Consider the following 144,179-nt stretch of genomic DNA (forward strand, 5'->3'; position numbering starts at 1 on the left):
TCATGCGCTTTTTGTTTGGATGTGCAATCACTTAATTGAAAGGAATGTAACTTTATAGGGGGACATACCCATAGTATTTTTATAAGCAGTTCTAAATTCCAAGAATGCATCATCAAGTTTCTTAGACCAATTGTTCCTAGATTTACCAATGATCTTCTGCAATATTAATTTCATTTCCCTATTGCTCAATTCAAGTTGACCACTAGATTGAGGATGATATGGAGAAACAATTATATGTTTAACATCATGTTTAGTTAAGAGTTTACTAAATGCACCATGAATAAAATGTGAACCACCTTCACTCATTAAATATCTTGATTCCAAACCTCGGTAAGATAAGTTATTTAGGCCTTTTTATAGAAGTTTTATGATTAGCACAACTAGTTGGGTTAGCTTATAACCACTTAGTAACATAATCAACATGGGCTAAATATATGAGGGTACCCATTAGAGAAAGGAAAAGGCCCCTCATAATAAAATCCCCAAACATAAATGGTTCAATAGTGAGAAAATAATTCATAGCCATTTCCCGACGTCTACTAATGTTACCAATTCTTTGTCATTCATCACTAGAAAGGACTAACCTACGTGCATCCTTGAAGAGAGTAGACCAATAAAAGTCAGCATGTAACACCTTGTGTGGAGTTCTGTCTCGAGCATGCTATACCCTGTATGATTCAGAATGGCACTTCCATAGAATTGTTTCCTGCCATGCTCAAGCACACATATCCAAATAATACAATCTATTCCTTCTTTATATAAATGTGGGTCATCCCAAAAGTAGTGTCTTGATACGTCTCCAATGTATATATAATTTTTGATTGTTCCATGCTTATATATTATCATTCTAGAATACTTTTGGGGTATTTATTTACCAATTTATATTATTTTTTAGCACTAACCTATTGACCCAGTGGTGAGTGACACTTGCTGTTTTATGTGTTTTTCATTTTTCAGGTTTTCCATACCAAACGAAGCCCAATTGCCCTTAAACATTTTGGTGATTTTTTCTCGACCAAAAGAAGACCGAGGAGTATCAGAAGAAGGTTGGAGGCCGCACGAGGGGCCCATAAGCCAATAGGGCGCGACCTCGGGGTTGTTGGCTTGTGCCTCCCTCGTGGCCCTCCCCACTCCATTATCTGGCTTATAAATTCTCATATACACTAAAAACATCAGAGGGAGTCCTGAAAGAATTTTTAAACCGCTGCAAGTGTCTCTTCTGATGGAAGGCCATCTAGAGCTCCATTCCGACAGCTTATCGGAGGGGGGATCAAGCACGGAGGGCCTTTTCATCAACCTTGCCACACTCACGATGATGTGTGAGTAGTTCACAACAGATCTGCGGGTCCATAGCCAGTACCTAGATGGCAATCTCTCTCTTTGATATTCAGTACAATGATCACCACATTTTCGCGTTGATCTGTATGATGTAATTCCTATTGTGTGGTGCGTTTGTTGGGATCCAATGCATTGTGGGTTTATTTTCAGATTATTCATGATAAATATTTGAGTCTCCTATGAATACTTATATAATTATTATTTGCATGATTATAATAGCTTCGTATTTATCTCCGGTCTATCAAAATAGTTTGGCCAACTAAATCGATAGTTCTTTGGGGAGAGAGGAGCGTTGTGGCAAGTTTGACCTTGGCGAATTTCTATATGCGAGTTGAAAGGATCGATATGGCTGACTACACAGGGAGTGCATAGGCAACTACCAAGTTTTAAGATTTTCTTTTACAAATTAGGATTAGCAACAAATAGGTTGTCTAGATATGTAACTAGGTGAGCAACCTATATGATGCTAGAAACAATAATGACAAGCAAGTACTCCCTCCATTCCTAAATATAAGTCTTTCTAGAGGTTTCATTAGTGGACTAAATACATATGTATATATACATATTTTAGAGTATATATTCACTCACTTTGCTTCGTATTTAGACCACTATGAAATCTTTTAAAAGACTTATATTTAGGAATGGAGAGAGTAATAAATACAAGTAAAGGTAAGAAGTAACCACAAGGGGAAGCGATGGAGACGAGGATGTGTTCCCAAAGTTCCTTCCCTTTGAGGGAAACTACGTCTATGTTAGTGGAGTGTGGAGGGACAAAGCTCCCCAAGATGCCACTAAGGACACCATATTCTCCTCACGCCCCCACACAATGTGTCATGTCGCGATTCCACTAAGTGGTGCCCTTGAAGGCGGTGGTCGAACCTTTACAAACAAGGTTGGGGCAATCTCCACAACTAAATTGGAGGCTCCCAACGAAACCACGAAGCATCACCAGAATGGAATATGGCTTCGAGGTGACCTCTTTCGTCTAGGGTGCTCAAACACCCAAGAGTAACAAGATCCATGAGGGATTAATGGGGGGAACAATTTTTCGCTCAGTGGAAGTGTAGATCAATGCCTCCTCCTCCAAAGCCTAGAGCATAAAAAGTCGATAGATAGGGAGAGAGATCCGTCAAGTGTAAGCTTTTGGAGCAGCAATGGATCTTAGAAGGAAGAAAGGTAATGGATCTTGGGGGAAGAAGATATCTATATATAGTGGGAAGAAACTAACTGTTTTCTACCCAACATACGCACTTAACCGGTAGTACCGCGCATGTGACACCCTGTTTTTTCCTCACTTCAACTGTAGTTTCAAAATCTGAGTTTACAAAAAAAATCAAAAACCAACGATGTGAGTGCCATGATTGTCATTGTATGTTTGTATTCTTGAGTGAGTGGATTCAAAAACCAAATTTTCATAACATGATTATTCCCAAATATTGTTTTTCTTATTTTTGACTATTTCAAAACCTTGCTTTGGTTGCACTACAAGTCCGTGATGAAAAGGGAGCGCCTTTACCCAAGGATGGTAATCTGGTTTTAAAACTAATTTAACTCTCTAGTATCATAAAATAATTATTTTTCAAATTATTTTCCTATTTTATATGCATGCCCATTTCTGGGGCCAGAATTGATATTTCTATATGAAAAAAAACTTTTCTACCCTACAAAATTCTGAGAAAATCTGGAGATACTAAGAGGACATATACTTTCCATACATAAGATTTTCAACCCCTATTTATATTAAAATTATTTGATCAAACCCTTGAAAACCTATCCTGTGTGTTTCCAATAAATTCATAGAAAATTCCAGAAACCTTCCCAAGCTATGTTTGGTGGCCACACCAAGTTTCACCTCATTCCAAGGTGGTTTGGTTCACGAAATAATCCTAAAACCCTTTGTGTCCAAAATGAAGTTGAAACATCTCTACATTGCAAAGTTTATCCAAATTGGTTGAAACTTTGCAGGAGTGTTCAACACCCCAAATGAGGAGTCCCTGCCAAAAATGGGATTTGCAGGTGGTAATCTACCCACCTTCCCTTTTGGAAGGGACATATCTGCCATTTGAGGGTGATTTCAAGTTTGCACTGCCAAACTTGTCCAATGAAGCACAAATTTGGTGGGGCATCCTATTTTTGCATCAAACTCAATCCTGTTAACTTTCATCACCAGTGGTAAAGTGTAGCTACCTCAAGCACCTGTCAAAAACCTTCTCCCAGATTAGTAAATCAGCTCCTACCTCACTCCACACCCATACACTTTCCTCCAAACTTATAAACCAAACAGCTAGCACCACTCCCCAACTAGAGGATAGTGGCCCCTCCTTGAATCCAAGCAGAAAAGCCAAAAAATCCAATCTAATTTTTGGCTCCAGTCTGGCATCACCCCTTTAATCACTTCCCTTGACCAGTAGAGAGTCTCTCGGCTCTCAAACGGCTAAGTATCTTAAGACCTAGCCCCAGGACACACCAGACATGGCCAATGAACCACAGAGCACGCCAGCATGCCGTGGCATGCCAAAACTGCGCTCTAGGCACACTATTGGGCGCACTCAAAGCAAAGGTGACCAGCGCAGGTCGGTTCAAGCCTCCCGTCGTTGCCCATTCGCGTCCCCGACAACCCAACTGTATGAGGGCAGCCTCAGGGCCCCTCCTCTCTCGCTCTGTTGACCGGAGCGACGCGTGCCCGTGCGTGCCAGACTCGGCCAGAAGACCGCAGCCACGCATGCACGCCCCTCCTTGCTCTCTCTCCCTCTCAGTGAGTCACACGGGTCCTAAACCACGTCCGCAATACCAAGGTTTTGACCCCGAGCTCTCACTGCCCCTCCCGCGAGCCACGGTGAAACGACCGGCGCTTCCAGCTCGATGCACTATCGGGGGCCTATAAATAGGCCTTCCCCCTCGCTCCAACACCCACATCCCACTTCTCCAGAGACGAAATCGCACCCATAGCCACCCCATTCGAGCACATCAATCTCCTGTGCTCAAGATAGACCGAGGCCCTGCAGCTTCCGAGCTGCATCGATCTCGGGCTACAGGCCAGCTCCGACGCTCCTCTCTCCTTCTCCGTGACCCTAGCAGCTTCCACATCGCCTCCCCGAGCTAACCCCTGACCGTAGCACCTAGTTCATCAACCTCTCGAATCGGCTCCGCTGTAGCCACCTCATCGCCAGTGAACCAGGGCCTCCCTGTCGAACCCTCGACAACCAGCAGGTAGGCGATGGTGAGCTGGTTCCATTCCTGCCATTAGTTGGGCTCAAGGGCATCAGTATGGCGGCCGGCGTGCCTCCCCCCTCTGTCGAGAGGTGGAATACGACCCCGACAAGTGGTGCACACCTGTCGATGGCTCTCCTCTCTCCTACTCTCTCCTCTCTGCCGCTGACCACTGGGGGCCGCATGTCAGGTTTGAACCAGGTCGCGCGCGCGCCTGGGCTAGCTGGCTGGCTGGCCAGCTAGGCCGGCCCAAGACTTAGGCCGAGCCAGGCCTGAGCCATAGCCATTTTTCTTTTTCGGTTTAATCCAGTTTTAAAGGATTTTTGTAAAGTTTGTTACCCAATATAATTTAATTATTTTTCCACCACAATTCTTCTAAAAATGAGACAAATTTTCTGTATAACAATAATTAAAAAAGATATTTTGAATATTTTGGCTTCTGTTAAAATGATTTTTAAAATAATCCCTTAACCAAAACCAGAGACAAATATTGTCAAAATGATAATATAGATTTATCAGAATAGAGCAACATTTTTAATGTGAGTTCTCTGTTCTTGAGTGAGCTACTTATTATTTTATTATTTACTACGATGATAGATACCATGTTTGACGAAGGAGTTGGACTTGAAGACCCCGAAGACCCGAGATACTTAGCTGATCAAGGCAAGCAGCCTTTTGACCATGTTTGAGAAAAAATACTATTTGCATGCAAGTAGAGCAATTTTTTCCGTTGCATATGATCATGGATATTCGGTAAATCATCAATACGATGTTTCCGATGGCTCCTTCGGAGCCCTTGCATTTGGGCATGATCTTACCACCTATGAGGATCATGCTAATATCATGTTGACAAGTAGAGCTAAGTATAGAAGAAGCATGATCATGATGATGGTTAATATCAAAGGTTTATGAAAACCCCATTGGGTGCCACTAATGCCCGAGGGTGATGATGAGTTAGGTGGTCACTTGTGAAGAAGTGGTGCACCGGGTGTATTTTGGTGTGAGTTGTTTCGGAAATGGGATTAGATTTATGATGTGTCGACCGTCCCAACCTTACATGTACGACCACGATAACCCTTTATGGTACGGGGCTTTGTTGATTACTTTGGTCGGTGCTAGCAAAGAGCCACATTACTAGTGGCGGGAGTGATATGTGGTCACTCTTGTGACGGGGTCGTACCAAGTAGGTCGACAATGTCGTTTTTACGTGTTACGGGCACACCGTTGGTCCCCGCATGGATGATGTCGTCCAGAGTCGATGCTCGTAAGACGTACCTCATGTGGGCTGGGTACCAATTGAGTGGATCTCTTTGTCTAGTATAGTCAGGGGAAAGGCATTGATCGGGTACTTACCTCGGGTATGTTATATACTGTGAGTCGTGGATGACACAAAAGTTTCCCGGATCTCGTGGGTCCAGCGTACTACCTTTGAAGAGTGTAAAACTATTCGAATAGCCGTGTGCATGGTCAAGGACAGTTGGGTAATCTTGCTTAAACTACGTCTAGTCGTTTCCGCATAAACCAAGTGTGAGTATGTGTGGTGTTATCTGATAAAGTTGATATGACCAAGTTTGGTGACTTGGCATATTGGGTGAACCCAGAGTGTTCAGCCCACAACAAATATATTGATATCTGTAACTTGTTCTTCTAAATACCATCTAGCTTATGTTGCATATCCATCTATGATCTTATTTATTATAGTTGAGCTGCTACCCACCAATACTGCATATTACTTGTTATCGTACATACTGCATTATCCATATCATGGTCTGTTTGCGAGTACATTCAAAGTACTCACTGGCTTGCCACTTGTCATGTTATTGACTAGACATGGAAGAACCGGAGTTTGGAGAAGAGTACGCCATCGAAGACGGACTTGCGAACTAGGATGCTTCCCAGTCAGAATGCCTGTTGGTGTAGGCTGATGACATGGGCACCCGCGTAGCCCCAAGATTTCCGCTAGTAGATGTAACAGTGTGATTTGGCCTTATAGGCCCTACCTATGTAAACTTGACCTTGATGGTCATTTGATGTATCATTTTAGTATGTTGGATGTAAGACTCTTAATATTCAGTATCTATGTGTTCGGTGAGAATTGATCACTGGGATCACTGAGAACGTTCATTCGGCGATCTCGACTTGTAAGTCCGGGTCCCCACAGCGCAGGGGCGGGGTACTTCTGCTTGCACAGAAGTACTGAGCATCACATGCAAATGATCATGGCCGGGAAGGCAGTAGTTCCGCGAGAGCGGTACTACCGCCCAACTCGAAGGAGTATTACCGCTCAACATGGTCGATAGGGACCAACGATGTCATAAGGAAAAAATAAGCGGGAGAATGAACAGAAGGGGAGGGCGACAATATCGCTGGAGCAACACTACCGCTCCTCTCCAAGCGGTACTTCCACTCAAGAAGGGAAATGCATCAGAGATGATAGAGAGGAAAACTAAGCGGAAGATGGTCCGGACCTGGAGGGCGGCAGTACCGCTGGGGTGGTACTACCGCTCCCGAGAGCGGTAGTTCCGCTTAAGTCAGTTTGAAGGCCTAAGGGGCATAACACGAGCTGCATTGTCCCAGGAAAGGATGGGGTGCATGTTGGAAATATACCCTAGAGGCAATAATAAATTGGTTATTATTATATTTCCTTGTTCATGATAATTGTTTATTATCCATTCTAGAATTGTATTGATTGGAAACTCAAATACATGTGTGGATACATAGACAAGACACTGTCCCTAGTGAACCTCTAGTTGACTAGCTTGTTGATCAAAGATGGTTAAGGTTTCCTGGCCATAGGCAAGTGTTGTCACTTGATAATAGGATAACATCATTAGGAGAATGATGTGATGGACAAGACCCAAACTATAAAGGTAGCATATGATCTTGTCAGTTTATTGCTACCGTTTTTCTACATGTCAATGTATCTGTTCCTATGACCATGAGATCATGCAACTCCCGGACACCGGAGGAATACCTTGTGTGTATCAAACGTCACAATGTTACTAGGTGACTATAAAGGTGCTCTACAGGTATCTCCAAAGGTGCCTGTTGGGTTTGGCATTGATCAAGTCTAGGATTTGTCACTCTGTGAGATGGAGAGGTATCCCAGGGCCCACTCGGTAATACAATATCACAACAAGCCTTGCAAGAAACGTGACTAAGGAGTTAGTTACGGGATCTTCTATTACAGAATGAGTAAAGAGACTTGCTGGTAACAAGATTGAACTAGGTATGGAGATACAGATGATCGAATCTCGGGCAAGTAACATATCGAAAGACAAAGGGAACAACATACGGGTTAACTAAATCCTTGACATAGAGGTTCTACCGATAGAGATCTTCGCAGAATATGTAGGAGCCAATAAGGACATCTAGATCCCGCTATTGGTTATTGACCGGAGAATGTCTTAGGTCATCTCTACATAGTTCTCGAACCCGCAGGGTCTACACACTAAGGCCCATGAGGTTTGAGAGGCAAAAACACAAAGGTGGAAAGGGTTTCCATGTGGAAAGGAGGAATCCTACTCCTAGTAGGATTGGAGTAGCACTCCTCCACCTCCAATTTCGGCCAAACCTTGAGGGTTTGAGGCTGCCTCCTCCCCTCCCTCCCTCCTATATATACTATAAATATTGATGGTTTTTTGAGACACACAATTTCAGCCACGTGCTACCCTCTCCTCTAGTTTGTAGTTCTTCCTCTAGATCGGATTTACACGGTGCTTAGGCGAAGTCCTGCAGGAATACATCACCACCATCACCGGCATGCCGTCACGCTGCCGAAGAACTCATCTACTTTCCTGTCTCTCTTTTTGGATCAAGAAGGCGGGGGTCATCATCGAGCTGTACGTGTGCTGAACACGGAGGTGCCGTCCGTTCGGCACTAGATCGGGATGGGTCGTGAGGGGATGACGGGATGGATCATGATGATATCGCGGGACGGGCTGCAATTTGAATCGCAAAGATGTTCCACTACATTAACCGCGCTACATACGCTTCTTCTTAGCGATCTACAAGGATATGTAGATTCACTCTCCACTCTCGTAGATGATCATCACCATAGATAGGTATTGCATGTGTGTAGGAAATTTTTTGTTTCCCATGCTACGTTCCCCAACAGTGGCATCATGAGCTAGGTTCATGCGTAGATGATATCTCGAGTAGAACACAAAAGAGTTTGTGGGCGTTGATGTTCGATTTGCTTCCTCCTTAGTCTTTTGTCTATTCGACGGTATTGTTGGATTGAAGCGGCCTAGACCAACCTTACTCATACGCTTACGAGAGACTGTTTTCATCGACTAACATGCAACTTGTTGCATAAAGATGACTGGCGGGTGTGTGTTTCTTCAACTCTAGTTGAATCGGATTTGGCCGAGGCGGTCCTTGGAGAAGGTTAAATAGCAAATTGCATATCACCGTTGTGGCTTTGCATAAGTAAGATGCGATCATACTAGATACCCATAGCATCCACGTAAAACATGCAACAACAAATTAGAGGACGTCTAACTTGTTATTGCAGGGTATGCATGTGATGTAATATGGCCAAAGACATGATATAATATTTTGGATGTATGATATGATCATGTTGTAATAGTTAAATATCGACTTACACGTCAATGCTACGGCAACCGGCAGGAGCCATAGGATTGTCTTTGAACTAACATTTGTGCTTGCAGATGCCTTTACTATATTGCTAGGTAGTAGCTTTAGTAGGAATAGCATAGATAGCATGACAACCTCGATGGAGGCACAATTATGGAGATCATGGTGTGGCGCCGGTGACGATGAAGATCATGCCGGTGCTTTGGTGATGGAGATCAAGAAGCACAAGATCATGGCCATATCAGGTCACTTATGATTTGCATGTGATGTTAATCCTTTTATGCACCTTATTTTTCTTAGAACGACGGTAGCATTATAATGTGACCCCTCACTAAAATTTCAAGATAAAATTGTGTTCTCCCCGACTGTGCACTGTTGCAACATTTCGTTGTTTCGAGACACCATGTGATGTTCGGGTATGATAGACTCAACGTTCGCATACAACGGGTGCAAAACAGTTGCACACGCGGAACACTCGGGTTAAACATGATGAGCCTAGCATGTACAGACATGGCCTCGGAACACAAGAGACTGAAAGGTCGAGCATGAATCATATAGTGGATATGATCAACATGGAGATGTTCACCACTGAAACTATACTCAACTCACGTGATGATCGGACTTGAGTTAGTAGATTTGGATCATGCGCCACTCGAATGACTAGAGGGATGTCTATTTTGAGTGGGAGTTATTAGTAATATGATTAGCTAAGCTCAATTATCATGAACATAGTCAAAAGGTCTTTGCAAATTATGTTGTTGCTTGCGTTGTAGCTCTACTATTTTTGATATGTTCCTAGAGAAAATTTAGTTGAAAGATGATAATAGCAGTTATGCGGACTAGGTCTGTAAACTGGGGATTGTCCTCATTGCTTCATAGAAGGCTTATGTCCTTAATGCACCGCTAGTGTGCTGAACCTAGAGCGTCGTCTGTGGATGTTGCGAACATCTGACATGCACGTTTTTTGACGACTACATGATAGTTCAGTGCGTAATGCTTAAACGACTTAGAATTGAGGCACCGAAGACATTTTGAACGTCAAGGAACATGCGAGATGTTCCAAGAGATGAAACTGGATTTCATGATCGTGCCCTTGTTAAGAGGTATGAGACCTCCGACAAGATTCTTTGTCTACAAAGTAAGGGAGAAAAGCTCAATTGTTGAACATGTGCTCAGATTTTCTGAGTGCGACAATTGCTTGAATCGAGTGGGAGTTAATCTTCCATATGAGATAGTGATGGTTCTCCAAAGTCACTGCCACCAAGCTACTAGAGCTTCGTGATGAACTATAACATATCAAGGATAGATATGATGATCCTTAAGCTATTCACGATGTTTGACATCGCGAAAGTAGAAATCAAATAGGAGTATCAATTGTTGATGGTTAGTAAAACCACTAGTTTAAAGAAGGGGAAGGGAAAGAAGGGATACTTCATGAAACGCCAAACCAGTTGCTGCTCTAGTGAAGAAACCCAAGGTTGAACCCAAACCAGAGACTAAGTTCGTTTGTTATGAGGGGAATGGTCACTGAGGTGGAACTACCCTAGATACTTGGTAGATGAGGAGGCTGGCAATGTCGATAAAAGTATATTGTATATACCTGATATTGATGTGTACCTTACTAGTACTTCTAGTAGCATGAGGGTATTAGATACCGGTTCAGTTGCTAAGTGTTAGTAACTTGAAATTATAGCTACGGATTAAATGGATACAAGCAAGGGTGAGGTGAGGTGACGATGTGTGTTGGAAGTAATTCTAAGGTTGATGTCATCAAACATCGCACGCTCCCTCTACCATCGGGATTAGAGTTAAACCTAAATAATTGTTGTTCGGTGTTTGCGTTCAGCATGAACATGATTAGATCGTGTTTATTGCAAGACGATTATTCATTTAGATAGAATAATGGTTATTCTATTTGCTTGAATAAATACCTTCAATGGTTTATTGAATCTCGATCGTAGTGCTACACATGTTCATAATATTGATGCCAAAAGATACAAAGTAGTAATGATAGTATCACTTACTTGTGGCACTAATGCTTGAGTCATGTTGGTATAAAATGAATGAAGAAGCTCCATGCTGATGGATCCTTGTACTCACTCATTTTTGAAATGTTAGAGACATGCAAACCATACCTGTTGGTATAAACGGATGAAGAAACTCCATGCAGATGGATCGTTTGGACCCACTTGATTTTGAATCACTTGAGACATGCAAATCATACCACATGGGCAAGATGACTGAAGGCCTCGTTTTCCAATGAGATGGAACTAGAAAGTAACTTATTGGAAGTAACACATTTGGATGTATGATGTCCAATGAGTGCTGAGGCACGCAGTGGATATCGTTATGTTCTTACTTCACACATGATTTGAGTAGATACTAGTGTATTTCCTTGATGAAACACATGTCTGAATTATTGAAAGGTTCAAGTAGTTTCAGAGTGAAGTTGAAGATCGTCGTGACAAGAGGGTAACATGTCTACGATATGATCATAGAGATGAATATCTAAGTTGCGAGTTTGGTATACAATTAAGACAAATGTGAAAATTGTTTCACATCTCATGACACCTAGAACACCATAGTGTGATGGTGTGTCCGAACGTCATAGCCGCGTCCTATTTGATATGGTGCATACTATGATGTCTCTTATCGAATTACCACTATCATTTATGGGTTATGCATTAGAGACAACCGCATCACTTTAAATAGGGCACCACATATTTCCGTTGAGATGACATCGTATGAACTAGGGTTTGGAGAAACCTAAGCTATCATTTCTTAAAAGTTTGGGGCTGCGATGCTTATGTGGAAAAGTTTCAGCATGATAAGCTCGAACCCAAAGCGGATAAATGCATCTTCATAGGACACCCAAAATAGTTGGGTATACCTCCTATCTCAGATCCGGAAGCAAAGTGTTTGTTTCTAGAAACGGGTCCTTTCTCGAGGAAAAGTTTCTCTTGAAAGAATTGAGTGGGAGGGTGGTGGAACTTGATGAGGTTATTAAACCGTCACTTCAACCAGTGTGTAGCAGGGCGCAGGAAGTTGTTCGTGTGGCGCCTACACACATTGAAGTGGAAACTGATGATGGTGATCATTAAGCTTCGGATCAAGTTACTACAAACATCGTAGGTTGACAAGGTCGCATACTGCTACAGAGTGGTACGGTAACCCTGTCTTGGAGCTCATGTTGTTGAACAACAATGAACCTAGGAGCTATGGAGAAGCGATGGTGGGCCCGAATTATGGCAAATGGCTGGAGGCCATGAAATCCGAGAGAGGATCCGTGTATAAAAACAAAGTGTAGACTTTTGAAGAACTACTTGATGGTCGTAAGACTATTAAGTATATATGGTTCTTTAAAAGGAAGACAAATGATGATGGTCAAAAGTCACCATTGGGAAAAGCTCGATGTGTCGCAAAGATGTTTCCGACAAGTTCAAAGAGTTGAACATGATGAGACTTTCTCACTCGTAGCGATGCTAAAAGTCTGTTGGAATTATGTTAGCAGTTTCTACATTATTTATGAAATATTGCACACAGGATTTCAAAATATTGTTTCCTCGACGGTTTCCTTGAGGAAATGTTGTATGCGATACAACCAGAAGGTTTTGTCGATCCTAAGAATGCTAACAAGTATCCAAGCTCCAGCTATCCTTCTATGGACTGGTGCAAGCATCTCAGAGTTGGAATATATGCTTTGATGAGATGATCAAAGCTTTTGGGTTTATACAAGTTTTATGAGAAACTTGTATTTCCAAAGAAGTGAGTGGGAGCACTATAGAATTTTTGATAAGTATATGTGGTTGACATATTGTTGATCGGAAGTAATGTAGAATTTCTGGAAAGCATAAAGGGTTGTTTGAAAAGAGTTTTTCAAAGGAAAACCTGGATAGAGCTACTTGAACATTTAGCATCAAGATCTATAGACATAGATCAAAATGCTAAATAGAACTTTCAATGAAATGAATGTCTTGACAAGTTTTTGAAGGAGTTCAAAATAGATCAGCAAAGAAGGAGTTCTTGGGTCTGTTGTAAGGTGTGAATTTGAGTAAGACTCAAAGCTCGACCACGACAGAAGAAAGAGAAAGGACGAAGGTCGTCCCGTATACCTTAGCTGTAGGCTCTAAAGTATGCCATGTTGTGTACCGCACCTGATGTGTGCCTTGCCATGAGTCTGTCAAGGGGTACAAAGAGTGATCCATGATTGATTCACTCAACAGCGGTCAAAGTTATCCTAGTGGACTAAGGAATTTTTCTTGATTATGGAGGTGATTAAAGAGTTCGTCGATGCAAGCTTTGACACTAATCCGAATAACTCTGAGTAGTAAACCGGATTCGTATAGTGGAGAAGTCATTTGGAATAGCTCAAAATGGCACGTAGTAGCAGCATCTATAGGATGACATAGAGATTTGTAAAGCACACACGGATCTGAAAGGTTCAGTTCCATTGACTAAAAACCTCTCTCACAATCAAGACACGATCGAACCCCAGAACTGTATGGGTGTTGGATTCATTACAATCACAAAGTGATGTGAACTAGATTATTGACTCTAGTGCAAGTGGGATACTGTTGGAAATATGCCCTAGAGGCAATTATAAATTGGTTATTATTATATTTCCTTGTTCACGATAATCGTTTATTATCCATGCTAGAATTGTATTGATTGGAAACTCAAATACGTGTGTGGATACATTGACAACACACTGTCCCTATTGAGCCTCTAGTTGACTAGCTCGTTGATCAAAGATGGTCAAGGTTTCCTGGCCATAGGCAAGTGTTGTCACCTGATAATGGGATCACATCATTAGGAGAATGATGTGATGGACAAGACACAAACTATAAACGTAGCATATGATTGTGTTAGTTTATTGATACTGTTTTTCTGTATGTCAATGTATTTGTTCCTATGACCATGAGATCATGCAACTCCCGGACACCGGAGGAATACCTTGTTTGTATCAAACGTCGCAACGTTACTGGGTGACTATAAAGGTGCTCTACAGGTAACTCCAAAGGTGTTTGTTGGGTTGGCATGGATCAAGATTGGGATTTGTCACTCCGTGTGATGGAGAGGTATCTCAGGGCCCACTCGGTAATACAACATCACAACAAGCCTTGCAAGAAATGTGACTAAGGAGTTAGTGATGGGATCTTGTATTACGGAATGAGTAAAGAGACTTGCCGCTAACGCGATTGAACTAGATACCGACGATCGAATCTCGGGCAAGTAACATACCGAAGGACAAAGGGAACAACATATGGGTTAACTGAATCCTTGACAAAGAGGTTCAACCGATAGAGATCTTCATAGAATATGTAGGAGACAATATGGACATCCAGATCCCGCTATTGGTTATTGACCGAAGAATGTCTTAGGTCATGTCTACATAGTTCTCGAACCCGCAGGGTCTACACACTAAGGCCCATGAGGTTTGAGAGGCAAAAACCCAAAGGTGGAAAACGTGGAAAGGGTTTCCAAGTGGAAAGGAGGAATCCTAGTCCTAGTAGGATTGGAGTAGGACTCCTCCACCTACAATTTCGTCCAAACCTTGAGGGTTTGAGGCTGCCTCCTCCCCTCCATCCCTCCTATATATACTAGAGGTATTTAGGGTTTTTTGAGACACACAATTTCAGCCACGTGCTACCCTCTCCTCTAGTTTGTAGTTCTTCCTCTAGATCGGATTTCTGCGGTGCTTAGGCGAAGCCCTGCAAGAATAGATTACGATCGTCACCAACGCGCTGTAACTCTGCCGTTGAACTCATCTACTTCCCCGTCTCTCTTGCTAGATCGAGAAGGCGGGTGTCGTCATCAAGCTGTATGTGTGCTGAACGTGGAGGTGTCGTCCGTTCGACACTAGATCGGGATGGATTGTGATGGGATTGCGGGACGAATCATGATGAGATTGCGGGATGGGCTGCGATTTGAATCGCAAAGATGTTCCACTACATCAACCACGTTATATACGCTTCCGCTTAGCGATCTACAAGGGTATGTAGATGTTGGGGAACGTCGCATGGGAAACAAAAATTTTCCTACGCCAAAGAAGACCTATCATGGTGATGTCCATCTACGAGAGGGGATGTGTGATCTATGTACCCTTGTAGACCGTACAGCAGAAGCGTTAGTGAACGCGGTTGATGTAGTGGAACGTCCTCACGTCCCTCGATCCGCCCCGCGAACCGTCCCACTATCAGTCCCACGATCTAGTGCCGAACGGACGGCACCTCCGCGTTCAGCACACGTACAGCTCGACGATGATCTCGGCCTTCTTGATCCAGCAAGAGAGACGGAGAGGTAGAAGAGTTCTCCGGCAGCGTGACAGCGCTCCGGAGGTTGGTGATGATCTTGTCTCAGTAGGGCTCCGCCCGAGATCCGCAGAAACGCGATCTAGAGGAAAAACCGTGGAGGTATGTGGTCGGGCTGCCGTGGAAAAGTCGTCTCAAATCACCCCTAAAACCTCCGTATATATAGGTGGGAGAGGGGGGGCTTGCCTTGGGGCTCAAGGAGCACCAAGGGGGTCGGCCGAGCCAAGGGGGGAAGGTCTCCCCCCAAAACCGAGTCCTACTTGGTTTGGTGGGTGGAGTCCTTCTTTCCTTTCCCACCTCCTCCTTTTTTCTTTCTTTCTTTTCTCTTTGATTTTTCTTCCAATGTGCATAGGGTCCTTTTGGGCTATCCCACCAGCCCACTAAGGGATGGTGCGCCACCCTCAAGGCCTATGGGCTTCCCCGGGGTGGGTTGCCCCCCCCCCCCCGGTGAACTCCCGAAACCCATTCGTCATTCCCGGTGCATTCCCGGTAACTCCGAAAACCTTCCGGTAATCAAATGAGGTCATCCTATATATCAATCTTCGTTTCCGGACCATTCCGGAAACCCTCGTGACGTCCGTGATCTCATCCGGGACTCCGAACAACATTCGGTAACCAACCATATAACTCAAATACGCATAAAACAACGTCGAACCTTAAGTGTGCAGACCCTGCGGGTTCGAGAACTATGTAGACATGACCTGGGAGACTCCTCGGTCAATATCCAATAGCGGGACCTGGATGCCCATATTGGATCCTACATATTCTACGAAGATCTTATCGTTTGAACCTCAGTGCCAATGATTCATATAATCCCGTATGTCATTCCCTTTGTCCTTCGGTATGTTACTTGCCCGAGATTCGATCGTCAGTATCCGCATACCTATTTCAATCTCGTTTACCGGCAAGTCTCTTTACTCGTACCGTAATACAAGATCCCGCAACTTACACTAAGTCACATTGCTTGCAAGGCTTGTGTGTGATGTTGTATTACCGAGTGGGCCCCGAGATACCACTCCGTCACACGGAGTGACAAATCCCAGTCTTGATCCATACTAACTCAACGAACACCTTGGGAGATACCGGTAGAGCATCTTTATAGTCACCCAGTTACGTTGCGACGTTTGATACACACAAAGTATTCCTTCGGTGTTAGTGAGTTATATGATCTCATGGTCATAGGAACAAATACTTGACACGCAGAAAACAGTAGCAACAAAATGACACGATCAACATGCTACGTCTATTAGTTTGGGTCTAGTCCATCACGTGATTCTCCTAATGACGAGATCCAGTTATCAAGCAACAACACCTTGTTCATAATCAGAAGACACTGACTATCTTTGATCAACTGGCTAGCCAACTAGAGGCTTGCTAGGGACTGTGTTTTGTCTATGTATCCACACATGTAAATGAGTCTTCATTCAGTACAATTATAGCATGGATAATAAACGATTATCTTGATACAGGAATTATAATAATAACTATATTTATTATTGCCTCTAGGGCATAATTCCAAAAGTCTCCCACTTGCACTAGAGTCAATAATCTAGCCCTCACATCATCATGCGAATTTACATTGTAATAAATCTAACACCCATACAGTTCTGGTGTTGATCATGCTTTGCCCGTGGAATAGGTTCAGTCAACGGGTCTGCTACATTCAGATCCGTGTGCACTTTGCATATATTTACGTCCTCCCCTTCGACGTAGTCGCGGATGAGGTTGAAGCGTCGTTTGATGTGTCTGGACTTCTTGTGAAACTGTGGTTCCTTTGCTAAGGCAATGGCACCCGTGTTGTCACAGAACAAGGTTATTGGATTCAGTGCGCTTGGCACCACTCCAAGATCCGTCATGAATTGCTTCATCCAGACACCCTCCTTAGCCTCCTCCGAGGCAGCCATGTACTCCGCTTCACATGTAGAATCTGCTATGACGCTTTGCTTGGAACTGCACCAGCTTACCGAACCCCCATTAAGAATAAATACGTATCCGGTTTGCGACTTAGAGTCGTCCGGATCTGTGTCAAAGCTTGCAGCGACGTAACCTTTTACGGCGAGCTCTTCGTCACCTCCATACACGAGAAACATCTCCTTAGTCCTTTTCAGGTACTTCAGGATATTCTTGACCTCCGTACAGTGATCCACTCCTGGATTACTCTAGAACCTACCTGCCATACTTATGGCCAGGCTTCCGGTCTAGTGCACAACATTGCATACATGGTAGAACCTATGGCTGAAGCATAGGGGACGGAGCGCATATGCTCTCTATCCTCATCATTTACTGGGCACTGAGTCTTACTCAATCTCGTACCTTGTAAAACTGGCAAGAACCCCTTGTTGGACTGTTCCATTTTGAACCTCTTCAAAACTTTATGAAGGTATGTGCTTTGTGAAAGTCCTATCAGGCGTTTTGATCTATCCCTATAGATCTTAATGCCTAGAATGTAAGCAGCTTCTCCTAGGTCCTTCATAGAGAAACTTTTATTCAAGTAATCCTTTATGCTCTCCAAAAACTCTACGTTGTTTCCAATCAGCAATATGTCATCCACATATAATATTAGAAACGCCACAGAGCTCCCACTCACTTTCCTGTAAATACAAGATTCTCCAACCACTTGTATAAACCCAAAAGCTTTGATCACCTCATCAAAGCGTTTGTTCCAACTCCGAGATGCTTGCACCAGTCCATAAATGGATCGCTGGAGCTTGCACACCTTGTTACCTCCAAAGTCCACACTTTGTTCTCATACATGGATCCTATCTCGGACTTCATGGCTTCTAGCCATTTGTTGGAATCTGGGCCCACCATTGCTTCTTCATAATTTGCAGGTTCATTGTTGTCCAACAACATGATTGATAAGACGGGATTACCGTACCACTCTGGAGCAGCACGTGGTCTCCTCGACCTGCGTGGTTCGACAGAAACTTGAACCGGAGTTTCATGATCATTATCATTAACTTCCTCCTCAACCGGCGTCGCAATGACAGAGGTTTCCCCTTGCCCTGCGCCACCATCCAGAGGGATGAGAGGTTCGACAACCTCGTCAAGTTCTATCTTCCTCCCACTCAATTCTCTCGAGAGAAACTCTTTCTCGAGAAAAGCTCTGTTTTTAGCAACAAACACTTTGCCCTCAGATTTGAGATAGAAGGTGTACCCAACTGTCTCTGTTGGGTAACCTATGAAGATGCACCTTTCTGCTTTGGGTTCCAGCTTTTCAGGCTGAAGCTTTTTGACATAAGCATCACATCCCCAAACTTTAAGAAACGACAACTTTGGCCTTTTGCCATACCATAGTTCGTATGGTGTCGTCTCAACGGATTTTGATGGTGCCCTATTTAAAGTGAATGCAGCTATTTCTAATGCATAACCCCAAAACGATAACGGCAAATCAGTAAGAGACATCATAGATCGCACCATCTCTAATAAAGTACGATTACGACGCTCGGACACACCATTACGCTGTGGTGTTCCAGGCGGTGTCAACTGTGAAACAATTCCACACTGTCTTAAGTGAGCACCAAACTCGAAACTCAGATATTCACCCCCACGATCAGACCGTAGGAACTTGATCTTCTTGTTACGATGATTTTCAGCTTCACTCTGAAATTGTTTGAACTTTTCAAATGTTTCAGACTTGTGCTTCATTAAGTAGACATAACCATATCTACTCAAATCGTCAGTGAAGGTGAGAAAATAACGATATCCGCCGCATGCCTCTATGCTCATCGGACCACACACATCGGTATGTATGATTTCCAACAAGTCACTTGCACACTCCATTGTTCCGGAGAACGGAGTTTTAGTCATCTTGCCCATGAGGCATGGTTCGCACGTGTCAAGTGAATCAAAGTCAAGTGACTCCAAAAGTCCATCGGCATGGAGTTTCTTCATGCGCTTTACACCAATATGACCTAAGCGGCAGTGCCACAAAAATATGGCGCTATCATTGTTAACTCTAACTCTTTTGGTCTCAATGTTATGTATGTGTGTATTGCTATCAAGATTCAACATGAACAATCCTCTCACATTGGGTGCATGACCATAAAAGATGTTACTCATAGAAATAGAACAACCATTATTCTCTCACTTAAAAGAGTAACCGTCTCGCAATAAACAAGATCCAGATATAATGTTCATGCTTAACGCAGGCACTAAATAATAATGATTCAAGCTCATAACCAATCCTGATGGTAACTGAAGTGAAACTGTGCCGACGGCGATTGCATCAACCTTGCAACCATTTCCTACGCGCATCGTCACTTCATCTTTCGCCAGCCTTCGTCTATTCCGCAGTTCCTGTTTCGAGTTGCAAATATGAGCAACAGAACCGGTATCGAATACCCAGGCACTACTACGAGAGCCGGTTAAGTACACATCAATAACATGTATATCAAATATACCTGATTTTTCTTAGGCCGCCTTCTTATCTGCCAGATACTTGGGGCAATTGCGCTTCCAGTGACCCATACCCTTGCAATAGTAACACTCTGTTTCAGGATTAGGTCCTGCTTTGGGTTTCTCCGTCGGATTGGCAACAGGCTTGCCGCTCTTCTTTGAATTACCCTTCTTGCCTTTGCCGTTTCTCTTGAAACTAGTGATCTTATTCACCATCAACACTTGATGCTCTTTACAGAGTTCAGACTCTGCGACTTTCAGCATCGCAAACAACTCGCCGGGAGACTTGTTCATCCCTTGCATGTCGTAGTTCAACACAAAGCCTGTATAGCTTGGCGGCAGTGATTGAAGGATTCTGTCAGTGATAGCCTCTTGCGGGAGTTCAATCCCCAGCTCAGCTAGATGGTTTGAGTACCCAGACATTTTGAGCACATGTTCATTGACAGACGAGTTCTCCTCCATCTTGCAAGCATAGAATTTATCGGAGGTCTCATACCTCTCGATATGGGTGTTCTTATGAAAGATAAACTTCAACTCCTGGAACATCTCAAATGCTCCATGACGCTCAAAGCGACGTTGAAGTCCCGGTTCTAAGCCATACAAGACTGCACATTGAACTACTGAGTAGTCCTCCTTACGTGCTAACCAAGCGTTCTTAACATCCTGATCAGCCGTAGCGGGTGGTTCATCTCCTAGCGCAGCATTAAGGACATAATCCTTCTTCCCAGCTTGTAAGATTAGCTTAAGATTACGAGCCCAGTCTACAAAGTTGCTTCCATCTTTCAACTTAGCTTTCTCTAGGAACGTATTAAAATTCAGGGTGACTGTCGTGTGAGCCATGATCTACAACACAAATATATTCAAAGTGGACTTAGACTATGTTCAAGATAATTCGAGTTTAACTTAATCAAATTATTCGCTAAACTCCCACTCAAAAAGTACATCTCTCTAGTCATTTGAGTGGTTCATGATCCACTTACACTAGCTCAAGTCCGATCATCACGTGAGTTGAGTATTGTTTCAGTGCTAAGCATCCCTATGCTAATCATATCATCTATATGATTCATGATCGACCTTTCGGTCTCATGTGTTCCGAGGCCATGTCTGCACATGCTAGGCTCGTCAAGCTTAACCCGAGTGTTCCGCGTGCGCAACTGTTTTGCACCCGTTGTATGTGAACGTTGAGCCTATCACACCCGATCATCACGTGGTGTCTCGAAACGACGAACTGTAGCAACGGTGCACAGTCGGCGAGAACACAATTTCGTCTTGAAATTTTAGTGAGAGATCACCTCATAATGCTACCGTCGTTCTAAGCCAAATAAGGTGCAGAAAAGGATTAACATCACATGCAAGTCATAAGTGACATGATATGGCCATCATCACGTGCTCCTTGATCTCCGTCATCAAAGCACCGGCACGATCTTATTTGTCACCGGGGCCACACCATGATCTCCATCAACGTGTCGCCGTCGGGGTTGTCATGCTACTCATGCTATTACTACTAAAGCTACATCCTAGCAAAATAGTAAACGCATCTGCAAGCACAAACGTTAGTATAAAGACAACCCTATGGCTCCTGCCGGTTGCCGTACCATCGACGTGCAAGTCGATATTATCTATTACAACATGATCATCTCATACATCCAATATATCACATCACATCGTTGCCCATATCACATCACAAGCATACCCTGCAAAAACAAGTTAGACGTCCTCTAATTTTGTTGTTGCATGTTTTACGTGGTGACCATGGGTATCTAGTAGGATCGCATCTTACTTATGCAAACACCACAACGGAGATATATGAGTTTCTATTTAACCTCATCCAAGGACCTCCTCGGTCAAATTCGATTCAACTAAAGTTGGAGAAACTGACACTTGCCAGTCATCTTTGAGCAACGGGGTTACTCGTAGCGATGAAACCAGTCTCTCGTAAGCATACGAGTAATGTCGGTCCAAGCCGCTTCAATCCAACAATACCGCGGAATCGAGAAAAGACTAAGGAGGGAAGCAAAACGCACATCATCGCCCACAAAAACTTTTGTGTTCTACTCGAGAAGACATCTACGCATGAACCTAGCTCATGATGCCACTGTTTGGGAACGTCGCATGGGAAACAAAAAATTTCCTACGCGCACGAAGACCTATCATGGTGATGTCCATCTACGAGAGGGGATGTGTGATATATGTACCCTTGTAGACCGTACAACAGAAGCATTAGCGAACGCGGTTGATGTAGTGGAACTTCCTCGCGTCCCTCGATCCGCCCCGCGAACCGTCCCGCGATCAGTCCCACGATCTAGTGCCGAAAGGACGGCACCTCCGCGTTCAGCACACGTACAGCAAGATGATGATCTCGGCCTTCTTGATCCAGCAAGAGAGACGGAGAGGTAGAAGAGTTCTCCGGCAGCGTGACGGCGCTCCGGAGGTTGGTGATGATCTTGTCTCAGCAGGGCTCCGCCCGAGCTCCGCAGAAACGCGATCTAGAGGAAAAAACCATGGATGTATGTGGTCGGGATGCCGTGGAAAAGTCATCTCAAATCAGCCCTAAAACCTCCGTATATATAGGTGGGAGAGGGGGGCCTAGCCTTGAGGCTCAAGGAGCCCCAAGGGGGTCGGCCGAGCCAAGGGGGGAAGGTCTCCCCCCCAAACCGAGTCCTAGTTGGTTTGGTGGGTGGAGTCCTTCTTTCCTTTCCCAACTCCTCCTTTTTTCCTTTTCTCTTTGATTTTTCTTCCAATGCGCATAGGGTCCTTTTGGGCAGTCCCACCAGCCCACTAAGGGCTGGTGCGCCACCCTCAAGGCCTTTGGGCTCCCCGGGGTGGGTTCCCCCCGGTGAACTTCCGGACCCCATTCGTCATTCCCGGTACATTCCCGGTAACACCGAAAACCTTCCGGTAATCAAATGAGGTCATCCTATATATCAATCTTCGTTTCCGGACCATTACGGAAACCCTCGTGACGTCCGTGATCTCATCCGGGACTCCGAACAATATTCGGTAACCAACCATATAACTCAAATATGCATAAAACAACGTCGAACCTTAAGTGTGCAGACCTTGCGGGTTCGAGAACTATGTAGACATGACCCGAGAGACTCCTCGGTCAATTTCCAATAGCAGGACCGGGATGCCCATATTGGATCCTACATATTCTACGAAGATCTTATCATTTGAACCTCAGTGCCAAGGATTCATATAATCCCGTATGTCATTCCCTTTGTCCTTCGGTATGTTACTTGCCCGAGATTTGATCGTCAGTATCCGCATACCTATTTCAATCTCGTTTACCGGCAAGTCTCTTTACTCGTTCCGTAATACAAGATCCCGCAACTTACACTAAGTCACATTGCTTGCAAGGCTTGTGTGTGATGTTGTATTACCGAGTGGACCCCGAGATACCTCTCCGTCACACGGAGTGACAAATCCCAGTCTTGATCCATACTAACTCAACGAACACCTTCGGAGATACCTGTAGAGCATCTTTATAGTCACCCGGTTACGTTGCGACATTTGATACACACAAAGTATTCCTTCGGTGTTAGTGAGTTATATGATCTCATGGTCATAGGAACAAATACTTGACACGCAGAAAACAGTAGCAACAAAATGACACGATCAACATGCTACGTCTATTAGTTCGGGTCTAGTCCATCACGTGATTCTCCTAATGACGTGATCCAGTTATCAAGCAACAACACCTTGTTCATAATCAGAAGACACTGACTATCTTTGATCAACTGGCTAGGCAACTAGAGGCTTGCTAGGGACAGTGTTTTGTCTATGTATCCACACATGTAAATGAGTCTCCATTCAATACAATTATAGCATGGATAATAAACGATTATCTTGATACAGGAATTATAATAATAACTATATTTATTATTGCCTCTAGGGCATAATTCCAACAGTAGATTCACTCTCCCCTCTCGTAGATGATAATCACCACGGATAGGTATTGCGTGTGCGTATGAAATTTTTTGTTTCCCATGCTACGTTCCCCAATAGTGCAAGTGTGTACATGTTTGTTCCTCCCAACCTTTCCAAACGTGGATCCCCTGTTGATAGTAAGGGTTTACCTATGACTCAAGTCCACCGACACTAAATCAATAGAAAAACACCGTCTTCTCTTTCAACCACTCAGAGGAAAATAACCGTCTCGTGCCACCTCATAATCTCTGAAAGTTTAATGCACACGATTAGTTTGCAAGGGGCATCGTCATCAACCACCCAAACTACTTGGGATAAATTGTGCTCCTACAGTCTCCCCCTTTTTGGTGGGTTGATGAGAATACGAGATTTGCCACTATTAGAATGAATAGAAAGACTTAGGCAAACCCAATATCTACAAAATATAGACACGCTCCCCCTACATGTGTGCTCTATTTGAATATGCTTTTGTATTGCAAAAAGCACACACTAGTATCAATGCTCCACCCATATTTTATCGACATACCCATATACTTGCATAAACAGGAAATGAGTTAAGCCTGGATGCCAGCATAGGAAATATGATCTCACAACATAACTAAAGTAGACATAATATAGTAGAAGAGATAGCATATGTCTTACACCATACTTTAGTTCACATAAGTCTTGGTAACACAAACCAAAGCAAAGAAAAACATGAGTTCACGAGAGGAAATAGCAGATAGAAGATAAAAATGCTCTCATGACTCGACAAATCCAGACTAAACACTCTCTCCCCCTTTGGCATCGAGACACCAAAAGGGCCATAGAGGAAGAAAAAAATGGCAAAGGAATGGTGAGCTCAGTCATTGTGAGCATCAGCTCCCTCGGACTCGTCAGAAGCAACAGATACCTCCTCCCCAGACTCAGACTACGGACAGTGCGCCTTGATCCAGTCCTCCTCATCAATGATCTTGTCCTTTGACCCGCTCTGGACATCAAGGCCAATCTTCCTCATGATTAGCTTGTCGCGACTGCGTGCCTTCTTGGCTTCTACATGAACCTTATACTATCCCATTTGTTGGAAATATGCCCTAGAGGCAATAATAATTAGTTATTATTATATTTCTTTGTTCATGATAATCGTTTATTATCCATGCTATAATTGTATTGATTGGAAACACAGTGCTTGTGTGGATACATAGACAAAACACTGTCCCTAGTAAGCCTCTAGTTGACTAGCTCGTTGATCAAAGATGGTCAAGGTTTCCTGACCATAGGCAAGTGTTGTCACTTGATAACGGGATCACATCATTAGGAGAATCATGTGATGGACTAGACCCAAACTAATAGACGTAGCATGTTGATCGTGTCATTTTGTTGCTACTGTTTTCTGCGTGTCAAGTATTTGTTCCTATGACCATGAGATCATATAACTCACTGACACCGGAGGAATACTTTGTGTGTATCATACGTCGCAACGTAACTGGGTGACTATAAATATGCTCTACAGGCATCTCCGAAGGTGTTCGTTGAGTTAGTATGGATCGAGACTGGGATTTGTCACTCCGTGTGACGGAGAGGTATCTCGGGGCCCACTCGGTAATACAACATCACACACAAGCCTTGCAAGCAATGTGACTTAGTGTAAGTTGCGGGATCTTGTATTACGGAACGAGTAAAGAGGCTTGTCGGTAAACGAGATTGAAATAGGTATGCGGATACTGACGATCGAATCTCGGGCAAGTAACATACCGAAGGACAAAGGGAATGACATACGGGATTATGTGAATCCTTGACACTGAGGTTCAACCGATAAGATCTTCGGAGAATATGTAGGATCCAATATGGGCATCCAAGTCCCGCTATTGGATATTGACCGAGGAATCACTCTGGTCATGTCTACATAGTTCTCGAACCCGCAGGGTCTGCACACTTAAGGTTCGACGTTGTTTTATGCGAATTTGAGTTATATGGTTGGTTAACGAATGTTGTTCGAAGTCCCAGATGAGATCCAGGACGTCACGAGGAGCTCCGGAATGGTCCGGAGGTAAAGATTGATATATAGGAAGTCCTGTTTTGGTCACCAGAAAAGTTTCGGGCTCATCGGTAGTGTACCGGGAGTGCGGGGAGGTGTGCCGGGGACCATCGGGAGGGGTGTCACGCCCCAAGGGGTCTCATGGGCTATGGGAAGAGATAAACCAGCCCCTAGTGGGCTGGAATAAGTTCCCACTAAGGCCCATAAGGTTTGAGAAGGAAAAAACACAAGGTGGAAAGAGTTTCCATGTGGGAAGGTGGAATCCTACTCCAAGTAGGATTGGAGTAGGACTCCTCCACCTCCAATTTCGGCCAAACCTTGAGGGTTTGAGGCTTCCTCTTCCCTCCCCCTCCCTCCTATATATACTGAGGTATTAGGGCTGATTTGAGACAACTTTTGCCATGGCAGCCCGACCACATACCTCCACGGTTTTTCCTCTAGATCGCGTTTCTGCGGAGCTCGGGCGGAGCCCTGCTGAGATTAGATCACCACCAACCTCTGGAGCACCGTCACGCTGCCAGAGAACTCACCTACCTCTCCGCCTCTCTTGCTGGATCAAGAAGGCCGAGATCATCGTTGAGTTGTACGTGTGCTGAACGCGGAGGTGCCGTCCGTTCGGCACTAGATCGGAGCGGATCGTGGGACGGATCGCGGGACGGTTCGTGGGACGGTTCGCGGGGCGGATCGAGGGACGTGAGAACGTTCCACTACATCAACCGCGTTTCTTAAACGCTTCTTCTGTGCGATCTACAAGGGTACGTAGATCGGAAATCCCCTCTCGTAGATGGACATCACCATGATAGGTCTTCGTGCGCATAGGAAAATTTTTGTTTCCCATGCGACGTTCCCCAATAGTGGCATCATGAGCTAGGTTCATGCGTAGATGTCTTCTCGAGTAGAACACAAAAGTTTTTGTGGGCGGTGATGTGCGTTTTTCTGCCCTCCTTAGTCTTTTCTTGATTCCGCGGTATTGTTGGATCGAAGCGGCTCGGACCGACATTACTCGTACGCTTACGAGAGACTGGTTTCATCGCTACGAGTAACTCCGTTGCTCAAAGATGATCGGCGAGTGTCGGTTTCTCCAACTTTAGTGGAATCGGATTTGACCGAGGAGGTCCTTGGATGAGGTTAAAAAGCAATTCATATATCTCCGTTGTGGTGTTTGCGTAAGTAAGATGCGATCCTAGTTGATACCCATGGTCACCACATAAAACATGCAACAACAATTAGAGGACGTCTAACTTGTTTTTGCAGGGTATGCTTGTGATGTGATATGACCAACGATGTGATGTGATATATTGGATGTATGAGATGATCATGTTGTAATAGTTAATATCGACTTGCACGTCGATGGTACGACAACCAGCAGGAGCCACAGGGTTGTCCTTAAACTAACGTTTGTGCTTGCAGATGCGTTTACTATATTGCTAGGACGTAGCTTTAGTAGTAATAGCATGAGTAGCACGACAACCCCGATGGCGACACGTTGATGGAGATCATGGTGTGACGCTGGTGACAAGAAGATCGTGCCGGTGCTTTGGTGATGGAGATCAAGAAGCACATGATGATGGCCATATCATGTCACTTATGAATTGCATGTGATGTTAATCCTTTATGCACCTTGTCTTGTTTAGAACGACGGTAGCATTATGAGGTGATCTCTCACTAAAATTACAAGACGAAATTGTGTTCTCCCGGACTGTGCACTGTTGCGACAGTTCTTCGTTTCGAGACACCACGTGATGATCGGGTGTGATAGACTCAACGTTCACATACAACGGGTGCAAAACAGTTGCACACGCGGAACACTCGGGTTACGCTTGACGAGCCTAGCATGTGCAGACATTGCCTCGGAACACATGATACCGAAAGGTCGAGCATGAATCGTATAGTTGATATGATTAGCATAGAGATGCTTACGACTGAAACTATTCTCGACTCACGTGATGATCGGACTTGAGATAGTGCATTTGGATCATGTACCACTCAAATGACTAGAGAGATGTACTTTTTGAGTGGGAGTTCTTAAGTAATACGATTAATTGAACTAATTGTCATGAACATAGTCTAATGGTCTTTGCGAATTACGATGTAGCTTGCGCTATAGCTCTACTATTTTTATATGTTCCTAGAGAAAATTTAGTTGAAAGTTGAAAGTAGCAAACTTTGCAGACTGAATCTATAAAGCCAAGGATTGTCCTCGTTGCTGCGCAGAAGGCTTATGTCCTTAATGCACCACTCGGTGTGCTCCACCTCGAGCGTCGTCTGTAGATGTTGTGAACATCCGACATACACGTTTCTGATGACTACACGATAGTTCAGTACAAAATACTTAATGGCTTAGAAGCAAGGCGCCGAAGACGTTTTGAAACGTCACGGAACATAAGAGATGTTCTAAAGAGATGAAATTGTGATTTCATGCTTGTGCCCTTGTTAGGAGGCATGAGACCTCCGACAAGATTCTTTGTCCATGAAGTAGAGGAGAAAAGCTCAATCATTGATTGTGTGCCCATATTATCTGAGTATGACAATCGCTTGAATCAAGTGGGAGTTGATCTTCCTGATAAGATAGTGATGGTTCTCCAAAGTCACTGCCACCAAGCTGCGAGAGCTTCGTGATGAACTATAACATATCAAGGATAGATACAATGATCCTTGAGCGATTCGCTATGTTTGACACTGTGAAAGTAGAAATCAAGAAGGAGCATCAATAGTTGATGGTTAGTAAAACCACTAAGTTTCGAGAAAGCAAGGGCTAGAAGGGATACTTCGTGAAACGGCAAAGCAGTTGTTGCACTAATGAAGAGACCCCAGATTAAACCCAAGCCCGGGACTAAGTGCTTCTGCTATGAGGGGAACGGTCACTAAGGCGGAGCAACTCTAGATACTTGGTAGATAAGAAGGCTGGCAAAAGTCGAAAGAAGCATATTTGATATACATGATGTTGATGTGTACTTTACTATTACTCCTAGTAGCACGAGGGTATTGGATACCGGTTCGGTTGCTCAGTGATTAGTAACACGAAATGAAAGCTACGGCATAAACGGAGACTAGCTAAAGGCGAGGTGACGATAAGTGTTGGACGTGTTTCCAAGGTTGATATGATTAAACGTCGCACGCTCCCTCTACCATCGGGATTGGTGTTAAACCTAAATAATTATTATTTGGTGCTTGCGTTAAGCATGAACATGATTGGATCGTGTTTATTGCAATACGATTATTCATTTAAGGAGAATAATGGTTACTCTATTTGCTTGAATAATCACCTTCAATGGTTTATTGAATCTCGATCGTAGTGTTACACATGTTCATGATATTGGTGCCAAAATATACGAGGTAATGATGATAGTACCACTTACTTGTGGCACTGCCGCTTGAGTCATGTTGGTATAAATTGCATGAAGAGGCTCCATGCTGATGGATCTTGATACTCCCTTGATTTTGAATCACTAGTGACATGCATATCATACCACATGAGCAAGGCCTTGTTTTCATTGAGATGAAACAAGATAGTAACTTGTTGGAAGTGATAGATTTTGATGTATGCAGTCCAATAGGTGCCGAGGCACGCAGTGGATATCATTATGTTCTTACTTCAATGACGATTTGAGCAGATACAAGAGTATTTACTTAATGAATCACAAGTATGAAATATTGAAAGGTTCAATTCTGTTTCAGGAGTGAAGTTCGTCGTAACAAGAGGATAAACTGTCTACGATATGATCATAGAAATGAATATCTGAGTTACGAGTTTTGGTACGCACTTAAGACAATGTGGAAATTGTTTCGCAGTTCATGCCACCTGGAATATCATAGTGTGATGATGTGTGTGAATGTCATAGCCATGCACTATTTGGTATGGTGCATGCTATGATGTCTCTTATCGAATTACCACTATCGTTTATGGGTTATGCATTAGAGACAACCGCATTCACTTTAAATAGGGCACCGCGTATTTCCCTTGAGATGACACAGTATAGACTGAGGTTTAGAGAAATCTAAACTATCGTTTCTTGAAAGTTTGGGGCTTCGACACTTATGCGAAAAAGTTTCAGTCTGATAAGCTCGAACCCAAAGCGGATAATTGCATCTTCATAGGATATCCAAAATAGTTGGGTACATCTCCTACCTCAGATCCGAAAGCAAAGTGTTTGTTTCTAGAAATGGATCCTTTCTCGAGGAAAGGTTTCTCTCGAAAGAATTGAGTGGGAGGGTGGTAGAACTTGATGAGGTTATTGAACCATCACTTCAACCAGTGTGTAGAAGGCCGCAGGAAGTTGTTCCTGTGGTGCCTACACCAATTAAAGTGAAAGCTGATGATGGTGATCATCGAGCATCGGATCAAGTTACTACAAACCTCGTAGGTTGACAAGGTCGCGTACTACTGCAGAGTGGTACGGTAACCCTGTCTTGGAGGTCATGTTGTTGAGCAACAGTGAACCTACGAGTTATGAAGAAAGCAATGGTGGGCCCGGATTCCGACAAATGGCTGGAGGCCATGAAATCCGAGAGAGGATCCATGTATGAAAACAAAGGGTAGACTTTGGAAGAACTACTTGATGGTCATAAGACTATTGAGTAAAGATGGATCTTTAAAAGGAAGACAGACGATGATGGTGATAAGTCACTATTAAGAAAGGCTCGACTTGTCGCAAAGATGTTTCCGACAAGATCAAACAGTTGACTATGATGATACTTTCTCACTCGTAGCGATGCTAAAAGTCAGTTAGAATTATGTTAGTAGGTGCTGCATTATTTATGAAATATTGCACACAGGATGTCAAAACATTGTTTCCTCGACGGTTTCCTCGAGCAAACATTGTATGTGATACAACCAGGAGGTTTTGTCGATCCTAAAGATACTAGCAAGTATGCAAGCTCAAGTGATCCTTCAATGGACTGGTGCAAGCATCTCGGAGTTGGAATATACACTTTGATGAGATGATCAAATATTTTTGGTTTGTACAAGGTTTATGAGAAACTTATATTTCCAAAGAAGTGAGTGGGAGCACTATAGAATTTCTGATAAGTATATGTGGTTGACATATTGTGGATCAGAAGTAATGTAGAATTTCTGTAAAGCATACAAGGTTGTTTGAAAGGAGTTTTCAAAGGAATACCTGGATTGCGCTACTTGAACGTTGAGCATTAAAGATCTATGGAGATAGATCAAAAGCGCTTAATGGAAGTTTCAACAAGATGCATGCCTTGACAAGTTTTTGAAGGAGTTCAAAATAGATCAGCAAAGAAGGAGTTCTTGGTTGCGTTGTAAGGTGTGAATTTGAGTAAGACTCAAAACCCGACCACGGCAGAATAAAGAGAATAGACGAAGGTCCTCTTCTGTGCCTTAGCCGTAGACTCTAAAGTATGCCATGCTGAGTACCGCACCTGATGTGTGCCTTGCAGCAAGTCTGTTGAGAGGTACAGAGAGTGATCCATTGTTGAGTCACTAGCAGCGGTCAAAATTTATCCTTAGTAACTGATGGACTAAGGAATTTTTCTTGATTATGGAGGTGGTTAAAGAGTTCGTCGTAAAGGGTTACGTCGATGCAAGCTTTGACACTAATCCGAATAACTATCAGTAGTGAAACGGATTCGTATAGTAGAGTAGATATTTGGAGCATTTCCGAATAGCAAGTAGTAGCAGCATCTATAAGATGACATAAAGATTTGTAAAGAATGCATGGATCTGAAAGTTCCAGAACCGTTGACTAAAACCTCTCTCATGAGCAAGACGTGATCAGACCCCAGAACTATATGGGTGTTGGATTCGTTGACATCACATGGTGATGTGAACTAGATTATTGACTCTAGTGCAAGTGGGAGACTCTTGGAAATATGCCCTAGAGGTAATAATAATTAGTTATTATTATATTTCTTTGTTCATGATAGTCGTTTATTATCCATGCTATAATTGTATTGATTGGAAACACAGTGCTTGTGTGGATACATAGACAAAACACTGTCCCTAGTAAGCCACTAGTTGACTAGCTCGTTGATCAAAGATGGTCAAGGTTTCCTGACCATAGGCAAGTGTTGTCACTTGATAACGGGATCACATCATTAGGAGAATCATGTGATGGACTAGACCCAAACTAATAGACGTAGCATGTTGATCGTGTCATTTTGTTGCTACTGTTTTCTGCGTGTCAAGTATTTGTTCCTATGACCATGAGATCATATAACTCACTGACACCGGAGGAATACTTTGTGTGTATCATACGTTGCAACGTAATTGGGAGACTATAAAGATGCTCTACAGGTATCTCCGAAGGTGTTCATTGAGTTAGTATGTATCGAGACTGGGATTTGTCACTCCGTGTGACGGAGAGGTATCTCGGGGCCCACTCGGTAATACAACATCACACACAAGCCTTGCAAGCAATGTGACTTAGTGTAAGTTGCGGGATCTTGTATTACGGAACGAGTAAAGAGACTTGCCTGTAAACGAGATTGAAATAGGTATGCGGATACTGACGATCGAATCTCGGGCAAGTAACATACCGAAGGACAAAGGGAATGACATACGGGATTATATGAGTCCTTGACACTGAGGTTCAACCGATAAGATATTCGGAGAATATGTAGGATCCAATATGGGCATCCAGGTCCCGCTATTGGATATTGACCGAGTAATCACTCGGGTCATGTCTACATAGTTCTCGAACCCGCAGGGTCTGCACACTTAAGGTTCGACGTTGTTTTATGCGTATTTGAGTTATATGGTTGGTTACCGAATATTGTTCGGAGTCCCGGATGAGATCGAGGACGTCACGAGGAGCTCCGGAATGGTCCGGAGGTAAAGATTGATATATAGGAAGTCCTGTTTTGGTCACCAGAAAAGTTTCGGGCTCATCGGTAGTGTACCGGGAGTGCCGGGAGGTGTGCCGGGGACCATCGTGAGGGGTGTCACGCCCCAAGGGGTCTCATGGGCTATGGGAAGAGATAAACCAGCCCCTAGTGGGCTGGAATAAGTTCCCACTAAGGCCCATAAGGTTTGAGAAGGAAAAAACACAAGGTGGAAAGAGTTTCCAAGTGGGAAGGTGGAATCCTACTCCAAGTAGGATCGGAGTAGGACTCCTCCACCTCCAATTTCGGCCAAACCTTGAGGGTTTGAGGCTGCCTCTTCCCTCCCCCTCCCTCCTATATATACTGAGGTATTAGGGCTGATTTGAGACAACTTTTGCCACGGCAGCCCGACCACAGACCTCCACGGTTTTTCCTCTAGATCGCGTTTCTGCGGAGCTCGGGCGGAGCCCTGCTGAGATTAGATCACCACCAACCTCCGGAGCACCGTCACGCTGCCGGAAAACTCATCTACCTCTCCGTCTCTCTTGCTGGATCAAGAAGGCCGAGATCATCGTTGAGTTGTACGTGTGCTGAACGCGGCGGTGCCGTCCGTTCGACACTAGATCGGAACGGATCGTGGGACGGATCGCGGGACGGTTCGTGGGACGGTTCGCGGGGCGGATCGAGGGATGTGAGGACGTTCCACTACATCAACCGCGTTTCTTAAACGCTTCTGCTGTGCGATCTACAAGGGTACGTAGATCGGAAATCCCCTCTCGTAGATGGACATCACCATGATAGGTCTTCGTGCGCGTAGGAAATTTTTTGTTTCCCATGCGACGTTCCCCAACACCATGAACCTGAAAGGAGAGAATATTCTTCGTCTTCTTCTTTGGCTGGATTACCCATGAAGGTTCAGTCTCAGACCTGGGAACAAACTCATAGTCTGGCTCTAGCTCACTATCAGAGTCCATGGGAGAAATCTCAGGAACTACAGGTAGAATGCCCGGTTCTCATTCACAAGGAGCTTGAGAATACCATGGTGCAACAAGTGCTCACTCGACAGAGACTCTGTAAGTAAAGAAGCATTCCAGGTATCCTTAGTCATCTTGAAAAGATAAGGGCCATAGATGGGCACCTTCTTATAAGAACAGCTAAAAGCATCTCCATCCACATAATGTGGGGAACATCCAAAGTAGACTGGCGATTCCGCACCTTGATGCAGAGAAGTAACAGGTTCACAAGATAAGAATGCACCTCGTCCTTGTTTCCAACATGAGGAAACAAAGTGTTGTGGAAAATCTTGTGCATGATGTCCAGAAAGGGAATGAGCTTAGTGCGATCACCTTCAGCAGTCTTCACAACTCTGGGGTAATGAATAAGATTGGACTTGTGAATAGAATCAACACCCTCCATGTGAGGCCTCAGTCCAATAGGCTCATCCAATCCGCAGTCAGCTGTCGGGACCCCGATCCTAAGCCATAGGAATCCAGCCTGTAACACATCGCATCTCTTTGCGGTCTCACGCACGGTTATCCCCACGGCTGCAGCCTTACCTTAGCCGAGACCTTTTGCGCCTTTTGACTCGCGTGTGCAATTGTGTCGCTAGCAATCCAATGACAAAGAACCCGGATCGACATGTCTAGTCATAAACCAAAGCGGCAGTTCCGCACAGGGACAGACATACATGACCCAGCAAAGCAGGTGTCGGTCACCAGCGAATGTAGACGAGTCGTAGCAAGCTACAAGGACTCCATTACATCGCGTGACATTTCCCCAACGGGAACAGACACAACAGCTAAGAAGGACACATGCCGGTCAATCAATGTGTCCGGAGCAGTAGCGAACTACCATGGCTCGTTGGATCACAAAGGGGCATTTCCCTGTAAGGAATGCTACTAAAGCCTACGGCTAGGTAATCGAACCCCATACATATCAAGTACAACACACGTATGGATGGCATACCGATATGTATAGATACATCGATGGCATCACAACATAACCATAAACATACAAACTTTATTTAGAAGGCTCGGAAGAGCCACACACATAATATTACAAGGTAGGGGTCTCACGACCCATCATCACAGGTGATATATACAATTCTTACAAACCAGCGAAAGAGTAAAGCTGTCTGAGTACAGACAGAAGGAAAGACAAAGGCACATGGGCTGACTATCTACAGACCCATCCTAGGGCCAGATCGTAGCTGGGATACCAGCTACTCGTCATCGTCGTTGTCTAGGTAGAACCCTCCATTAGGGTCATTAACAACCTCTGCAACAATTATTAAGCAAACATGAGTACAAAAGTACTCAAAAAGACTTTAGAATAAGCTATCTACTCATGCAATGTATCAATAAGAAGTTGTGGGGTTTCATGCAGAAAGCCAGCATTTGACTCGTGGCTAGACAACTTGCATTTTAAATTAGTTTTGACAACTTTGATTTCTCGCACACGAGTCCACTAACACCACAACAATACTCCATCGTGGAATCATTCTGTCTCAATACGGAAATGCCGTACACGACACTCACGCTTATCTTGACAATTTTATGAGTAGCCATTGAAGTTATCTATGAACAACATATGTCTCCAAGTAGTCCATATCCGCGGACGGGGCTATTCGAATAGATCATAACCCTGCAGGGGTGTACTTCTTTACACACGCTCTCGCCACTTTTCGCCATGTGCACGTCATGCACCTCGACAACCTTCCAGCGGAAGCCCAGCGAGGGAGTCGGCCACGACCGTTAACCATGCTAATACTTAGTCCAGGTCTATCACCTATCTGAGGGTAACCCGCACGGAAGTCCGGCCGAGGTTTCCGCCACGGCCCCAAACGATGTGCGTAGGGTTCCCAAGCCCACCATCTGAGTGCCACTTGTACACCATGCCACTGCCTACCGCATCATAGCCCACCTCTAAGGTTAGCGCTACGCACGGCCTCCTTGGATTCCTTGGATTTTTCTGATACTTTTTCATATATAAATTATTTTCATTGGAGTTACAGATTATTTTCTATGATTTTTAGAAGTTTTGGGCATTTTTTGGAATTCTTTTAAATCAGAAAAGCTTATTGCATCAGCATGACATCAGCAGGTCCAACTGGCCGTTGAAAGTCAAACCTGACCAGTGGGACCCACTAGTCAGTGACTCTGGCCAGTTTTTAGTTTAAATTTCTCTTAATAGATTAATTATCAGGGCTGGACCCACATGTCAGTGATTGTTTATGTTTTTATTTAATTAATTATTTTTACTAATCCTAATCTTAACATACCAGAGGCTGGCCCCACCTGTCATAGACTCAAGGGGTCGGATCCACCGGCGGCGAGGTCGTCCTCGCCGGCGGTGAGCCTCCGGCGACCACCAGGACGTCAGAGGGCAGCAGACTGACCAGCGTTCACCCGCCGTTCCATTTCTGTACAGAACTGGGGCTGATCTGGCCGGAGATGACGCCGGTGACGAGCTTGGCGGCGACCGAACCTCGGGTCTCATCGGGGTCATCGAAATAGGGGGCTTCACGCGCGGGGCTAGGCTCCTACGTCATCTACACGACATGCTGAAGCGTTTGCAAGCCTCGGATCAACGAGCTGATCACCGGAGAGCCACCGGCGACGAGCTACCGCGGCGGTCATCGTCGGGCTCTGGTGGAATTAGGTGCTAGGGCTCGGGATCGAGAGGGGAAATAGGGGGAAAAGGATCCTGAGCTCACGAGCAGTGCAGTGGCGTTGAAAGTAGGCTTGGGGAAGGCCTGAGGAGGAAGAACGGCGGCGATGAACGTCGGCGATCCGAGGAGGAAGAAGACAGCTTCTCGGAGATTCACTACGTCTCGGCATCGAGCTAGTGGCTTGGAAGCTTCACGGGACCCTGGCGGTTCTTCTACGCGGCTCGGGAGGGAAGGAGGCGGGTCAGAGCGACGGCGAGCTCGAGCTCTGCTCGGGCTCCAATGGCGGCCGAGAGGAGAGGTAGCAGGGGGGAGAATGGGGAGGGGATGAGCTCGGGCACGCCTGGGGCAGCTTATCCCCTACCTCGCCAGCGCGACGCGGCGGCCAGGCAGGCACGCAGCTGCGTGGGCGCGCCGGATCGAGCGGCACCCACCTCCTGCTCCGACTAGCAGGGAGGAAGACGACACGTAAGGTGGGCTGGGCTTCAAGTAAGCGTAGGATAGCATTTTTTCCATTTTTCTGTTTCTGTTTATTTGCTGACATTGATTTCTATTTATTTTGGCTTCAAAAAGCAGATTCAAAATAGTTTGAAAAATGCTAGGGTGTTAGTTGGAATATTTCCAATCACCCATAAAGTTTTCAACATTTTTGAAAACTATATATTTTTGAATTCAAATATAAGTTTGAATTCAGAGACTTGCTAGTTTAAAATAAAATGCCAAAAGTGATTAGAAAATAGTTTTCTCCCGTGATAATTTGTTTTCAATAATTATCACACATATTGAACTTTTAAGAAGGCCATTTTGGGTTCATTGATTTTGACAATATTTGAATTTCCTTTGAATAAGAAGTGGCTAGGGTTTTTGGTTTGAGTTTCACCACTTCTTTGGAGTTTGTTTCAATTTCTTGAATGCAATGGAAGAAAACATGAGCACAAATACTAAACCCTAGTTTGGGATCCAGGGATGTGACAACTCACCCCCACTCACAAAAATCTCGTCCCGAGATTTGGAAGTCGTAGGGAATAGCGCGGGATACTCAAGTCAGAGACGATCCTCTCTTTCAACGGGAGTGGTACGCTCAGCTTGATCAAGAATACGCACAGGGTATTCTCAGTATGAAAGGTTATCTTGGAGATCAAGCGTTTCGTGGTCCACTTCACGGATAGGATCCGAAAAAGCAACGCCTGAGTTGTGAGACGTGGAAGACATCATGAACCATGGAAAGATGCGGAGGAAGTTCCAATTGGTAGGCAACTTCTCCTCTTTTGGCAAGAATGCGAAAAGGACCAATATAATGAGGAGCCAACTTGCCATTGATACTGAATCGATGGGTACCCTTCAAAGGTTTAACCCGAAGGTAAGCCTTCTCGTCAACTTCAAAGGTCACAGCCTTATGATGACGATCATATTGGCTCTTTTGACGAGACTGGGCTATTTTCAACTTTTCACGAATAATGCGAACCTGCTCTTCTGCATGCTAGATCATATCCGGGCCAAAGAGTTGCCTCTCTCCGGTTTCTGACCAATTAAGAGGTGTTCGACATCTTCGTCCATAGAGAACTTCAAAAGGGGCTTTGCCCAAGCTTGATTGATAACTATTGTCATAAGCAAATTCAGCGAATGGAAGGCACTTCTCCCAATTCATACCGAACGATATAACACAAGCTCGGAGCATATCTTCTAGGATTTGATTCACTCTTTCTACTTGACCACTTGATTGAGGATGGAAAGCAGTGCTAAAAGATAAGTGAGTCCCCATAGCATTATGAAAACTTTCCCAGAAGCGAAAAGTAAAGATAGTTCCACGGTCTGAGTTAATCTCCAGGGGAACACCATGAAGAGACACTATTCGAGAGATATATAACTCTGCTAGCTGGCTAGCTTTTATACTCTCACGAACTGGAAGAAAATGAGCTACTTTGGAGAGACGGTCAATGACCACAAAGATAGCATTATTTCCTTTCTTGGTCTTGGGAAATCCGGTAATGAAATCCATACTGACTTTATCCGTTTCAATTCAGGAATAGCTAAAGGTTGAAGGGTGCCAGTAGGCCTTTGATGTTCTGCCTTAACTCCACGACAAACGTCACAGTCAGCAACAAACTCATCAATTTCTCTCTTCATCCTAGTCCACCAAAACCTCTGGCGTAGGTCTTGATACATCTTAGTACTACCAGGATGAATGGTGAGAGGAGAATCATGAGCCTCCTGAAGGATCAATTGCCACAGACGTTTGCTCTTAGGAACCACTAAACGGTTTTGAAAGAACACAACACCTTTCTCATTGATGGAGAAATCCCTAGCGTTTCTACTAGCAATATTCTCCTTGATCCGGGATATACCCTTATCATAAGCCTGCATGGCTATGATTTGATCCCTAAGAGTAGGCTTCGCCACCAGGGTAGAAAGAAATCCTTGAGGAACAATATGAAGATTTAACTTTCGAAATTCCTCATAGAGATGTGGTCGACCTTGTTGTAGCATCAAATTGTTACAATAAGACTTACGACTTAGTGCATCAGCCGTAACATTGGCGTTCCTAGGGGTGTAAGTTAACCCTAAGTCGTAATCCGTGATCAACTCAACCCACCGTCTTTGCCTGAGATTCAAATCCGGCTGGGTGAAGATATATTTCAGACTTTGGTGATCAGTGAATATTTTGCAACGATTACCAAGAAGGTAATGTCGCCAGGTTTTAAGTGCATGGACTACTGCTGCAAGCTCAAGATCATGTGTGGGATAATTATCCTCATGTGGACGCAACTGTCGAGATGCGTATGTAATCACATGATGATCTTGCATGAGAATGCAACCTAATCCTTGTCGCGAGGCGTCGCAGTAGACAAGAAAGTCCTTAGAGAAATCTGGTGGTAGCAACATAGGTGTGGAAGTCAGGCGTCTTTTCAGTTCCCAAAAACTATGCTCACACTGTGGTGTCCACTCAAAATTTTTATCTTTCTTGAGGAGTTTAGTTAGAGGCTTTGCAACCTTGGAGAAATTCTCGACAAAGCGGCGACAATAGCTCGCTAGACCAAGAAAACTCCTAACTTGCTTAACCGATTCAGGTTGAGTCCAATCAAGGACAGCTTGAACTCTCTCGGGATTGACAGCAATACCCTTACCAGAGATTACGTGACCTAGATAGGTCACTTCCGGTAACCAAAATTCACATTTTGAAAACTTGGCATAAAGGCGATGCTCTCGAAGTTTCATCAATACCAGCCTTAGATGCTCGGCATGTTCTTGTTCGTTCTTCGAGTAGATGAGAATATCATCGAGGATACTACGACGAATTTATCCAAATACTCCATGAAGATTGAATTCATCAAGCGAGAGAAGGTGGATGGGGCATTGGTTAAACTGAAGGACATGACGGTGTACTCATATTGGCCATAACGAGTGACAAAAGCCGTTTTTGGAATGTCCCCGTTCTTGATCTTGATTTGATGGTATCCCAACCTCAAATCCATTTTTGAGAAGACTCAGGATCCAACGAGCTGATCATACAGGTTGTTGATCCTGGGGAGCGGATACCTGTTCTTTATGGTGACCAGATTACCTCATCGGTAATCTACAACCATCCAATCCGTTCCATCTTTCTTCTTGACGAAGAGGACGGGACAAGCCCAAGGAGAAGAGCTAGGACGAATGAAATCTTTATTCAAGGCCTCATCTAGTTGCTTCTTAAGTTCGGCTAGCTCCAGGGGTGCCATCTTATATGGTCTTCTGGCTATTGGAACAGTTCCCGAAACAAGATCTATCACAAACTCTACATCTCTGTTAGGTGGAATTCCTGGCAGTTCCTCTGGAAAAACATCCGGGAAGTCACGGACTACCAGAATGTCTTCAAGTTCCGGAAGAGGGTTGGCATTGAGGGAATAGAGTTGGCATTTGGCAACTCGAGTAGAGACATTGACTATCTCACCCGAGGGATGGCTAAGCTGAACATTTCTGGAATGAGTATCAATGTTGGCATAGTGAGCTGACATCCAGTCCACACCCAAGATGATATTGATATCCGAAGATTTCAGGGCTATCAAGGATGCTAGGAAAACTAGCCTGTCTACTAGAATTTCATTTTCATAGTTTATCCTGAAGGTTTGCCACTTACTACCAGGGGTTTGGACAACCAATGGGATTGGCATATCATAGAAAGACATGTTATGCAACTGTGCATAACCTTCTGAAATGAAGGAATGAGAAGACCCAGTGTCAAAAAGAATAGACGTTGGGTGATGATTAACAAGGAGCGTACCCAGTATGACGTCGGGATCCTCTGCGGCTTCTTCTGCTGAAACATAGTTCACACGGCCACGTGTAGGAGTTGGCTTCACATAATGAGCCTTGCCCGACTTGCCTTGCCCAACGGACTTTCCAGGTTGCTTGGCACCCACATTCTGGGGACACTCACGTGAATAGTGCCCTGGTTCTCCACACTTGTAACAGATGACCTGATTGGCACGTGGTGCAGCATTGCTAGCTGGACCACCATAGGTTTTTGCTGGAGGGTTGGTCTGATTCGTCTGAGGCGCCACATAGGATGGCCTCGGAGTGTATCTTGGCGGCAGAGAACTATTTGGAACCCACAGCCTGCGTTTTGAAAACGCGGAACCAGATGATGAGCCAAAGTAACGGGAGTGCTTCTTTGTGGCTTCATAGTCGGTATGACCAGTCTCGGCACTGATCGCCTTGTTGACCAGGGCTTGGAAGCTTGTACATTCGTGGAGGCGCAAATCATGACGAAGCTCAGGGCTCAGACCCTTACGAAATCTTGCTTGCTTCTTGGCATCAGTAGACACCTCCTCTTTTGCATAGGGGGTGAGGTTACCGAACTCGCGGCTATAGGCATCCAGGGTCAACTTTCCCTGGGTGAATGCACATAACTCCTCTATCTTTCTGTCCATCAGGCCCTCTGGAATATGGTGTAGATGGAAGGCTGCACTAAAGTCTGCCCATGTGGCTGCTGGTTCAGCAGGACACATAGCTTCAAAGTTCTCCCACCCCAGATTGGCGGGTCCTTCCAGAAAGTACGCCGCAAAGGTCACCTTGTCGGCCTCAGAAACATTCGCAGAGCGAATCTTGCGTGATATACTGCACAACCAATCATCAGCATCGAGGGGATCGACGAAGTGATGGAACTTTGGAGCATTCAGCTTCACAAAGTCATTGAGGGACACTGCCACATTCCTAGGCTGACGAGCCGTATTTTGCTCAGTACGCTCTAACAGTCAGTTGGTCTCCCTTTTGTTTCTCTCTGCCTCAAGCATAACTTCCGCCAGAGAGGGCGGGTGAGGCAGTTCTTCCTGCGACGCTTGACTACCCTCGCCTTGCTCTTGAGCAGGGGTACGGTTCAACCTGGTGAACACAATCCTGACAAACAAACTCACATCTTAGACCAATATCATCATCAATACTAGCTATGGATTAAGAATGCACTGAACACATGGCATGCGGAAATGAATATCCGAACAGCATGGTAACAAGCAACTGCTATATATACACCATGGTTCATACACACCATTACATGGTTCAGTACAACCTTAACCGAAGAGCAAACTACGGAAAATATGAAACTACTCATCAGAGGCTTACAAGCTTCCTATACATGATTTATCTATGCCTCCGGAATTCATTTCACGACACAAGCATACTTCACAAGTCACACAGGACTGTGAAAGTACAGCTACTACCATACTAACCTTCCACTCACGGTTCAGGCATCCGCGTAGAACATCTCATAAAGATTGCCTCCATGGCCTGGAAGCTCAACCTGCAGATAAGGAAATACCCCAGCCTGAGACCCCTGGGATCCATAAGGAAACGAGTGTGGCCTTGGTCCCCTGAGTGGTGGTAGTAGAGGTCCCCGAAAAGGGGTGACTTGTCCTATAGCAGGCCGATTCAACATGAGCCGGAAGATGGTTCCTAATAGGGTTCAGCATCTCCATATCTCCATACCCTGTCTGAACTACAGGTGCTAGCTGCGTCAAAGTTGTCCACAGACGGGCACGTGTAGCATAAACCTCCATACGAAGGGCACGAGCATCCCTGTCTGTATTCTCTAGCATCTCGGCAGTGGACTGCAGCAGCGGATCCTCCATAGAGGAATCAAAGTAGACCCCACTGAGGTATCCTTCTTCACCTGGCTAAGAGGCAGGAACATAGCAGAACTCTGAGTTTTGCATCAGTGCATGTCTAGCCCTCATGATGGTCAGCATTGATTAGGCAGTATCTTGTACTGCCATGTCAGCAGTGACTCCCAATCCATAAGACCAATGGATTGGCTCCTCAGCTCCACGGTAATCTGGGAATACCCTAACAGTGCAAAGGGAATGGATCTGATTAAAATCCCGGTACTGCTCCTCCACTGTGTACTCGGGTTCCAGCATGAACCGGACACGGTAATATGGGAATACCCTAATAGAGAGTAATGCAAAGCATTAGAGCTCTGAAGACAAAATTGGGCAGCATAATGACCGTAAATGCTCAAAAACAATTTTGAGACAACCTATAAAAATAGGATAGTGTAACCACTCAACTATCAAGTTCAATTCTCTGTTCATCAAAACTTACTTCCTTTCCCTAGGGATAAAAGAAACCCGAAATAACTCTCGACCCGTTGTCCTATATTCTACCGATCAGAAACACGAGCCTAGGAGAAGATGAGTAACCTAATCCTTAATCCCCGCAGAAAAGACGAGGATTACCAGAGTAGAATAACTTGAGAAGCGAACAAGAGTCTTACGTTCCCTTCCACAAACAATTCCCTTATATATAACTAAAGGAATTCTAGACTCAAATTCGACCAGTTTGGCTTAGTAATCCTACAGTCAGTCAAGCTCTGATACCAACGCCGTCGGGACCCCGATCCTAAGCCATAGGAATCCAGCCTATAACACATCACATCTCTTTGCGGTCTCATGCACGATTATCCCCACGGCTGCAGCCTTAGCTTAGTCGGGACCGTTTGCGCCTTTTGACTCGCGTATGCAATTGTGTCGCTACCAATCCGCATAAGGACATGCATACATGTCTAGTCCTTAGGAACCGTCCTTAGGAACTGAGTTCCATGTATGTAGTCAAAGAACCCGGATCGACATGTCTAGTCATAAACCAAAGTGGCAGCTCCGCACAAGGACATGCATACATGACCCAACAAAGCAGGTGTTGGTCACCAGCGAATGTAGATGAGTCGTAGCAAGCTACAAGGACTCCATTACATCACGTGACATTTCCCCAACGGGGACAGACACAACAGCTAAGAAGGACACATGTCGGTCAACCAATGTGTCCGGAGCAGTAGCGAACTACCATGGCTCGTTGGATCACAAAGGGGCATTTCCCTGTAAGGAATGCTACTAAAGCATACGACTAGGTAATCGAACCCCATACATATCAAGTACAACACACGTACACATGGCATACCGATATGTATAGATACACCGATGGCATCACAACATAACCATAAACATACAAACTTTATTTAGAAGGCTCGGAAGAGCCACAAGCATAATATTACAAGGTAGGGGTCTCACGACCCATCAACACAAGTCATACACACAATTCTTACAAACCAGCGGAAGAGTAAAGCTGTCTGAGTACAGACAGAAGGAAGGACAAAGGCACATGGCCTGACTATCTACAGACCCATCCTAGGGCCAGATCGTAGCTGGGATACCAGCTACTCGTCGTCGTCTATGTCTAGGTAGAACACTCCATTAGGGTCATTAACAACCTCTGCAACAATTATTAAGCAAACATGAGTACAAAAGTACTCAACAAGACTTTAGGATAAGCTATCTAGTCATGCAATGTATCAATAAGTAGTTGTGGGGTTTCATGCGGAAAGCCAACATTTGACTCGTGGCTAGACAACTTGCATTTTAAATTAGTTTTGACAACTTTGATTTCTCGCACACGAGTCCACTAACACCACAACAATACTCCATCGTGGAATCATTCCGTCTCCATATGGAAATGCTATCCACGACACTCACGCTTATCTTGACAATTTTATGAGTAGCCATTGAAGTTATCTATGAACAACATATGTCTCCATGTAGTCCATATCCGCGGACGCGGCTATTCGAATAGATCATAACCCTGCAGGGGTGTACTTATTCACACACGCTCTCGCCACTTATTACCATGTGCACGTCATGCACCTCAGCAACCTTCAAGCGGAAGCCCAGTGAGGGAGTCGGCCACGACCGTTAACCATGCTAATACTTAGTCCAGGTCTATCGCCTATCTGAGGGTAACCCGCACGGAAGTCCGGCCGAGGTTTCCACCACGGCCCCAAACGATGTGCACAGTGTTCCCAAGCCCACCATCCGGGTGCCACTTGGTACACCGTGCCACTGCCTACCGCATCATAGCCCACCTCTAAGGTCAGCGCTACGCATGGCCTCCAGCATGACTAGAAACCCCAGAAACGACTTGCAACTCCTGGACCGAGTACTAAGCGATTAATAGGTCGAGAGGGTCAATTAAGTATCCCAACGTGTGGTAGTATATAGTCTTGGATTACATACATGGAACTCAGTTCCTAAGGACGGTTCCAATGAAACAACCCACCATGTACTAGTACATAGCCTTTCACCGGTACCTTTACCAAATCAGGTTCAACACACAATCTTTACTTACTGAACACATTCTCACAATTCTGTTCATCACCCAGATGATAGACCATACACAACTCTAAGCATGGCATGCATAGCAGGATAAGGCACATCATGGCTCAAGCATCTACCAGGTATGCTAGGTTGCAAGGTTCATCTATTTACTGTGACAAAGACATGTCATGCAAAGGAAGTGGGTTCGACTAACGTAGTACAAGTAGTGAAAGCATTTTCCATAATGCAAGAAATAAGAGCAGGAGCGAGAACATGGGATTTATCGGGATGATCAGAATGGTTGCTTGCCTTGTTGCTCAGCAGGGGGACAATATCCGTCACTCGGATATTCGGTGGAATCCGGAGGAGCGGGGCCTACCGGTAAGAACAATAACAATCAATAACAATCATATGCAACAAGATGATGCATGAGCATGGCATGAAAATGAAAGGTGGTAGGCTAATGTGACTACCATTTCTTAAGTTGAAGTTGATTTGAATCAAGATTCAAATATCACTTCAAACAAGGTATTTTCAAATACCCTTTTAATTGATTCGAGCTGATGCTCAGGTAAGCTTGTTTTAGTATGCAATGATGATGGTATGTTGGGTTGCTGGTTGTTCTTGATCATGGTTTGTTCATAATATTTGAAGTGGAATTCAAATGGATTTCAAATTCCAACTCCAAATTATTTAATGAGGTTATCCTAATCATCATTTAATCTGTTTGGTGAAGTTAACATTTTCAAACATGTTTCAAAATATCAAAATCAGATTCCTTGGATTTTTATGATACTTTTTCATATATAAATTATTTTCATTGGAGTTACAGATTATTTTCTATGATTTTTAGAAGTTTTGGGAATTTTCTGGAATTCTTTTAAATCAGAAAAAGCTTCTTGCATCAGCATGACATCAGCAGGTCCAACTGGCCGTTGAAAGTCAAACCTGACCAGTGGGACCCACTGGTCAGTGACTCTAGCTAGTTTTTATTTTAAATTTATCTTAATAGATTAATTATCAGGGCTGGACCCACATGTCAGTGGCTGATTATGTTCTTATTTAATTAATTATTTTTACTAATCCTAATCTTAATTAACCAGAGGCTGGCCCCACCTGTCATAGACTCAGGGGGTCAGATCCACCGGTCGCGAGGTTGTCCTCGCCGACGGTGAGCCTCCGGCGACCACCAGAACGGCGGAGGGGCTCAGAAATCTCATTCCGACGACCATTTGCACGGCAGAGGGCACCATACTGACCAGCGTTCACCCACCGTTCCATTTCTGCACAGAACCGGGGCTGATCTGGCCGGAGATGACGCCGGCGACGAGCTTGGAGGCGGCCGAAGCTCGGGCGTCATCGGGGTCATCGAAAGAGGGGGCTTCACGCGTGGGGCTAGGCTCCTAAGGCATCTACACGACGTGCTAAAGTGTTTGCAAGCCTCAGATCAACGAGCTGATCATTGGAGAGCCACTGGCAATGATGTACCGCGGCGGTCATCGTCGTGCTCCGGTGGAATCAGGTGCTAGGGCTCGGGATCGAGAGGGGAAATAGGGGGAAAAGGATCCTGAGCTCACGAGGAGTGCAGTGACGTTGAAAGTAGGCTCGGGGAAGGCCTAAGGAGGAAGGACGGCGGCGATGAACATCGGCGATCCGAGGAGGAAGAAGACGGCTTCTTGGAGATTCACTACGTCTTGGCGTCGAGCTCGTGCCTTGGAGGCTTCACGGGACCCTCGCGATTCTTCTACACGGCTCAGGAGGGAAGGAGGTAGGTCAGAGCGACGGCGAGCTCGAGCTCTGCTCGGCCTCCAATGGCGGCTGAGAGGAGAGGTAGCAGGGGGAGAATGGGGAGGGGATGAGCTCGGGCACGCCTCGGGGAGCTTATCCCCTACCTCGCGAGCGCGGCGCGGCGGCCAGGCGGGCATGCAGCTGCGTGGGCGCGCTGGATCAAGCGACAGCCACCTCCTCCTCCGACTGGCAGGGAGGAAGACGACAGGTAAGGTGGGCTGGGCTTCAGGTAAGCGTAGGATAGCATTTCTCCACTTTTCTGTTTCTGTTTATTTGCTGACATTGATTTCTATTTATTTTGGCTTCAAAAAGCAGAAAAAAATAGTTTGAAAAATGCTAGGGTGTTAGTTGGAATATTTCCAATCACCCATAAAGTTTTCAGCATTTTTGAAAACTATATATTTTTGAATTCAAATATAAGTTTGAATTCATAGACTTGCTAGCTTAAAATAAAATGCCAAAAGTGATTTGAAAATAGTTTTCTCCCCTGATAATTTGTTTTCAATAGTTATCAGAAACATTGAACTTTTAAGAAGGCCATTTTGGGTTCATTGATTTTGACAAGATTTGAATTTCCTTTGAATAAGAAGTGGCTAGGGTTTTTGGTTTGAGTTTCACCACTTCTTTGGAGTTTGTTTCAATTTCTTGAATGCAATGGAAGAAAACATGAGCACAAATACTAAACCCTAGTTAGGGATCCACGGATGTGACATCAGCGTAGCCTAGAGAGTTCATGAAGGTTTTCCAGTTAGGGTGCAGCACATGGCCACCAGACATCCATGTCAGGCCCCTCTCTTCATTATCACAAAAGTGAAGAGTTGCATAAAACTGAGCCATAATCTCGTAGTCAAAGTCCTTATTGAAGCTGATGATAGGAATAGATCCCACTGCTGACGGGGAGCATGAGCTTCAGCAAACCATTTAGTGTGAGGACGAGATCCATATGCCCCGTATCAATAGACTTGACATCCACATAGGTTTATCTTGAACTTGATAACCCCCACATAGATGAGTGACTGAGCCTTGTTCCAGAAAGGACACCCGCTAAAAGCCTCATCCTAAGGACGGCAATAGGGATCAAGTTGACGAAAAACCAGAAACTCTTCTTGATTCATATCTTGAGGATCTTTGGCGGCCTTCTTTTTACAGACATTCTTCTTAACAAACTATCGTTGAGGGTTATAATTAGAACTAGCCTCTGCATCGACACATGTGTGGGGACTCTTGGGGCCACGGCAAGGGTTCATGCGAGAAGAAGCGGGAGGAGAGCTACCATCACCTAGAACTCACAGTAATAAGCACGAGGAAAACAGGTGTAAAAGAACTCCATAAACCTAGATAACAGAAGAAAAGACTAGATAGAATCATGAATTTTTTGGTTCTGTAGCCTGAGCGGTAGTACGCGGGTCCAGGAGCGGTACTTCCACCATAGCGGTAGTACCGGTCATGCACGGGCGACAGTACCGCCTAGACTGGAGCAAAGTGCAACAGTAAGAGGGCGGTAGTGCCAGCACAGTAGAACCTAATATTCCGCTCACTATTTTTTGTGTTTCCAGTAGCAACCATGTCACGCTTATACCATGCCAAGAAAATGCGAATAAATCATGGAAATCTGATGCATGCCCTAGATCAGAGATTCAAAGATAAAAACAAGAGAGACAAACGATCGAGGGCAGTACCGATGTCCATTGCATGAGGGAGATGAGGGGAATAATCCCACCGGACGGAAATGCAAAGGACGACATGTAATCGGAGAATCGGAGCCGCAATTTGGAGGTGTTCATGGTCGCTACAGGGAGAAAAACTCGAGGGAGGAGGAGTGAATAGGTATGGGAGGACATATAACTCCCCTTCCCATCACTTGAATTGTCCACGAATCCCCAAAGTGGTAGTACCACTGTCATGCGCGGCAGTACCGCTTGTGACCAGCAAAAACATCTCAATTGCAATATTAAAATAAGACCTACAGACTACGCAGTTGAGAGGAAGAAGATTTGTAGAAATAGAATTAGTACAAAGAGAGACACTACAATTTTATCAGAGCACAAACACAAATAAAGCAAACCTTGGAGTGACTCGACACAAGAGGAAGTACTTCAAAAGAAGATGCCTCTCTCAGAGGGAGCACTTGCCGAGGCCACCTATGTTTGAGTCAATTGGTATGGCACCGCAAATATTTTAACCTTGGGCCCATCACCAAAACTTGTCTTTGACGCACAAGTGTGACCAAAGATGACTAATGTGAAAGACTTGATCGGTTTATGTATAATAGGGGAGGGAGAGTTCATTGAAAGAAAAACACTCCCCCTAAATCCATGCCTACATCTAAACAAGATAGTATAATGAGAGTGGTGGGGTGTGCCTAATTTCAGTCGGCATTGCTCGAATCACTGATATTTATCTCATGCAGTAACTCGCGAAATCTTACATCATCCATTGTCCTTGTGAAAATATCTGCAAGTTTATCATTAGTGTTAAGGTGAATAAGATCAATCGGCCCATGCTTGATATGATCTCTAATGAAATGGTGATGAATATCAATGTGCTTCATCTTGCAATGTTGAACCGGGTTGCTGGAGATCGAGATTTCACTTTCATTACCACAATAAAGAGGCTGTAACATCCCAAATTTTGGAATGTTATATTAATAATTGAATGATTGATTGTTTGAATGAATTTGAGTGAAATTTTGAACTTTTTGAAACTTTTGAATGAGAGGGAATAAAATGACTTTCCCCTTTTGATTTTGAATTCAATTTATCCAATCCAAATAATTGAGTGGAGATGACATGACTTCTTCAAAATAAAGGATTTGAAACGTGGAATTTTGAAAACTATTGAAAGTTTTCTATTTCATACTTGGCCTATTTTAAAGTTTAAATAAATTCTTATTCCCTTGCTCAAATTCAAAAAATGAGAGGAGGAACATGACCTTCCAGGGCAAGGTATTTTGTGAAATTATTTGAGCCATAAAACCTAGGGGGTTATTTGAAAAATATTTGCAAAAAGAAAGTAAACCAATTTAGGGATTTTTGGAAAAACATTTTTCTAAAGTATTTATTTTGGCCGTGAAAAAATGTTCATATTATTGGAATTCGTTTTCTGATAATTTTGATATATAATACTCCTATATTCATAGTATATTTTATTTCCTTCCTTTGTTTTTCTTTCTGGTTCTTAAATAGAAGGAAAAAAATGTTTTAAAAGGAATTTTTGCCATGCGGCCCACTTACCGAATCCGGTCCGAATCAGATCCAGCCGGATCCGATCTCCTTCAGGATCGGACGCCCGATCCACCGCACCACTCCCTCTCTCTCTGACATCCCTACCCCACCAGGCACCGCAGCAAGGGCCTTATCATCTCCTTCCTTCTTGCCCCTCCTTTCCTTTCCTCGTCGGAGCCAACACCCTTGACCCGATCTCCTTCCATGCGCGCCCGCCCCTTTCCCACGGCACCAGCCGATATAAGCCTCGACCCTCGACCCGTTCCACCCCTAAGTCCCCATCGTCGTGCCCTCCTGCCACCACCATTCCTTGCTAGAGTTAGTCTCTGCCGCCGTGCCATTGCCACCACCTAGCTCCACTCCGACCCCCTCACCATCGCCCGAGGCCATCCACGAGCTCACCACCCACGCAAGAACCTCCTATTCACTCGCCCGAGCCCCACACTCACAGGAGCACCCTCCCCGACGTCAACCCGAACACCACCGCTGCTTTCGAGCTTGCCGCCTTCGACTCCGTTGCCATCGAGCCCCTCTGACGCCACCATCCCGATCGCCGTTGTCGCCTACATTGCATGGTTCCATCTCCATCGCCAGAGGACCATCGGAGAGCTCGCCTGCACCAGCTCCGGCGCCTCTGCCTCGCCGGAGAGCTCCAACGCTGGCGAACTCCCTGTGAGAATCTCCTCCTCCTCCCATAGCCATTGGATCTGGATCCAGTGATCCAGATTAGATCACATAAAACATCGAAGCATTTTCTTTTATAAACCGAGCGTTCGCTCTATAGCCCCGCGCGTGCACGCCTCTATCCACTCACGGCTCGCCACGTAGCTCTGTCCATTAGTTAGTATTTTTATTTTCTGTTTTCTGTTTGAAAAAGAGAATAGTTTTTGTTTTTGTTTTTGTTTTGAATTTCATGTTTTAACTACAAATTAGATGATTATTTTTGCATCATGTCAAAAAATTTATTTAGTTTCTGTAGATATAAAGTTTGGCCATGTTTGAATAATTTAAATTTGAATTCAAACATATTTGATTCAAATCTTGTTTTGTGAATATCTTGAGTTTAAAAATAGGTTTTGAGTTGATTGTTTTTGCTACTAGTCACTAGTGATCTTATTTATCAGTAGGTATAAATTAAGAATTTTTACAATATTTTCAAATTAGCTTTTTAAGCAAAACAGATTCTGTTTTAGTTATTTTTAGGTTTATTGCTATTTCTTTTGTTAGAATTGTTTTTAATTTGTTTTCTTTTGTACTTGTGAGAAGTTATTTCTTGTTTTCTTTTAGTTAACAATAGCTTTTCAACAAAAACAAAATTTTAGTTTCTTTATTTTTATTTGATAGCATGAAATCAATTCTAGTTCCATAATAACTTGCAAATTGATTTCATTGCTAGTTTGATTTCCTATTTTAAAATACTTTCAAATAATATTATTTTGTATGTTTTACTTCTGTTAACTTTAGTTTAGATCAGAAACAATTTGTATTAAAGTTGAATTTTTTTGATTTAAACTGAAGTTAACATTGTTTTGATCATAAACAGAGTTTGATGAAAGATTTTCCATTAGTTCTTTTGCTAGAAGTTTTAGGAAAAATATACTTTTTGTTATCTTAGTTGTTATATATTTTTACTTTCTGTTATTTTACAATTTTAGTGTTTTATTGGCTATTAAGTTCAATTGGGACAAAAACTATTTTGTGTTGTTCTAGTAAAAGACCCCATTGTTTCTCTTTGAAGGTTCTTTTGGATTCTTATTTGATTTTTTCTTATTTATTTATTGCATGAATTTGGATTTTTGTTTTGGTACGGATTGTTAGGATGATTGCTAGTATGATTTCTTATGTGATTACTATGTTTGATTACATAGATTTCATCGGAGGGCGACAAATAGTTCTATCAAGTTATTTCCTGTGAGCGATATCTACCTTCATCAACCTTACCAGGAAAGTTCACATTGATCATAATTTACCTATGGTTTTATTGCATTAGATCAACCTTCCCCACCCATTTCATGCAAAGTAGGTACTTGGAAATTGTGGGTCTTGAGTAGTATATTGTGATAGGCACCCTAAACCCTTGTTACTTAGGTCCGGACGTTATTTTGCTATGCTTATAGTTAACGGGGTTTGGTTGAGTGTTTATCATGAGTGTTGTGAGAACATAATAATCAAGACCTGGCGACTTCAAGACTTTCAAGACCTCAGGATTCAATATATCTTTAGGTGAAGGACGGTTCAGATGGGCACCCTAGTGAAGCCAGCGGATGACCAGAGATGCATGGGAAGCGCCATGACATCTTGCGGAAAGCGTCACGCAGGCACAAAGAGATGGATGGATACTTCAAGACCTCAGGCTTACCTGCAAAACCACAAGTCATTATGGGCTCTGGCTTGGTTGGACATTGTGGTGATTCTAGACGGGTGGTGCTACGAGATGTAGAAGAACGATAGGATTGGATGGGCATCGACAGTGTCTCAGACGAACCCTTTGGATGACCATGTTTTGATCATCCGGTTCTCAAACACCCTAAAGTGCGAGGATTTCAAGGAGGCGATCAAATGTTTTGTGGAACGTGTGCAAAACACTACAGAGTACTCTAACCTAATTGATTAGCCGTGTCCACGATCATGGACAACTTGAGCCAAAGGAACTGAAACTATGAGGAATTCTCAACACCAATAACTTAATGATGTGGGTGTTATTGATAACTTGGGTATGAGAAATGGTTGGTGGAACCTTCTCATTAAACAACCAACAATGTAGTAAATTTTTCTTTTACCCTCTCTCTTGTTGTAGGAAAAATTTGCTTTACGCAAAACTTAAACCATAGCCCATCTTCCATATATGCATATAGTATAGATGATATTTTCACCCCTCTCTTTTGTGACTTGCCGAGATATTCAATATGCTGGCCTGCACGGCTGCAATGTCTTATGTTGTGGATACTTTTTACAATGAATAAGGGTACGATATAGGGTTACAAAATGCAGTCAACCTGTCGTTGGTGTTTATTGGGACTCCACTCCCATTGACTGTTTCCGCTGTGATTTTGAGGTATATATCAATTTTACATTTTTTACATGTGATTGCACTTTGATATATACATTGATGTACTATGTGTGCCATCATACTGATCCAGGGATGGCATTGAACATACAAAGTCTTGACTCATTTTGAGTCGGGTCGCTACAGATATGGTATCGGAGCACATGTTGACTATAGGACGTGACCCTAGGAAATGGCTTAGAAATAGGAAGACCTTGATAGGAACAAAGTTGGTTTTCACTATTGTCGTACCCCTTAATTCTTTTACCGAACATTCCCTAGTTCCAAACTATAGATCGAGAGCTACACTCTGAACGAAAGAGAGCACTACGAAGATGTTCTCAGAGGCCCGTTTCTCATGGAGCTGGTAGACATGATGAAGTTGTCGATACCTGAGATCAAGGTGACTAAGAGGAAGTCTGGATTTGCGGTGTCAGAACTAAAGTTTTTGGACGTAAAGAAGACCCCAAGACTGAAGGCGTCAACTATGGCACATTGACCCATGACTCTGATATGGGCATGAACACTGCTGTCCATGATGCTATCGCACGTTTGAGCTATCGTCATCGTGTTGAGTTGGGTACTCACTACTTTAGAAGGCTTGGATGACACAAACCTGAGGGAGCACACATCATCCCAATAGACGAGCAGAAGGTGAAGTTTTCACATGTACTGGTGTATAATCAAGAACTGGAACATTATATAAAAAACTTTCAAATGGACCTTCTCTCGGAATTATTTGAGAATGACACACTCCGTGAGAGTCTCAATACCGAGAAACTGAAGGTAGCCAATGTGAAGAAACACGATCCCGAGATTCACAAGCTTCAGCAAGACTTGAAGAATACTCAAGCCATGGGACATGCTGGTGACGTTGAAATCCAGAAGGTCAAGAGCCAACTCCTGGAACTACAAGGACGACATCGGAAACTCCACGTCAACAGGGAATATCTGGCGGAAGAACTTGAGAATATCAAGCATGACCAGAAGAAGCCCACTGATGATGAAGACATTATATGAGCTAGCTTAGTAGTAGTAGCCCCACCATGAGAGAAATAAAGATGAACGTTATTGCGAATTGTGTGATCGACCATACCAACCTTATGTGGGTGGCGATACTATAGTATTGATTGAATTTTATGAATGTGTGGACTTGAGTTTTGATAAATTTGTGTGTTTAGTTTTTCATACTTTCCCTCTCTCTCTTAGCCATCTCTTCCCCAAAACCTTGGACCCAATAGATGGCGTATGAAGTTAGACTAGTAATCTCCGGACCAATGACCCAGCTCGAAACTGAAATGTGGATTCAGAACATGGAGAACCACTTCGGGAGCAATTTGATTTCAAGAAAGTATGAAGTGGCACACTCTCTTCAGTACTTTACACAAAGTGCTGCTATCTGGTGGAAAATGCATCACGCTATACAAGGATTTAGTGGAGCATAAACCTGGGATGAATTCAAGAAGACTCTGTTAAGATCTCGTCTTATCCAAAAGCACTATGATAACCCGATGAAGAAGACTTATGCATGCAAGATCTATGGAGAAATAGGACACACCCAGGAAGAACACAAGGATGGATACCCTCATTGTGAAGAAAATCACCCAGCCGAGGAATGCCCAACTAGTTAGCTGACTTGTTTCTTGTGTGAAGGAACCACCCACTACCCATGTCAGTGTCACATTTACCCCAAGGTGCAACAAGTTGTCAAGAAGCAATGAAGGAAACCCTCAAGAAGAAGATTCTAGAGGAACTAGTGATGAAGGAAAATATAGAAGACCCTGATGGACAAAGCCTAACCATATTTTTCTCCAATGCCTGCTACTCATGTGTAGAAGAAGGAAATTTTTCACAGGAGTGCATGAAGAAAAGCCAAGACTGTGTGGGAAACTTGGCGACAGAAATAGTGGAGTTTGATCCACTTGAAATAGAAGAACTAGCCAAAATGAAGAAGTACAGAAAGAATAGAAAGCACACCAGGAAGAGCCAAAACCCCGCAGATAAGGACCTGAGTCCTATCCCATGTTTTAAATGCAAGACCATAGGTCACTATAACAATATATGCCTAGCAAGGAAGCAGGAAACCCAAGGAGCAAAAACAAACACCAGGAAGCCTCGAGATAGGTCGGAAGTCATTTGTTTTCGTTGCAAGGAGACATGACATTATGCTACTAAATGTCCACAGGGGAAGAAAGCTAAAATGGAGTAGTTAAGTTTTGACAATGGCAATGAGTGTAACATGAAGCAGTCTTGTCTTCATGAGATTATGGAGTTGAATTTGTAATGTAAGACTCAGAGATTGTAATAACTTCATGAATGAATGGAATTTATTGTGTCATGATTCCCTATGTTGAAATTGTATCAGTTGTTTCTCTATGAACAAAGATCTCTGACCATTTTCGAGGATATGAGAAAATATGGTCTACACTGACATGAGTATATCTCATTTTAAGTGTGGTAGTAATCGGTAAACCCACAGGATCCACGGAGTAGGAATATACCATTCATACCAAGGAGCCAAATCCACTGAATACAATTGAAGGAAATGCTGGATCATATCAAACTATGGGGGTGACACAAGTTGAATGATGTACCATGGAATTGGAAATTTGAGGAGATATTTAATATGAGGAACAAACACTTTTGGTAAATAGACCAATGGCAAGGAAAAATGAGTTCAAGGAATAAAATTGGTAGCAAGGATGCATCCCAATATTTTCATGAAGGACGCCCGAAGAGCATGAAGGAATAAGCTATGATGGATTAGCAAATGTTTTCTTAGGAGGATGCGAAAACCCGAGACTTGTGAAGAACACAATAGATGTTTGTTCAGCTTGCGGAATCATTGGATTTATCCTAACTTCGTTCGTGTACAAGAGAAATTCTGCAACGCTTGTAAGATTGCCCGAATGTTAGAATGCGAGATTCGCTAAACCCTATAGAGAGTAATGATTTGGGTGCGAAATGGATTGATCACCATGACGACTTACTCTTATCATTCTCTTGCTATTCGGAATGGCAAATCTGAGATACTTACCAATAGAGGGAGACGACGTTCATTGAAGATTTTGTTTATGTCTTAGAATGGTATGATGAAAGCCCATGTACATGGAAATTGTTGTCACGCGTAGAAAACTTTAAGGTGAGGATGAAGCCAAGACCCTTCTCACTTCAGGATAACCACAAATGGCAGACGACCATGAGAATCGTCAATAGGTTATCTAGAATGGTCGCGAGACTTGTCACTTAAGAAGATCCAGTGACGGAAGAAGCTTATATCAACGAAAGAACATCGGATTTTGAGGGAAACATTATGAATATAATGGAAGAGCATCACCAAAGGAGTTAGTATAAAGAATGTGAGGAGTTAGATGCGAAGATCCCAGAGGTTTTTTAAATTTTTTGAGGGATCGGTATCCCTCATTTTAAGTGTGGTAGCACCCCCACTCTGCAAGACAATCGATTTGTTAGAAGACCCCCAAACTCTAACTTTTTTTGATTCTAGCATCTTCGAATCTCGAGGACGAGATTCATTTTAAGTGTGGTAGGTTTGTAACAACCCAAATTTTGGAATGTTATATTAATAATTTAATGATTGATTGTTTGAATGAATTTGAGTGAAATTTGAAACTTTTCGAAACTTTTGAATGAGAGGGAATAAAATGACTTTCCCCTTTTGATTCTGAATTCAATTTCATCCAATCCAAATCATTGAGTGGTGATGACATGACTTCTTCAAAATAAAGGATTTGAAAAGTGGAATTGAAAACTATTGAAAGTTTTCTATTTAATACTTGCCATATTTTAAAGTTTAAATAAATTCTTATTCACTTGCCCAAATTAAAAAAAATGAGAGGAGGAACATGACCTTCGAGGGTAGGGTATTTTTGTGAAATTATTTGAGCCATAAAACCCACGGGGTTATTTGAAAAGAATTTTCAAAAAGAAAATAAACCAATTTAGGGAATTTCTGAAAAACATTGTTCTCAAGTATTTATTTTGGCCGTGGAAAAATGTTCATCTGACTGGAATTTGTTTTGTGATAATTTTGATATATAATACTCCTATATTTGGAGTATATTTTATTTCCTTTCTTTGTTTTTATTTTTGGTTTTTAAATAAAAGGAAAAAATGTTTTAAGAGGAATTTTTGCCATGTGGCTCATTGACCGAATCCAGCCCGAATTAGATCCAGCCGGATCAGATCTCCTTCAAGATCGGCCACCCGATCCACCGCACCACTCCCTCTCTCTATGACCTCCCGACCGCACCACCGACCGCAGCAAGGGCCCGGTCATCTCCTTCTTTCTTCCCCCTCCTTTCCTTTCCTCGCCGGAGCCAGCACCCTCGACCCGATGTCCTTCCATCCCCTTCCCCACGGCTCCAGGCCTATATAAACCTCGCCCCTTGACTCGTTCCACCCCTAAGCCCCCATCGCCGTGCCCTCCTACCGCCACAATTCCTCGCTAGAGTTAGTTTGTGCCGCCGCGCCATTGCCACCACATAGCTCGACTCCGACCCCCTCACCATCGCCAGAGGCCATCCAGGAGCTCACCACCCTCGCACGAACCTCCCCATCCACTCTCCCGAGACCCACCCTCATGAGAGCACCCTCCCCGACGTCAACCCGAACACCATCGCCGCTTCCGAGCTTGCCGCCTTAAACTCCATTGCCCCCGAGCCCCCTTGACACCACCATCCCGATCACCGTCGTCATCTACATCGCCTGGTTCCGCCTCCATCACCGGAGGACCATCGAAGAGCTCGCCTGCACCAACTCCGGCGCCTCTACCTCATTGGAGAGCTCCAATGCCGGTGAACTCCGTGCGAGCACCTCCTCCTCCTCCCGTAGCCGTTGGATTGGGATCTATTGATCCAGATTAGATCACTTATAAAATTGAAGCATTTTCTTTTATAAACCGAGCGTTCGCTCCGTAGCCCCGCGCGTGCACGCCTCTATCCACTCACGGCTCGCCACGTGGCCCTGTCCGTTAGTTAGATTTTTTTATTTTCTGTTTTTTGTTTTAAAAACAGAATAGTTTCTATTTTAGTTTTTGCTTTGGATTGTATATTTTAACTCCAAATTAGATGATTCTGTTTTCATCATGTCACAAATTTTATGTAGTTTCTGTAGATATAAAGTTTGACCATGTTTGAATATTTGAAATGTGAATTCAAACATATTTGATTCAAATCTTATTTTGTGAATATCTTGAGTTTAAAAATAGGTTTTGAGTTGATTATTTTTGCTACACATAACTAGTGATCTTATTTTAAAGTAGGTATAATTTCAGAATTTGTAGAATATTTTTAAATTTGGTTTTTAAGAAAAACAGATTCTGTTTTAGTTCTTTTTAGGTTTATTGCTATGTATTTTGTTATAATTGTTCTTAATTTGTTTTCTTTTGTACTTGTGACAAGTTATATCTTGTTTTCTGTTAGTTAACATTAGCTTTTCAACAAAAACAAAATTTTAGTTTTTTTATTTGATAGCATGAAATCAATTCTAGTTCCATAATAACTTGCAAATTCTAGTTCCATAAATACTTCCAAATAATATCTTTTTACTTCTGTTAAATTTAGTTTAGATCAGAACTTTTTTGTATAAAAGTTGAAACTGTATTTATTTATAAACACGTTAACATTGTTTTGATCAGAAATAGAGTTTGATGAAAGCTTTACCATTAGTTCTTTTGCTAACAAAACTTTTAGGAAAAAATATACTTTTTATTATCTTAGTTGTTTTATATTTTTATTTTCTGTTATTTTACAATATTAGTGTTTTATTTGCTTTTAAGTTCAATGAGGACAAAAAACTATTTTGTGTTGTTTTAGTAAAATACTCCATAGCTTTTCTTTGAAGTTTCTTTTGGATTCTTATTTGATTTTTTCTTATTTATTTATTGCATCATTTTTAGTTGTTGTTTTTGTATGGATTTTTAGGATGACTGCTAGTATGATTGCTTATGTGAATACCATGTTTGATTATATAGATTTCATTAGAGAGCGACGAATAGTTCTATCAAGTAATTTCCTGTGAGCGATATCTACCTTCATCAACCTTACCAGGCAAGTTCACATTGATCATAATTTACCTATGGTTTTGTTGCATTAGATCAACCGTATCCAGCCATTGCATGCAAAGTAGGTACTTGGAAATTGTTGGTCTTGACTAGTATATTGTGATAGGCACCCTAAACCCTTGTTACTTTGGCCGGGACGTTATTTTGCTATGCTTCTAGTTGACGGGGTTTGGTTGAGTGTTTATCATGAGTGTTGTGAGAACTTAATAAACAAGACTGGAAGACCTCAAGTCTTTCAAGACCTCATGATGCAATATGCCTCTAGGTGAAGGACGGTTCAAATGGGCACCATCGCGAAGCCAGTGGATGACCGAAGATGCATGGGGAAGCGGCATGACATCTTCTGGAAAGCTTCACCCAAGCACAAAGAGATGGATGGATACTACAAGACCCGAGGCTTACCTGCATAGCCACAAGTAATTATGGGCTCTGGCTTGGTTGGACATTGTGGTGACTCTGGATGGGCGGTGCTACGAGATGTAGAAGAACGGTGGAATTGGATGGACATCGACAGTGTCATAGTGGAACCCTTTGGAAGACCATGTTTTGTTCATCCGGTTCTCAAACACCCTGAAGTGTGAGTATTTCAATGGAGGCGATCAAATATTATGGAGAATGTGTGCAAAACTCTACAGAGTACTCAAACCTAATGAATTAGCCGTGTCCATGGTCATGGACAACTTGAGCCAACGAAACTGAAACTATCAGGAATTCTCAACACCAATAACTTAATGATGTCGGTGTTATAGATAGCTTGGGTATGAGAAATGGTTGGTGGAACCTTCTCATTAAATAACCAACAATGTAGTAAATTTTGCTTTTACCCTCTCTCTGGTTGTATGAAATTTTTTCTTTACGTTAAACTTAAACTACAGCCCACCTACCATATATGCATATAGTATAGATGATATTTGCACCCCTCTCTTTTGTGACTTGCTGGCATATTCAATATGTTGATCTACACGGCTGCAACGTCTTATGTTGCAGATAGTTTGTACGACGAGTAAGAGTATGATTTAGGGTTATGGACTGCACTCAACATGTCGTTGCTGTTTATTGGGACTCCACTCCCATTGACTGTTTCCGCTGTGATTTTGAGGTATATATCAGTTTTATGTTATATACATGTGATTGCACTCTGATATACATTGACGTATTGTGTGTGCTAGCATACAGATCCAGGGATGGCATAGAACACACAGAGGCTTGACTCATTTTGAGTCGTGTCGTTACAGAGGCACTTTGTTACAAGTGACACCATAATAGTTTAAAGTTTGCCTCATCCAAAGTAACTAAGCACATCAACTTGGAGCAGCTACATACTCGGCCTCGGTGGACGAGAGAGAAACACAATTTTGTTTCTTTGAAGACTAACTTACTAGAGAGTGACCAAGGAATTGGCAACCTACAGAAGTTTAATTCCTCTCCACACGTTCTCCCGCCCAATCCGATTCTAAATATCCTATGATATCAAATGAAACACCTTTGGGATACCATAAGCTAAAGTCTTCAGAATGAGCCAAATATCGAAAGATTCGCTTGACAGCCACCATGTGACTATCCTTAGGTGCGAATTGAAATTGTGCACAAATTCCCACACTCAACATAATATCCTGTCTAGATGCACAAAGGTATAGCAAAGAGCTAATCATAGAGTGATATACCTTTTGATCCACACTATACTTGGCCATCTCCGGCCCGGTCCGGCCGGCCCGCTTAGGCCCAGCACGAAAATCCATAGCCTAGGCCCGATAGGCTTACCCATGGGTCGGGCTTGGGCCTGAGTTTTGAGCTCGCCAACATGGCCGGGCTAAGCTTGGGCTTCGCATCTTGAGATTTAGGAAAAGGCCCGGCCAGTGGCCCTAGGCCCAATGTGCTTTTCAATAGATGGGTCGGGCTTGGGCTTGAAAAGTAGGCCCGATGGAAGGGCGAGGGCTGGGATTGGGCCTCAGTTTTTTGCTATGGGCTTTTTAGGCCCGGCCCGACCCATGGCCAGATATAATCCACACCTTTACCACTGGGATCCAAGTTAAGTTGGCATTTGAGAGGTATGGGAGTGTTTGCCTTGGCCGGTTTGAGATCATCCATCTTGAACCTCTTGAGAATGTCATAAGTATATTTTTGTTGATTGATGAAGGTTCCTTGACTTTGTTGCTTGACTTTGAATCCAAGGAAGAACTTTAACTTCATACACATCTCAAACTCTTTGGTCATTAGTGTGGCAAACTCTTCATTAAAATCTTTGTTAGGAGAACCAAAAATAATATAAAAAACATATAGTTGGCATATGAACAAGCTCCCTTTGACCTTCTTTGTGAATAGAGTGGGATAAATTTCCCCAATTTCAAACCCACGAACTTGTAACATCTCGGTAAGGTGCTCATACCACACACGTGGGGCTTGTTTAAGGCCATGCAGTATCTTATCGAGAATGTATACATGATTGGGGAACTTGGGATCCTCGAACCATGGGGCTCGCTTGACATATACCAACTCCTTAAGGGGACAATTAAGAAATGGACTCTTCACATCCATTTGATATAATTTGAAATTATGATGTGAAGCAAATGCAAGAAACATGTGAATAGATTCAAGGTGAGAAACAAGGACAAAGGTTTCACCATAGTCGATACCCTCGACTTGGGAGTAGCCTTGTGCTACCAATCTTGTCTTGTTGCGAATGATGACGCCGTTTGCATCTTGATTTATATCAAAGATCCATTTTGTTCCACTGACATTGTGGTTCTCCTGGTGTCTTGGGACCAACCGCCACATTTTGTTGCACTCGAAGTTGTTGAGTTCATCATGCATGGCTTCAAGCCTCTCCATGTCCTCGAGCTCTTCCTGTACCTTTAGGGGTTCAGTGCAATAAACAAACGCATGATGTGCACTAAAGTTTATTAATTGTCTATGAGTGGTTACCCCTCGCATCAAGGCGTCGTAGACATTTTCCAGCATGTTTTATTTCTTTTGAACCTTGGCAGCATTCTTGGCTGCACGTTTTTCTTGAATCTCCTCCATGGAAAGTTGAGGAGGAACCTTTTTTTGACCTTGACTACCATCGTGAGCTTGGTCTTGATCTTGAGCTTGTTCTTGGTCTTGAGCTTTGTCTTGATCTTGAGCTTGCTCGAAGGTGTGAGCTTGATCAAGGACATCACTTGGTGAACCACCATCGTGAGGTTGACCTTGTCCTTGATCTTGATCACAAGGTTGAGGGCCTTCACTTTGTTCTTCGAAAGTGTGTGGGTCTTGTCTTGGTGATGGTTACACTCTAGTGGAACATTGTCCTTCTCCTTCAGCCACAAGGGGTTCCTCAACGGGCAAGAAGTGTCCCACACACATTTTCTTATGGCTTGGGGTGGAATTTCATCGCCTACATGACAAATACCACCTTGCTCCACTTGGGAGACATTATTTTCATCAAAGTCCATGTTACACCTCTCCTCAATGAGTGCATTGGACTTGTTGAGGACACGGTAAGAACGAGAGTTTGTAGCATAACCAACAAATATACCCTCTTGAGCTCTAGGTTCAAACTTAGACAAATGAACACCTTTCTTGAGAATAAAACACTTATGACCGAACACCCAGAAGTACATGAGGTTGGGCTTATTACCGATTAGAATCTCATAAGGAGTCTTGTTCAAGCATTTGCGGAGGTAGAGCTGATTAGATTCAGGACATGCTGTGTTGATGGATTCCGCCCAAAAGTTGTACGGATATTTGAATTCTGCCATCATGGTCCTTGCCCCATCCATCAATGTCCGGTTCTTCCATTCTGCCACACCATTTTGTTGAGGGGTATATGGTGAGGAGTATTGGTTCTTGATCCTCTCTTCACTGGGAAACTCATACAAGGTGTAATTCTTGAATTCGATGACACTGTCACTTCTAATCATCATTATCTTTGCCCCATGTTAACATTCGGCTTTATTGGCAAGGTCGATGTCGGTTTGTTGAGTCTCACTGTTCCTCGTGAAGAAGTATACCCAGGTATACCTTGAGTAATCATCCACTATCACCAAGAAATACTTTCTTCCCCCGAGACTATCGAAAGATGGAGGACCAAAGGAATCCATTGGAGGAGCTCCAAGGTCCTCTTTGAGTATATGATAGTCGTGGGGCGGTGAGATGTCTCATGTAGCTTTCCTTCAATACAAGCACCGCAAGAGCGATCTTTGGCAAAACTCACATTTGTTAGTTCAAGAACATGATGCCCTTTGAAGAGACTTTGCAAAGATCTCATACTGACATCGGCTAGCCGGCTATGCCAAAGCCATCCCACATCAAATTTATCCATTAGGCAAGTCGCGATCTCAGTGGGTCGCTTCGAGAAGTTAACCACATAGAGACCATTCTCTACATGTCCAAAAAAGGCTACTTTAAGAATCTTGCTCCACAAAAGAGCCAGAGAATCAACACCAAAGAATGTACTAAAACCCATGAGTGCAAGTTGATGAACTGAAAGTAAATCGTATGCAAGGGTCTCAACAAGCATGACATTCTCAATAGAAAGTTCCGGAGAGATTACCACCTTGCCGAGACCTAATACCTATGAAATCGCATTATCATCAAAGGAGACCTGGGTGGCTACGGATGGGTCGGGATGAACGTCCACCATCAGGTCCTTACTTTTGGTCATATGATTTGTTGCTCCACTATCAAGCAACCATGATACTCCACCTAAAGAAAACTCATGCATAAGATCAATGCTTGGATTTTGGTACCCATTCTTTAATGGGTCCTTTCAGGTTAGTAACATAGGGACCCAAATACACCATTCAATGTACTCACAAGAGGAACCAACAAATTTATCAAATACATTTCCATCACTAGCACGTAATAAAACATGGGAGGGGTTAAAGCCGTTGGCATTGTTGGGAGGGAGGGTTTTGCCCTTCTTGGCATTACCACCCTTAGCTTTGTCCTTCTTCTAATTCTCATGAGTACCCTCCCCGGCTTTAACCAAGGTTTCCTTAAGCGGCTGAGTTTTCTGGGTCTTGTTCATCTTGGACTTGGGTGCAAACCCAACTCCTTCCTTTACAACCAATTCCTTTTGATTGCTCAAAAGGTCATTAAGATTATTTTCGCCTTGGATGCATGTCACCGGGCCTTTCTCAAGTTGCTCTTTTAATTTGGCATTCTCCTGCACAAGATGCATATGCTCACAACATGGGTTAGTAGCATTGGTATTATCAATTAATACAAAAGGAGAACATGTGGTTATTTCCTTACTGAGTTTTACTAGGAGACGAACATGAGACTCTCTTAAAGAAGCATGGACACTCTTCAAAGCCTTGTGAGCCTTGTCAAGTGTGGAAAACTCTTCCTTGAGTCTATTAAGGTCAATCCCACGTGCAAACTTTTCGGATTGGAGCACACGAGTAAGAAGAAGAGCATGATCGTGATCTTTTTGTAATTTAGCAAGGTCACTATTGTGTGACTCCCCAAGATCCAAATGAAGACCTTCCTCTTCCTCAAGAGCAATGGAAAGCTCTGCTATCTCATCAACATAGTCATGACTACGCCCTTGTGACGTAGAGATAGTTTCTTCATGAGTTTCAGTGAGGTCACTAGCCTCTCCTAGTTGTTTCAAGAGAGCAACAAAATGCATCTTGGTTTTAAGATTGACCTTTCACATGAATCTATCAAAGCAATTTTCCTCAACATTTACCTCTTCTTTTTCATCTCCACATCCATAGGAGAAGGGGTAGTGGAAATTTTAGTTTTGATGTTTGAGGTTACATTGTTGGTTGCCTTGTCCATGAGGCACTTGGCAATGCATTTCTCATTGGGGGCATCGAAGAGGAACACCTTGCTTGGAGAAGAGGAGGTGATGGGCACTGTGGCCATTCCCATTACTTCACCACTTTCGTCATCGTCATCATCCTCACCGGAGAGGTACTCTTCTTGAGCCACCAATACCTTTTGGGGCATATTCTTAGAGAAGTTGTTATTTTTGGGAAGGACTTAGCCTTGTCTTTGTGAATGAGTTTGCCACCATCGTCTTACCTCTTCTCATAGGGACAGTCTGCCACAAAGTGACTTAGATTGCCACAATTGTAGCAAGTCCGCACCTGTTGCTTTTCCATGGGGCCACTTGAATTGTTCTTGCAGAAGTTGGGCCTTGAGTTTCTCTTGTTGCCCCAAAATTGTCTTAACGCAAGAGCCATGTGCTCGTGGTTAGCATATTTGGTGTCTTCGGGACAACTTTCCTCTTATTCTTCTTCTTCTCCCTCCAAAATAGACTTGGACTTCAAAGCATGGTTGGAGGAGTCTTTTCTTGACCATTGAACACGAGAAAGAAAATTGTCGGCGGTCTTGTTCAATATGTTCATTGCTATGAACTCATCCAACACATCACTTGAGGACAAAGAGTGAAAGTCCGGCCTTTGCAGGATGATGGAGGATAAGCCTTGGTGGAAAGAAAGATAATCTTGAGAAACTTACACTTGATCCATTTTTCATCCAAATCCTTGCTTACATTATATTGGAGAGCAATGTCAAGGGTTTTCACTTTCCCGTAGAGCTCACGAGGGTCCTCATCATCAAGCATCACAAATTCATCGGCTGCATCAAGAATCACTTCATAGTTGGACCATTGAATACTTGAGCTTCCCTTATACATAGAAATAATGTGCTCCCAACTATCTTTGGCACGAGTGAAGGGGCACAAGTGAGCGAGATCTTCAATAGGAACAACTACTTGAAGGATGAACAACACGGAGTGATTGAGCTGATTGTCGACCTATTCTCTTGGAGTGAGGTTGCTTGGATCATGTGGATAGTACCCTTGCTCAATGATTCTCCAAATTTATGTTGAGTTGTGATTCAAACAAACCTTGATACGAAATACCCAATTAACAAAATCATTCTTAACAAGTTTAGGAGGAGGATCAAGGTGAATAATATGCGGTGGGTGAACCGGTTCTCCATAGAATTTGGGAGGAGGAACCGAAGAAGAGGTAGTCCCCCCGCTCTTTCCTTGAGGTATCTTATTCTTATCACAACTAGCATTCTCCTTCTCGGAGTTGTCCTCCAACTCTTAAGTTCTGGGATTAACCAGGCACAATCAATTGGTAGAAAGTATGAGGCCTTCAAGGAAATCTTTAAGCATGGATTTGACCTCGATCGCCACTTAGGATCTAAGAAGATGAAATGGCCTCATTTAGATCCTCACGGGTGACCGAGTTCACAACCCTGGCCTCAGGCAACACCACAACCCGATCCACATCGTCATCCATACTCTTTGGGTGGTGAAGACCTCAACAAAGATATGTTGCTCTTATACACATTGAAAGGATCGATATGGTTGACTAGATTGGGGGTTCAACAGGTAGCTACCAACTTTTAAGCTTCTCTTTAACAAATTAGGTTTAGCAACAAATAGGTTGTATAGATATAAAACTAGGTGACCAACCTATATGATGCTAGCAACAATAATGATAAGAAAGTAATAAATACAAGTAAAGGTAAGAAGTAACCACAAGTGGAACCGGTGGATACGAGGATGTGTTTCCGAAGTTCCTTACCTTTGAGGGGAACTACATCTCCGTTAGAGCGGTGTGGAGGCACAATGCTCCCCAAGATGCCACTAAGGCCATCGTATTCTCCTCACGCCACAACACAATGCGAAATGCCATGATTCCACTAAGTGGTGCCCTTGAAGGTGGCGACTGAACCTTTACAAACAAGGTTGGGGCACTCTCCACAACTGAATTGCAGGCTCCCAACAAAACCACAAAGCTTCACCACAATGGAATATGGCTTCGAGATGACCTCTTCTGTATAGGGTGCTCAAACCCCAAGAGTAACAAGCGATGGATTAATGGAGGGAACAACTTTTCTCTCGGTGGAAGTGTAGATCAAGGCCTCCTCCTCCAAACTCTAGAGCACCAACAAGAATCGATGGCTAGGGAGAGAGATGAGGGAAGTGTAAGATTTTGGAGAAACAATGGGCTTAGAAGGAATAAAGGTAAAGTCTCTTGGGGAACAAGACTTCTATATATAGTGGCAAGAAACTAAACATTTTCTGTCCAACATACGCACTTAAGAGGGAGTACCGCGCACGGGAGCGGTACTTCCGCTTGCACGGAAGTATTGGGTATCACATGCAAATGATCATGGCACGGGAGGCGGTAGTTCTGCCGAATCGGTAGTATCGTCCAGCTCCAAGCGGTACTACAATTCACATGGTCGAAAGGGACCAACAATGCAACAAAGCAATAAAGTTAGTGGAAGAAAGTACAGAAGGGGAGGGCGGTAGTACCGCTGGAGCGGTATGATCTCTACTACCCAACTTATTCTTGTAGACTCGTGTTGGGCCTCCAAGCGCAGAGTTTTGTAGGACAATAGCAAATTTCTCACAAGTGGATGAACTAAGGTTTATCAATCCATGGTAGGCGTAGGATGAAGATGGTCTCTCTAAAACAACCCTGCAACCAAATAATAAAAAGTCTCTTGTTTCCCCAACACACCAAATACAATGGTAATTTGTATAGGTGCACTTGTTTGGCGACGAGATGGTGATCCAAGTGTAGTAAAGATAGTAGATATTAATTTTTATAATTTGAAAATATAAAACAGCGAAATAGCAAGTGTAAAGCAGCGAGCAAAATATTGTTGCAATGCTTGAAAATGAGGCCAAGGGTCCGTACTTTCGGTGGTGCAATCTCTCAACAATGCTAATATCATTGGATCTCATAACAATCCCCCAACGTGTGATAAAGAATCACTCCAAAGTTCCTATCTAGCAAAGAACATAAGAAGAAATTGTTTGTCGGGCACTAAACCACCTCAAAGTTATTATTTTTGATAAATCTTGCCAAGAGTGCGTACTAAGATAACAAGTTATCGTATCCGATCGATCTATCAAGAGTTCATACTAAAATAGCACCATAGCAAATTCAGATTCATAATACTCAATCCAACACAAAGAACCTCAAGGATCGCACCAAGATTTCTATCGGAAAACGTGCAATCCACTCCTAAGCCAAGATTACCCCAATGTCACATCAGGAATCCACGAGTTGATGCCACAACATATATCAAGTGAATCACTTCAATATCCCAATGTCACTATGGGTATCCGCATGCAAGACATATATCATGTGCTCTCAAACTTAAATATTCAATCCAACATAACGATATCTTAAAGTGAAAGATTCAATTGATCATAATAACAGAATGGGACAAACACCATATGATCCAACTATATTAACAAGCCATGTGATATATCAAGATCATGACATCTCAAGTACACGAGAGAGAGAGAGAGAGAGATTAAACACATAGCTATTGGTATAAACCCTCAACCCCAAGGGTGGACTACTCCCTGCTCGTCACGACCTCCGTCGGGATGATGAAGATGGCCACTGTAGATGATCTCCCCTTCCGACGGGGTGCCAGAAAGGGCTCCCGATTGGTTTCTCGTGGCTATAGAGGCTTTCGATTACACAACTTCTCGTCTAGGTTTATTTCTGGAAGTTTTTATATTTGTAGGATTTTTGGGCGTCAGAATCACGCCAAGATGGGCCACGAGGTGCCCACTAGATACGAGGTCGGGCCAGGGGGCTAGCGTGCCCTGGTGTCTAGTGGGCACCAGGTGCTCTAGTATTTCCCTTTTCTTACAAAAAATCGTCAAAAAGTTTCGTCAACTCCGAGAACTTTTATTTATGCACAAAAAACACAACGGTAGTTCTGCTCAAAATAGTGTGAGTGTGGGTTAGTTCTAAATAAATCATATAAAGTGCATCAAAACCATATAAAAGTATTGTAATGATAAGCAAACATGGCATGAATACTTCATAAATTATTTATGTGTTGGATACGTATCAGCATCCCCAAGCTTAATTCCTACTCGTACTCGAGTAGGTAATTGAAAAAAGAAATAATTTATGAAGTGTGAATGCTAGCATAGTGCATAGGTTTGATCAATGATAATTTCAATCACTTTTCCTAGCATCATAACATCTACTCTTTCTCATAAAACTCATCATGACAAAGTAGCAATTGAAAATGGAACTTTTGATGTGGAATGCTACCTATCATATTCATCATATATTCTTTTATTTATAGCATGGACATATGAACTTGTAGATGATTCAAAGCAATAGTCTTTGACACGAATACTTTAATACTCAAGCATATCAACAAGCAACCAAGTATTTCAAAATATCAATGCTAAAGTACGTTATCCCTATCCCATCATGCTCCATCGTTGATCTATTCATGCAACACACCCAAATATTAGCTACATCCAATGCCCAAGTCTGATAATAGTGTTCCTTAGTTGGTGCTTTATAAGAGAATATGGAGACTCAAATTGAAAATAAAAATTGCATTAAGTAAATAGATAGGCCCTTCACGGAGGGCAGGAGAGATTTGCAGAGGTGCTAGAGCTCATGGTGAAAAACTTAGAGATAAAATATTTTGCGTGGTATGCTTTTCTTGTCAATGAAAACGACCAATAGCTCCCGATATCTTCCATGCTAAATAAATCATAAGCTGTTCCCAAACTAAAAATAAAGTTTATTCCTTTTTCAACAATTCTTTCACACTCCACGGCTAGCCGCTTCCACGGGTACCGTCCATACCAACACTTTCCAAGGAATTTATTATTTGACAACATAAAGTATTTTTTCTTTGCGTTTTGGGACTAGGCATTCCTATTTGCGCCATACCCTCGTGCATTGACAAGTGAATAAACACCCATATTGAGAATAACCTATTTAATATGGAAGATATCGGCCACCCCTCGCCGCTTTATGAGCGGTACGGGGAACACAAAAGAGAAATTTATTTTGAACATTAGAGTTGGCACTTTGTAATACCGCATATAGGTAGATATGGTGGATACATTTGGCACAACTTTGGGTTTAGGATTTTTATGCAAAAACAGTATCCCCGCTTAGTACAAGTGAAGGCTAGCAAATAGATTGAGAAGCGCCCAACCAAGGAATGAAAACCATCATAAGTGAACATTAAACATAACTAAAACCAAATAATGCAACACAAGTAGGATGTTTCCTAGCATAATTATTAGCTTCATGTGCATGCATTGGGAATCAAAAACCTTAACACCAATATTCTTACTAAATCATTATTACTCATCAACATAACTCACATATCACTATCTTCATATCGCAAAACTATTGCAAAGAATCAAGTTTAGCATCCAATGACCTTCATGAAAGTTTTTGTTATATAGCCCCTGGATATCTATCACTTTTGGCCCAGTTTCATTTATAGGAAATTGCCATTGCTAATAACAAGCTCTCAAACAAATATATGGGAATAATGAGAGCACAAGTTTCTTTAAAATTTTCAACTCTCAAAATAATATAAGTGAAGCAAGAGATGATTTCTTCAAAGTTTCTACTAACTCTCAAAATAATCTAAGTGAGGCATGAGAGCATATTTATTCAAAATAATAGCACCGCCATGCTCAAAATGATATAATTGAAGTCCTAAAGTAATTCAATCAAACTACTCTCCAAAGATATAAGTGAAGATCAATGAGTAGTCATACAATTAAGTAGCTATGTGAGGAATCTCTCTCTCAATAAAGATTTTTAGCTCTGACATTTTATTTCAAACATAAAGTAAAACAAAATACACTCCAAGAATAGGACATATCATGTGGACAAATACAAATTTAGGCTCAACATAGGCTAACCGATAGTTGCTCACGAAGAGAGGTGGGATGCGTAGCATCCCCAAGCTTAGATGCTTGAGACTTCTTGAAATATTTACTTTGCGTGCCTTAGGAATCCCCAAGTTTGAACTTTTGTTTCTCGTTCAATCCTCTCATATCTCAGTTTTTCCTAAGTCCCGAAAACTTCATCCACACAAAACTCGAAAAGAACTCGTGAGATAGATTAGTACACATAAAAGTAAAACAACTCTTTATGTAGTCATAAGAAAAGTTGCATAATCATTTTAAAACATTAGGTAATGTATATTACCATTTCCACAATTTATATCTACCAATATAAGCTATAGAAACTATAGGATAAGTAGATAACAAAACTATGACACCAATCTGTCCAAACAGAACAGTCTGAAGCAATATGTTTAAAACGTGTACTTATGTATCTCTAAATTTTTTGCATATTTAGGACGTGATATACAATTTGTATGGAATTATTGTGTAAAAGTTTCATAAAATTTTAGTGTTCCAGTAATATCTGGTAACTCAAATACTACAACAATTTTTTTTTGTTTTTCTATAGCACACATCACACATGTAATTCAAGCATTCTACAGGCCATTTTTGGAACTTTTTATTGAAAAACAAGATTATAAATAACACATAACAGATGACAACAAAATAAAATGATGCTCCAAGCAAAAGACATATCATGTGATGAAGAAAAATATAGCTCCAAGTAAGATATACCAATAATGTTGGAGATGAAAGAGGGGATGCCTTCCGGGTCATCCCCATGCTTAAACGCTTGAGTCTTCCTTGGATATTACCTTGGGTGTGCCTTGGGAATCACCAAGATTAGGTTCTTGCTGCTCCTTAGTCTCCTGATGTTGGTATCTCACTCAAAACTTGAAAACTTCAATCACAAAAAACTTAACGAAACTTCGTGATATGGGTTAGTATGACAAATATAGATAATTCACATAATTTATATCACTCAACATAAGTTATGGAAACACTAAAACAAGTAAATTATGCATGCGAACCAGAATCTGTCAAAAACAGAACAGTCGGTGAAGATCTGCATTAAAACTATACTTCCATCAATCTAAAAATTCTAAAAAATTAGGAAAACACACAGAATTTGCATGCAAATATTATGTACAAATTTTAGAATTGTTTGGAGCTGCAGTCAAATCGGAGAAATTCTGCACTAGACGTAAAAGATTTTGTTTTTGCACACATTCAAACAAGCAAGTATCCACACTATTCCAAAGGCTTTACTTGGCACTTTTTTGAAATAAAAGACACAAAACACGATTAATACAGTATCTTAATCGTGTGAACACACAAAAACAGAAAGGATAAATATTAGGTTGTCTCCCAACAAGCGCTTTTCTTTAATGCCTTTTAGCTAGGCATGATGATTTCAATGATGTTCGTATAGGAATAGTAGTTGAAACATGTAAGAGAGCATCATGGAGCACATTAAAAGAACATTTAAGTCTAAACACTTCCTATGCATAGGGATTTTGCAATCAAACAATTTATTGTAGCAAGAATCCTCTTGCATAGGAAGGCAAAACAGGCATGACTTCAAAACTTTGAGCACATAGGGAGGAAACCTGGTATTATTGCAATTCCTACAAGCATATTGTCGGTGCAGGTATGCACATGATCACCTATGGGACCTTTGGTACCTGATACGTCTCCATCGTATCTACTTTTCCAAACTCTTTTGCCCTTGTTTTGGACTCTAATTTGCATGATTTGAATGGAACTAACCCGGACTAACGCTGTTTTTTGCAGAATTGCCATGGTGTTGTTTTTGCACAGAAATAAAAGTTCTCGGAATGACCTGGAAATTTACGGGGATTTTTTGTGGAATATATAAAAAATACTGGCGCAAGAATCAACCGAAGAAGTGGAGCGTGGAGCCCAAAAGCCCACCAGGCGCGGGACCCCCTGGCCGCGCCTGGCAGGCTTGCGGGGCCGACATTGCTCCATCGCCTCCAATTCCAGCTCTATTTAGTCCCTTTCATCCGGAAAAAAATCAGGGTGAAGAGTTCATCGCGTTTTACAATACGAAGGCACCGCCACCTCCTCTTCTTCCTCTTGAGGGCAGATCTGGAGTCCGTTCTAGGCTCCGGAGAGGGGAGATCGTCACCATCGTCATCACCAACCATCCTTCATCGCCAATTCCATGACGCTCTTCACAGTTCGTGAGTAATATCATCGTAGGCTTGCTGGACGGTGATGGGTTGGATGAGATCTATCATGTAATCGAGTTAGTTTTGACGGGGATTGATCCCTAGTATCCACTATGTTCTGAGATTGATGTTGCTACTACTTTGCCATGCTTAATGCTTGTCACTAGGGCCCGAGTGCCATGATTTCAGATCTGAACCTATTATGTTGTCGCCAATATATGTGTGTTCTTGATCCTATCTTACAAGTTGTAGTCACCTACTATGTGTTATGACCCGGCAACCCCGGAGTGATAATAGTCTGAACCACTCCTGGAGATGACCATAGTATGAGGAGTTCATGTATTCCCTAAGTGTTATTGCGTTGGTCCGATTCTCTATTAAAAGGAGAACCTTAATATCCCGTAGTTTCCATTAGGACCCCGCTGCCACGGGAGGGATGGACAATAGATATCATGCAAGTTCTTTTAACTAAGCACGTATGACTACATACGGAATACATGCCTGCATTACATTGACAAACTGGAGCTAGTCACATATCTCTCCGTGTTATAACTGTTGCATGATGAATACCATCCGACATAATAATCCATCACTGATCCAATGCCTACGAGTTTTTCCTACTGGTCCTTGCTACGTTACTTTGTTGCTACTGCTGTCACTTCTGCTACTATTACTCTGTCGCTATTGCTGTCACTGCTGCTACTGTTACTCTGTCGCTACTGCTGTCACTTTGCAGCTACTGGTTACTGTTGCTATCACACTACTTTGCTACTGATACTTTTCTGCAGATACTAAATCTTTCAGGTGTGGTTGAATTGACAACTCAACTGCTAATACTTGAGAATATTCTTTGGCTTCCCCTTGTGTCGAATCAATAAATTTTGGTTGAATACTCTACCCTAGAAAACTGTTGTGATCCCCTATACTTGTGGGTTATCAAGACCTTTTTCTGGTGCCTTTGCCGAGGAAGCATAGCTATATTCTCTGAGTCACTTGGGATTTATGTCTGCTGATCACTATGAGGAATCTGAAAGATCCAAGAACTAAAGTCTTGCACTCAACTACGAGGACAGGTAAGGAACTGCCATCTAGCTCTGGACTTGATTCACCTTCAGTTATGAGTAAGTTTGCGACACCACCTCCTGCTTGAAATTTTGATATGTCCCGTGTTCTTGATGATGCTACTTCTGCTGTACATGATGCTTGTTATGATGCTATGCTTGATACTGCATTCCTTGATGCACAAATTTCTAGAGTTGCTGCTAGATGTGATGATACTTTTGAAACCGCTGAGATTATTGAAATAGAACCTGCTATTTCACCTGTTAGAACTCGCTCTCCTAGATATGAATTGCCTGATATGCCTGAGGGTTATGTTATGGTGAGAGCGATAGCTGAGGACTTTCTTGCTTGTAAGGATAGCTATGATGTTGAGAAATTACTACGCAAGTGGAAAGAAAAATCTTTGAACGCTAGGATGAAATACGACCCGAAGTTTTCTACTTCGCCTATCTTTGTGACCGATAAGGATTATGAATTCTCTGTCGACCCTGAGTTAATCACTCTGGTCGAATCTGATCATTTTCATGGTTATGAGTCTGAAACGGTTGTAGCACATCTTACCAAACTGCACGATATAGCCACTCTATTCACGAGTGAGGAAAAGATCTGTCATTACTATATCCTTAAGCTGTTTTCTTTCTTGCTAAAGGATGATGCTAAGATTTGGTTCACTTCTCTTGCTCCTGGTTGTGTGCGTAGCCCCCAGGATATGATCTACTACTTCTTTGAGAAATATTTCCCTGCCCATAAGAAGCAAGCAGCCTTGCAGGAAATATATAACTTTGTGCAAGTTGAAGAAGAGAGTCTCCCACAAGCTTGGGGGAGGCTCGTCCAGCTACTGAATGCTTTGCCCGATCACCCTCTTGGGAAGAATGAAATACTTGATATCTTCTATAGTGGACTAATCGATGCTTCTAAGGACCACCTAGATAGTTGTGTCGGTTGTGTTTTTAGGGAACGAACTGTAGAACAAGCTAAGAGCCTATTGAATAATATCTTGTACAATCAGAATGCTTGGACTACTCCCGAACCACCTCCGAAGCCAACTCCGAAGAAAAGAGGTATTCTATTCCTCAGTCCTGAAGATATGCAAGAAGCTAAGAAATCTATGAAAGAGAAAGGCATTAAATCTGAAGATGTCAAAAATCTACCACCTATCGAAGAGATCCATGGTCTCTATAACCCGATATAGGTAGTAGAGGTAAATTCTCTTCGTAGATTCAATGAGAGTGATATTCCTTTTGATAAACCTGCTAGCTTATGCTTGGATGAATTTGATAACTTTGTTGCCAAACAATAAAGTTTCAATGATTATGTTAGCAGACAATTGGAATAAAATGCTTGTATGCTTAGTCACTTAAGTGCTTGTGTGGACAGAAATGTCAATGATCTTAAGCTACTGAGTAAGCATGTCTCTATGGTTACTACTAAGGTAGAACAAGTACTTAAGGCTCAAAATGACTTGCTCAATGAGTTGAATGACAATTCTGTCACAGTCGTCACTAGAGGCGGTAGAATGACCCAGGAAACTTTGTATCCTAAAAGAATTGAACAAGATTCTCAAGGAGTTAGCACTGATGCACCTAGTCATCCAAGAAAGAAGAAAGAAAGATGATAGGAACTTGCACGCTAGCAACCCTGATGTTGTTACACCCGAGATTCCAAACGATGTCTCTGTTTCTGATACCGAAACACAATATGGTGATGAACATGAGCCTAATTATAGTGGTGTTCATGATGATGCACAACCTAGCAATGATAAGGATGTGGAGATTGAACCTGTTGATCTTGATAACCCACAACCTAAGAATAGAAGATATGATAAACGACTTCATTGCTAGGAAGCATGGTAAAGAAAGGGAATCATGGGTTCAAAAACCCATGCCCTTTCCTCCCAAACCATCCAATAAAAAGGATGATGAGGATTTTGAGCGATTTGTTGAAATGATTAGACCTGTCTTCCTGCAAATGCGTTCGATAGATATGCTCAAAATGTCTCCGGATGCAAAGTACATGAAGGATATTGTGACTAATAAGAGGAGGATACCTGAGGTTGAGATTTCCACCATGCTCGCTAATTATACCTTCAAGGGTGGAACTCCTAAGAAACTAGGTGATCCCGGAGTGCCCACTATACCTTGCTCCATTAAAGGCAACTACGTTAGAACTGCTTTATGCGACCTTGGAGCCGGTGTTAGTGTTATGCCTCTCTCTCTTTATTGTAGACTTGAATTGGACAAGTTGACACCCACTGAAATCTCTCTGCAAATGACCGACAAATCAACTACTTTCCCTATCGGCATTTGCGAGGATGTGCCTGTTGTGGTTGCGAATGTTACTATCTCAACACACTTTGTTATTCTGGATATTCCCGAGGATGATGCCATGGCGGTCATCCTTGGAAGACCCTTTCTAAACACTGCAGGGGCTGTTATTGATTGCAACAAAGGCAATGTCACTTTGCATGTCAATGGTAATAAGCATATGGTGCACTTTCCGAAGAAACAATATCGAGTACATTGCATCAATGCTATGCAAAAAACTTCATCGATTCTTATTGGGAGCTTTGAATGCCCTATACCAACTGTCAAGATGAACTATGATTTGCTTGTTGGGTATATGCACATCCCCATTGAGGTGACCTAGTGACTATTCAAAAATTCTCCGTTCCTTTGTATGCGATTCGAAGAAGTTTGTCAAGGAGACTTGATCAACCTCATTGACGGATTTCTTTCGATGACCATGGGATGGATGAATCGAGGAGTCACAAACCTCTGTTCCAAGCTTTCACCTTTGGTTGCTTAGAAAAAATGATAGATTTAGTTTTGTTTTCCCTGTTTTCTTCTTTTAGCGTCCCATGGAAAAGTACCCCGAAAATAAAAGTTCTCCGAATGTCCTGAAAATCAAGTATGGTTTTTTCTGGAATTTTTGAAAAATTGTGAGACGGAGAGCTAGTCAGGGGGCTGCACCAGTGGGCACAAGCCCTCGAGGCGCGGGCACCCCCCTGGCCGCGCCTACCAGGCTTGTAGGGCCCACGTGTCCCCCCTCCACTTATTCTAGCCCCCATCTGCTTCTTCTACCTCCAGAAAAAATCGTTTCGCAGCTCAAACCCGTGTTCTTGCTCTTCTTGGTGCGATTTTTGATCTCCTTGTGCAAAGCCCCATTCACCAAACTGTTTTGGGGAAATTGCTCCTTGGTATGTGACTCCTCCATTGGTCCAATTAGCTTTTGCTCTAGTGCCTTATTTGTTGCGTATTTTTGCTGCCTTGGTGACCCTGTTCTTGAGCTTTTCATGCTAATTTTAGCTGGTCCCAAGTAGTTTTGATGCGTGATATGGCCTCTAAGCACTTGTTGGAGTAGTTGCTATGAGTTTCGTTGGGCCTTGTTCACTTTTTCTTTGAGTCACTTAAAATTTCAGAAAAGGAAGATGTTTAGGAGAAACTATCATGGTGGTTCCTCAAGCAAGAAGGGTCCCCGTCTCCCGATTCGGGAGCCCGATCCTTACCAACAGAAGAACGGACAGGTACAACCATGTGAATGGCCTTCTGATGAATTCATGATTGAGGCAGGTTTCAAAGACGAGTTTGATACACTTGTTCACAACGTCGGACTCGAAGAATTCATCTCTGATAAATGTGAACAGTATTTTACTATCACTGCCTCTTTTGTTCATAGATTCATATTTTCACCTGGCCGTGACACATCTGTACTGTTTGATCTCTATGAAAAATCGTATACCGTGGATTTAGAGGATTCCAATAGAATTTGCAAGATACCTGATTGGGGTAGTCTCAATGATCCTCCTAAATCTTCGGTTAGAGATTTTTTCTCTAGTATAACTGTCGGAGAAACTAGAGATATTACCCAGGCTACCATGGGGAGCATTCATTTTCCTTCCTTGCATTACTTTGTCCTCTTCATAGGTAGATGCATTAATGAGAAGATTGAGTATTGTCACCTCTGCGCACCTGACCTTAGTATTCTTAAGAGCGCAGTAACGGGTGATAGAAGTTTCAACATGGGAGCTATAATAGCAAGGACGCTAAATAATAATGCTAATGAAGGGGATTTCTTTGGTTGGATCTATGCCACTTGCATAGAAAATTTTCTTGGAGTACCCATCCGCGAAGGAGATCCCCTGCTCCATACAGCCTTCCTTGATCGCGCAGCTATGACACGCTATCAGTTCCTTGAGAGGGATGATGAATCCTTCCTATACAGGTTAATATTTAACCGACAACGTGTTTTCCATATTACCCTTCCTGCTCCTGCCTTCTTTGACTTTCAGGTAAAACGGAGATATTACACAACCAGAGGAGAGGCAGAGGAGTATGAGAGGGAGGCAAAGGTTGCTCGCCTCCGTGAGGCAGCTATTCAGGCGGTACCTGCAGCACTCCCGTACAACCCCCATTATGATTTTGGGTATCGCCCGGACCATCCTTGGGAGTAGACCAACTTAGGCCAAAAGCCTAAGCTTGGGGGAGTACGTGCTTCTCATCGACTTTATATTCTTGCTTACACTTTCACTTTGTTAGTCGGTCTTCACACTTTGCCACTGTATCATCCATGCTAGTTTATTTCTTTTTCTCGCTTTCTTCTCGTGTGTTTGTCTAGTTTGAGAAAACCCAAAAATATTTCTCGTTCTTCTTTTGCTTGTTGGTGTCTTTCCCGTGTAAATAGTTTTATTTTTCATTGGGTCAAGGTAGAAGAGCATGGTTACAATGTTTAGTGGTCTCGTATGCATATCTGTTTATCTGTCAAAGAGCCATATTACTTTGTCTTCTCCTTTGTGTTTGCTTGCAGATTACAGCTTAGTCCAATGCACGAGCACTCTTATTATTGTTCATATTGTTCGGTTGTGCAAGTGAAAGGCAATAATGACGATATATGATGAAGTGACTGAGCCTGGAAAAGCTGGATGAACTCGATCTATTTTGTTTTTGTAAATATGACTAGCTTATCATTCCTAGTTCAGCTTTGTTGTGAGAGAAACATGTTTGCAATGACAACTTAGAGATCATAGTTTATGATGCCATGCTTAATTAGCTAGGAGCTTATAATGGTTTGTCTTGGATGCCAACATGAATTTTGAGATGACTATGATGTAGTATGATAGGATGGTATCCTCCTTTGAATGATTCAAGTGGCTTGACTTGGCGCATGTTTACGCATGTAGTTAAAACAAAATCAACATAGCCTCTATGATATTCACGTTCATGGTGATTTATGTCCTACTCATGCTTGCACTCAATGTTGGTTAATCTCAATGCATTTTGATGACTGTTGTCGCTCTCTAGTTGGTCGCTTCCCAGTATTTTGCTAGTCTTCACTTGTACTAAGCGGGAATACTGCTTGTGGATCCACTTCCATAAACCCAAAGTTATTCCATATGAGTCCACCATACCTACCTATATGCGGTATCTACCTGCCGTTTCAAGTAAATTTGCATGTGCCACTCTCTAAACCTTCAAGAAATAATCTATTTTGCATGCCCGAACCGCTGATGTGGTGACAAGGGGCGATCAGTATCTTCCATGCTAGGCGTGTTATCCTGAATATGTGTTTATTCACTATCACTCACGAGAAAGGGGCCAGTAATAGGAATGCCTAGTTCGATGCTCAAATCTAAAAGCTAATTGCAAATAAAACTCCCCCTGGATTGATGTTGGTATGGACGGCACCCGAGTATTCGGCTAGTCATTGAGTGTGATTGATCGGTGGTGGGGGAGTCAAAACTTTACTTTTCTGTTTGGGAACCGCCTATAGTATGTGTAGCGTGGAAGATGGTGAAAACTCTTCGTCATTGCATTGACAATGAAAGCATGCCACCCAAAATTATTTGACTCTGTCTTCAACGGTTGAGCTCTGGCACCTCTGTAAATCAATGCTTTCCTCTGCGAAGGGCCTATCTATTTATGTTTCTGTTGAGTCATCCTCTCATTATAAAAGCACCAATCAGAGAGCACCTCTGTCATTCTTATGCTTTGCTTTTTATTTGTTGTTGAGTATGACTGTGACTCGATCTTCTTTGCCATGAATTACAATGTTTAGTCAGCCCTTGGTCTTTGAAGGTGCTTTGCATTTAGTTTTGCGGTCTCAGAAAGAGCTAGCGAGATATCATCTGTTCACACTGCTTCATGATTGTTTTGATTGAAGTGTTGACGTTTGAAACTTATTATTATTGCTCGCTAGTTGATTATGCCATTGATATGAGTTTACCGTGAGACCTAGATGTCATTTGCTTATGTGGTTAGCTTGTGATCTTGCTGAAAATCTGGATATGAGTTAGACATAGTTGCAACAACAAGATCAAAAAGAGTTCGTAAAAGTTTTTCTTTTGTCTCTTTCAGTTTGTCAACTGAATTGCTTGAGGACAAGCAAGGTTTTAAGCTTGCGGGAGTTGATACATCTCCATCGTATCTACTTTTCCAAACTCGGTTGCCCTTGTTTTGGACTCTAATTTGCATGATTTGAAGGGAACTAACCCGGATTAACGCTGTTTTCACCAGAATTTCCATGATGTTGTTTTTGCGCATATTTTTTTCTCGGAATGACCTGGAAATTTACGGTGATTTTTTGTGGAATATATAAAAAATACTGGCGCAAGAATCAACCGAAGAAGTGGAGCATGGATCCCATAAGCCCACCAGGCGTGCCCCCCTGGCCGTGCTTGGCAGGCTTGTGGGGCCCATGTTGCACCATCGTCTCCAATTCCAGCTCTATTTAGTCCCTTTCGTCCGGAAAAAAATCAGGGAGAAGAGTTCATCGCGTTTTACGATATGGAGGTGCCGCCACCTCCTGTTCTTCCTCTGGAGGGCAGATCTGGAGACCGTTCTGGGCTCCGGAGAGGGGAGATCGTTGCCATCGTCAGCACCAACCTTCCTTCATCGCCAACTCGATGATACTCTTCACCGTTCGTGAGTAATCTCATCGTAGGCTTGCGGGACGGTGATGGGTTGGATGAGATCTATCATGTAATCGAGTTAGTTTTGACGGGGATTGATCCCTAGTATCCACCATGTTCTGAGATTGATGTTGCTACTACTTTGCCATGCTTAATGCTTGTCACTAGGGCCCGAGTGTCATTATTTCAGATCTGAACCTATTATGTTGTCGCTAATATATGTGTGTTCTTGATCCTATCTTGCAAGTTGTAGTCACCTACTATGTGTTATGACCCAGCACCCCCGGAGTGACAATAGCCGAAACCACTCCCGGAGATGACCATAGTATGAGGAGTTCATGTATTCACTAAGTGTTAATGCGTTGGTCCGGTTCTCTATTACAAGGAGTACCTTAATATCCCGTAGTTTCCATTAGGACCCCGCTGCCACGGGAGGGATGGACAATAGATGTCATGCAAGTTCTTTTCCATAAGTTCGTATGACTACATACGTAATACATGACTACATTACATTGCCGAACTGGAGCTAGTCACATATCTCTCCTGTTATAACTGTTGCATGATGAATACCATCCGGCATAATCATCCATCACCGATCCAATGCCTACGAGTTTTTCCTACTGGTCCTTGCTACGTTACTTTGGTGCTACTGCTGTCACTGTTGCTACTGTTACTCTATCGCTATTGCTGTCGTTGCTGCTACAGTTACTCTGTCGCTACTGCTGTCACTTTGCTGCTATTGGTTACTGTTGCTACTGTTGCTATCACACTACTTTGCTACTGCTAATTTTCTGCAGATACTAAATCTTTTAGGTGTGGTTGAATGGACAACTCAACTGCTAATACTTGAGAATATTCTTTGGCTTCCCCTTCTGTCGAATCAATAAATTTGGGTTGAATACTCTACCCTCGAAAACTGTTGCGATCCCCTATACTTGTGGGTTATCAGTACCCTTTGTGGTTTAGCGGGAGGTCATATCACACAAAGAGCAGAGACTATGAGGCAACATGATGATGAGACTCAAGGATTTTACCTAGGTTCGGGCCGGTGTGAAGCATAAAACCCTACACCTGCTTTGGTGGATTCATTAGGGAAGACAAAGTTTGCACGGAGCTATATCGAGGCAAGGTTTGATTGGGAGATCTAGCACATACGTACACTTACACCTGGCTCTAATCCTTTAGGGACCTGATCTACCAAGTGTCGAATCTCCAAGTGCTCGAATATCCAAAGGTCTGAATCCCCTACTAGGTTTCCTCGGGCCTCCTTTTATGTCTCAAGGGGCATCCGCAGTGGCAATGGACATGATCAGATAGCTAACAGTGCTATCATACCTAACTTTGGCACTTAAGACAGAGTGCAATAAATGCGGCCTTAGGTGGCGAGCGGGGATGCGTTCCCGGCAGGCTTCTTCCACCCATGAGCTGGCCGTGGCTTGGGGTCTTGACACGCCTCTGGACGGGTGTCAATAGGTTGTAACCTGTCTTCTGACGCGCCGCCATGTAGCCAACGAGAGCCACCTAGCCATCTAGGAGATCTACACCTTATCGACAAGTGAGTTGTGGAGCGATGAGGTGGAGCTGTGGCAGGTTGGCCCGCACTGGCCGGGGAGGCGCCCTGTCGGGTCTTGGTGAGGATGCTTGTGCCTTCGGCTCCGACAGGTGCCTGGGGTTCTTGGCACGCCTTGGGCTATTGTTTTAGGTCTTTCGGAAGCCGTCGGCCATCTGGGGTTGTGTCTGCCGGAGTCTTGGTCTTCTTGATGCGCTCCTTGACTTCTCGTAGAACGGCTCCTTTGGCCATGGCTAGGTCTTGATGGAGTGGTATGATACATCCATTTTGCATCATGCTTTTATGTTGATATTTATCGCATTATGGGTTGTTATTACACATTACGGTACAATACTTATGCCTTTTCTCTCTTATTTCATAAGGTTTACATGAAGAGGGAAAATGCCTGCAGCTCGAATCCTGGGCTAGAAAAGGAGCAAGTCTGAGTTACCTATTCTGCACAACTCCAAAACCCGTGAAAATCAACGAGGAATTATTTTGAATTTTATAAAAAATACTGGGCGGAAGAAGTACTGGAGGGGAGCCACCAGGAGGCCACAAACCTGCGAGGCGCGGCCTACCCCCCTAGCCGCGTCTGGCTGGCTTGTGGGCCCCCTTTTACCCCTCCGGCTCCCATCTTCTGCTATAAGGAGGGTTTCGTCCCAGAAAAAATCACGAGAAGGATTTCGGGAGGAATCGCCGCCGCCACGAGGCGTAACTTGAGCAGAACCAATCTAGAACTTTAGCAGGGCCATCCTGCTGGGGAAACTTCCCTCTCGAAGGGGGAAACCGTCGCCCTTGTCATCACATACACTCCTCTCATCGGAGGGTACTCATATCCATCAACATCTTCATTAGCACCATCTCGTATCCAAACCGTAGTTCATCTCTTGTAACTAATCTCTGTCTCGCGACTCTGATTGGTACTTGTAAGGTTGCTAGTAGTGTTAATAACTCTTTGTAGTTGATGCTAGTTGGATTACTCAGTGGAAGATCATATGTTCAGATCCTTAATGCTATTCAATACCTCTCTGATCATGAACATAATTATGCTTTGTAAGTAGTCACTTCTGTTCCTGAGGACATGGGATAAGTCTTGCTATAAGTAGTCATGTGAATTTGGTATTCGTTCGATTTTTTGATGCGTTGTATGTTGTCTTTCCTCTAGTGGTGTTATGTGAATGTCGACTACATAACACTTCTCCATTAATTGGGCCTAGAGGAAGGCATTAAGAAGTAAAAAGTAGATGATGGGTTGCTAGAGTGATAGAAGCTTAAACCCTAGTTTATCCGTTGCTTTGTAAGGGGCTGATTTGGATCACTAGTTTAATGCTATGGTTAGACTTTGTCTTAATTGTTCTTTCATAGTTGACGATGCTTGCGAGAGGGGTTAATCATAGGTGGGATGTTTGTCCAAGTAAGGACAGCACCCAAGCACCGGTCCACCCACATATCAAACTATCAAAGTAGTGAACGCGAATCATATGAACATGATGAAAACTAGCTTGATAGAAATTCCCATGTGTCCTCGGGAGCGCTTTACCTCATATAAGAGTTCGTCCAGGCTTGTCCCTTGGTACAAAAGGGATTGGGCCATCTTTCTGCACCTTTGTTACTATTGTTACTTGCTACTCGCTACGAATTATCTTATCACACAACTATCTGTTACCGATAATTTCAGTGCCTGGAGAGAATACCCTGTTGAAAACCACTTGTCAGTTCCTTCTGCTCCTCACTCGGTTCGACATTCTTACTTATCGAAAGGAGTACGATAAATCCCCTACACTTGTGGGTCATCAAGACTCTTTTCTGGCGCCGTTGCCGGGGAGTGAAGCTTCTTTGGTAAGTGGAATTTGGTAAGGAAACATTTATATAGTGTGCTGAAATTTATTGTCACTTTTCACTATGGAAACTAATCCTCTGAGGAGCTTGTTCAGGTATCTTCAACTCGACCGGAAGCACAAGGAGTTGTCGTCAACCTACTGCAACTACTGAAAATATTTATTATGAAATTGCTTCGGGTATGATAGAGAAACTATTGGCTAATCCTTTTACAAGAGATGGAACATCACATCCCGACTTGCATCTAATCTATGTAGATGAAGTTTGTGGTTTATTTAAGCTTGCAGGTTTGCCCGAGGATGAGGTCAATAAGAAGGTATTTCCCTTATCTTTGAGGGATAAAGCATTGACATGGTATAGGATATGTGATGATATTGGATCATGGAACTACAACCAATTGAAATTGGAATTTCATCAAAAGTTTTATCCTATGCATCTTGTACATCGTGATCGGAATTATATTTATAATTTTTGGCCTCGTGATAGAGAAAGTATCTCTCAAGCTTGGGGGAGGCTTAAGTCAATGTTATATTCATGCCCCAACCATGATCTCTCGAGAGAAATTATTATTCAGAACTTTTATGCTCGGCTTTCTCATGATAATCGGATCATGATTGACACTTCTTGTACTGGTTCTTTTATGAAGAGAGATATTGACTTCAAATGTAATATATTGGAAAGAATTGAACGCAACTCTGAAGATTGGGAGTTTGATGAAGGTAAGGAGTGAGGTATGAATCTTAAGTTCGATTGCGTTAAATCCTTCGTTGAAACAAATACTTTTTGTGATTTTAGCGCTAAACATGGACTTGACTCTGAGTCATTATGTGAATCATTTGTTGCTCATATTAATCTCCCTAAAGAGAAGTGGTTTAAATATCATCCTCCCATAGAAGTCAAGTAGTTAAACCCAATCCAGTTGAAGAGAAAGTCATTGCTTATAATGATCCTATTGTTCCTAGTGCTTACATTGAGAAACCACCTTTCCCTATTAGAATAAAGGATCATGCTAAAGCTTCAACTGTGATACGTAAGGGCTACATTAGAACACCTACACCCCGTGAGAAAATTAAAGTTGAACCTAGCATTGCTATTATCAAAGATCTCTTGTCCGACAATGTTGATGGGCATGTTATTCACTTCTGTGAAGATGCTGCTAGATAAACCTCATGCTAGAGACAAACATAAGCATGTTGTTGGCATGCCTGTTGTTTCTGTTAAGATAGGAGATCATTGTTATCATGGTTTATGTGACGTGTGTGCTAGTGTTAGTGCAATACCTCGATCTTTATATGATGAAATTAAAGACAAGATTGCACCTGTCGATATGGAATCTATTGATGTTACTATTCAGCTTGCCAATAGAGATACTATGTGCCCTTTGGGAATTGTTAGAGATGTTGAAGTCTTGTGTGGTAAAACTAAGTATCCTACTGGTTTTCTCGTTCTTGCTACCACACAAGATAGATTTTGTCCCATCATATTTGGCAGACCTTTCCTCAATACTGTCAATGGTCATATTGACTGTGAGAAGCAAACTGTCACCGTTGGCTTTGAAGGTGTGTCACATGAATTCAATTTCTCCAAGTTTGGTAGACAACCTCATGAAAAAGAATTGTCTAGTAAGGATGAAATTATTGTTCTAGCTTCTATTGTTGTGCCTCCTACTGATCCTTTAGAGCAATACTTGCTTGAGCGTGAAAATGATATGCATATGGATGAAAGGAATGAGATAGATAGAGTTATCTTTGAACAACATCCTATCCTTAAGAATAATCTGCCTGTTGAATTACTTGGAGATCCACCTCCGCCAAAGGGTGATCTTGTGTTTGAGCTTAAACAATTACCTGATACTCTTAAGTATGCTTATCTTGATGAAAAATAGATATATCATGTTATTATTAGTGCTAGCATCTCAGAGCATGAAGAAATGAAATTATTGAAAACTCTGAGGAAGCACCGTGCTGCTATTGGATATACTCTTGATGATCTTAAGGGCATTAGTCCCACTCTATGCCAGCATAAAAGCAAAACTCATACTGATTCAAAACCGGTTGCCGACCATCAACGAAGATTAAATCCTAAGATGAAAGAGGTGGTAAGAAAAGAAATACTAAAGCTCCTGGAAGCAGGTATTATCTATCATGTTGCTCATAGTGATTGGGTAAGTCCGGTGGATTGCGTCGCTAAGAAGGGAGGTATTACCGTTGCCCCTAATGATAAAGATGAATTGATCCCACAGAGAATTGTTACTGGCTATAGGATTGTAATTGATTTTAGGAAATTGAATAAAGCCACTAGGAAAGATCTTTACCCTTTGCCTTTTATTGACAAAATGCTAGAAAGATTGTCTAAACACACACACTTTTGCTTTCTAGATGGTTATTCTGGTTTCTCCCAAATACTTGTTGCACAATCTCGTCAGGAGAAAACCACTTTTACCTGCCCTTTCAGTACCTTTGCTTATAGACGTATGCCTTTTGCCTTATGTAATGCACCTGCTACCTTTCAAAGGTGTATGATGGCTATATTCTCTGACTTTTGTTAAAATATTGTTGAGGTTTTCATGGATGATTTCTCCATTTACGGGTCTTCTTTTGATGATTGCCTGAGCAACCTTGATCGAGTTTTGCAGAGATGTAAAGATACCAAGCTTGTCTTGAATTGGGAGAAGTGCCACTTTATGGTTAATGAAGGCATCGTCTTAGGGCATAAAATTTCTGAAAGAGGTATTGAAGTCGATAAGGCTAAAGTTGATGCGATCGAGAAAATGCCATGCCCTAGAGACATTAAATGTATAAGAAGTTTCCTTGGTCATGATGGTTTCTATAGAAGGATCATTAAAGACTTCTCCAAGATTTCTAGGCCTCTTACCAATCTCTTGCAAAAAGATATTCCTTTTGTTTTTGACGATGATTGTGATGAAGCATTTGAAATACTTAAGAAGGCCTTGATAACTGCACCTCTTGTTCAACCACCTGATTGGAACCTACCTTTTGAAATTATGTGTGATGCTAGTGATTATGCTGTTGGTGTTGTTGTAGGATAAAGATTTGTTAAGAAATTGAATGTTATTCATTATGCTAGTAAAACTCTAGAGAGTGCCAAAAGAAACTATGCTACTATTGAAAAGGAATTTTTAGCAGTCGTGTTTGCATGTGAAAATTTCAGATCTTATATTGTTGATTCCAATGTTACTATTCACACTAATCATGCTACTATTAAGTATCTCATGGAAAAGAAAGATGCTAAACCTAGACTTATTAGATGGGTTCTCTTGCTCCAAGAATTGGATTTGCATGTTGTTGATAGGAAGGGTGCTGAGAACCCCGTAGCAGATAACTTGTCTAGGTTCGAGAATGTTCTTGATGACCCACAACCTATTGATGAACAATTGAATGGCATCAATGGTTCACGTAGTACACCATGGTATGCTGATTATGCAAATTATATTGTTGCTAAATATATACCACCTAGTTTCACATACCAACAAAAGAGGAAATTCTTATTTGATTTGAGACATTACTTGTGGGATGATCCTCACCTTTATAAAGAAGTAGTAGATTGTGTTATTAGATGTTGTGTACCTGAGCATGAATAGGGACAGATCCTACAGAAGTGTCACTCCGAGGATTACAGAGGACACCATGCGGGAGATAGAACTGCACACAAGGTATTGCAATCCGGATTTTTTTGGTCAACTCTCTTCAAGGATGCTCGTAAGTTTCTCTTGTCTTGTGATGAATGTCAAAGGATAGGTAATATCAGTAAACGTCAGGAAATGCCTATGAATTATTCACTTGTCATTGAACCGTTTGATGTTTGGGGTTTTGATTATATGGGACCTTTTCCAAAGTCTAACGGGTATACTCATATTCTAGTTGTCGTTGATTATGTTACTAAGTGGGTAGAAGCTATCCCAACGAGTAGTGCTGATCATAGCACCTGTGTTAGGATGCTTAAAGAGGTTATTTTCCCTAGATTTGCAGTCCCTAGATATTTAATGACTAATGGTGGTTCACATTTTATTCATGGTGCTTTCCGTAAAACACTTGCTAAGTATGATGTCAACCACAGAATTGCATCTCCTTATCATCCTCAGTCCAGTGGTCAAGTAGAGCTAGGTAATAGAGAAATTAAACTAATTCTGAAAAAGATTGTTAATAGGTCTAGAAAGAATTGGTCTAAGAAGCTTGATGATGCACTGTGGGCTTATAGAACTGCTTATAAGAATCCCATGGGCATGTCTCCGTACAAAATGGTTTACGGTAAAGCATGTCATTTACCTCTTGAGCTAGAGCATAAGGCTTATTGGGCAATCAAAGAGCTCAACTTTGATTTCAAACGTGCTGGTGAGAAGAGGTTATTTGATAATAGCTCACTTGATGAATGGAGAACTCAGGCATATGAAAATGACAAGTTGTTTAAAGACAAATTTAAGAGGTGGCATGATAAAAGGATACAAAAATGTGAGTTCAATGTAGGTGATTATTTCTTGCTATACAATTCTCGTTTAAGATTTTTTTGCAGGCAAGCTTCTCTCTAAATGGGAAGGTCCTTACATTGTCGAAGAAGTGTATCGTTCCGGTGCCATCAAAATGAACAGCACGGAAGGGAATTTTCCGAGAGTTGTAAATGGGCAAAGAATCAAGCATTATATCTCAGGTACTCCCATAAATGTTGAAAGCAATATTATTAATACCATAACTCCGAAGGAGTACATAAGGGATATTTATTAGCCCGTTTCAGACTCCAAAAACGAAGAGGTATGTGATTCGGTAAGTAAATCGACTCCAAAAAATTTCAAGTAGCAATTTTTCTCCGTTTTGGATTATTTAGAAAAATAGAAAAATTTAAAGTAGTCCGGAAAGCGCACGAGGAGGCGACAAGCCTGCCAGTCGCAACCTACCCCCCTGGCCGGGCCTGGGGGGCTTGTGAGCACCTCGTGTGTCTCCCGGACTCTGTTTTCTGGTGGAATACTCCTTTTCGTCGGTAAAAAATCATTATATATTCTCCCGAAAGGTCTGACTCTCGTATCACGCAAATATCCTCTGTTTTCGTTTCGAGCCTGTTTCAGCCGCATATTTAGGGCAAGCATGTCGTCTCACGAATCCGTCGGGGAGAACGATTTCCCTCAAGTCTATGAAGAAGTAAAAGCTGATTTAAAAAGAATGGAGGTCATGGAGGCCAAGGAAGGGCTGCTTGAAGAAACTAAGGGCAAAACTAAGGAGGAGAATCCGGCGTCGGACGAAGGGCAATCTGTGCTCAACAAGGAAGAAGTTGAGGAAGAGGATTTTCTTCAACCCTACCTCCACCTACTATCTCCATCCTTGATCGAACTCTTGACGTTAGGTGAAATAACTCGTGTTCGTAATACTTATCTCACCCGTGAAGTTGTTTTGCTGGAGAAACAAATCACAAATCTCCAAAGTATAAATCGAAGATTGATGGCCCTCTTGGAATTAAAAGACATGACTACTCCAACACCATCACCTTCGAAGGAAGACAATTAAGCACGGGTATGGGCACTCCCTTTGGCTTGTGCCAAGCTTGGGGGAGTTGCCACGGTATCGTATCACCATCACATCTTTTGCCTTTACCTTTATCTTAGTTCCATCCTTTTTGGTTTTATCTTTTTCTAGTAGAATAAAGTTCTTAGTATGATCTTGGCTTGAGTTTTGCTTTGTGTCTCCCCCAATGTATTCGAGTTCGTGAGTCATATAATAAAGAGTGTTTTAGTTAAGGGCCTTGCTTGATGCCATGATGTAAAGAAAAGAATAATAAAAGAACAAAAGCATGAAAGATCATGTAATGATCTTATGGGAAGTGATGGCTTCACATATAAAAAGAATGTTGATTGAAACTTGTTGTGGGTGGACAAACGTAGACCTTGGTCATTGTTGCAATTAATAGGAATTAATAAAGAAAGAGAGGTTCACATATAAATATATCATCTTTGGCACCGTCTATGATTGTGAACACTCATTAAACTATTACATGCTTAGAAGTAGATGTTGGACAAGGAAGACAACATAATGAATTATGTTTGCTTGGTTCCGAACAATGTTATATGACTAGAGATCCCTTAGCATGTGACGCTTGCTTGCACCCCATATTAGCCAAAACTTCTGCACTAAGTAGAGATACTACTAGTGCATCCATAAACCCTCAACCCAGTTTTTCCATGAGAGTCCATCATACCTACCTATGGATTGAATAAGATCCCTCAAGTAAGTTGTCATCGGTGCAAGCAATAAAAATTTCTCCCTAAATATGTATGATCTATTAGTGTGTGGAAAATAAGCTTTGTACGAACCTGTGATGAGGAAGACATAAAAGCGTCAGACTGCATAGTAAAGTTCTTTATCACAGGAGGCAACATAAGGTGACGTTCCTTCACACTAATAGGTCGCACATCCAAACCTCAAAAGCGCATGAAAACCTCTGCTTCCCTCTGTGAAGGGCCTATTTGTAACTTTACTTTTTATCTTTAAAAGAGTCGTGGTGATCGACAACAATTCCTTATTTCGCCATTATCTTGGCTAACGTCATGTTCTAGGGAAAGATCTATATTCATATATGTCAACTTGGAAGTAAGTATTCATGAATTATTATTGTTGACATTACCCTTGAGGTAAGTAGTTGGGAGGCGAAACTATAAGCCCCTATCTTTATCTGTGTCCAACTGAAACTTTGATCTCATGAGTACCACGTGAGTTTTAGCAATTGTAGAAGACTAAAAGATGATTGAGTATGTGGATTTTCTTTACAAGCTCTTATTTGACTCTTTCCGATGTTATGATAAATTGCAATTGCTTCAATGACTAAAGACTATTGGTTGTTAATTCTCAATAAGGTTCTTGATCCATACTTTACATTGTGGAGGAATTCTCACTTTAGCATAAGAGATTATATGATGATATTGTTGTTCTAAATATGATCATGATGCCTGCATGTCCGTATTTTGTATTATCGACACCTCTATCTCTAAACATGTGGGCATATTTATTGATCTAGGCTTCCGCTTGAGGACAAGCGAGGTCTTAGCTTGGGGGAGCTCATACGTACATTTTGCATCATGATGTTATGTTGATATTTATCGCATTATGGGCTGTTATTACACATTACGGTACAATACGTATGCATTTTCTCTCTTATTTTATAAGGTTTACATGAAGACGGAGAATGCCGGCAACTGCAATTCTAGGGTGGAAAAGGAGCAAGTCTGAGATACCTATTCTGCACAACTCCAAAAGCCGTGAAAATCAACGAGGAATTATTTTGTATTTTATAAAAAATACCGGGCGGAAGAAGTAATGGAGGGGAGCCACCAGGAGGCCACAAGCCTGCCAGGCGCGGCCTACCCCCCTGGCCACGCTTGGGTGGCTTGTGGGCCCCCTGTTACCCCTCCGGCTCCCATCTTCTGCTATAAGGAGGGTTTCGTCCCAGAAAAAATAACGAGAAGGCTTTCGGGAGTAATCGCCACCACCACGAGGCGGAACTTGAGTAGAACCAATCTAGAGCTCCGGCAGGGCCATCCTGTCGGGGAAAATTCCCTCCCAGAGGAGGAAATCAGCGCCCTCATCATCACCAACACTCCTCTCATCGGAGGGGACTCATCTCCATCAACATCTTCATCAGCACCATCTCATCTCCAAACCCTAGTTCATCTCTTCTAACCAATCTCCGTCTCGCGACTCCGATTGGTACTTGTAAGGTCGCTAGTAGTGTTAATTACTCTTTGTACTTGATGCTAGTTGGATTACTCGGTGGAAGATCATATGTTCAGATCCTTAATGCTATTCAATACCTCTCTGATCATGAACATAATTATGCTTTATGAGTAGTCACTTTTGTTCCTGAGGACATGTGATAAGTCTTGCTATAAGTAGTCATGTGAATTTGGTATTCGTTCGATATTTTGATGCGTTGTATGTTGTCTTTCCTCTAGTGGTGTTATGTGAATGTCGAATACATAACAGTTCACCATTATTTGGGCCTAGAGGAAGGAATTGGGAAGTAATAAGTAGATGATGGGTTGCTAGAGTGTCAGAAGCTTAAACCCTAGTTTATGCGGTGCTTTGTAAGGGGCTGATTTGGATCACTAGTTTAATGTTATGGTTAGACTTTGTCTTAATTCTCCTTTCATAGTTGCGGATGCTTGCGAGAGGGGTTAATCATAAGTGGGATGTTTGTCCAAGTAAGTACAGCACCCAAGCATGGGTCCACCCACATATCAAACTATCAAAGTAGCGAATGAGAATCATATGAACATAATGAAAACTAGCTTGACAAAAATTCCCATGTGTCCTCGGGAGCGCTTTACCTCATATAAGAGTTCGTCCAAGCTTGTCCCTTGCTACAAAATGGATTGGGCCATCTTGCGGCACCTTTTTTTTACTATTGTTACTTGCTACTCGCTACGAATTATCTTATCACACAACTATTTGTTACCGATAATTTCAGTGCCTGCAGAGAATACCTTTCTGAAAACCACTTGTCAGTTCCTTCTGCTCAGCGTTGGGTTCGACACTCTTACTTATCGATAGGACTATGATAGATCCCCTACACTTGTTGGTCATCATGGTAGCATTCCCCGGCAGACTTAGGTAGTCGAGTCGGTGGATCGTCGTCCGTGCACAAGTGAGGGGAAATAAAACACCCATATTTGTGTACACCGTTAGAAGCCCTCGAGTCTGACCCATACGTGCCGGTGGGCATGTTGGGTTAGGCTCCCTTAATGCATGGACACGTGTCGAGGAACCACTACTCCTCCCACGACCCATGTCCAATCCGCGGATTTAACGTATGTCGTGGGGGTCGTCGAGCAGTAGCCATTAGGGAGTAAAAAGGGGAACCGCCAATAAGTAAATGGCAGTTCCTCGTAGTGATAGCAAAGACCCAGCCACCAACTCGTGGCCCCCATACATAAGGAATGGTTCCTGCGAAGGGGGCGATACTCATTCACATGTGCCTCTTCGCCCTCGACTCCTTCCTCCCTCCTCTAGCCAAGAAGCCGCCTCCGTCGTTGCCGTTCCCTCCATGCGCATTGCCGAATCTCCTACCGCTCATGGGGAGATGGGGAACAAGAAGACCGGCGTGAAGGGAAAGTAGGCAGCCGAGGCGAAGTTCCGGGTTATTGATGTGAAGAAGAGGAGAACAAAGGAAGCGGGGAAGCAACATCGGGCGGATGTGGTTTTCTCCCCGTCGAATCTGGAAGCCAACACCTTGATCGCAAGGTACGCCTATATGTGGGGGACATAGACAAAGGAACGCGGTGCGCCCGTAGTTATGCCAGACAACCCCAAGGAGAAGACGCCATCAGATTCATACTGCTTCTTGTGCACGTACTTCTATTGTGGCATATCTCCCCCTTTTCTGCTTTGTTCTGCGCCATGATGGTGATATATGGATTCCACCTCCAAGATTTCATGCCCAACTCAATTGCGTGAATGACGATCTTCGACCACATGTGCCAGAACTTCGTCGGAGTCACGCCCAACATGGATTTGTTCAGGCACTTCTTCACCCCCCGGATAGAGGACAAGAATCACCGCTCGGGGAACGTTAGATGGATTCCCTGGTCCAAGAAGGAGGACTCGGGTCCCTCCCTTTCCAATACCGTGCGAAGTGCAAAGAGTGGAGGGGTGACTTGTGTTGGATTAAGGACGGCAAAGCCACCGAGTTGTGTTCTGCACGAACTGCTTGTGTCTTACGCGACAACGATTGGAGCAGCTTGGGCTTTCCAATGGCAAGCTCCGCCCGGCGCTAAACAAGATCACATGCCTCAAAGTTGTCGGGCTTACCATCCAACACGTAGGAGCTGATTTCCTTTGGCGCCGTATTGCCCCACTATAGAAGAGGGAAAGATTCGCATGGGAGTTCAACGACCGTACTAACTGGATGCGGCTGTAATGAGGCACCGTCAACAACCTGACGGTCTACGGCCAGGGCTGGTCGTGTGGCCAGCTGTTTCGTGACATGGTATCGTTCCATCTTCACACAGGGGTCGTCCCCTTGAATATCAACTCTATCAGGAACCAGATTCTATAGTGGATGCCAGATTACAATGCTTTTGGGGTCAAGCCTGATTTGGCCTTTCCTTCCCGGGAAGACGAGATGGAGTGGCTCTCTTGGTTGGGGGAAAGGGCCTCCAAGAAAGACGAAAACCTGACTGAACCCACCAGGGATGCAGAGAGGGCTTATATTGCCACCCGAGTGGCGTAGGACATACAGGTCAGAACCACCAAGGGAAAGGCCTCCGAAGGAGAGGAGGAGACCGGAGAAAGCGACTCTTCCAGGGAGGAAGATGAGAATATTTTCCCGGAAGAAGCTATCGGGTTGGATCCTGCCGGGGCTGAAGCTCTCCTAATCGAGGGCGAGGTGGAGAAGGTGATATAAATGGTACCGGAGGAATAGGGGCTTGAAAAGGGCCCTCACATTCCCGAACCGGGGCGATGCTCTGGCTAGCGCGTTGGCAGGGAACCGGTAGCCCCCACACCTCCGCACGCTCCCTCGAGGACGAAGAAGACGACCTCCAAGGGGAGAGGGCGCGCGGCTGCAAGTCACCAGTCCCCCACCTTTGTCAAGCCAAGGTTTCTCCTGTCAAGCACAAAGGGTTATAGGGGCGGACCCCAACCCCCCGTGAAGCCCAACTTATTCGTCGGGCTCGCCCATGGCCGAAGCCCCAACTTTGCGGATGAATCCCATTCCTTCGACTCTGAATAGGGGCATATCAACTCCGCCGCCTTCATGATACGAGTTGGGATCCATGCTCATGGCTTCATAGTAAGTTCTTTGACTACCAGCGGCGTCAAAGCTCTTCTTTTTTTATGCCTTGACTGACTTGGTGTGATCATCTGATTGAGAAGGATGAGGACGAGGAGCCCCTCGCGCATAGGGCAAAACGTGCCTGATCGGTGATAGCGCAGGGTCCCGTGGTAGGTACGGGAATGGCAGAAGATGCATGAGAGGACCCTCATACGTCTCAAACCTATCTACAATTTTTGATGGTTTTGTTGTTATCTTGTCATCTTTGGATGTTTTATATACCTTTTATATCCTTTTTGGGACCAACTTATTAATTCAGTGCCAAGTGCCAGTTCCTGTTTTTTCTGTGTTTTTGGCTCTTTTCAGATCTGATTTTGGAACGGAGTCCAAACGGAATAAAATCCCCGAAATGATTTTTTCCCAAACGGAAGAAGATCATGGGGCCTGTGGGCCAAGCCAGGAGGGCTCCAGGGAGCCCACAAGCCCCCACTCCGCCACCAGGGGGGAGGCGGCGGTGTGATGTCAGCTGTGCTTCCCTTGCAACGGTGCCAGATATACTTATGCTACCTCAAAAAGATCTCTGGCAACGGCGCCGGAAATTGTTGTGTCAACGGCACCAGGAATCCTTCAGCTGCGGCTACGCCTTAAGGGACTTCCTAGGCAAGTATGCAAAGGATTTCCCCCGTGTCCTTGGAGCCTTGCGTTGGTGTTCCCTCGAAGCGGAAAGGGTGATGTAGCACAGCGGTGGTAAGTATTTCCCTCAGCTTGAGAACCAAGGTATCAATCCGATGGAGGAGCATCTCAAGATCCTGCACAAACACAAAAACTTGCTCCCAACGCTATGAAAGGGTTGTCAATCCCTTATAGATTGTTTGCCAAGTGAGAACTGAAAGAAACAAAGTAACAAAGCAAAGTAAAAGCGGAGGTGTAAACGATGGATATGAATAGACCCGGGGGCCGTAGTGTTTACTAGTGGCTTCTCTCATGAAAGCAAGTAGACGGTGGGTGAACAAATTACTGTCGAGCAATTGATAGAACCGCGCAAAGTCGTGACGATATCTATGCATTGATTATTTCTATAGGCATCATGTCCAAAACAAGTAGACCGATACTGTCTGCATCTACTACTATTACTCGACACGTCGACCGCTATCCAGCATGCATCTAGTGTATTAAGTCCATAATAACAGAGTAACGCCTTAAGCAAGATAACATGATGTAGAGGGATAATCTCAAACCAATGATAAAAACCCCATCTTTTTACCCTTGATGGCAACTACTTGATGTGTGCCTTGCTGCCCCACTGTCACTGGGAAAGGTCACCACATGGCAGAACCCAAAACCAAGCACTTCTCCCATTGCAAGAATCAAAGATCTAGTTGGCCAAACAAAACCCAAGACTCGGAGAGACTTACAAGGATATTAAATCATGCATATAAGAAATCACCAAAGACTCAAATATATATCATAGATAAATTGATCGCAAATCCACAATTCATCGGATCTCGACAAACACACCGCCAAAGAAGATTACATCGGATAGATCTCCATGAAGATCATGGAGAACTTTGTATTGAATATCGAAGAGAGAGAAGAAGCCATCTAGCTACTAACTACGGACCCGTAGGTCTGAAGTGAACTACTCACGAGTCATTGGAGGGGCGATGATGATGATGAAGAAGCCCTACAACTCCAAAGTCCCCTCCGGCAGGATGCCGGGAAGGGTCTCCCGATGAGATCTCGTGGAAACGGAAGCTTGCGGCGGCAGAAAAGTATTTTCGAGGCTCCCCTGATTTTTTGCGGAATATTTGGGAATTTATAGGCCAAAAACCTAGGTCAGGGGGCGGCCAGGGAGGCCAAAAGCCTGCCCACCGCCGCCTTCCCCCTGGTGGCGGAGTGGTGGCTTGTGGGCTCCCTGGAGCCCACCTGGCTTGGCCCAAAAGCCCCTGGTCTTCTTCCATTCGGGAAAAAATCATTTCTGGGTTTTTCTTCCGTTTGGAGTCTGTTCCAAAATCTGATCTGAAAAGAGTCAAAAACACGGAAAAAACAGGAATTGGTACTTGGCACTGAATTAATAAGTTAGTCCCAAAAAAGATATAAAAGGTACATAAAACGTCCAAAGAAGACAAGTTAACAGCGTGAAACCATCAAAAATTCTAGATACGTTTGAGACGTATCACGGTGGCAGGGCTTGTGGCCTCCGTGAGCGCCCCCTGAACTAGATGTTTGGCCTATATATTCCCTAAAATACAGCAAAAAATCAGGGGATCCACGAAAATATTTTCCGCCGCCGCAAGCTTCCGTTTCCGCGAGATCTCATCTGGAGACCCTTCCCAGCACCCTACCGGAGGGGACTTTGGAGTTGGAGAGCTTCTTCATCATCATCATCACCCCTCCAATGACTCGTGAGTAGTTCACTTCAGACCTACGGGTTTGTAGTTAGTAACTAGATTACTTCTTCTCTCTCTTGGATCTTCAATACAAAGTTCTCCATGATCTTCATGGAGATCTATTGGATGTAATCTTCTTTGGCGGTGTGTTTGTCGAGATCCGATGAATTGTGGATTTGTGATCAGTTTATCTATGATATATATTTGAGTCTTTGCTGATTTCTTATATGCATGATTTGTGTCGGGACCCCGATCCTAAGCCATAGGAATCCAGCCTGTAACACATCGCATCTCTTTGTGGTCTCACGCATGGTTAACTCCACGGCTGCAGCCTTACCTTAGCCGGGACCGTTTGCGTCTTTTGACTCACGTATGCGATAGGTGTCGCTAGCAATCCAATGTCAAAGAACCCGGATCGACATGTCTAGTCATAAATCAAAGTGGCAGTTCGACACATGTACAGGCATACATGACCCAACAAAGCAGGTGTCGGTCATCAGCGAACGTAGACGAGTCGTAGCAAGCTACAAGGACTCCATTACGTCGCGTCACATTTCCCCAAAGAGGACAGACACAGCAGCTAAGAAGGACACATGCCGGTCAACCATTGTGTCCGGAGCAGTAGCGGACTACCAAGGCTCGTTGGATCACAAAGGGCCATTTCCTTGTAAGGAGTGCTACTAAAGTTCACGACTAGGTATTCGAACCCCATACATTTCAAGTATGACACACGTACGCATGGCATACCGATATGTATAGATACATTGATGGCATCACAACATAACCATAAACATACAACCTTTATTCAAGAGGCTCGGAAGAGCCACACACATAATATTACACATTAAGGTCTCTCGACCCATAATAGCAGTCATACAAATACAAGCCAGCGGAAGAGTTATAAACTGTCTGGGTACAGACAGTGCAACTAGAAGGCACATGGCCTTACTATACTACAGAGCCGACGTAGGGCGAGATCATAGCTGGGACACCAGCTACTCGTCGTCGTCGATGTCTACGAAGAACCCTCCATTAGGGTCATTAGCAACCTCTGCAACATTTATTAAGCAAACATGAGTACGAAGGTACTCAGCAAGACTTTAGGAGAACTAACTACTCATGCAAGGTATCAAAAGGTACTGTGGGGTTTCATGCGGGAAGCCAGCATTTGACTCGTGGCTGGACAACTTGCATTTTGAAATTAGTTTTGACAACTTGATTTCTCGCACACGAGGCCACTAACACCACAACAATACACTATCGTGGAATCATTCCGTCTCCATACGGAAATGCCGTCCACGACACTCACGCTTATCTTGACAAATTTTATGAGTAGCCATTGAAGTTATCTATGAACAACATATGTCTCCAAATAGTCCATATCCGCGGACGCGGCTATTCGAATAGATCATAACCCTGTAGGGGTGTACTTCGTCACACACGCTCTCGCCACTTATCGCCATGTGCACGTCATGCACCTCGGCAACCTACAAGCGGAAGCCCAGCGAGGGAGTCGGCCACGACCGTTAACCACACCAGTACCTAGTCCAGGTTTATCGCCTATCTGAGAGTAACCCGTACGGAAGTCCGGCCGGGGTTTCCGCCATGGCATCAAACGATGTGCGCAGGGTTCCCAAGCCTACCATCCGGGTGCCACTTGGTACACCGTGCCACTTCCTACCGCATCACGGCCCACCTCTCAGGTCAGCACCATGCACGGCCTCCAACATTACTATAAACACCAAAAACTACTTGCAACTCCTGGACCGAGTACTAAGAGATTAATAGGCCGAGCAGGGTCATATTTTAGGGCCCAGCATGTGGTAGTATCTAGTCTTGGATTACATACACGGAACTCAGTTCCTAAGGACGGTTCCAATGAAACAACCCGCCATGTACTCCTACAGAGCCTTTCACCGGTACCTTTACCAAATCAAGTTCAACACACAACCTTTGCTCACCGAACACATTCCACATTTCTGTTCATCTCCCAGATGACAGACCATACACAACTCTAAGCATAGCATGCATAGCAGGATAAGGCACATCATAGCTCAAGCAACTACCAGGAATATTTTTGCAAATTCCATTTATAAAGTGATTATAAGAATTGAATTATTCCTTATTCCACAATTTAGGGTTCTGTAACTTTTTTAAACATGGTTGAAAATAGCATAATCAGAATCCTTGAATTTTTCTGATACTTTTTCATATATAAATTATTTTCATTGGAGTTACAGATTAATTTCTATGATTTTTACAAATTTTAGCAATTTCTTGAATTAGTTTTATACTGGAAATTCTATTTATTGCCTCAGGCTGACGTCAGCAGGTCAGCCGACCTATTCAGGTCAAACCTGACAGGGGGGCCCCATTGGTCAGCCTCTCTGGGACTAATCCCGCGCTGACCAACCCTAACTGGGGTTTGACTTGGCCTTGGGCTCACTTGTCAGCGAGAGATTAAGCTCCTAATCTGCTGGATTAGCTTTGCCACGTCGGTATCCACCGGCGGCGAGGTCGTCCTCGCCGGCGGGGAGCCTCCGGCGACCACCAGCACGGCGGAGGGGCTCGGAAACGGCGCACAGGGGGCCAAATGCTGCGCGGAGAGCACCAGAGGAACGACACGTCTCCCGCAGCTTCATTTCTGCGCCTAGCCGGGGCTGATCTGGCCGGAGATGACGCCGGCGACGAGCTTGGCGGCGGCCAAGGCTCGGGCGTCGTCGGGGTCTTTGAATCAGGGGGATCTATGCTCGGTTCATAGCTGCTACGGCATCTACGCGTCGTCCTGGAGCTGCTGGTGCCCTCGGAAGGACGAGCTGATCATCGGAGGGTTACCGGCGACGAGCGGCAGCGGCGGTCCTCGTCGGGCTCCGGTGAAACTAGAGCTAGAGGAGGGGATCGACGGGGAAAACTTAGGGGAAACGACCACATGCTCACGGGAGTGCAGAGCAGAGCTTAGACGGCTCGGGGAAGGCCTGGGGGCGACGAATCGACGGGAGAGGTCCGGCGGCCGGAGGTGGAAGACGACGGCGTTGCGGGCGTTGCAGGGCTCGAGGAAGCTTCGGCTTCTGTAGAGATGACCAGGGCGACGAGGCGGAGCTAAAGGCGTGCTCTGGGAGAGAATCCTATGGCCAGGGGCACGGGCAGCTCGAGCTCGAGCTCGGCTCTAATGGCGGCAGCAAGGAGGAGGAGGAGATCCGGGAGGAGCAGGAGAACCGAGGCGGGGAATGGATAGGGGAGGCTCTGGGGAGCTTATCCCGTCGTCGCCAGCGCGAGACGGTGGCCAGGCAGGCACGCAGGTGCGTGGCCGCGCCGGAGGGGGCGGCGGCCACCTCCTGCTGCCTACTGGCGCGAGGGAGGGGACGAGCGGGGAGATGGGCCGGGCCAGGCTTAGGCGACAGGTAATGTTTTTCCTTTTTTTCTGTTTTTGTTTTTCTGTTTTGCTAATTAATTCAGCTCCAAAACAAAAATTAAAAACTATTTTAGACCTCCTGAAATATTTGTTATAATATCCCCACTCATTTCCAAGGTTTTCAACATTTTTGGAAAACTATAGTTTCTGATTTCAATTTTTAAATTTGAAACCAGTGGCTTTTGCATTTATTTAAAATGCTTAAAGTGTCAAGAAAATAGTTTTCTCCAATGCTCATTTACTTTCATGATTTATCAGAAAGTTTGAACATTTCTTGAGGCCATTTTGGGTTCATTGATTTTGAACTAGTTTGAAATTTCCTTTAATTGAAATGGTGGCTAGGGTTTTGAGTTTTTCCTTTGCCACTTTGTTGTTTTTGTTGAAACTTCTTAGATGCAAATGCAAAGAAGACATGATCACAATGCTATCTTGCTTAAGGGTTAGGGATGTGACAATTTGATATCCTTGTAAGTCTCTCCGAGTCTTGGGTTTTCTTTGGCCAACTAGATCTATGATTCTTGCAATGGGAGAAGTGCTTGGTTTTGGGTTCTTACCATGTGGTGACCTTTCCCAGTGACAATAGGGGCAGCAAGGCACACATTAAGTAGTTGCCATCAAGGGTAACAATATGGGCTCTGTCGTTGATATGAGATTGTCCATCTACATCATGTCATCTTGCTTAAGGCGTTACTCTGTTGTTTTGGACTTAATACACTAGATGCATGCTAGATAGCGGTCGACGTGTGGAGTAATAGTAGTAGATACAGATAGTATCGGTCTACTTGTTTTGGACGTGACGCCTATAGATACGATCATTGCCAAAGATGACGTCATGACTTTGCGCGGTTCTATCAATTGCTCGGGAGTAATTTGTTCACCCACCGTCTACTTGCTTTCATGAGAGAAGCCACTAGTAAACACTAGGGCCCCGGGTCTATTCACATCTATCGCTTACACCTCCGCTTTTACTTTGCTTTGTTACTTTGTTGCTTTCAGTTCTCACTTGGCGAACAATCTATAAGGGATTGACAACCCCATCATAGCGTTGGGAGCAAGCTTTTTGTGTTTGTGCAGGATCTTGTGATACTCCTCCACTGGATTGATACCTTGGTTCTCAAAAAGAGGGAAATAATTACCACCGCTGTGCTACATCACCCTTTCCGCTTCGAGGGAACACCAACGCAAGGCTCCATAGCCGTAGCAGAAGGATTCCTAGTGCCGTCGACATGACGATTCCTATCGCCCTTGCCGGGGAAGCACAACTGACATCGGAAGTATTTCTGGCGCCGTTGCCGGGGAAGAGAGATCAAGATCTATCCAATTAGGTCTCACAAACTCATCTGTTGCATTTACTTTTGTTGCCAGTTGCCTCTCGTTTTCCTCTCCCTCACTTCACATTTGCCGTTTTCATTTGCCTTTCTCGTTTTCCTTTTTCGTTTGCCTTTTCGCTCACCCTTTTCTCTCGCTTGCTTTCTATTCGCTTGTGTGCCATGTGCCTTCAATATGCTTGCATCTTCGCTTGCTGAAAATCTAGTGATATGGATCCTCATCCACTAGCTAATCTCTTTAAGAGACCCACTTATGTGGAACGAATTGCTAGTGAGTTAAGGGCACTTGACTATCTTTATGGAGTTTTGCTTCAGATGCGTGAATCTGAAAATCGTGATGAAGAAATTCATGAAATGATTCACGAGGGCCCCTTGGATGAAAAGCATGATTGCAATGGTTTCACTATAAATTCTATTAGTGATAATCATGCTAAAATTATGCAAAACCCTAAGCTTGGGGATGGTAGTTTTTCTATGTCCACTACTTGTGGCAATAATCATGATTGGGGTGATGATCTTTCTTATGATCATGAAAATTTGTTCAAACCTCATGATGAATATGATATTGCAACAATATTGAAAGTGGGATTGGAGAAGTCATGACTTTAGTTGATGATAATCCCACCATTTTTGAAGAGCATCAACTTTGCATGCATGTGGATCATGAAAATAATATCCTACGGGATAGCTATATTGTTGAATTTGAATATGATCACACATGTAATTGCGATGAGAGAGGAAAATATTGTGGTAGAAACCTTCATGTTACCAAATCACCTCTCGTGATGTTGAGATTGCTCTTGTGTTTTTCTTCTTCCTTCCCTATGGCAGCTATTGGTTGTCTTGACAATTTGTTTTCCTATAAAATGCCTATGGATAGGAAGTATGTTGGACTTAGATGTGATTTTCACATGCTTTAGGATGCTCTCATTGTGCTTCAATTCTTGTCTTTTGTGAGAGGATCATTGAATGCCTAGCTAAGGGTGTTAAACAATAGCGCTTGTTGGGAGGCAACCCAATGAATCTATCCTTTTTCTTTCTGTTTTGTATTTTCCACACTTTCATAATTCTGTTATGATTGTGTTTTTTGAGTTTCTTTTTGCGTTTGTGCCCAGCAAAACCGTTATGATTAGTATTGGGGCTGATCGTTTGGTCATGCTGGAAAAGACAGAAACTTTCTGCTCACGAAAAGAATTTTCATTTCTTTTTCTGTAAGAGCTTTTGAGTTGATTATTTTTGCTGCTGGTTGCTAAGCAAATTCTTTAGACTATCATAAGTTTTCAGAATTTTCAAAGTACCAGAGGTATACAAAATATACAGATTGCTACAGACTGGTCTGCTGTTAACAAATTCTGTTTTTGTTGTGTTGGTTGCTTATTTTTATGAAAACTATGGATAGTATCGGGGGGTATTAGCCATGGAAGATTGAAAACACAGTAACCCAACATCAGCATAAGTAGAATTTAAGTTTGCTACAGTACCTAAGGAAGTGGTGGTTTGCTTTCTCATACTAATGTTATCACGAGTTTCTGTTTAAGTTTCGTGTTGTGAAGTTTTCAAGTTTTGGGTGAAGTTCTTATGGACAAAGAGATAAAGAGTGGCAAGAGCTCAAGCATGGGGATGCCCAAGGCACCCCAAGAGATTCAAGGATTCCGTAAAATCCTAAGCTTGGGGATGCCGCGGGAAGGCATCCCCTCTCTCGTCTTCAATCCATCGGTAACGTTACTTGGGGCTATATTTTTATTCACCACATGTTATGTGTTTTTGCTTGGAGCGTCTTGTATCGTAGGAGTCTTTTATTTTTGTTGTGTCACAATCATCCTTGCTGCACACCTAGAGAGAGAGAGACATGCACTCACCGTGATTTTGTCGAGCTTCACTTATATCTTTTGGTAGACAATTCAGCTCACATGTGCTTCACTTATATCTTTTGAGCTAGATTCTTTAGCTCTATGTGCTTCACTTATATCTTTTAGAGCGCAGCGGTGCATGGCTTGGTAGTTGATCTATGATTTGAAAGTAGTCTCAAAAGGGGTAGTTATCCAAAGGGATACGAAAACTTCCACCTTCATGTGCATTGAATATTTAGAGAAGTTTGATTCATCTCAATTAGTTTTGAGTTGTGGTTATGGTAGTATTGAAGTCATGCTAGTAAGGTGTTGTGGATCTAGAAATACTTGTGTTGAAGTTAGTGATTCCCGTAGCATGCACGTATGGTGAACCGCTATGTGATGAAATCTGAGCATGATTAGTATATTGATTGTCATCCTTTGCGTGGCGGTCGGGATCGCGCGATGGTTTATACCTACCAACCCTTCCCCGAGGAGTTTGCGTTGAATGCTTTGTTTTGATTACTAATAAAACTTTTGCAACAAGTATATGAGTTCTTCATGACTAATGTTGAGTCCAGGGTTTAGATGCACTTTCACCTTCCACCATCACTATCTTCTTAGTGCCGTGCAACTTTCGCCGGTGCACAAAACCCACCATTAGCCTCCCTAAAACAGCCACCATACCTACCTACTATGGCTTTTTCAAAGTCATTCCGAGATATATTGCCATGCAACTACCACCATGACATGTGCCACCACGTCTACATTGCCTTTGCATGATCGTAAGATAGCTAGCATGATGTTTCCGTTAATGTCTATGCCATGCTAGATCAATGCCATGGTACACTACCGAAGGCATTCCATATAGAGTCATAGTTGCTCCAAGTTTTGAGTTGAAAGTGTGATGATCATCATTAATGGAGCATTGTCCCATGTGAGGAAATAAAACAGGCCAAAGAAGCCCACCAAAATAAAAATAAAGAGGCCAAAGAGCCCACCAAAAATAAAAAAATAATAATAAAAAAATGAGAGAAATAGAGAGAAGGGACAATGCTACCACTTTTTCCACACTTGTGCATAGTAAGCACCATGATCTTCATGATTGAGAGTCTCTCGTTTTGTCACCACCATATAGCTAGTGGGAAATTTTCATTATATAACTTGGCTTGTATATTCCAATGATAGGCTTCCTCAAAATTGCCTTAGGTCTTCGTGAGCAAGAAAGTTGGATGCACACCCACTAGTTTTCTTTAAGAGCTTTCACATACTCTTAGCTCTAGTGCATCATTTGTACGGCAATCCCTACTCATTCACATTGATATATATTGATGAGCATCTACACAGCTCATTGATATGCCTAGTTAATGTGACTATCTTCTCATTTTTTGTCTTGCAACCTCCACCGCATTCCATACCATCTATAGTGCTAAAACCATGGCTCACGCTCATGTATTGCGTGAGAGTTGAAAAGGTTTGAGAAAGTAAAGGTGTGAGACAATTACTTGGCCAATACCGGGGTTGTTCATGATTTAAATTCATTGTGCAATGATGATAGAGCATAGCCAGACTATATGCTTTTGTAGAGATAACTTTCTTTTGGCCTTGTTATTTTGAAACTTCATGATTACCTTGCTAGTTTGCTTGAATTATTATTGTTTCCACGTCAATAGAAAACTATTGTTTTGAATCTAATGGATCTGAACATTCACGTCACATAAGAGGAGTTACGAAGGAAATCTATGCTAGGTAGCATGAAAGCATAAAAAAATTATTCTTTATCATTTCCCTACTCGAGAACGAGCAGGAGTTAAGCTTGGGGATGCTTGATACGTCTCAAACGTATCTATAATTGTGTATGGTTTCATGATGTTATCTTGTCATCTTTGGATGTTTTATGTACCTTCTATATCTTTTTTGGTACTAACTTATTAATTCAGTGCCAAGTGCGAGTTCCTGTTTTTTCTCTGTTTTTGGCTCTTTTCAGATCTGATTTTGGAACGGAGTCCAAACGGAATAAAATCCCCGAAATGATTTTTTCCCGAACGGAAGAAGACCAGGGGCCTATGGGCCAAGCCAGGAGGGCTCCAGGGAGCCCACAAGCCCCCACTCCGCCACCAGGGGGAGGCGGCGGTGGTAGGGCTTGTGGCCTCCCTGAGCGCCCCCTGACCTAGATCTTTGGCCTATATATTCCCTAAAATACAACAAAAAATCAGGGGATCCACGAAAATACTTTTCCGCCGCCCAAAGTTGTCAGAATCGTGACTCAAGTCTTAGAATCTTACGACTTTACGATCCAAACTAGCCCCTCTGATTCTATGATTTTTCTCATAGAATCTAAGTTTCTACGATCCTAGTAGTTATGTTTCTACGATTCACGATCCTACCAACAGAGCTCCAATCCGATTCAGAATCGCGATTCTGACAACCTTGCCACCGCCGCAAGCTTCCGTTTCCGCGAGATCTCATCTGGAGACCCTTCCCGGCGCCCTGCCGGAGGGGACTTTGGAGTTGGAGGGCTTCTTCATCATCATCATCACCCCTCCAATGACTCGTGAGTAGTTCACTTCAGACCTACGGTCCGTAGTTAGTAGCTAGATGGCTTCTTCTCTCTCTTGGATCTTCAATACAAATTTCTCCATGATCTTCATGGAGATCTATCCGATGTAATCTTCTTTGGCGGTGTGTTTGTCGAGATCCGATGAATTGTGGATTTGTTATCAGATTATCTACGATATATATTTGAGTTTTTGCTGATTTCTTATATGCATGATTTGATATCATTGTAAGTCTCTCCGAGTCTTGGGTTTTGTTTGGCCAACTAGATTTATGATTCTTTCAATGGGAGAAGTGCTTGGTTTTGGGTTCTTACTATTTGGTGACATTTCCCAGTGACAGTAGGGGCAGAAAGGCACACATTAAGTAGTTTCCATCAAGGGTAACAAGATGGGCTCTGTCGTTGATATGAGATTGTCCATCTACATCATGTCATCTTGCTTAAGGCGTTACTCTATTATTTTGGACTTAATACACTAGATGCATGCTGGATAGCGGTCTACGTGTGGAGTAATAGTAGTAGATGTAGACAGTATCAGTCTACTTGTTTTGGACGTGATGCATATAGATATAATCATTGCCATAGATGACGTCACGACTTTGCGCGGTTCTATCAATTGCTCGTCAGTAATTTGTTCACCCACCGTCTACCTGCTTTCATGAGAGAAGCCACTAGTAACCACTGTGGTCCCCGGGTCTATTCACATCTTTCGTTTACACCTCCGCTTTTACTTTGCTTTGTTACTTTGTTGCTTTCAGTTCTCACTTGGCGAACAATCTATACGGGATTGACAACCCCTTCATAGCGTTGGGAGCAAGCTTTTTGTGTTTGTGCAGGATCTTGTGATACTCCTCCACTGGATTGATACCTTGGTTCTCAAACTGAGGGAAATACTTACCACCGATGTGCTACATCACCCTTTCCGCTTCGAGGGAACACCAACGCAAGGTTCCATAGCCGTAGCAGAAGGATTACTGGTGTCGTCGACACGACTATACCTGTCGCCATTGCCGGGGAAGCACAGCTGACATCAGACACCACGTCTGGGCCCCATGGCAGCCTCCACCATGAGGTCCACGCGCACTACCCCTCCCATGGTGGGGACGAAGAGAGGCATCCTCCCACTCTCGTCAGGGAGACGGGAGAGGTTCATCAGGGGGAGGCCTGCCTAGAGGGGCCTTCCCTTCAAGACCTCTATGCAACCGTCACCACGGGGAGGGCTTCTCTGGCAAGGGCCTCCACCGAAGAGTGTGCCCGCGTGGATGATGTTGTTCACGAAGCAGAGACGGACCGTCCTCTAACAATTGGTCTAGCCAGGGAACATATATTCCTGCGCAGCAAACCCTGTTGGTCTGACATCCCCGGATTATGCTCTAGTGGTCATTGCAATTAAGTTACAATGATGACCATGATCATTGCCTCTTCATTTTGGTAAACAATGCTTGATCACTTTAAACTTCATATCTCATTTCAAATTTGTTTTGAAATTCAAAATTCAATTAATAAGTGGGATAAATATTTTGTCAAACATGAAAACAAAATCCATGCTTAGGTTACAAATAATTCCTATGTATTTAGAAAACCAATATTTTACCACACACTTTAATGCCTCAAAACAATTAAAACTAGGGACAAAACTATTATTAAATTCCATGTTGAATTTTACCATATTTAAATAAATTCTAAACCCCCAAAAAACATTTGTGGCATGATATAGAATTATAATCAAAATTGTGAGGCAAGTCCCATATGTTTATAAAGGTAATATAGGCACTAAAAATATAATAGAATAAAAGGTAAAAGGAAATAATAAAATTATGTAAAAAAGGAAAAAAGAAAAAGGGGAAAAGGCCCTCCCCTCCCCTTGGGCCTCGGACCATGTGGCCAATCAGCCGGCCAGCCTCCCCCCCCACCTGCCCACCGGCCCACTATACCCTGGGGGTATAAAACACCCCCAAACCCTAACCCCCACATGAGCCCCTCATTTCACTCCCTCCTCCCCTTGTTGAGCCTCCTCTGGCGGCTCGTGCGCCCCACCTCTCGCGACCAGCCCCGCCTCCCTATCGCATTGCATCGACCGGTGCTGCCGTCGGCCACCACCGGCTCCCCGCAGGCCTTCGGCCACCCTCTCCGACGCCGGGCTGCGCCACCCCACAGAAGACGGCCCTCCCTGTGGTGCCTCATCACCCCTACACACATCGCCATCGCCGCCCGGCGCCGCCCAGGCCACCACCGGCGCCCCTCCCTTGCCGCATCCTCACCTTGCTACCCCAGGCCGCTGCTCCACTACAACCGGCGGTGAAGCCCCGGCCACCCGCTGCTCTCCTCTCCCGATCCGGCGACCCCGGCCCCCGCACCTCCGCCTCCCCTCCTGTGCCTCTGCTCGCCCGCGCCATCGCGCCGCCCTCGCCTCCCTGTCGACCTTGCCCCTCCAGTCGCCGCACACCCCAGCCACCGTGTCGTCGGCCTAGTCTCGCCCCCTTCCCATGGCCTCGCCCCGGTTGCCTCCCTCGCCAACCTCGGGCCGAATTGTTAGTGGAGGATTAGGTCCCCCACTACCCCCCTTGAGTGAATGACAAGGAGGCCAAGCCCCTTAACAAAAGAACAAAAATAAATATATAAAACAAGATTAATAATAATAAAATGAATTTATAATAACTATTAAAACAGTTAATTAATGGATTAATTAACTAGATGATTAATTAAATCCCTAAAGTTATTCTGTCTAAATTAATTAATGTAATTAATTCGGGTAATTAATATGCCTAATTAATTAGGTTAACTAAACCTAATATAACTAAGTTAATTTTGTTAGTTAAATCATAGAGATTGATAGGTGGGTCCAATACCCCTAAATTAATCTAACTAATTATAAATGAAACTAAATTAACATGTGAGTATGACGTATGCGACCCATTGGTCAGAGTTGACTAGTCAACTAAGACTGTTGACTGCTGATGTGAGCATGACATCATGATGATGTCATTAACGATTATTTGACCTAAAACAAATTTATTTACTTTCGAAATATTAATAAAACTTTAAAAATTATTATAAAATAATCTGTAATCCAGATAAGAATATTTTGTACATGGAAGTTGATTAGAAAAATGAGACGAACCCAGATACACTATTTGTTTGTCCGTCACGCATCTCTATCATAGCAAATATGGAACGTTTCCACCCGTTTCGCCTTTCTAGTAGTAGGCTCAGACCCGGGAAATATCGTGAGATATTTTCCTGATCCGTCTATAATGACTCATACTGCGTTAGTGCATGCCTAGCCCTGCATATTGCCCTGTCATGCATCCTGTTGCATATGTGCATTATATTTATTGTTTCTTCCCCCTGTTCTTATTGGTAGACCCCGAGACTGATGATGCTGCCGGGTACGAGTACCCTCCTGACGACCAACCCTTTGCGAGAGAGCTACAAGGCAAGCAAACCCCCTTGATTATTCCTATATCGCCTATTTCTTTCTCCCTGATGCTTACATTAGATTTTGCTACCGTTGTAGTTACCTCCTATATCTGATGCATAGCCTATTTTTGATGAACTTCTACTCTACTCTACCGCACTTTAAACTGCTTAGAATAGGTGGAGCAGTGATACCCTTTGAACCCCTTAGTCAAGTTGCCCCGCTTTATCATCAAAGTCTCGATCCCCCTTAGTTGTACGACACTGTAGAGATACTATCGAGTGCCGAGAGTGACACCTCGATACGTACTCCTGACGTTAGCTCTGTAGTGTAGTTGACTGACGGTGGTTCTTGGAGGATGACTCCTCCTTCACCATCTCCGATCTAGACTCAGTCGTACAATCCATCAAGCATGGTCCATCGAGGGTGATTTCTCCTTCGCCACCTTGACAGTTACATCATTCGAAATCCATTGAGGCTGATACCTCAGATCCCTATGATCTTTCAGTTGCACACCTACTTGACCTTGTTACTCGGAACTTGATGAATGGTGCGTTGCGGGTGGATTACTGCGTGGATGTGACAATGAGTTAATTAAAATGCTAATGGATTTGGGTATTTTATCTGAGTTGGTCGGGAAACCTTTTTCGCACTAACCTTCACGTGGGAGAAGTTATGGGTACTCGACGTTGGGGCATCAGTCAAAGCTCTTCAGGCATCAGCAATGGAGCGGCGCGCGCCCGAGTGGTCCAGATAAGCATCGTTCTTGTATAAGAGGCGCAACAGATCATGGGACCATGAACCCTGTGCGCTTAGGAGTTAGACCGGTGGGCTGGCCTCTTTGTTGAGTCTAGGTAGGGCTGCGACGTGTTGATTTTCCGAGGTTGGGCATGACCCGAGAAAGTGTATCAAGCATGTTGGGTACTATGGTGCACCCCTACAGGGATGAAATTAACTATTCGAATAGTCGTGTCCATGGTTACAGGACGATTTGACATTGTGCCCCCATCTTATACAACTACAATTGTTACTTAACTAGAATGTCTGCTCCGAGATTGCTTTCTAGTAGGGACTTGAGGAAGAATATCTGGGCGTCACCTTAATTAATATTGCTGCAAAAATAGGACTTTTTATTTGTGCTAATTGCTCTACTCTCGTCTATTGCTGCAATACCGTTGAAGGTGCTAGTCTTCGATAGGACTAGTCCACTCTCTCTATTCTCGCATTGCTGCAGCCAGTCCACATAAAGCCCCTTCTCCTTGATACTGATGCATACTTAGCATAGTTTTGATGACAGTCTTGCGAGTACTTTGGATGAGTACTCACCGTTACTTTTCTCCCCCTTTCCCTCTTGATCCGATTGCCATGACTAGATGATGGAGCCGAGGAGATGGCGTATCCCGCCGATGACGACTGCTACCCCGGCTTCTCCTCCTACTACATGGAGGCCGGTGACGACCAGGAGTGGTTTAGGAGGTTCCCACGCACGAGGCCTCGCCTCGTTCGATTGTTATCTGTTTTGTGCTAGCCTTCTATAAGGCATTATCCTTGTTTTATGTCTGTACTCAGATATTGGTTGCTTACGTTGACTCGTGTGTTTATCAAGCTTCTGTATTCTAGCCCTCGAGGTCCCTGGCTTGTAATATGAAGCTTCTATGTTTTTTTGTGTCTAGAGTTGTGTTGTGATATCTTCCCGTGAGTCGTTGAGCGTGGTCTTACACATTTGCGTGTATGATTACTGTACGGTCAAATGGACGGCGTCACAAGTCCTTGAGCCGACTGCCTGTAGGTATCCCCCTTTCCAACTCCTTGGCCGAAGTTGAGTCTAGTACTTGAAAAACTTTTACGAACATTGTTGTGTGGCTTACGGACCCACATCTCAATCGGGTGGTATTAGTATATTTTCCTCCTCTTCTATACTCTCGGTTCTAATCTCTCTTCTCTTTCGGGTTATAGATTTTGCTAACTCTAAAATTAGGTTCTCCTAATCACATTGACCCAGAGAGATGGATTATCTACTGTTGTTCTTCTGATAATATATTAGACACACTATCATTTGACATCATTGAAAATTCCTTTTCAGATGCGTCCCGCAAGACAGATCGTATGCGTGACTATGGTTGTCGATGCAACTGGGTTCCTAACCATTTTCTCAACCTCTTGACGAGGCTGGGATATCGCTGGTACCCCGAGTACACTATGTACAAGGACTTTTGCGAGTTCAACCAGTACTAGTATCAGGCTGAGATTCGCATCTTCGATCGGACAAACATCTCCACCAACGAGCTCCACACCTTCTGCGGTGTTGGGTTGACGATTGATATGGCCGTCCGTGATGCTGCCTATATCGCTATCACCCGCCTCCGTGGAGCATACCCTCTCTTGGAGTAGACTGCATTCAGATACATCCCGTATGCTCCTGCTGGGGTTGAGACTGGACCTGATCTCACTGCCTACATTGCTCGCATTTGGGAACACAACAACCGGTCCTACATTGTTGTCTATACCCCCTACATGAGTTGTCGCTACGATCCATAGGTTTTGGTGTAGTACATTGAGACGCTGGATCGTGCCTTCTGAGCTCAGACTGTGGAGTTGTATGCCACGCGTACCCGTCTTTACAACGCGTTGACACAGCTGCAGCCAGTAGTTGATGCGAGGATCCACCTTGCGTTCATCCTCCACCCGCGCAGGATAGAGCTACCACCATGTCTTGAGTGGCCAGTTGTTTGAGTTCGTACCCATGCACTTGGACATCTTCTCCTCGATTCGATGTGGTACGAGCACATGAGTCGCCACGGGATGCAGAATCCCACCCCTAGGTTGTCCTATCAGGGTCACCGCTAGCTACCTGGATTTAGCTGTTTTCTCCGACTTTGATGTAGCATTATCGCCATGTCTCGTTGTTGTATCCCTTCACCTCGTGCCTGCTTGTCGCCTAGTGAGTCTAGGTTACCGTCTAGTGAGTCCAGGTTATCGCCAAATTTCATATTTGTAATCGATGGTCTGTAATCAAACTTATGTATGGGTCTGTATGTCGAACTTGACTACTATGAAGTATCTATTGTGTTTACTTTCGTCATGCTTTATTGCTTCATGAATGAGTACAATGCGCCTGCAAGTACATTATGCTAAACTACCCCTCCTAAATTTTAGCAGGATGGTTGGACCAGCTGGCCGCCCACGTGGCCCCGCAAACGATCCACCACCCCTGCCTCCTAGATATATGGCTGGGATGATCCAATAGTTTGAGTTGAACCGCCAGTTTATGCAAGGGCTCATGGACCAGTTCCAAAGGCCGAACATGAATCAGTAGCAAGGCGTGACCCTGCAAGACTTATGCCCCATCAACCCTGCGATATACCGCAGCTCAACTCAGCCTCTTGATGATAATGACTCGCGGAGTGACATTGCTTATGATCTGGAGTCTGCCAGTGTGCCCCTCGCGAGCTATGTCAACTTTGCAGCTTACCTTCTGAAGGGTCCCGCTGCTCAATGATGGGACAGTCACAGGCGCTCTCAGTCCGCTGGAACTGTCATCACGTAGCATGAGTTCCTAGCCACTTTCCATGCTCACTACATTCCTTAGGGAATCGTGGACCAAAAGAAGCGTGAGTTCCGCAACCTTGTCCAGGGCAACAAAACTGTGGATGCTTATCAGCGGGATTTTCTGGACTTATCCCGCTATGCTGAAGAAGACATTGCAACTGATGCTCGCAGACAGGAGAAGTTGCATGATGGCCTCCACCCTGACATCAAGCGGTACTCCTTGTTCACGACTATGCAAATTTCGCCACCTTAGTGAACAAGCCCATTCAAGTTGAAACTGGTCTGTAGGAATACAAGGATACCAGCAAGCGCAACCGAGACATGGGCTCATCTTCGGGCGCATCTGCACAGAAACAGAAGATCTGGATTCCCCACAACATGTACCATGCACCTACACCTGCTCCAAGGTTGTCCTATGATGCACCTCGTATGCCTCCTCCACCACCGAGACAGTCGAGGCTTCCAACTCCACCGCCTCGAGTTCCTCCTTCCCATCATGAGGACGGACTATGTTTCAAGTGTGGCCGTCTAGGTCACCATCCTAGAGACTGCAGGCAGAATCCGAACCAACTGGCACTTCCTTTAATTGGCAGTGGCAACAGTCAAAACCGTAACAACCATGCCAAGCCTGCTTATGGGTGGGAGCCCCGACTTAAGATTCGAGACCATCGGATGAACATGTACAGTGATCCCAAAGATCAATGATGACTGAACACAAAGATACTAAATAACATGAGTCTTACATCCATGATTAACGTCTGATACAAATAATGACCATCATGGTCAAGTGGTACATAGATAGGGCCATGAAGGCCAATCACACCAACTCAACTAATAGCGCAAATCTTGGTAGTAGACTTGAACCCATGCCACCAGCTTTAACCAACAGGCATTCTGACTAGGAAGCGTCCTAGTTCGCGTGTCCATCTCCGACGACGAATTCTTCTCCATACTCCGGTTCCTCCATGTCTCGTCAATGAAATAACAAGTGGCAAGAGAATGAGTACTTTTAATGTAATCGCAAGCAAACCATGATGCATATTATGTAATTGAGTGTGATTTGAAGTATAATGCAGCATTCGCGGAAAGTAGGTTTTCATTAATGCAAAAACATGGTCAAGTGTTTAGATGGTCATGCATCACTAGGTAAGTGGTAACCATAAGAACATGTTACATATATGAACATAAATATTCCGAGGGCTGAACACCTCATGTTCACCCTTCATGACAAGTCACCAGGCTTGACCTAAGTATTCCTTTCTAGTGTAATACCTTGATACACACGCACACTCTCTTTATGCGGAAACGACTGGATGTAGTTTAAGCGGGATTACCCAACTGCCCTTGACCATGAACACGGCTATTAGAATAGTTTTACATTTTGCATAGGTTGCGCGCTGTACCCTGATACGTCTCCAACGTATCTATAATTTTTTATGGTTTCATGCTATTATCTTGTCAAACTTTGGATGTTCTGCATGCCTTATATATATATTTTTTGGGACTAACTTATTAACTCAGTGCCAAGTGCAAGTTCCTGTTTTTTCCATGTTTTTGACCCCTTTCAGTGGAGGATTTTGAACGGAGTCGAAACTTTATGAAACTGCCAAAAAGATTTTTTCCGAAACAGAAAAAGATCGGGAAGCCGGAGAATCAGGGCAGGGGGCCTGCAGGGACCCCACAAGCCCTCATGGCGCGACCAGGGGGCACGCCTCCGTGGCTTGTGGGCTCTCTGGGCCACCTCTGCCCTAGGTTTTGCGCCTATATATTCCCTAAAATCCCAGAAAAAAATCAAGAGATCATCGAAAGTACTTTTCCACCGCTGCAAGCTTCTGTCTCCGCAAGATCCCATCTGGGGCACGTTCTGGTGCCCTGCCGGAGAGGGATTCGGATACGGAGGGCTTCTTCATCAACACCATGACCTCTCCGATGATGCGTGAGTAGTTCACCATAGACCTACGGGTCCATAGCTAGTAGCTAGATGGCTTCTTCTCTCTCTTGGATCTTCAATACAAAGTTCTCCATGATATTCATGGAGATCTATCTGATGTAATCTTGTTTTGCAGTCTGTTTGTCGAGATCCGATGAATTGTGGAGTTATGATCAGATTATCTATGAATCTTATTTGAGTTTCTTCCGATCTCTCTTATGCATGATTTCATATCCTTGTAATTATCTTCGAGTTGTGGGTTTTGTTTGGCCAACTAGATCTATGATTCTTGCAATGGGAGAAGTGCTTAGTTTTGGGTTCATACCATGCGGTGACCTCACCCAGTGACAGAGGGGGTAGCAAGGCACGCATCATGTTGTTGTCATCAAGGGTAAAAGATGGGGTTTTCATCATTGGTTTGAGATTATCCCTCTACATCATGTCATCTTGCTTAAGGCGTTACTCTGTTCGTCATGAACACAATACACTAGATGCATGCTGGATAGCGGTCGATGTGTGGAGTAATAGTAGTATTTGCAGAAAGTATCGGTCTACTTGTCTCGGACATGATGCCTATATGTATGATCATTGCCTTAGATATCGTCATGACTTTGCGCGGTTCTATCAATTGGTCGACAGTAATTTGTTCACCCACCATAATATTTGCTATTTTGAGAGAAGCCTCTAGTGAACACTATGGCCCCCGGGTCTACTCTACACCATATTTTTAGCCTTACACTTTTTCTTCATTGCACTTTCCGCCTTCAGATCTCACTTTGTAATCAATCTTGAAGGGATTGACAACCCCTTTATAGCGTTGGGTGGAAGCTCTTTGTGTTTGCGCAGGTACTCTGGACTTGACGAGATTCTCCTACTGGATTGATACCTTGGTTCTCAAACTGAGGGAAATACTTACTGCTCCTATGCTGCATCACCCTTTCCTCTTCAAGGGAAAAACCGACGCAAGCAAGAGAAGTAGCAAGAAGAATTCCTAGCGTTGCCGGGGAAGGACTTTTGTTGCCGTAGCAGAAGAATTTCTGGCGCCGTTGCCGGGGAGGATCAAGTCAAGAACTCATCCAAGTAGGTGTCGCAAAATCATCTCTTGCATTTACTTTGTTTGCCAGTTGCGTCTCGTTTTCCTCTCCCCCACTTCACCAATTTGCCTTTTTCATTTGCCTTTTCGTTCGCCCTTTTTCTCGCTTGCTCTTTGTTCGCTTGTGTGCTTGCTTCTCGAAGTCACCATGAATGAAAACACCAAACTTTGTGACTTCTCGAATACTAATAATAATGATTTTATTAGTACTCTGATTGCTCCCGCCACTAGTGCGGAGTCATACGAAATCAATGCCGCTTTGCTGAATCTAGTTATGAAAGAGCAATTCTCCGGCCTTCCTAGTGAAGATGCCACATCCCATCTCAATACCTTCATTGAGCTTTGCGTTATGCAAAAGAAGAAAGATGTGGATAATGATGTGATTAAATTGAAGCTTTTTTCCTTTCTCATTGCGAGATCGCGCAAGAACTTGGTTTTCGACTTTGCCCAAAAATTGTATCGATTCTTGGGATAAGTGCAAAGATGCTTATATATCCAAGTATTTTCCGCTGACTAAAATTATCTCTCTCCGTAATGATATCATGAATTTCAAGCAACTTGATCATGAACATGTTGCACAATCTTTGGAGAGAATGAAGTTGATGATTAGGAATGGCCCCGCTCATGGCTTGAGTCTTTGGATGATTATTCAAATCTTTTACGCTGGCTTGAATTTCACTTCTAGAAATATCTTGGACTCCGCCTCAGGTGGAACGTTCATGGAAATCACGTTAGGAGAATCCACAAAACTACTAGACAACATCATGACGAACTACTCTTAGTGGCACACTGAAAGGTCACCTAACAGTAAGAAGGTACACGCTATAGAAGAAATTAACTCGTTGAGTGCTAAGATGGATGAGTTAATGAATTCGGTTGCTAGTAGATCCTAATGATATGCCCTTGTCTTCCTTGATTGAGAGCAGCAACGCTAGCTTGGACGTTAATTTTGTTGGTAGTAATAATTTTGGCAACAAGAATGCTTTTAGAGGAAACTATGTTCCTAGGCCTTTTCCTAGTAACTCCTCTAATAACTTTGGCAACTCCTACAACAATACTCATGGAAATTACAATAGATTACCCTCTAATCTAGAGAGTAATATCAAAGAGTTCATCAACTCGCAAAAGATTTTCAATGCGTCCATAGAGGAAAAACTACTCAAAATTGACGATTTGGCTAAGAGCGTTGATAGAATGTCTAGTGATGTTGATGCTTTGAAAGTTAGATGTGCTCCTCCCAAGATCAATATGGATGAAACTTTGAAAGCTATGCGTGTTTCCATTATTGAGAGCAAAGAATGAACCGCCCAAATTCGTGCTAGACATGAATGGCTTAAAAAGGCGTGTTCTCGTGATAAGAGTCACGAAGATCTTAAAGTGCTTGGTGTGACTCCCATTGAATCTTTGTTTTCTTGTGACAAACCTAATGATTATGGGGCTGGATATGAATCCACTATGGTTGAAAAGTGCCCCAATGATTCGGAGTCCATCTATCTTGATGCTAAAAGCATTGAAAGTGGAGTAGAAGATATTAAAACTTTGAGTAGTAATGAAATTACTACCATGGTTTTCAAGGAATTCAATTATGATAGTTGCTCCTTGATTGAATGCATTTCCTCGATGCAATCCATGTTAAACTCTCCACACGCTTATGGCCAAAACAAGGCCTTTACCGATCATATCGTCGAAGCCATGATAAAATCTCTTGAAGAGAAACTTGAACTAGAAGTCTCTATCCCTAGGAAGCTTCATGATGAGTGGGAACCTACTATCAAAATCAAAATCAAAAACTATGAATGCAATGTTTTGTGTGATTTGGGTGCTAGTGTTTCCGTGATTCCAAAGTCTTTATGTGATGTTCTGGGTTTTAATGAGATTGAGGAGTGTTCTCTTAATTTGCATCTTGCGGATTCTACTATCAAGAAACCCATGGGAAGGATCAATGATGTTCTTATTATTGCAAATAGGAACTATGTACCCGTGGATTTCATTGTGCTTCACATTGATTGCAATCCTACATGCCCTATTATTCTTGGTAGACCTTTCCTAAGGACTATCGGTGCTATCATCGATATGAAGGAAGGGAATATTAGATTTCAATTTCCTTTAATGAAGGGCATGGAGCACTTTCCTAGAATAAAATAAGATTGCCTTATGAATCCACGACGAGGGCCACTTATGGTTTGAGCACCAAAGACGACGAGACGTGATTCTATCGCTTTTATGCCTAACTAAGGGCGTTAAACAATAGCGCTTGTTGGGAGGCAACCCAATTAATTTATCTTTTTTCTTTCTGTTTTGTTGCGTCCAAACCATCATAATTCTGTTGTGATTGTATTTTTTGCGTTTATTTTTGTGTTTGAGGCAAGCAAAACCTTTATGACTAGTCTTGGTAATGGTTGTTTGATCCTGCTGGAAAAAGACAGAAACTTTTTGCTCACGAGATGATTTTTCATTTTTATTCAGAAAGAGCTTTTGAGTTGATTATTTTTGCTGCTGGTTAATATGCCTTTTGTCCCGGCAGTCGTAATTTTTCAGAATTTTTGAGGTACCAGAAGTATACGAAGTATACAGATTGCTACGGACTGGTCTATTTTTGATAGATTCTGTTTTTGTTGAGTTGGTTGCTTGTTTTGATGAAACTATGGTTAGTATCGGGGGGTACTAGCCATGGAAAAGTGAAAATACAGTAGCCCAACACCAATATAGATAGAATTCAAGTTTTCTATGGTACCAAATGGGGTGGTAGTTTGTTTTCTTGTCCTAATGTTATAACGAGTTTCTGTTTAAGTTTTGTGTTGTGAAGTTTTCAAGTTTTGGGTGATGTTACCATGGACAAAGAGATAAGGAGTGGAAAGAGATCAAGCTTGGGGATGCCCAACGCATCCCAAGCCAAATTTATAGACACCAAAAAGCCTAAGCTTGAGGATGCCCGGGCAAGGCATCCCCTCTTTCGTCTTCAATCCATCGGTAACATTACTTGGAGCTATATTTTTATTCACCAGATGATACTTGGAGCGTCTTGTATCGTAGGAGTATTTTATTTCTGTCGTGTCACAATCATCCTTGCTACACACCTTTTTTAGAGAGAGACACATGCACTCATCGTGATATTTTTAGAATACTCATAATGCTTCACTTATATCTTTTGAGGTAGATAATTTTGCTCCATGTACTTCACTTATATCTTTTAGATCACGGTGGTGCGTGACTTGGTAGTTGGCTTATGCTATGAAACTAGTCCCAAAGGTGATAGGTACCCATAGAGGATAAAAAAACCTCCATCTTCATGTGCATTGAGTAGAAAGAGAAGTCTTGATTCCTCTCAATTAGTTTTGAGACGTGGATTTGGTAATATTAAGAGTTATGTTAGTAGAGGTGTTGTGAATCTAGAAATACTTTTGTTGAAGTTAGTGATTCCCGTAGCATGCACGTATGGTGAACCGCTATGTTAGGAAGTCGGACCATAATTGATCTATTGATTGTCATCCTTTGTGTTGAGGTCGGGATCGTGCGATGGTTAACACCTACCAACCCTTCCCCTAGGAGTATGAGTTTAGGACTTTGTTTCGATTATTATTAAAAACTTTCACAACAATTATGTGAGTTCTTCATGACTAATGTGAGCCCATGGTATAGATGCACTTTCACCTTCCACCTTTGCTAGCCCCTCTAGTGTCATGCAACTTTCGCCGGTACAGAAACCCACCATATGCCTTCCTCAAAACAGCCACCATACCTACCTACTATGTCATTTTCATAGCCATTCCGAGATATATTGCCATGCAACTCCCACCGTTCCTTCTCATGACTAGTGCCGTCACTCTCATATTGCCATTGCATGATCGTAAGATAGCTAGCAAGATGTTCCAACGTCATACGCCAAGCTATATCGTTACACATCCCGGTACACTACAGGAGGCATTTCCTATAGAGTCATCATCGTTCTAAGCTTTGAGCGGTGAGTAAATAAAAGTGTGATGATCATCATTATTAGAGCATTGTCCCATGTGAGTAAATAAAAAAAAGAGGCCAAAGAGCCCAAAAAAAAGAGAAAAAAGAGGCCTAAGAGCCCAAATAAAAAAAAGAGAAAAAGAGAGAAGGGACAATGCTACTATCTTTTTCCACACTTGTGCTTCATAATAATACCATGTTCTTAATGATTGAGAGCTTCTTGCTTTGTCACTACCATATGCTAGTGGGAATCTTCATTATATAACTTGGCTTGTATATTCCAATGATGGGCTTCCTCAAAATTAACCTAGGTCTTCGTGAGCAAGCAAGTTGGATGCACACCCACTAGTTTTCCTTTTGAGATTTCACATACGTATAGCTCTAGTGCATCCCTTATATGGCAATCCCTACGCATTCACATTGATATCTATTAATGGGTATCTCCATAGCCCTCTGATACTGTGGGGACCCCGAATAGCAAGTCGAGTTCGTCGTGCCAAGTGACCCCAAGGATCAATGTTCACTGAACACAGATACTGAATAATAGAGTCTTACATCCAAGTACCGAAATTATTACATCAAACGACCAGAAGGTTGGGTTCAAGAGCGAGGCCTAAGGCCAAATTAAACAGATACATCGAGTAGCGGAAACTCGTAAGGGCTAAGTGGTTCCCATGCCATCAAGCCTACACCGATAGGCATTCTGACTTGGAAGCGTCCTAGATGGCAGGTTCGTCTCCGACGGCGTACTCATCGCCAAACTCCGGTCTTCCATGTCTGGTCAATAATATAACCAGTCGCAAGCCAATGAGTACTTTGAATGTACTCGCAAACAGCCCATGATATGAACATTTATAGTGAAGAATAACAGTAACATATATCTTTAGTGGAATGCAATTTGGTGGAATGATCAGGCATATGCAACAAGTTAAAGAATAACTCTTTAAGAACAGGTTACAGATATCGACATATCTGACCCAAGGGCTGAACACACCGGGTTCACCCTATATGCCAAGTCATCGGACTTTTCATAACCTCAATGTATTAGTGAGGGCTAAACCATCCGGGTTTACCCTATATGCCAAGTCATCGAACTTGGTCATATTATTATCATGATTATAACAACACCTTTTTAACACCACACACACACACTTGGTTTATAAGGAAACGCTGGACGTAGTTTAAGCAGCACCACCCAACTGTCCTTGACCATGGACACGGCTATTCGAATAGTTTGACACTCTGTAGAGGTACTACGCTGGACCCACGAGAAACGGGAAACTTCCGTGTCATCCACGAGTCGCGGTATATCACATATACCCGAGGTAAGTACCCGATCATCATCTTTCCCCTGACGATACTAGACAAAGAGGTCCACTCGATTGGTACCCAGCCCACATGTTGTACGTCTTACGAGCACCGACTCTGGACAGTATCAACCATGTGGGGACCAACGGTGTGCCTGGAACTCATAATAATGGCATAGTCGTCCTACCTGGCACGACCCCATCACGAGAGTGACACCGATCACTCCCGCCACTAGTAATGTGGTTCTTTGCTAGTACCGACCAGAGTAATCAACAAAGACCCGTCCCATAAAGGGGTATCGTGGTCGTACTGGTAAGGTTGGGACGGTCGACACATCATAAATCTAATCCCATTTCCGAAACCATACTCACACAAAAACACCGGTGCATCACTTCACCAAAAGTGATCACCAACTCATCATCACCCTCGGGCATTAGTGGCACCCGACGGGGTTTTCATAAACTCTTGATTTAACTCATCATCATAAACTCTTGATTTAACTCATCATCATGCTCATGATAAAATGCTCTATCTTTACTTGTCAACATGGTATATCATGACCCTCAAGGGGTAGGGTCAAGCTCAATGCAGTGATCTTACTCTACTAGTCAACATGATAGTAGCATAATCCTAATAGATGGTAGTGTCAAGCTCATCATGCTTGTGCTCCGAGGAGCCATATGAATAACATTACTATCATGCAAGTGCTTCGAAGAAGCCTTCGGTACCATCGCCGCAATGATGAACCGGCATCGTGATCTCATGCAACAAAAAGTACTTGCTATTCTAGCATGCATCATTTTATATGCTCAAGTCATGGTCAAAGGGCTGCTTGCCTTGGTCAGCTAGGTATCCTGGGTCTTCGAGGTCTTCTGCTTCGGATACTCCGTCACTCGGTAACTCTACTATCAAGAAAGGAATAAATAAATAATAGCTCTCACTAGAACAGATCACAAAGTGCTTTTGAAAATGTTGCAAAGTTTGAATAAATTCAGTTTATTATTTTGGAAAATGTTCCCTATAGTTTTTATTAGCTAAGCATATTTATTTAAAAACAAATAGAAGCAAACAAGTGCTATTTAATATCATTTTATCATACCAAAATAGTTTCTATTTTTGAGAAATGTCAAACACTATAGAATCAAATACTACACATTTTTAGAAAATTACTGGTGGAAGAATCATATTTTTCTACTGGTAATTATTTTTATAAAAATCATTTAAGTTACTGGATTAAAATAAAAGGAAAAGGCCAGGGGGAAAAGATCCAGCCGGCCCAGCCAGCAGGCCTGGCCACCAGGCGCACGCGGGCCAGGTTCAAACCTGACTTGCGGGCCCCTGGGGTCAGCGTCAGCGGATGCGCGCGCTGGCTGCCCCTGGACACCGACAGGTGGGCTCCAACTGTCGGGTCCTTCTCGTACCTCCAGCCAGAGAGGTGGAGACAGACACCGGCGAGGCTGCCGTTGTCCTCAGGCCAATCTAGGAGCGGGAACGGGTCCCTCGTGCCTCCGCCTACCTGCTCGTGGTCGGGACGTCACCGGAGATGGTCTGGGTCGTCGGCGCCGAGGTGACCGTGGCGGAAGGGTCTCGGGTTGGTGTTGAACTAGTGGCTAGGAGCACGGATTTGCTCGGGAAAGTTGGGGGAAATGTTCCTGGTGTCAAGGGGAGTGTAATGGGAGGTCGGGCAGCGCAGGAGCCGACGTGTAGCCGGAGATCGACCAGAGCTTCGAGGGGGAGGGGCCTCGGTCGATCTCGAGCACCGGGGCTCTGCGAGCTCGACTGGGTGGCTAGTGGGTGTCTACTGGTTGTGCTGAAGCTGCTTGGAGGGTGCTGGGGTGCCGTGGGGGACCTATATATAGGCCAGCGGCGGTGACCCGACTCAGGCGCGTCGGTGACTCACCGTGGCGCGCGTGCGAGCACAGTGAGGTGCTGGCCGTGAAACCACGGGTTCGGGACATGGTTTAGGACCTCCTGGTGCATCGGCCGCAGAGGGAAAGCGAGTGGGGTCGAGCCGCAGCGACCGTGCATGCTCGGCCGCGTCGGGCGTGCACGGGCACGCGTCACCTGAGCTCTTGCGTGAGGGGAGAGGGTCCCTGGGGTAGCTTTGCACTGAATGGTTGTCGGGGGAGCGTTTGGACATAACTGGGGAGGTTGGGACCGGCCGGGGCGTCGTCCCCTTGCGGGAGGCTCTCTGCAGCGCGCCCAGAGCATAGTTTTGGCATGCCACGGCATGCTGGCGCACTCTAGGGCACTTGGGACGTGTCCTCCATGTCCTGAGTGTTGCTGGGAGTGTGCCTAGCCGTTGTGTTTTAGTGGGAGCCCGAGCTGGTCAAGGGAGCAAGGAACACTAGTGTTGCCAGTACTGCCCTGCGACTCAAATTGGATTTCTTGTCACTTGTGCTTGGAGTTGGGGAGGGGCTGATTGATTGGGTGCTCAGGGTGTTCTGGGGCTCTAACCCACCAAGTTTGGGGCCTTGCCATTGGGTAAAACAGTGGCTAGGAGGGTTTTTACCTTCCCGTCAGTAGGTGTTCGACAGTGAGTTGGGGTGCTTCCACTCCACCACTGGAAATGAAACTTAACAGGTTTGGTCTTGGGGTAAAAACATGGGGTTTCACGAAATTTGAGCTCCATTGAACCAGTTTGGCTATGTAAACTTGAAAATGCCTCAAAATGACAAGTACTGTCCTTTACAAAGGAAGTGTGGCTAAACAGAGTCTCACGAATCCCATCTTTGGTGTGGAGTCCTCATTTGGGGTGTCAAACACCTCTGCAAAGTTTCAGCTCCATTGGAGAAACTTTGCAATGTAGAGTTGTTCCAACTCTTCTTTGGACAGAGAGGGTTTTGGGCTCATTAGGTGCACTTCCCCACCTTGGATCAAGGTGAGATTTTAGGTGAGCACCTAATATGGCTTGGGAGGGCTCCTGTAATTTTATGGGAATTTACTGAGATAATTTCCTTTGGAAACATCTCAAAAAGCTAAAACAGACAGAAATGGTTTTCAGAGTTTTACTCAAATAATATTAATATAAAATAGGGTTGAAAATCTTATATATGGAAAATATGTCCTTCTCAGCTTCCATGAATTTACTCAGAATTTTCTAAGGCAGGAAAGCAATTTTCCTTGTGGGAATATCATTACTGGCCGTAGAAATAGACATAGATATAAAATAGGAAAATAATATTTTAAATCACCAATTAATGTTTTTAATGAATGAAAATAATATTTGGATCAGATCACCAACTTTGGTTGGAAGTGCCAGTTGGCTTCATGAGCTAGTAGTGTATCCCAACATGGTGAAGGTGATCTTGATATAAAGGAAAATGGGTTTTTGAAGACTGCAAAATAATAAGTTTTCATGGGTTTGAGTCATCAAACAAGCAAGCATTCACTCATACAAGGGTTCACACTGCACTCACAACATTATTTGAAAAAGTTTTAACAAGTTCTGATTTTTGCAACATAAAATACTTGTGGTGAAAAACAGGGTGTGACAGACCTATCCCTCTTACAAGAATCTCGTCCCCAAGATTCCTAAGCTTAGCGTTAAATAGCTCGAGAAATTCTGATCGGAGATAGTCTTCACGTTCCCACGTGGCTTCTGCTTCGGTATGGTTGCTCCACTACACCTTGAAAAACTTGATGGTGCGGCTTCTGGTGCAACGCTCGGCTTCATCCAAAATGCGGATCGGTCTCTCGTGGTAGGTAAGATCCGGTTGAAGGTCAATAGCTTGATGATCAATGTCCTTCTAAAGATCGGGACGGTTCGGCACTTGCAAGCACTTCCGGAGCTGTGACACGTGAAACACGTTGTGCACACCCGAAAGCTCACGAGGTAGCTCCAACTGATAAGCTACTTCCCCGCGCCTTGCCGTGATCTTGAAGGGTCCAATGAACCTTGGAGCTAGCTTCCCCTTGAAGTGGAAACGCTTGGTCCCCTTGAGAGGCGTGAATCACAAGTACACCTGGTCTCCGGGAACAAACTCCACGTTTCTGCGGCGAGGGTCCGCATAGTTGTTCTGCCTTGACTTAGCTGCCTCCAAGTTTTCTCGGACAAGCTGAACCTTGTCCCCTGCTTCCTGAAGTGCTTCTGGTCCGAAAACTAGTCCTTCACCAGTTCCGAACGAATTGAGGGGGGTGCGGCACTTCCGCCCATATAATTCTTCGAATGGGGCCATCTGAAGACTGGACTGGTAGCTGTTGTTGTAAGAAAACTCAGCAAACGGTAGGCAGTCTTCCCACTTGGCACCATGAGCCAAAACATATGCGCGGAGCATGTCCTCAAGTATCTGGTTTACCCTCTCGGTCTGTCCTCTCTTCTGCGAGTGGAAAGCCGTACTGAAGGAGAGTTTGGTTCCGAGAGCTTCTTGAAACTTCTTCCAGAATCTTGAGGTGAATTGCATGCCGCGGTCGGACACGATCTCCTTGGGAACTCCATGGAGACTCACCATTCGATGAATGTACAGACTGGCCAGCTCGCTGCCATCGTAGGTAGTGTTAACGGGGATGAAATGGACCACCTTGGTCAAATGATCGACTATGACCCAAATGGAATTGTGTCCCTTATTCGACCGGGGCAACCGGTGATGAAGTCCATGCCGACTTTATCCCACTTCCATTCCGGCACTTGAAGAGGTTGCAGCAATCCAGCAGGTCGCTGGTGTTCAGCCTTGACTCGCTGGCATACATCGCATTTAGCGACATAGGAGCCAATTTCTCTCTTCATGCCATGCCACCAGAATAGTTCTCGGATGTCTTGGTACATCTTGGGACCACCTGGATGGATAGAGTATGGTGTGTCATGAGCCTCTTGCAGTATCAAGTCCTTAAGTTCGGCCTTTTTAGGTACGCACAAGCGCTTCCCGTACCACAGTACTCCTTGCTCATCAATCGAGAATCCTGGGGCTTTGCCTTCTTGCACCTTCCTCTTGAGGCCTTCGATACTCTTGTGCCCCTTCTGGGATTCCTTGATGTCGTCTGCTAGAGTAGGCTTGACCTTGAGGTTGGCCAGGTACCCTGGTTCGACTATCTCAAGCCCGAAGTCCTCCATCTCTTCATACAAGACGGGTAACCTTTCCTTGAGCGTGACTTTCAAGGAGCCTGCCTTCCGGCTTAAGGCATCGGCTAGCACGTTCGCCTTGCCAGGATGATACTGAATGCTGAGGTCGTAATCCTTGATTAACTCAAGCCATCTCCGCTGCCTCATATTCAGCTCCCTCTGAGGGAAGATATATTTTAGACTTTTGTGGTCTGTATATATATCTCACATCGCTTCCCTAGAAGGTAATGTCGCCACGTCTTCAGAGCATGCACTACAGCTGCTAGCTCGAGATCATGGGTGGCGTAGTTCTCCTCACGCGGTCGCAGTTGCCGTGACAAGTACGCCATGACCCTTCCATCTTGCATCAGGACTCCACCGAGCCCGGTTCCAGAGGCATCACAATATATCACGAATTCCTTGTTGATGTCTAGGGTAGCCAATACCAGGGCGGTAGTTAGCCTCTTCTTCAACTCCTGGAAGCTTGATTCACACGATGGTGTCCACTCGAACTTCTGGCCTTTCTTTAGGAGCTGAGTCATAGGTCGAGCGATTCTGGAGAATCCTTCTACGAACTTGCGGTAGTATCCCGCGAGCCCGAGAAAACTCCTGACATCCTTCACGTCCTTTCGTGATTCCCAGTTGGTCACTGTAGTAATCTTGGACTGATCTACGGCCAAACCGCGTGCCGTCAGGGTATGACCCAGAAATCTAACTTCGTTCAGCCAGAACTGACACTTGCTGAATTTGGAATAAAGCTGGTGCTCTCGAAGCTTTCCCAGAACTAGCCTCAGGTGTTTCTCCTGCTCCTCTTCAGACTTGGAGAAGATTAATATGTCATCGATGAACACGACGACAAACTTGTCCAAATATTCCATGAAGACCTTGTTCATGAGGTACATGAAGTAGGCTAGGGCATTTGTCAAACCGAAGGGCATGACCGTGCATTCATATAGACCGTACCGGGTCACGAATGCATTCTTGGGTATATCTTCAGGTCGGATCTTCAACTGGTAGTATCCCGATCGAAGATCAATCTTGGAAAATACCCTGGCCCCGTTTAACTAGTCAAACAGGTCTTTGATCTTGGGGAGCGGGTACTGGTTCTTAATTGTGACTTCATTAAGAGAACGGTAATCGACGCAGAGTCGAATGGTACCATCCTTCTTTTAAACAAATAGAAAAGGTGATCCCCAAGGTGATGCACTCGGATGGATGAACCCTTTCCTGAGTTGCTCATCCAGCTGCTTTTTCAGCTCTGCCAGCTCTTCGGAACCCATCCTGTAAGGCTTTTTGTATAAAGGCCTTGATCCGGGCATGAGCTCAATGATGAACTGGATGTCTCGGTCAGGAGGCATTTCGGGTAGCTCGTCAGGAAAGACCCCCGGGTATTCACAGACTATAGGCACTTGATCAAGCTCTACCTCGGATAGACTGTTGACTCGAGGCACTTGAGCTGATACTGGCTCAGAGACGAACTTGACCTTGATCCCTTGGTTGCTTGTCATGGTAATGGCCCTGTTGGCACAGTCCAAAAGACTCTGGTGCTTGGCCAACCAATCCATGCCGAGGATTACTTCTACACCTTGCGATTTAAGCACAATGAGGTCTGCCAAGATACTCGTCCCATTGATAACTTTCTCGACCCTTCTACACCCTAGGTTGGTCCGCAATACTGCTCCCGGGTTTGAATTGCCATCTGCCCACGGAGTAGAGTGGGGTTTAAACCACACTTCACCGCAAAACCTTGAGTAACAAAAGAATGCGAGGCACCACAATCAAACAACACTGTTGCTGGAGTTGAGTTGACGAGGAACGTACCCAGAATGCAGTCCGGGTTTTCCTGCGCCTCTTCTGCAGTGATGTGATTGATCCGGCCCCTGCCATTGAACTGCTGGTTGCGGGGGGGCTGGTTCCTTCCTGGTGCACCTTGACCGGGGTTGGGTGCATTGGGACGCGGTGTGTCGGGGTTCTTGTTGGGGCACTGCGTGGAATAGTGCCCAGACTGACTACACCCAAAGCAGGTGAGTTGCCCCGGAGGGTTGGTCTTGACTCCACCATTGTGCGGCGGGTTGACTGCTGGCTTGGCTTGCTGCTGAGGCTGATAATTCTGGCGGAACACCGGATACTTGTACTGCTGCTGCTGAAAGTTGGGTCTTGCAGGTGCTGACTGCCATGGTCTTGGTCTTGCGGTACTGGGTCATCCACTGCCCATCAGTTTGCGCTTGCGGGTGTCGTCCATCGCACGACGCTTGTCTTCCAGCATAAGCGCCTTGTTAACCAGCTCGCTGAAAGTCTGGCAGTCGCAAACCACCAGGTGGTATTGCAGGGACTGCTCTAACCCTTCCATGAAGCGTTCCACCTTAGCGGCTTCAGTGTTAACATCTTTGGGCGCATACCTTGACAAGAGGTTAAAATTCTGCAGGTACTCCTTAACAGTTCCACTGCCCTGCCTCAAGGCTCGGAATTCCCGCTTCTTAATGGTCATCAGTCCAGGTGGAATGTGAGCCACGCGAAACCCTTCCTTGAACATCACCCAAGTGATGACTTGCCCTATCCGCATGATCTGGAATCCATCCCACCATCCTCTAGCGGTGCCTTCGAGATAGTGAGAGGCATAAAGGACCTTCTCATGATCGTCAGTGCACTTGACCAGCGCAAGGAGGTCTTCAACGGTGCGAATCCAGTCATCGGCGTCCAGTGGTTCAGTCGACTCCGTGAATATGGGAGGCGTAGTCCGCATGAACTCAGAAAGAATAGAGCGACCACCGCCATTCCAATTCCGCGGCGGGTTGTCCACCAGGACTTGAGTCAGCTGCTGAATAGCGGCATTGCTGGCTTGACGCCCCTCCCGAAGAGCTTGAAGGAACTGAGCCATCTTCAAGTTCTCAGGAGGAGGTGGTGGCTGAAGGTCTCTAGGCTGCTCGTGGTGACCTCCAGCGTGAGCTTCTCCTTCGGTTCCCTGCGGTGTCCCCGAGGAGCCGGCACCGGGGTTGCCGAAGGTGCTGTTGCGGGTTGCGTTCACCATCCTGTCATAAAAACAGACATGTCAAAATGCCACCTTGCTTGGGAATACAAGGATTCGCTCCTAGTAAGAGGGGGGTCCAAAACGTGCATGTGCCAAGTTTTCAAAACCAAAGTTTTTGACAAATCAGAAATTGCATTCATAAAAACTAGGTGATGTAGTCACTTACAGGCTGCCTAAGGCAATATGTGACTTACATCATTCACACATACACAAATTAGAAACAGATACATGGATACCCTATGCTCGGGTACTCCTAATTGCCTACGCTAAATCCTACGCGGCGGACTGCTCGGTCTCAAAGGCGGACTCAACAGGATCCTCATCTTCATCAACATCTTGCTCCTTTATAGGAGTGGAAGAAAGAATCCGCACATCACGGCGTCTCTTAGGCGAGGCGGTGAAGATCTCAGAGTACTCTTCCGCTGTCAGGCGGCGACTCCGAAGAGGGACTGCCTGGATGGGTAACACACCACCCCTAGTGGCAGCAGCTGCCCTCCCTTCCGGTGCGCCTGCCTTCTTTAGCTTGCGGTTCTGCATCTTCTCAGTGTGGAGCAGGCCTTTGACTAGGTGCAGCTCTTGGCGAAGCCTGACTGATTCCTTAACCAGGAAGTGCGTCAGGGTGTCCGACGAGAGACTGAAGTAGGTCTGAAACCTTAATGGCATCCCATCCTCCGTGGATGGGGTGAGTGTCCAACTCCCATCCACTCCTTCCTTAATGAAAGGTAGGTGACGAGTGACAGGCTCATTAGCCATCTCAGGGAGGATGCTGCGGAGTTGCACGAGCGCCTCTCGTGCAGCCGTCTCCACTGCCAACATCAGTTCTCCCATCTGTGGTCCTTCGAAGAACCAACTGGATGGGGAGTCATTAGACTTCACTATCACGTCCACGTGATATTCCTTAGTGTCGGCGTTGACCCAGTGCTTGTGGTAGAGGAAGATGGGCATGCGACGTACGTGGCACTTCTCGAGACAATCCTCCAGGAGTAGTGGAAAGCCGGTCTCCAGAAGCGTCTCAGGTACGGCAACCATCTACAAGGCATAGGAGAGAAGTTAGAAGGTGGTATGTGCAAAAGTCTTATGCAAGGCTGGCGTTCTAACGTTCTCGGTTAACGTCCATGCTATCTAAGGCTTCCTATAGTCAGGATGGCTCTGATACCAGTTCTGTGGGGACCCCGACTAGCAGTCGAGTTCGCCGTCCCAGTGACCCCAAGTATCAATGTTCACTGAACATAGATACTGAATAATAGAGTCTTACATCCAAGTACCGAAATTATTACATCAAACGACCAGAAGGTCGGGTTCAAGAGTGCGGCCTAAGGCCAAATTAAACAGATACATTGAGTAGAGGAAACTCGTAAGGGCTAAGCGGTGCCCACGCCATCAAGCATACACCGACAGGCATTCTGACTTGGAAGCGTCCTAGATCGCAGGTTTGTCTCCGACGGCGTACTCATCACCAAACTCCGGTCCTTCCATGTCTGGTCAATAATATAACCAGTGGCAAGCCAATGAGTACTTTGAATGTACTCGCAAACAACCCATGATATGAACATTTATAGCGAAGAATAACAGTAACATATATCTTTAGTGGAATACAATTTGGTGGAATGATCAGGCATATGCAACAACTTAAAGAATTACTCTTTAAGAACAGGTTACAGATATCGACATATCTGACCCGAGGGCTGAACACACCGGGTTCACCCTATATGCCAAGTCATCGGACTTGTCATAACCTCAATGTATTAGTGAGGGCTAAACCATCCGGGTTTACCCTATATGCCAAGTCATCGAACTTGGTCATATTATTATCATGATTATAAGAACACCTTTTTAACACCACACACACACACTTGGTTTATACGGAAACGTTGGACGTAGTTTTAGCAGCACCACCCAACTGTCCTTGACCGTGGACATGGCTATTCGAATAGTTTGACACTCTGCAGAGGTAGTACGCTGGACCCAAGAGAAACGGGAAACTTCCATGTCATCCACGACTCACGGTATATCACATATACCGGAGGTAAGTACCCGATCATCATCTTTCCCCTGACGATACTAGACAAAGAGGTCCACTCGATTGGTACCCAGCCCACATGTTGTACGTCTTACGAGCACCAACTCTGGACAGTATCAACCATGCGGGGACCTCGGTGTGCCTGGAACTCATAATAATGGCATAGTCGTCCTACCTGGCACGACCCCATCACGAGAGTGACACCGATCACTCCCGCCACTAGTAATGTGGCTCTTTGCTAGTACCGACCAGAGTAATCAACAAAGCCCCGTCCCATAAAGGGGTATCATGGTCGTACTGGTAAGGTTGGGAGGGTCGACACATCATAAATCTAATACCATTTCCGAAACCATACTCACACAAAAACACCGGTGCATCACTTCACCAAAAGTGATCACCAACTCATCATCACCCTCGGGCATTAGTGGCACCCGACGGGGTTTTCATAAACTCTTGATTTAACTCATCATCATAAACTCTTGATTTAACTCATCATCATGCTCATGATAAAATGCTCTATCTTTACTTGTCAACATGGTATATCATGACCCTCAAGGGGTAGGGTCAAGCTCAATGCAATGATCTTACTCTACTAGTCAACATGACAGTAGCATGATCCTAATAAGTGGTAGGGTCAAGCTCATCATGCTTGTGCTCCGAGGAGCCATATGAATAACATTACTATCATGCAAGTGCTTTGAAGAAGCCTCCGGTACCATCACCGCAATGATGAACCGGCATCGTGATCTCATGCAATGAAAAGTACTTGCTATTCTAGCATGCATCATTTTATATGCTCAAGTCATGGTCAAAGGGCTGCTTGCCTTGGTCAGCTAGGTATCCGGGGTGTTCGAGTTCTTCCGCTCCGGATCCTCCTTCACTCGATAACTCTACCGTCGAGAAAGGAATAAATAAATAATAGCTCTCACTAGAACAGATCACAAAGTGCTTTTAAAAATGTTGATCAGTTTGAATAAATTCAGTTTATTATTTTGGAAAATGTTCCTTATAGTTTTTATTAGCTAAGCATATTTATTTAAAAGCAAACAGAAGCAAACAAGTGCTTTTTAATATCATTTTATTATACCAAAATAGTTTCTGTTTTTGATAAATGTCAAACACTACATAATCAAATACAACACATTTTTAGAAAATTACTGGTGGAAGGATCATATTTTTCTACTGGCTAATTATTTTTATAAAAATCATTTAAGTTACTGGATTAAAATAAAAGGAAAAGGCCAGGGGGAACAGATCCAGCCGGCCCAGCCAGCAGGCCTGGCCACCAGGCGCGCGCGGGCCAGGTTCAAACCTGACCTGCGGGCCCCTGAGGTCAGCGTCAGCGGCTGCGTGCGCTGGCTGCCCCAGGACACCGACAGGTGGGCTCCACCTGTCGGGTCCTCCTCCTACCTCCTGCTAGAGAGGTGGAGACGGACGCCGGCGAGGCTGCCGTTGTCCTCAGACCAATCTAGGAGCGAGAACGGGTCCCTCGTGCCTCCGCCTACCTGCTCGTGGTCGGGACGTCACCGGAGATGGTCTGGGTCGTCGGCGACGAGGTGACCGTGGCGGAAGGGTTTTGGGTTGGTGTTGAACTAGTGGCTAGGAGCACGGATTCGCTCGGGAAAGTTGGGGGAAATGTTCCTCGTGTCAAGGGGAGTGTAATGGGAGGCCGGGCAGTGCAGGAGCCGACGTGTAGCCGGAGATCGACCGGAGCTTCGAGGCGGAGGGGCCTCGGTCAATCTCGAGCACCAGGGCTCTGCGAGCTCGACTGGGTGGCTAGGGGGTGTCTACTGATTGTGCTAAAGCTGCTTGGAGGGTGCTGGGGAGCCGGGGGGCCTATTTATAGGCCAGCAGCAGTGACCCGACTCGGGCGCACCGGTGACTCACCGTGGGGCGCATGCGAGCACAGTGAGGTGCTGGCCGCGAAACCACGGGTTCGGGACGTGGTTTAGGACCTCCTGGTGCATCGGCCGCAGAGGGAAAGCGAGTGGGGTCGAGCCGCAGCGACCGTGCATGCTCGGCCGCGTCGGGCACGCACGGGAACGCGTCGCCTGAGCTCTTGCGCGAGGGGAGAGGGTCCCTGGGGGTAGCTTTGCACTTAATGGTTGTCGGGGGAGCGTTTGGACATAACTGGGGAGGTTGGGACCGGCCGGGGCGTCGTCCCCTTGCGGGAGGCTCTCTGCAGCGCGCCTATAGCGTAGTTTTGGCATGCCACGGCATGCTGGCGCGCTCTGGGGCACTTGAGACGTGTCCTCCATGTCCCGAGTGTTGCTGGGAGTGTGCCTAGCCGTTGTGGTTTAGTGGGAGCCCGAGCTGGTCAAGGGAGCAAGCAACACTAGTGTTGCCAGTACTGCCCTGCGGCTCAAATTGGAGTTCTTGTCACTTGTGCTTGGAGTTGGGGAGGGGCTGATTGATTGGGTGCTCAGGGTGTTCTGGGGCTCTAACCCACCAAGTTTGGGGCCTTGCCATTGGGTAAAACAGTGGCTAGGAGGGTTTTTACCTTCCTGTCAGTAGGTGTTCGACAGTGACTTGGGGTGCTTGCACTCCACCACTGGAAATGAAACATAACAGGTTTGGTCTTGGGGTAAAAACATGGGGTTTCACCAAATTTGAGCTCCATTGAACCAGTTTGGCTTTGTAAACTTGAAAATGCCTCAAAATGACCAGTACTTTCCTTTACAAAGGAAGTGTGGCCAAACAGAGTCTCACAAATCCCATCTTTGGTGTGGAGTCCTCATTTGGGGTGTCAAACACCTCTGCAAAGTTTGAGCTCCATTGGAGAAACTTTGCAATGTAGAGTTGTTCCAACTCTTCTCTGGACACAGAGGGTTTTGGGCTCATTAGGTGCACTTCCCCACCTTGGATCAAGGTGAGATTTTACGTGAGCACCTAATATGGCTTGGGAGGGCTCCTGTAATTTTATGGGAATTTACTGAGATAATTTCCTTTGGAAACATCTCAAAAAGCTAAAACAAACAGAAATGGTTTTCAGGGTTTTACTCAAATAATATTAATATAAAATAGGGTTAAAAATCTTATATATGGAAAATATATGTCCTTTTGAGCTTCCATGAATTTACTCAGAATTTTCTAAGGCAGGAAAGCAATTTTCCTTGTGGGAATATCATTACTGGCCTTAGAAACAAACATAGATATAAAATAGGAAAATAATATTTTAAATCACCAATTAATGTTTTTAATGAATGAAAATAATATTTGGATCAGATCACCAACTTTGGTTGGAAGCGCCACTTGGCTTCATGAGCTAGTAGTGTATCCCAACATGGTGAAGGTGATCTTGATATAAAGGAAAAAGGGTTTTTGAAGAGAGCAAAATAATAAGTTTTCATGGGTTTGAGTCATCAAACAAGCAAGCATTCACTCATACAAGGGTTCACATTGCAATCACAACATTATTTGAAAAAGTTTTAACAATCACTGATTTTTGCAACATAAAATACTTGTGGTGAAAAACAGGGTGTGAGAGATACGCCGAGTCAATGTGACCATCTCCTCCTTTTTGTCTCACAACCACCACCACACTCTATTCCACCTATAGTGCTATAACCATGGCTCACGCTACGAAAACAATTACTTGGCCAATACCGGGGTTGTGCATGATTTACATTAGTTGTGTGAGGATGATGGAGCATAGCCAGACTATATGATTTTGTAGGGATAACTTTCCTTGGCCTTGTTATTTTGAAAGTTCATGATTACTTTGCTAGTTTGCTTCAAGTATTATTGTTTTCATGTGAATAGCAAACTATTGTTTTGAATCTTACGGATCGGAACATTCATGTCACGTGAAAGAAGTTGCAAAGGACACCTATGCTAGGTAGCATTCCACATCAAACATTCAGTCTTTATCACTTCCCTACTCGAGGACGAGCAGGAGTTAAGCTTGGGGATGCTTGATACGTCTCGAACGTATCTATAATTTTTGATGGTTTCATGTTATTATCTTGTCAAATTTTTGATGGGCTTGTGATCTCCCCCGAGGACACCTGCCTTGGTTCTCAAGTCACCTCTGTATCTTCTGTTATGGAAAAAATTATCCCGCGGGTTTTATTCCGTTTGGACTCCGTTTAATATTCTTCTGTGGAAAAGGTCAAAAACACAGAAAAAACTTAAACTGGCACTTGGCATTGAGTTAATAGGTTAGTCCCAAAAATAGCATAATAATGCATATAAAACATCCAAAGTTGACATGATAATAGCATGGAACCATAAAAAGTTATAGATACGTTGGAGACATATCAAGCATCCTCAAGATTAACTCCTTCTTCTCCTCGAGTAGGGAAGTGATAAAGACCAAATTTTTGATGTGGAATGCTACCTAACATATTTTTTCTTTCTAATTTCTTTCTTGTGGCATGAATGTTCAGATCCGTAAGATTCAAAACAATAGTTTACTATTGACATGAAAACAATAATACTTCAAGCATACAAGCAAAGTAATCATGAACTTTTGAAATAACAAGGCCAAAGAAAGTTATCCCTACAAAATCATATAGTCTGGCTATGCTTCATCATCCCCACACAACGAATTTAAATCATGCACAACCTCGGTATTGGCCAAGCAATTATTTTCGCACTCTTAGTTTCTCAAACTTTTTCAACTCTCACGCAATACATGAGCGTGACCCATGGATATAGCACTATAGGTGGAATAGAGTTTGGTGGAGGTTGTGAGGCAAAAAAGGAGGAGATGGTCACATCGACTCGGCGTATCAATGGGCTATGGAGATGCCTATCAATACATATCAATGTTAATGAGTAGGGATTGCCATGCAACAGATGCACTAGAGCTATGAGTGTGTGAAAGCTCAAAAATAAAACTAGTGGGTGTGCACCCAACTTGCTTGCTCACGAAGACCTAGGGCAATTTTGAGGAGGCCCATCATTGGAATATACAACCCAAGTTATATAATGAAAATTTCCACTAGTATATGAAAGTGACAAAACAAGAGACTCTCTATCATGAAGAACATGGTCCTATTTTGAAGCACAAGTGTGGAAAAAGATAGTAGCATTGTCCCTTCTCTCTTTTTCTCTCATTTTTTTGTTTGGTCTTTTTGGCCTCTTTTTTTCATTTTTTTGGTGGGCATCTTTGGCCTCTTTTTTTTCCTCACATGGGACAATGCTCTAATAATGATGATCATCACACTTTTATTTACTTACAACTCAATACTTAGAACAATGATGAATCTATAGGAAATGCCTCCGGCAGTGTACCGGGATGTGCAACGATCTAGCTTAGTGTATGACGTTGAAACATCTCGCTAGCTATCTTACAATCATGCAATGGCAATATGAAAGTGACGGCACATGTCATGAGACGGAACGGTGGGAGTTGCATGGCAATATATCTCGGAATGGCTACGAAAATGCCATAATAGGTAGGTATGGTGGCTGTTTCGAGGAAGGTATATGGTAGGTTTGTGCACCGGCGAAAGTTTCGCGGCACTAGAGAAGCTAGCAATGGTGGAAGGTGAAAGTGCATCTATACCATGGACTGACATTAGTCATGAAGAACTCATATACTTATTGCGAAAGTTTTATTAGTAATCGAAACAAAGTGCTAAACGCATACTCCTAGGGGAAGGGATGGTATGTGTTAACCATCGCGCGATCTCGACCGCCACACAAAGGATGACAATCGATAAATCAATTATTCTCTGACTTCCTAACATAGCGGTTCACCATACGTGCATGCTACGGGAATCACTAACCTCAACACAAGTATTTCTAGATTCAAAACACCCTACTAACATGACTCTAATATTACCATATCCATATCTCAAAACTAATTGTGAGGAATCAAACTTCTCTTACTAATCAATGCACTTGAAAATGGAATTTTTTTTATATCCTCTTTGGATGCCTATCATATTTAGGACTAATTTCATAGCACACGCCAATTACCAAGTTACTTAGAGAGAGCACTCTCAAAAAGATATAAGTGAAGATAAAGAGTTTTTATTTCTTCAAAATATGACACCACCGTGCTCTACAAAGATTTAAGTGGACCACTAGAGCAAATTTATGTAGCTCAAAAGATATAAGTGAAGCACATGCGAGCTACATTGCCTAACTCAAAACATATAAGTGAAGCTCATTGAGTATTCTAGCAAATTCACAATGAGTGCATGTCCCTCTCAAAAAGGTGTGCAGCAAGGATGATTGTGACAAAACAAAAACCAAAGACTCCTACAATACACGACGTCCAAGCAAAAGACATATCATGTGGTGAATAAAATATAGCTCCAAGTAACGTTACCGATGGATTGAAGACGAAAGAGGGGCTGCCTTCCCGGGGCATCCCCAAGCTTAGGCTTTTTCGTGTCCTTGAATTTGTCTTTGGATGTCTTGGGCATCCCCAAGCTTAAGTGCTTTCCACTCTTTATTCCATTGTCCACAACAACATCACCAAAAACATGAAAACTTCACATCACAAAACTTGAACAGAAACTCATGATATCATTACCATAAGAAAACAAACCACCACTCTATAGGTACTGTAGTAAACTTGATTTCTATTTAGGTTGATGTTATATTACTGTATTCTCACTTTTCCATGGCTAGTACCCCCCGATACTAACCATAGTATCATCAAAATAAGCAATCAACACAACAAAAACAGAATCTGTCAAAAACAGACCAGTCTGTAGCAATCTGTATACTTCGTATACCTCAGGTATCCCAAAAATTCTGAAATATTATGACAATTAGGGCGATTCGCATATCAACTAGAAGCAAAACGAATCAACTCAAAAGCTCTTCTTGGATAGGAACTAAAAATAATTTCGTGAGCACAAAGTTTCTGTCATTTTAGCAAGATCAAACGACCAACACCAAAACTTAATCATAAAGGTTCTACTTGGCACAAACACTAAAAAAACACCAAAAACAACACAATCATAACAGAATTATGATGGTGTGGACACAACAAAACAGAAAGCAAAACGAAAAAATAAATTTATTCATTGGGTGGCCTCCCAACAAGCGCTTTTCTTTAAAGCCTTTTAGCTACGTATTGATAATTCAATGATGCTCACACAAAAGACAAGAATTGAAGCACAACGAGAGCATCATAAAGCATGTGAAAATCACATCTAAGTCTAACATACTTCCTATGCATTGGCATTTTATAGGAAAACAAATTATCAAGACAAGCAATAACTACCATATGCAAGGAAGAAGAAAGAGACAATGGCAATCTCAATATAACGAGAGGTGAAATAGTGATATGAAAATTTCTACAACCATACTTTCCTCTCTCGTAATAATTACATGTGGGATCATATTCAAATTCAACAATATAACTATCACATAGGATATTATTTTCATGATCCACGTGCATGCAAAGTTGACGCTCTTAAAAAATAGTGGGATTATCATCAACTAAAGTCATGACTTCTCCAAACCCACTTTCAATATTATTGCAAATATCATATTCATCATGAGGCTTAAACAAATTCTCAAGATCATAAGAAAAATCATCACGCCAATCATGATCATCGCAACAAGTAGTGGACATAGCAAAACTAGCATCCCCAAGCTTAGGGTTTTGCATATTTTTAGCATGATTGACATTAATAGAATTCATAGTGAAACCATTGAAAACTCAGTAGCAATTGGTTCAACATAATTGGATCTCTTAAAGAGATTAGCAAGTGGATGAGGATCCATATCAATAGATTTTCAGCAAGCGAAGATGCAAGCATATTGAAGGCACATAGCACACAAGCAAAGGAAAGGCAAAGAAAAAAGGCAAAAGGCAAATAATGTAAATGCAAGAGATGACTTTGCGATAGTTACTTGGATATGCTTCACTTGAATATTCCCCGGCAACGGCGCCAGAAATCCTTCTTGCTACCTCTTGAGCTTGCATTGGTTTTTTCCCTTGAAGAGGAAAGGGTGATGTAGCAAAGTAGCGATAAGTATTTCCCTCAATTTTAGAACCAAGGTATCAATCGAGTAGGAGTATCAAAATGAGGCACCAATGTACCTGCGCAAAAACAAACAAACTTGCACCCAACGCTATAAAGGGGTTGTCAATCCCTTCACGATTATTTGCAAGGTGAGATCCGAAGGTGAAAAGTGCAACAAAGTAATTTTGTAGATCTGAATATAAGATGTGAAGTAGACCCAAGGGCCATGGTGTTCACTAGAGGCTTCTCTCATGATAGCAAGTATCACGGTGGGTGAACGAATTACTGTCGAGCAATTGATAGAATTGCGCAAATTCATGACGATATCTAAAGCAATGATCATACATATAGGCATCACGTCCGAGACAAGTTGACCGATACTTTATGCATCTACTACTATTACTCCACACATCGACCGCTATCCAGCATGCATCTAGTGTATTGAGTTCATAACAAACAGAGTAACGCCTTAAGCAAGATGACATGATGTAGAGGGAGAAATTCATGCAATATGATATAAACCCCATCTTTTTACCCTTGATGGAAACAACACGATGCGTGCCTCACTACCCTTTTGTCACTAGGTGAGGACACCGCACGGTATGAACCCAAAGCCAAGCACTTCTCTCATTGCAAGAATTATAGATCAAGCTGGCCACACGAAACCCATAACTCGAAGAGAATTACAAGGATACGAAATCATGCATATAAGAAATCAGAGGAGACTCAAATAATATTCATAGATAATCTGATCATAAATCCACAATTCATCGGATCTCGACAAACACACCGCAAAAGAGGATTACGTAAGATAGATCTCCATGAAGATCATGGAGAACTTTGTATTGAAGATCCAAGAGAGAGAAGAAGCCATCTAGTTACTAGCTATGGACCCGAAGGTCTGTGGTGAACTACTCACGCATCATCGGAGAGACAATGGTGTTAATGAAGAAGCCCTTCCGGTCCGAATCCCCCTCCGGCAGGGCACGAGAATGGTCCCCAGATGGGATCTTGCGGAGACACAAGCTTGCGGTGGCGGAAAAGTATTTTCATGGCTCTCTTCTTTGGTTTCGGGATTTTAGAGAATTTATAGGCGAAAGAGGTAGGGAAAAGGAGCCACGTGGGGCCCACAAGCCTGCCAGGCACGCCCCCCAGGCTGCGGCTAGGGGGCTTATGATCTCCCCCGAGGTCTCCTGCCTTGGTTCTCAAGTCTCCTGCGTATCTTCTGTTATGGAAAAATTCATCCCGTAGGTTTTATTCCGTTTGGACTCTGTTTAATATTCTTCTCTGGAAAAGGTCAAAAACATGGAAAAAACAGAAACTGGCACTTGGCAGTGAGTTAATAGGTTAGTCCCAAAAATAGCATAATCATGCATATAAAACATCCAAAGTTGACATGATAATAGCATGGAACCATCAAAAAATATAGATACGTTGGAGACGTATCAGCACCCGACCGTGGTTTCGACAAACCATTGATATCACCTTTGTGTTACCATCACCATGTATATGCTCATCCTATGCGTAGCACTACTATCTACCTGTCAACTTTATTATGCACGACCCTCATAGATGGTAAGGCCATGCTCGAATGCAAGTGCTCTGAGGCGCCATCGGTAACACCATATCAAAGGTTTACAGATTCATCATGATCATATGCATCGGAGCAAGGTAATCAACATGGCATGCATAAAATATTTTCTCAAACATGGTCAAAGGGTTGCTTGTTGTGATCAGCTAGGTATCCAGGGTATTCGAGGTCTTCGAGTCCAAATTCTTCGTCAAATGCATGATCTATCGTCAAAACAGCAATAATAATAGGAAGATCACAACCAAAACCAGAGCACAAACTCACATCTAAAATGTTATTTTATTCTGTTAAATACTATCATCATTTATAAAAATATTTGTTTCTGGTTTTGGGGTGGAAAAGTATTTTAGAAGTCTTTTTAACAGGAGTTAAAAATTGTTTAACTTGGTTTTAAATTAAATCTCTGTGTAAAAGTTTTTATAAAAATTGCACAATTAATATTATTAAATACTACACAATTTTACAAGAATTATGGTGGAAAAATATTTGGATTTTGATAAATAATTAATCCCGTGAAAATGTTTTGAAAATCCAGAAATTATAAATAAGAAAAAGGCCAACTCACTGGCTTGGCTCGGCGAGCAGCTGGGTCGGCCTAACTGGCCAACCGGCCAGCCAAACAGCTCGCCAGCCTAGGCGCACGCGCCATCACGTTCAAACCTGACACGTGGGCCCCTGCGGCCAGCGACGTAGAGGAGAGAGGGGAGAGAGAGGCCCTCGACACATGAGGCCCTCCTGTGGGGGTCATCTCCTACCTCGGGACAGAGGGGAGGGGAGGCTCACCGGTGGCAGCTCCGGTGGTGTCGAGGTTAGCCGAGTACAAAAATGGAACCATGCCACTTCCGCCTATCGGATGAGAGTCGTGGGGACGATGGTGGTGGCATGTGTCACCGGCAACGACGAATCCACGGCGGAGACCTTCGGGAAGATGCTGGGAACGGTGCTTAGAGAGGGGAGAAGGATCAGGGAGTGGTGGAGGAGGTTCGGGAGGTCCTTGTGGTCATAGGGGAAGTGAAAGGAGCGCGGGAGCGTGCCTGTAGCCTGAGATCGACGGAGCCCCGACGCGGTGGCGCCGGTCGATATCGAGTACTGGGGATCGATTAGCTCAAGGGGGTGCTCGAGGTGGTCGATTGGGGATTAGAGAGAGGTGCCAGAGGTGCGAGGGAGAGCTGGGGGCTTTAAATAAGAGGGCGACGAGTCACCGAATGGTGGTGCACCGACGATGCAGCTGCAGTGGCCAAAGGGGGAGAGAGGGCTCGGGAGCGAGCCCATGGTATTGCGGACATGGTTTTGGACCAAGTAGCATTTTCAGGAGGAGCGGGGGCAGACTGTTGACGCGCCGAGGCGGGGTTCTTCTGGCCACTTTGGCCGCGCGCGAGAACGCATCGCCAGGGGCAGAGGATAGAGGAAAAGGAGGGGCTCGACGCTGCCCTAGCCTAGGTCGAAGATGTGGTCAAAGAATGAAAACTGGAGGGGGCAGGAACTGGCCGGTGCTGGCCTCGTTGGGCTCGGGTGCGCTGTGTAGCGCGTCTAGAGTGCAGCTTTGACATGCCACGGCATGTTGGAGCTCTCTGGCGCATCCCAGCCATGTCTGGGGTGTCTGGGAGATGAGTTAGATGCTCCTCCGATACTAGGTGCCGAGAGGAATCAAGCTGACCAAGGGGGGAGTGGTAAAGTGATGCTGTCAGCATTGATGCAGATGCTAAATTGGGGATTCTGGCTCCCTCTTATTGAACCAGTGCTAGATCTTTCGTCTGGAGCTGTGGGGAGGCACGGGCAGTCTGTGACACAAGTTTGGAGTGAAAGGAGTAAATGTGAAGAGTGCTAGATGTTGATTTTCAAAACTGGTAAAGGTGTTTGATGCTTGTTTGGGGAACTTAACCTCCCCCAAAAGCATTTAGAGTTAACAAGATTTTGTTTTGGACATAATTAGGAGGCTTTACCAAATTTGAGCTCCATTGGACAAGTTTGACAATGTAGACTTGAAAATACGCACAAATGGGCAGATCTGCAATCTTGTGACATAATGTGGGTAATCACTTCCCACAAATTCAAATCTTCGCATGCCCTCCTCATTTGGGGTATTGAGCACTCCTACAAAGTTTGAGCCCAATTGGACAAACTCGGCAATGTGGAGTTGTTCCAATTTGGTTCTCGGCAGACAGGGTCTCTCGATTAATTAGTGAATTAAACCATCTTAGATGGAGGTGAAACTTCATATGATCACCAAATATAGCACGTGGGACATACTATAATTTTCTTGGAATTTATTGAGAATATTTCCTTTGGAAATGTTTCAAAAGGTCAAAACAGACACAATTGGTTTTCAAGGGTTTGCTCCAATATTTTGAACATGACTAGGGCTTTAAAATCTTATGTATGGAAAATATATGTCCTCAGAGACTTCCTAAATTTTCTCAGATTTTTCTAAGGTAGAAAAATTATTTTTGACCAAGAAATACCATTTCCGGCCTTAGAAAAGGACAAATAAATAAAATGGAAAAATATTTTAAAAATAATTATATCATGGTTTTGGAGATTTAAATTAATATAAGAATCAGAATACAATCTTTGGGTCGAAGCACTGCCCTTAATTTAGGGACTTGTAGTGCAAAACCAAAAGCAAGGTTTTGAGTTGCAAAAATAAATAAAAAGGGATTTATGGAAATAATATTTTATGGAAGCTGTTTTTAGTGATCTACTCACAAGCACACATACAAACAATGACAACCAAGCCACTCATAGTATTTACATAAAAAGTTTTAATTTATACCAAATTTTTGAAAAGGAAACAAG

This window comes from Hordeum vulgare, chromosome 7H (genome assembly GCF_904849725.1).
Source record: "Hordeum vulgare subsp. vulgare chromosome 7H, MorexV3_pseudomolecules_assembly, whole genome shotgun sequence".
NCBI classification, from domain to species: domain Eukaryota; kingdom Viridiplantae; phylum Streptophyta; class Magnoliopsida; order Poales; family Poaceae; genus Hordeum; species Hordeum vulgare.